Genomic DNA, 123,568 nt, shown 5'->3' with positions numbered 1-123,568 from the left:
CCTCTTTTAAAACAACAAATCGCTTTTCAAAAACACACCTTTATGTAAATAAGCCGCACGATTTTATGTAGGCTATCCATACTGTTTTCTTTATGACAAACCCTTGCATGCAAATTGGCAATTGTGTATTTTTAAAAGAATAGTCGCACGCGTTCCTTACATTTTTCATACAAATTCACTTTCAGTTTTCTCATTGGAAAACAATTTCAGTTAGAATTGTTGCCGCCATCACAAAAAATCATTACGCTAAAACGTTTAATCTATATGCTTACAGTATCGGTATTGACAGTGTCACAACAAAGGTCTAGTTTGCCTGCTGTAAATGTTTAAGTTGGATGTTTTTCTATTGAGCCCTTGAGCCAAACATACAAGCTTCGTCCAATATCTGCCAAAGTAGGGAAGATACTAAAATGCTTATCTTACAACGTGATCAGCAATGGCTGAAAAATAGTCCATAGCATATCATAAACCTGACCTGATCCGTTATAATAGGTTTGAATGTTCATGAAATAGAAAGCAAATAAGCCATTTGCATAAAACCAGCCTTAAGCATTTGTGTGTTGAAGCCTCAAAAGACGTCTGTGCTTGTTCTTAGCTCTTTTTTCAAAGGCCACCTTTACTGACCTCCATTTTAATCAGTACTTACTGACCCTGTCACCTAGTCATAATCTCCTGTGTATTGGATTTAGCAAGGGTCTATATTAAGATTCAGGCCCTTGGCAAAGGTAGAAGTTTTTAATTTTCCTGTGACATTAAGACACTACGGCTGAAGGGCATACAGTGATGCGTGCGAAGTCCTGCGAGAGGCCAGAGAAACGCTCAGGATTTCCCTGTGGAGAAAACAGAAGAAGACGACTTCTTAAAGTAAACACCACGTGAGGTTCCCTGCCTGCGACATCAGAAATCTCTGAAAAATATCAATGTCCACACGCTCACGCCTAATTTCATCTAGTATTATCTGGGAAAGCACTTGAGGGCTTGTTCTCAATAACCCTTCAATCACATGAGATCGCTGTTGAGTTTTAATTGTCAGCGGGAATAAATGCATGAGTGGAACTCTTGAATATAAAGTTCATATCTACTAATCATTTAATTATGATCGGGAAAGCTAATGAAGCGAAAAGATTAATTAAGTGGCATTTTCTTGATACCCTGATTGATTTAGAATTGCAATGTTATTTGACAAGAACCTCAATAATAATAATTATTTAAATAAAGTTGAAAAATATTTCAAGAAATGGCAAACTCTGATGTATCAGACACTTTCCTAGTCAATAGAATAATGCCACTGTGATATAAAAATGATGAAATAATTTGTTGTAATCTGAAATTATGAAGGATTTGTCATTTAATGCTGTTTATAATATATTTACAGTACAGTTTAATAATACCGAGACAATAAAGTATTTACATACTGTAGCTATATCCATGTGTAGATAGAGAAAAATCAAGGAATTAAGTATCATGATGAGTATATTTTCTTAAGAATATCGTGCTTCACGATGGCATAGAACAATTGATCAGACGAATCATTCCTAAGAACCTATGAAGAACCGTATCATTGTTAAAAGGTTCTTTATAGGATGCACCGATATGTAAATTTAGGCTGATAACGATTATTCCTTAACACTGGAAGTTTATAATCGGTATATATTGGTCGATACACAGAATCTAAATATTCATATAACATTTTCTGAGACTGAAACAAAAGGCAAAAAGTGTGCAACTGCTTTTATTTGAAATCATTCACCGCAGAAAACAAAGTAACCATTAATTTGCCTTTTTCCCCCCTGAAAATCGACCAAGCCTACTTTACCTAGTCAAAGATCCTTTTACATTTAAACTTTTCTGGTATAATGTTAATAAACAAATTATAGATATTCTTCCAGAATAAGCAACCCAGAAAAGTGTTCTTTATAGCCACGAGTCTAACAGGTCTCAAGACAGCTTTAAACAATGTGCAATATAGTATGCTTATGCTTTTAGTAAATAGCTCTTATGAGACATCGGTGTGGAGAACCTGGAGAAGAGTATGATGGTCACTATAGTAAAAATAAAACAATGTCAATAAAGCTTTTAAAATACCTAGCCGTCTTTATTCAGGTTGATTTGCACGCCTAGGGGCTTTTTCTCAGCAAAGGAGTTTTGCATGATGTCTTGAAAATGGGACTCACACCCTCCGCACCCGTATCTGCATTATCAGAAGAAAATAAATGGTGTTGTCAATGTACACACTGAGGAGAAGATATGGGGTTTGTTTTTTTCCACCAGTGCTTTTCAAGCAGTGCAGTTCAGTGTTTCCCCAAGGTCGGAAACATTCTTGTGGTGGTAACGGTCAAAAAGATAATAATACAAACAGTTGAAACTCTCACTTTCAGCTTTTTTATTTACCAGTTGTTTAAAAAATGTCAAATTACTGTACATGAGAAGCTGTCTATTTTTCCAGGTTATTCAGCAGCAACAGTGCACACACTTTTTTTGTGCACTGTAAACAGTACCTTAAATTAGGGGGAATTCCCAAATAGATAACTCAAATGAGGGGATTTATTAACTATGTGGGGAGCTTGACAAGATTGATAGATAAGACATCACACTCGCAAAACAGGTGCTGAAGGGGTGGAGCCTTAAAGCGAGGCAAAATTATTCACTGGTTGATCAATCGCAGAATAAAAATAAAAATACTGTAAATCCAAAAAAGAGCCAAATATACTTTTATTGGGGCTTTTTCACATATTGCAGTAATTTAAGCTCGCTGTAGATCTGTGTATAATTTAATATTTAAGATACATTTGTTATCAGATATCAAGAAAAGCACTGCACCTTAAAATTCCCTCCTTCCGTATTGTGCTTGAAAAAAATGTGCAGACACCAGCTCTCAACTGCAGCTTTGTGTCTAAGAGATATCGAATGTTAACTGCATCCATCACTTTCTTTTTAGGATGTGTGGGGAGTGGACGTGGATGTGATTAGCATCCTGGTTGCAGATCCGTGGTAGCACTTCGGAAAGGAGGGGAGAGGTGACAGTGATGTATGGCTTCTGGACGCAGACTTCGCCTGTTGATTACCTTGGCAACCTGAATGCTGAAACTCTGCTGAATCAGTTAAAATGGTCTATAGAAAAAAAATGTATTATACATTACCGAATAACTTGTTTATGGGGAAATGACATGAAACCTGTCAAGAACTGGTTCTGATCATATTTCATTCCAAATTTAAAAGAGAGATAAGAAAAAAGATTTTTGTTTTCAGAGAACAAAGCCTATTGTAGGACATTAAGACTATTGAAATGTGTTATAAGAATATGCCCCAACCAGGAAAAGAAATATTAGTTACGTCCCTAAGATTTCAATCTAAAACATTATTGCATAACTCTATTTTTCATGAGAATAATCTAAATTACAAATAACATCTAAGGTAAAATGTCCGCAAATATTTTGGCAATTGTGTGAAAAGGCTTGTCATTGAAATAGTCACAATGCAAAAGATCCTAAAAATAAGATTCTTAAAATAGGCTACATTTAGGCATCTAATATTTACATTTTCTTTGTATGTAAGAGAGAGGGGTCAACAAAAGGATGAATTTTGAGATTCATTGTTTGACCAACATTTGACTAAAATTCATCCATTGACAAAAGCTTCCAGAGAGACACAGTTTTTTTGACACTCTGAATCATAAACTCTCTATTGCCTTGAAGATTATACGACACGTGAAATTAAGTGCACACAAAGGAGCTAAACCCAGTCATTTTACCCCTTCAATCAACCTGGTCAGAGTGGAATAAGAATAAGCTGAATCTGTGTCTCGGCACATTTGCTGCGTAATATCAAAAGAACAAGATCTTTACCGCCAAACATCGCCCCCAGCAAGACTATCGACTCGCATCTCCGAGAAGAAATGGATCAAATGAAATATTATATGGCCAACAGTTGCCCGCAGCCACTTATGGTACAAGTCCCGCATTACTGAGCGGATCGTAGATGCCTTGCTGAATTGTCTGGATTGTGTTGGGGTGGGTGATGAGGTGCTTTGCCAGGCCTCAGGTGCCAAATGTAGTGTTGAGAGAGAGCAGGAGACTAATTCTTCCCGCTAGAGTGAGCTCCCACTGTTTAAATACCCCGGGCACTCGGCCATCTCTGTCTCGCATAACAGCATCTACACACTCGTTTGAACTCCCATGCACTTCTTCAGCAGTTTGGAGAGCAAGAGAACGCCAGCAGAGTGATGGAGTGAAAAGAGAGAGAGAAAGTGAAGAAAGAGGGAGAGAGATAAGACAGCAAAAGTGGGTCAAGGACTCAGTTCAGCCATAATTACAGAACTCCCAACACCACAAGCTAAAAGATCAATCCGGCATGGGATTAGAAACCTATTCTCTCTCTCTCTCTCTCTCTCTCTCTCTCTCTCTCTCTCTCTCCCTCCCTTTATAGTCTATAGTCATTAAGTCCTTTAATTAAGATCAGTATACAGAATGTATAAGCTTCATAGAAATATAAAAAATGACATTTTAGAAAAACAAAATATATAATTAAAATATATTTGATTTACAAAATAACCCAAACCCCCAGTTTACAGCATATTGTAAGTTTTCACAACAGCTACACGTGTCTGAGGAGTTTTATCAGTGGCCTATACGAATTCTGTCAAAATGGCCCGTGGCATTCTCCTGTGTTTTATGATCCAAGGTTAACACTCCATTCTGAATATCTCTTTGAAAACCTAAAAGAAATGACACCATGGCTACAGTGACTGAATGCGATGCCACAGGTCAGACCTCTGCCGCCATGTCTAATGGATTCTCATGCCTCGCCCTGACATTCACATTGACAGGTGATATTGACAAAGAGGCGGCCCAGCGATACATTTTATACGTGAAACACTTCACGAAGTAATGAGTGCTGTTTCAGAGTTCCCTCTGCTGCCTATGGGCTGTGATACCGCAGAACATCCATTGACAAGGGTCAGCAGACAGCTTTATCATGTTCACCAGTCTAAAGTTAAAGTAAAATAGATGTGTAATACAAAGAAAATTATATTTAGTTTAGTACTTGGTAGAAATAGATCATTTGTATAGCTTAAAGTGTGTGTGTTATATTGTTAATTATAATATAATAGAATATAGGGTAAATAAATCAATATTAATGATTTTTTGAGCTAACAAACAACCACAACAACAACTCTAACAAAAGTCTTAACAAAAAGTGCCAAAATATCTAATAAAAGTATTACAAAAAGAACCAAAAAGAAATATGGTACAACACTAAATGTTTATTTAAAGTATTTTCTTATGGTCAGTACTAGGTCAACATTTCCACCAAAAGCATCAATAGACAAATCCATCCAACCACATTTCATTAAATCACTTGAGCAGACTTTAGGAGGTAGAGTTTTCTCAATCCCATTTGAAACCAAAAACAAAAGCTATTGCAACCTTTACAGAACATGTGTCATTAGTCTAGCATCATAAGAATAAACACTTCTGCCTACGGCCAACACACCGCAACCTGTCAGCGTTTGTGTAAAGTATATCACAGTGAACCTCATCTCTCAAGAGCGCAGGCCAGGGACAATGTCCCTGAGACAGTCCGACTGCTCATATCTCTGCCCTGAACGGACCGGCCTTTCTCTGTGTGTGATTGATAATGCCTGTCCGGTGCGAGGTGAAACACAATGGCGTTTGGCAGCCACCTTATTCGAATGGATTGCAGAAAATGAAATCGATGCAGCCCTGTGCAGACAGGTCGCTTGATCGGCCTCTATCGGACCCTCATCAATACAACTATTGATCCCGAGGGAAAACGGGCCTAGCGCTCCGCCAGACGAACTGATTAAAATTACCAGAGAGAACAAATGCGAGATTTGATTGGGAGAGAAAACGCAGCAGTTTTAAAGCAATCCGTCATCAAGATAAAAGCTTTCCTATTCATGCATCATGAGTTAGATGGCTGCAGAAAAATGTTCATGATGCACTTCTGCTTCGGTCTTGCTTATTTTTTAAATCAACCCACCAAGGGCCTAGACAGGGTTCAAGCAGTCAAACTTTGAGATAATGGTGGTTCATCTACCAATAAAACTTGCTCACAGTGGAAGTGATATTGTACAGTACAGTGCTTGTGTCTATAAGATGAATCAATTATGCAGTTTGCCTTACACATAGATTTTGTCCCAGATTTGCATAATATATTAACTGTATTATTCTTATTAATAATTACTTTTCTTTGAGGCTGAAACACTGTCTCGGATGCTGTTTTCGTGTTGTGCCGTTTAGTCTGCTGTTGCTGTTATGCTGCGGCTTTACTTGCGCTCCGTTTACGCACAGCTTGAGTGTGTGTGCAAACCAGCGCACGTGTTATAGATGTGTGTGTGTGTGTGTGTCATGATATAGCAGATTTCCTTACCCTTGGGGACTCAGTATTTTAAATAGTGTAGCAAGTCGCAGACTTAATTTCCCATGCACAATTACACTTTCTCTCCAGAGTTTTCAGCCAGGGGCAGAGGAGCTGGAAAAAGCTTTTAATGGAAGAGAGAAGGGAGTAGTGAAGAGACGGGAGTTATCTCCACCAACCACTCTTTTCTTCGCTTTACCACTTTCTTTTATCTCGCTCTCATTATTGGCCTTCCACTCAGCATTTACGTATTATAATGGTTAACTAATATTTAGAGGGTTAGCTGCCCTCTAGAAAGTGTTTTGCAAAGCTCCTTTCTGTAGAAGCACACTGCTTTTCATGCAGTTTTTGCAGTGAGTATGTATGATTCTGGTCGACATTTGAATGTGTAATTCTTTTCAGTACTATTATCCCAGCTTGATATGTAGAAACAAGTATGGCTGTTGTACATTGATTCTCTTGACGTGTAAACACTGGCCCTGTGATGAAACCAAAACACGACTGTTTGAGTAATCTGACCAACCTTGTCACAATGGCAGGTCTTCGGAGCGTGACTGTGTATGAATAATGGAAAATAAAGAAGAGTTTAGAAATCACATACAAAAATAGATCATAGCTTTTAACATTTAGTGGTGCAAAATTATAAAACATGCATAGTGAAGAGAATATAAAGGCACAGTTCACCCAAAATTATGTCAGTCCAAATCTGTATGACTTTCTTTCTTCTGCAGAACACAAAACAAGACATTTTGAAGATTTTTGTAACCAAACAAAATTTGCCACCATTAACTTCCATTGTATGAACAAAACCCCTGAGACATTTCTCTAAATATCTTCTTCTGTGCTCAACAGAAGAAAGTTAGACATTAAAGAAATTAGAGTAAAACGTTTAGAGATTGTTAATTTTTGTTCATAAATCTGTTTCAATAGACTAAAATAACCAAATATAGGATATAAAAGGACACGTTACTTTAATGGTGCTTTATTTATGTTCATGGACTGAGAAGAATTGTGTAAACATCCTTAAAAATACCTGTTTCTGTATCTACACAAAAAAGGGAAAATGATACAGCTTTGGAATGACAGTAGATTGATTAAATTAGCACTTAATTTCATTATTGGTTAAACTATCCTTTTAAAAGTACAAAATGTGGACATGTTCAGGTATTTTTGGCAAACTGGGATCTTAATTATAAGAATGTGTTTGAGTTAGTCACTGCTGGTTTTGTTTTGTTATGGAGCTGATGTTCCAGGGCAGTGATGTATGTGTTTGTTGTTTCCAGTGCACGTGAGGAGAATCCCGCTGGACTGAAACCCTATTAGAACTTCAGCACTCATTCTTATCTCATCTGATAAGGCACACAGACACGAGCGAGAATGAGAGTTCTCTAATGCACTTCTCCACTGATAGCAAAGCGAAGGAGGAGGGAGAAGATACGAGAGAGGTGGAGAATGAGGAGAGGTCTTCTGTTTGTCTGAAGGTAAATTATAATGGTAAATTACCAACACTATTCTGTTACACAGAATCGTAAACTTTCTAAAATAATCAGACATTATTTAGAAAAAAACAGATGTGGAAAAATGAACATGTAAAATGAATGTCGTTCCTCAATGTTAAGTGAAAATTGTGAGAGACAAAATACATTTTTATGCAAAAGGACTGCTGTGGTGGGCCGCCCATTTGCCTATAATGGGTAATTTGATGATCTCTGGCTGAATTTAGCTAGACAGAAAATAATTCAAGGTCCAAATAACCTACAGTATTTCCCTTTGAGAGAAGTAAAAAGTCGTTTACCTCCTCTCATAAATCAATGAATCCAATTTCAAAATCTGGACTGTTGGAAAGTCTTATCTGTGACCTGACGCAAAGCATGCTGTGAAGAAAACTCACTTAAACACCTGACGTCGATCCTAAACTTTTCCGAACAATTCAATTTGCTGATTTAATTTACTGTAATCCATTTGTGGCAACATTTAAGTCTTAACAGCGTGCAAGTGCTTAAACTGTGTTTCTCATTTGGGCTCGCACTCCAAGGGCCAAGCTAGACCAATGTGTTCTTCTAGATATGTGTAAGCTCATGTTAAAGGGGCAGAAATTCTTCTATACATAGGCTTGTATACATGTTTTACGTATGCATTTGCCAAATGCTTTTATCCAAAGAGCAGTGCATTCAATCAATACATAGTTTTAATCCGTTTGAGTGTTTGGTTGGATCAAACCTTTGCATTGCTAACACAATATACTACCAAGACCAATAGGAAAACCAACCTGTGCAAAACAAAAACTCCAAATTAACTTGTGCAGTTAAATCACCAGAATGTTCAAAAATCAGATCCTTTACAAAAACACAAAGAATTCAATCAACCTACATTGCTCATTTTTCCACAAACACTGCCTTTTCTAATTGTGTCATGCTGCACCCTACTGGCTTGTGGGTATTCCTGCAGTTTCATCACACCTGCGTTTCCCTAATTTGATCTCATCTGTTGTTGCTAATGTGAATACTAATCACAATTCACGAAGGGACAATGACAATCTCGACTTGGCTCATAAAAGTTGGCCCGGTGTATTGATACTGATAAGAAATGACAGCAGCACTGTTCCATAACTGTGAAGACTGAGGAAAGTTAAAGAGCCCCACAGTAAAAACATGACACTCATTTAAAGCATCACGCATCAAAGATTTACAAAGGTTTACATTTATTTATAAAGCGCTCAAAGACACATAGAAAATATTTACAGCATACACAAAGAAAAAGAGAAGGTCACGAACATTCTTTTAACTTCTTATCATGGATATAAAAGTTTTCCACAGTTCAATACTGGTCAGGATAATATTGAAAAATCTAAAGAATTTAAACGCTAAGATAGTTCAAAAACAAATAAATAAATATGGCACTTAAGCTGGCACTAACATAGTGCATCAATAAAACCCCCTTTTAGGGATCATTAATATGTAAGCTTGTCAAATTGTATGGAATGAGTCTAAACAAGAAAATAATTTACAGTCTTAGTGGTAAAAAAATGACCACTAAACAGCGTAAATTGTAATACTAACAATAAAGGGGCAGGAAATGTGTATAAAAGTTAATCATTTTTTTTTACATTTCTGCAGATGTAAAGTTCATGTGGGCCCATGACTGTAATAGCATTACACATCAAGAAACATACACAGCATACGGACACACATGCACACACAAATCCATTCACTCTCATAAATGCACACATACACACAACGGACAACACATGACACATTCTTAGTTACATGAAATTGTCCTAAATGCACATACTCAACATTCCTAAGTTCTTTCTGCTGTGTTTAAACATAAACACTGTCTCTGTCTGGCTCTTTGTCTGGCTCTGCATGTGTGCTTTAAACATCCATGTTGTGGACTAAAACGTGTCAGACTGATTTGAGATTGCTTCAATATTGCATTCACACTGTTAGTGAGAGTTCACATATCCACATCACCATCATATGTCAGAGACATTGCCTTCTGGGGACAACTGCTGGGACTGTCCTTTGTGTTTTTACTGAAACAAAAAAGTTAGTGAGAACGAATCAAAAACAAGCTGAGACACACGAAGCAAATGTTGTTCCAGGTTTGAACCACTAGAGGGCAGAATATAGCTATTAAATCAGTGGTTTCCTGATTTTACCCTAATCCTAAAAATGAGGAAGGATTTAAAATTGTGTCACAAGTATCAAGCAAAAACATAGTCTGCAAAGTAGGAATGCTATGTGTAGGCCTACTAGTACACATTGAATTGGTGAACAAGCTAATATAACTAATTTATAATAAATATCCATCGATCGAATGCCTAACCATCTGTTTTGTGTCAGGTAAAAGAAAGCCTACCACAAGAGGAAGGACATAAGAATGAGGAGGAGAATCAGAACGAACCCAGCAGCCATCAGCCCATAAACCCACAGCTTTACACGCCCATCTGTCAATCAAGATGAGGAGACACAAATAACAGTGCCTGTTTAGAATTACGCAAAAATGAAGGTCAGTTTTCTTGGTCAGTTGATTTAGAATCAAATTAAGGCCAAATCTGTGTCATTAGAGATGTGGGAAAACTGGCATTTGACTAGTAGCCATCTATCAAACAATTTATCTGATATTAGAGCACATGGTTGCTGTAGTACCTGGCCCAAGGGGCTGCAGTGCCCAATCATTGATCTGGTTCTTGTTTCGAGCATGTTCTGGTCTAGGATGCCTCCCATTCGTCTTCACATCTGCTTTCCTTTGGTCCAACCCTGGAGTTCTGGTGCAGTAGTCCAGGAAACCGTGAGAGGTCATGACCTCTGTGAAACCTTTCTCACAACCACAAACTCCACTCTGAAAAACAGAAACTATGGTTTGCGTGGCTCAGACTGTGAAATGTGCTGTGTCGTACAATTGGAGACGTGAGATAAAGTGACATGTCATGATATGCAATAATGAACATATTTATTCACTTACTTTGACAAAAAGATGTAGTCAGCTGATAACACAGTATGTAACGGGTATATGTTACATCATTTTTCAATCAGCGAGTTACTTTATTGCTTTTATGTTATGAATTTTGAGGTCAAATACATAGTATAATATGACCTGCTATGTTTGTAATGGATATGTGCAATAATGATTAAATATTTTCTTTGAATGTTACCTGTGTGCAGAAAGAGAATGGTTTGGTACATGGAGGGTGACATTGTCTAAAAGCAGAGGGCTTGTTTTGGGAGATGCAGCCTCCTAATGTAGAGAAAGATTGAATAGTGAACAAGCTTTTTCTATTCTCTTGTCTTTTACCATGTTTGCACAATACATCCGTACACAACAAAAATTTTTTGCTTTATTATAAGATTTAAGAATAAAGCAACTGCACTTGTGCATCTCTGTTAATGGTAAAATGTTAATGACCTGTGACGTTAACTCCATCAGAACGCTGACACCACACCAGTCTGCGGTTATGCCTCCAGTCACCAGTCATCCATTCATAAGTGAGACAGGTCCCACCTGGCGACAGACAAAAATACGCTAGAGTGCATTTAGCGGCCAAACAACATCTTGTCTATCAGTTCTCAGTCTCGCAGCTTTTTTCTCAGGCAGACAGAAAATAAGGTCTACAAAAAAACAGCTGTGCAACTGTGAAGGTGAGGAGAGAGAAAGGTTCACTCCTTTAGATCTGAAGAATTGTTACTTGACAAATACCTGTCAACAAACCCACTCAAAGCAGGTATTGTAAAGGAAAGGTATACTCATGACAAAAATAAGCTTTCAACCCAACAAGCTCAAAATACAGTACTTGTTGTTTTCTTTTGTACGTTTCTGAAGTTTGGCAATGCTTTTTGTGAATGTGTGCAAGGTTCTCAAGCCTTGACTAATGAATTTCCATTACTCTTCTTTTGTCTTTTCTGAATATTATTGGATATGATTTCATATAAATTCATTTCTAGATGTTGAATTTGCAGAGAGCTATTTTTAGACTGATTATTTTGTTTAGTTGATTCTGCAAAGTTTTGATTATAGAAATCCAACTTTTCCATTGCTTTTCCAAAATGAAAGCCTTTCCTAGGTTTGGAAATTCTAACCCAGATATGTCATGTCTCTGTATCGGCTTCTTTTCATACCTTGGCATGGCTGTGTCTCATAAACCTGACTGGGACATGTGTCTTGGTTCTCAGCCACCTGTGTGACTACGGCTCTAGAACGAGCCTGTCGACCCCAAGTCTCAAAACTCCGGCCATCCAAACACAGCAGCTGACATGAACTCCATGTTGACCATTGGGTCAGGTGACATTCACCTGACGTATGAGATGAAAAAGAACAATCGCAGGGAGCTCTTAAAAACAAATGTGCTTAATTAAAGCTGCGGATTCATCACTATTAAACCACTATATCCTTAATTATATTCAATATCTTCATCAAGAAGAGAATAAAGTGTCATTTTTTCGCATAGTTGCATTATTGTCAAGATATTGTGTACAAATGTGTTGCAGGTGCAAACCTGGACAAGGGATCGTGCAGGGCTGCTGTAACTCAATCTCACTGATTTTACTCTGGGAATGTACCACACACCACTGGTCTTCTACAGGGACAGGCTGAGGAGGACCTGAGAGAGAACCCCAGTGCACCACACAGGACATTTCCCTCCGACTTAGACCCTCACCACAGTCAGCGCCCTGGAGGGAAAGACAGACGGATAAAGACATTTTAAGCAGGATGTTTATTTATCATCTAAATGTCCCCGAAGTGAAAAGGCTGTTTTTCCATCTGAATGGCTGAATCGATACCTCCACCCTGCATGGACTCCAGTCCCCCAGCCTCCAGCTGTAGCAGGGCCTGATGGGACACGAGCGAGTCTGCGAGAGCTGAGATGGACACGGACGACCTCCCTCTCCAGCAGACTGTAAAACAATCCGGGAGCGTGTCATCTGACCTGGAAAATGCAAAAACACACACAAACATTGGCATATGTAGATGCAAAAGTATACACACTGGATCAGGATCTAAGGTACGAGCAAGTTTTGCATGGTTAGGTTTAATAAGAGCTCAAGGAACAGTTTACTCATGGGCCTTGGATTGAGATAAATGAGACTGATTAAAGCTTTTAATTAAAGCCCTAACAATAGCTGGAAAGAGAGACGGGCTCCAAGCAGCATGACAGAGCTCACAAGTGTGCGTTATCTTCTCAACGACACTAGATTCATTTTTATGGGACATATTATTAGTGATGCTTGCCTGCTATTATTGCTCACACGAAGGGTTAGGGATTTGTACGAAACGCTTATTACAAGATATTAAACTTAACTTGACATCACAGGGCTTGTTGTGGAGAGGTATGCTGTGACTTTTGTAAGCGAACATACAAATGATTTTAATCTAAAGTTCAATGAAACTGATAATGAAATCCCATAGAGAGGAGTGACCAAAATGTTAAAGTGATTTTGACCTGAGGGAGTAAGTGACCTTGGTATTACAGTAATATTTTTTTGTCTGTCTCCACGGATTCGAATGGAAATATAATACTTATTAGACAGTAATCATACTTTGGCTTCCACAGGTGTGCGAACATTCTGACCAGGTGGACCACTCTGTGAGCAGGCAATTTACAGGACAGCCCACCTCACAAGGGGAAGACAGCTTTCCACGTGAAGGACCCAACTAGAAAAGAGAAGAGAAGGTCAAATAAGTGCATTATGTTAGAAGTTTTGATGACTCGATTTTATTTATGAAAGATGAAGGAGAACCTCTTTGCACATGCTCAGTTCCACCAGCTTTCCGTCAGTGCGGACACAGTTCAGGAGTCGACTCTTAATCCCCCTGCCGCATACTGCATTTTCACCTATCTGACAGCTACTCCAGTCTTTAAAACACACACACATCTGTTTTTGTATCTTAGTGGGGACATTTCCATTGACATTATTTTTTACTGAACTGATGATATTTTCTATCCCTTAAACTTAATTCTTTTAGATTTTATTTTAGGATTAACTATAACTGTGGGGACAATGCTAACAACAGACCCACACACATGCAGATTTTTAAGCAGAAGAGTAAGCATAAATATTTTAGCATTACCTGAATATACGTATGAGTATTTGAGACAGGTCATATTGTTACAGGGTTGAGTTTGGTTTAGATCAGGACAGGTATGATTTCCTTCTGCCCATCTTAATACAGTTCTACTCCTCAACCTTAAATCACCATCATTACAATCCTGTAGATAGCACAGATAGATGTTGCAATAAACAGGCCATCCCTCCATCCTGACATTAAAGGATCCATTTATCAACCATCTTTATCTATACATCAATAAAACTGACCACGCTACATTTGGTCCATTGGCTCCATTCCGATGTCACGCAGTGGGTTGGGCATGGCAGTTGACAGGTCTCAGCTGTGATTGGGCGCTCCTCTTGGTTGCACAGCGAGTCGTCCACACTCTCATCAGGGTTCTGTCCATCCCTTTTTACACAACTGTCAGTCAGGGGAAAAGAAATATCAAGACTAAAACTTGGTGGCACCTTAAATGAAAAAGTAAACATGACTCGGTGATGGTGACAGCAAAAACAACCACAAAATATTCAACTTCAGATGATGTTTCCCATTGTATCCCATCATCCTCTCTGACTACACTTCCATCTGAAGGGTTATGACCTCACTTCTCTTTTCAGAGTTATGGAACCCATGAATCTATTTGGCGTTGATTTGACCTCTGCTCTGACTTAGATCCAGTGAGCGTCACATAGCAAAACTGTCTCATATTTTGATGATTTTAGAGATGATGACAAAGGCCGTCCTTGTGATGAGCTCACCGAATTTTGCGAGTCCGCAGGCCCTTTCCGAAGACAGGCTGTCCTGGTGTTGTATTAGTTGTAGGTTTGTTAGTGTTTGTTGGGTTTGTGACACACATGGACCAGGAGCCTGCATCCCACACATACTGACTGCATTTAGAATAACAGTGCAGTACCTCAGACACCTGAGCACATACAACACAACCGGGTTTATTAATGGCAACATATGTAGATATGTGCATTTGTGCAAATAAAAAGAGAACATGTCAATGTACAGAGAAGCATTCACAAAAACAAAAGGGTACGCTTGGGTACTCACCTGAGCCTTTGTAGACATTCAAACCAGCAGTGGGCAAAACACAAAAGAAAGGGAATAAAACACAGGAAAGGAATGAAGAAAAAGGAAATATGTAATAAAGGAAAAGGAAAGAAAAGAAAGGATCAAAGAAAAACGAAAAAGAAAAGGAATAAAAAGAAAGTAAAATAAAGTTAAGTGAAATACGTAAAAAAGGACAGATAAGCAAAGAGAAACAAATGAAAAGAAAAGAAGAGAAAGTTTTTTCATTAGTGTCTAACTTTTCATCCAGTACTTCAGGTAGGGTAGGTTATTTTGTGCTTCATCTCTAGTGAAAGTGAGATAGGTAACGCTTCCAGACTACAGTTCAGACTCGTGAAACTCTAATTCTTGCTACACCTGCCCCGATGGAATGTAAAATAAAGAGAGTTGAACACGAGGAAAAGCTGAAAGGATAAGAGCTTCAGTCCCAGTAGACCTCTGTTCTCTAAAGTCCTGACTTACTGTAGTGCACAACGTGATTGAGAAACAGTGGGAAATGGCTTGAAAGTGGGCAGCCCAGGGAACAGCCAAAAGCGAGGTCAAATGAATAATGAATCAGGTTTACACACTCCGTCATGTCCTCTGTGAATCACATCTAGTGTTTAAGTTATCTGTGAATCTTTAAATATATACAATGTTGAAATGAACACACGCGCGCATGTATATTTTTTATACGTTTTTGTGATCAGAATGTCTTAAAATGTCTCAAATTCTTTTTATAGGTTTTTTAATATCGATTGGATAATTCTTTAAGAAAAAGAGTGACAATGCAAGTGATGGCAGAAAACAGAAAATATGGTTCTCACCTGATTTTTGTAATTTAGTTGCGGGCAGGGTCGGCCTCCATTAAAAGGTTTTTCTCGTAGCCACTGAGAGCGAACTTTTACACCCCCACCACAAGAGGCGCTGCAGGTGGACCAATGAGACCACTCACTCAGTTTACAGTCTGTAGAGCAGGGCACATGACACATTTCCTCTTCATAACCTGTAACAACATAGATACAATTCAATATAGTTAAACGATTCATAACACGTGACCCTGTAAAACCCAGCTATAAAAAAAATTTCAGTGCAGAACATTCAGTGAAAATCTAATCTCGATATCTTTAATATTGGATCAGTACGACTTAACCTAAGGTTTCAAAAGGGCTATTTCTGGTACTTTTTTGTGCAAAAAACTAAAGCAATTGATCATATATAAAAATTTGAGGAGTGTATCTCGAATCAGATAACCAATAATTATAATAAACACACATTACTATTTTATTTAGCCATTTTTATGGCTATAAGACTACTTTGATGCTTCGAATCTCATAATTAGATTGTGACTTTATCCTGGATATTTTTTATATTTTATGCTTTGAAATGTTCTTTTAAGTTCATTTTTTTCATTATGATATGGGGTCTGGACCTCTGTAATTTGTTCATTTTCAAATATAAAATGTGGAGCTCTGAATGAATAAGCAGCAGTTTAACACGTAACATGGTACAGTCTATACAGTTTACAAAGTTGCTTATCGTCTGTGGTGTAAAAGATGGTTTAATTTTACTTGAAGCAGAAGGCTGGTGGTGTCATCTGATTGAAAGAGCTGTGAGTGAGTGTGTGGGTATGCAAAAGTCTTTTTTCACACATCGTTTTTTCACGCAACGTTTTTGATACACTTAAGGAAGTTAATATAGTGAGGAGTTGCATATGTGAACATTTTCGTTAGTTGTTTTGGAAAACCACTGGCCACAGTATTAAGCCCTGTTTATAGATATAAATGTAAGTTTATAATTTGTTAACTTTATATTTATTAAAGTTGAATAATTGATAGCATTTAATGGTAATATTAGATATCATTTTTGATACCCCATAGTTTGGTTACTGACATTCCTCCAAATATCTTCCTTTTTATTTTTAGGTGAACTAGCCCTTTAACAGGTTATTTTTAGACCAGCTATACATAAATACAGTAGAAAAACTTAGAAATCACCGGAGCTGCTACAGTGATCTGGTTCCATCAATCTTCCTTGGTAATCCAGACAGGCGAGGGCTCTGTAGCGCTTTCCAGGCCCACATTCGCCGTCCTTTCTCTGAACTCGCCAGTCCTGGACTGCCTTTTGGCCTTGCTGGTAAACTGCTAGGATGAAAGGATGTTCAGCCTGGTTTGTTGTCGGTGGGAGCAAACAAGGGGACCAAGGACCACGAGGCTGGGCGTGATATTCAGAACAGGGGCAAGCTTCTTTCTCCTGGATAGGAAACAACACCTGCTGCTGACAACGCCAGCGTTTCTTACTGCGACCTGAGAATTCGGGGGAAGATGAGAGAAATGAGAGAGGATGTTAGATAAGTGATGATGGATGGATTAAGAACATTTTAAATGAATAAACTAAACTAAAATATTATTACTTTTATGGTTTTAAATTTTGACCCTGGGTGAATGCACGCGTTACCTATCAAGGATCGGTTTCGGGTGCGCCAACTTCCACAGCCTTGGCACTGGGTGAATCTGCTCCAGGAAGTGAAGGTGCATTCATTTTTACATGGCACCTGACACTCCCTCACCTGTACAGGCATCACACCTTCCCACCTCAAACAGTCAGCCATGTCTGCTGGAGCATCATCTGCACCGACGCATGCCACAACTACAGATGAGAAGAAAACAGGAGAGAAACATTTTTTTTCTCGCATGGTCATGTCAAGAAATAATGAATTTTGTGAGTAATTGTGAAATGATTTTTAAAGCAAGTCTTTCCAAAAGTGATGCAGAGAATCTGGTCCCAAACACCATGCCAACTGCTCTGAATTGTAGATACTGTCCACATTTTGGTTGCTAGGGTTACTGTGTGTACTTGCTGGATGCAGAAACGCGCTTCGAAAGATCCCGCTGTGTCTTGATAGGCAGAAACTTGCTTTTACATTTTCAGGAAGGCTCAGCGGGATATTTTAAAAGGGGACTGAGATCTCAGGTGTAACTCCAAAGGCAAACACAGCTAAAGGATGCTCACTGATATTTTACAACTGTCTATACACAGAAGTTTCTTTAAGCAGCTGAGAAACCAGAAACTACATTGGTATCACTAACCAGCCCTCACAGAACTTTCCAAATCAAACATTAAATCCATCACTTACCTCTTACCTCCAGGCCCATCCCGCATGGCTCTGTGGGCCCGCCCACAGCATGTCTCACTGAATCGGGTACCAGAATGCACTGATTCCAGCGGTGGGTCTGCCATCTGCCAGGATACATAGGTGAGCAGAAACACATGTTGGGGTTTGGCTCATCCGTTATGTCTTATAAACATTCTGTGATATTTTGCAGTTTTTTACCTGTAAACTGGGCACAGAGGGGACGGCTCACATTCTCTATCCTCATCAAGAGTGTCCGGACATTCTTGACCTCCATTTGCAGGTCTTTGGATAATAATCCTGTGACGTGACTGAGCTGAGGCTGTGTCATTCACTAATGTACGAAAGAAGATCAAATAGAATTCCAGTTTGATCAAATTATTTTTCAACATTCAGTTAAAAAGATATTGGATAACAGGATTATGTGTAAAGTGCAAGTTGATAAATTGCACAAGTTGATAAATTCACACTGTCAACATTATTTTACCTAGAAATGCAAAATGTCAACTTTCAATCCAAATCTGCAATAGAAGAATGACAACCGCCAAAAACAAATCTTGAAGAGATTTATTACATTAAAGTGATAGTTCACCCAAAAATGCTAATTCTGTCATCATTTACTCACCCCTCTTGTCATTTCAAACATGTATGACTTTCTTTCCTCTGCAGAACACAAAAGAAGATATTTTGAAAAATCTTGTTAACTGGACCCCATTCACTTGCATTGGTTTTGTGTCCGTACAATGGAAGTGAATATGCTGTTCGTTTACCAACATTCTTCAAAATATCTTCTTTTGTGTTCTGCAGAAAAAAAGAAATGACTAGAGGTTGAGTACATGATCACAGAATTTAACTATCCCCTTAAGCTTACTTGTGTTTATACAATAGATGTTAAACCGGCAAATAGGAAACCGATCCGATATTACACAGACTGAATTTAAAATCTATATTAAATATACCAACACATTATGATGTTATGTAAGCGACGAATACACCTGAAACTTTTGACTGGCATCGCAGCCTCCATCTCACAGTAATTGGCTGTCGCCAAATGTTTCTACACATCTGCATAAAGTTGAACATTTCTCGACAATTTGACACTCTCACCACATACTTCACTTCACTGTCAATCCTCAAACCTGGAGCTCAGCTCCAAAGGAGAATGAATTAGGTGAACATATATGGATTGTAGAAATGATTGTATGTTTACCCAGTACACAAGAAGTGGGACAGGGGCTCCATTCACTGAAAGGTGTGACGACGCAGTCAATTTTGCAAGGAGCAGCACAAGACCGGATCGATTCAGGACGAGATGATTCAGGACAGCTAAAGTAAAGTGGATACAGATTTAATAACCGAGGGCTTGTTTTCCTGAGAAATGTGTGACATAAGAGATAATTTTCCATTTAAATGTCAAAATATTTCTGTAGAAGAAATTGATACGGGTTTGAAATGACATGGGGTTGAGTAAATGATGAAAACAAATAATTACTCTCCCTCATAGAGATCTCATTTGACATATTACATATTATTCTAAAGCAGTTTTTGAAATACATGCCATTGCAATCCCCTTAAAAACCTGTCAAATTTACTTAGAACAAACAATTAATCTAATTTAAAGCATTTCGGATATTTCTTTACCGTTTTGGTGCAACATGTCCATTTCCAGATTTTCTGCAGGTCACTTGCCGCATTTGCACTCCAGTACCACATGTGGCTTCATTCTCCATCTGGTCTGTGTTGCTCCTCTCATCCCCATTTGCGATGGATTCTGGCACACAGGCATCCCAAGGTGAAGTATCCCAGTAGTACACTGTGCATGAGTGTGTACCACAGGGTCTCCACTGCTCCAGCTCAGAAGATAGAGAACAAGCTTTGCCTTCTGTAACCAAACAGAAAAATATTTTGACCAAACTACTGTTTATCAAGTAATGCATTTGCAAAGCTAAAGTTTGCATCAAGTCGATTTCGGTTACTTAATTATTAACCTATGTCTATTCCACAATAACTTGATACTGTACATACATATCTATCTTAACACTTGATAAGTATATCGATTCATATTTATAGCGTATAAAACGCATTAAAAGGATATAGATGTGTATTGAAAAGGCCATGGGTTCACTGGGTCATAAAGAGGTCACATCCATAATGAGTGTGTCAAATGTGAAACATGTATAATTGATGAGACAGAGCTGCTTAATGGAGACCAGCATAAAATAATCATGTCTAATGACAGGACAAAGATTTATTAAATGTGACCCTGCCTGGACAACAAAACCAGTCTTTAAAAAAAATCAGCTGAGCCACTATGAGCGAATGGACCAATTTAACGATGGCTTTAGTACTTTTCTGGACCTTGACCACAACTATTGCATGATGTCTATGAGGAGGCCTGGAAATCTCTCGGATGTCACCTAAAATATCTTGTGTTCCGAAGACGCCGGGAGGTCTTAAAACATGTTTAACATGTCGGGTGAGTAAAAAACGACTGATTTTGAGATGAGCTATTCCTAAAAACACATATCATGAACCATGCATGAAACCTGTAGTTTTTCAAACATGAAGGGAACCCTGTGGTTTATGTTGAATGACTTTGGTCAATTAAATTTTAAGACGCACCAAATATATAATAATGTGTCATTGAATTTAATTGAATCTAAATGAGTGCGTTAGCTTCTTCTACACATTTGCAGACCAATTGTTCAACGTGAGTGGACTTACGCTCCCTAGGAAGAGCCAGAACGGGCCGCGAGCGAGTCTGCTTTCCCTCCAAATGTTTATTAGAACAGGACTGTGAACATGGAGACCAGGAAGCCCAGTGTCCCAGCACACAGTCCCCGGGGCAGGCCATCACACACGGCTGCTGGACTGGAGGAGGATCACCTGGACATAGCTCACTAGAGGCTGTTGAATCACCTGCAAAACAAAGACAACGAGAACAGATTTACTGTAGATTAAATGCATCAAGTATGAAAAGTTTATTCCGTCTTCTTCTCCAGTAATGAGCATATTTATTTAGCTTTTGATAGTACTAGAAGGAAATATTCAATTCAATTCACCAGCAGAAACTAATAACAATCTTGAAATAAATATTAAGGCTTGGTCAAATAACTGAAATATCTCGGGTGCCACTTATCTTATAATAATTATACTTTAAATATAAAAATTGCACTGAACAATCAGTTTTCTATAATTACAGTAGAAAAATATGCAAAGAAGTTGTTTAAGGGTATTCTGAGGGGTCCGTTCTCTCCTCAAAGACCGTGATTAAGCAACATTAAAACTGTTCGTTTTCACGAAAAGAGAGCGTGAAAATAATCATCTGCTAATGAAATCTACAGCAAAATACCACGGTTTATTACATGACGCTTGATTATAATTGGTCAACTGTGCTCAGATGTTTTTGCACCATGAACTTTAAGATGTAGGCTACATTTGACCGTTGTCCCTGGCAACCAATCTTCCACATTGTTAGGCTAGTTCCATGATTTTGTTGTCTCTTCACTTTCACACACGTCGAATCAATATGTCATGATAAGTCATTTAGTTTTGTGGTTGCAGTCCGAAAAATGTACAGTAGTCTAGTCTTGTCTCTTTTTACACAATTTCTCAAAATATCTTATTTTGCGTTCCACAGACGAAAGAGTCATATACAGGTTTTAAACGGGTGAATAAATAGTGAAAAGTTTTTCATTCATTCATATTATAACTGTAGATTGCATTTGTAGAAAGTACCGGTCAGGTGTGTTTACAGTCAATTTCACAATACCTCGCTCATTTAATCTGATTTTGTATGACACACAATGAAGCCCTTCAGTATTATACAAGAGAAATGTACCTTCCAAGAGTGCCGATCACCCTGTTGGGGCCTTACATTTATGTATAACCTCCAACCCTCTAAAATAACATCAACACACAACAAAAACATTTTCTTATTTTGTCAGATCGGAATGAACAAAAAACACGGATACACAGATGCAACTGGTAGATGATGTTCTTCAGGTTGTTTGTGAGATAAAACAAAAGATAAAAGCCGAGTAATGAAACAGACTCTCCTTTGAGAATCAGATATCGAGCTGCAGTAGTTCATTTCTTCATTACATCTCATGCAGCAGCAGGACGGACAACATTTCTACAATTGATGTTCTGCACTAAAAATCAATCTCTCTGAATCATATACCATGCACAAGAGACTGAAGATGCACAGCTCTTAATACACTATGTTTTTTATGACCTCTGTAATCACCGTCCTGCCAATTGTTTTGTTGTGGTTTATTTAATAGTCTATGTACTATGGTGGACGGAGATTTACCTAGAACATTAAAAAGTGCTTTATAGTGAAGCAGGACTGCAGGAGTGTTTATAGCGAGTAAAAAATCAATAGCAGGAACTGCCTCGTAAACATGTATCAGACTTGCAGTCAAATCACAAAATCTGAATCGACAGCTATAAAACCATCAAACCATTTCTGTACACTGCAATAACTCTCTCTCATTAAAAAAAGTGTTTTTTCCAAATGTAAGCTACACTTCATAAACAGTGCATTTTTCCAGTTATAATGTCCCGTTATGTTTCTGCATGAATTTGGGTTTTAACAGAGTTTAACTTAATCACTCTACAGCAAGAATCTCCTGCAAAAATGTATTATATATGCTCGGGTCAACCGCACTTCACATTAATGGGTTTGGCATTTCAGGTTCACTTTGTATTTATAGAACTCTCCAGATGCATGCTGGGCAGATGATGCTGTCGGGGTTAATGCATACGTCTAATATTCAACATGTCTAGTCATGCCCAGCGATCGCCTACGCTGGATAGAACAGACGTTTTTTCAAACGGCATTTAAAAACCAATCTTACTATAGAAACGCACAGTGTTTTCACCTACACAATAAAACATTGTGTCATTTGATTTCGTTAGTTGTTTATATTTATGCATTTAAATGCGTTTAGGCATTTGTGGCTTTTATTTAATGTGACATACAGTGCATTCAAGTGGCTGTGTGTTTCTGTAACAGACTCTTTAACCCCATGGACTAGCTACACCTAGCCTCCTGCACACCACACCATCTTTGATTGTACCCACACCTGCAGCCTGTTCACTCGGGACTCTATATAGACAAATTTTTGGTCTGTGTTTTTAGTCAGGTCTACTTAATATTGAATATAATCATCTTTGTTGTTCCTGTGGATTGCTTACCTGATTCGTTTGTGGACTGTTCCTGTGGTTTCTGTTTTCCATTAAACTGTATTACGGAAGTTTATTGTGGTGTGGCTCGTTCAGCCCTCTGCGAGTCTGGTGACGGTTTCCTGGGAGTTGAACCCATGATCTTAAACCATAAACCGATCTTAAACCGTAAACGTAAACTAATATTTCGGATTATAACCTGCAAGTTGAAGGATGTCTTGTTACTCCAACAAATACTAGACAGCGTTATATTAGACAGCAACCTGCCATTTCGAAATCACATCTCAAATGTCACAAAAACTTTTTCCACCTTAGAAATGTTGCTAAGTTACGAAATATTCTACGTGTTGCTGACGCGGAGAAGCTCATTCATGCATTTATGACCTCAAGACTTGACTACTGTAATGCGCTACTTAGTGCTTGTCCTGCATCTTCAATAAACAAACTACAGTTAGTTCAGAACGCAGCTGCCAGAGTTCTAACCAGGTCTAGAAAATACCATCACATGACCCCAATGTTATCAACCCTTCACTGGCTACACATTAAGTATCGTATTGACTTAAACGTTATTTTTAACACTTATAAAGCCTTAAAGGGTTTAGCCCCTACCTACCTAACAGAGCTTCTATCACACTACACCACATCACGCTCTCTAAGATCTCAAAACTCAGGACTTTTGATAACACCTAGAATAACTAAATCCACCAAAGAGGGTCGATCTTTCTCATACATAGCACCTAAATGAAATGTTTTGTCCATGTTGTTATTATATTGAGAACAAAAGTAAATGCAGATTGAATTAAACCATCAAATTATGAAGTGTATTGTGCAAAATAGAAAAACAATTAAGCTTTTTAGGTATTCCTTGGACACAATTTTCAGGCAAAAAGGCAGCATTTCAGAGAATTTAATAAAACATAAAAAAAATGCATTGAAAAAAAAACAAAACGCAGTAAATTGTTCATGAATTCATATTTTTGTTGATCCTTTCTGTATACATTTTGTCCTGGGCCTCTTTAAATTATTCTCAAAGCCGAACTTTATCTCCAGGAACCACTACGCAACATGCATACAAAATAATATATTTATATCCAGCTGTGGACAAATTCAGAGACCATGTCAAAATCTGTTTTTCCGATTATAAAATGTATTATTTATAGATATGTGTTTAGATTAAATGATCATTTTTGTTTCATTCTGAGAACTATTGACACATTTTCTCCCCAATTTCAAATAAATGTATTGTTTTTATTTGCATTTATTTGCAGAAAATGAAAACAGGAGAAACGCGTGAAAAAACTGAAATGATGCTCTGCTTTAAGACCTCAAATACTGCAAAGAAAACAAGTTCATGTTCACCTTTAAGCAATACAACACTCATATCATACAGAGTTTAAAATGGTAGATTTTTTATCATAGTTTTTTAATGTCATGCTGTCAGACTTTCATTTAGCTGTTGGACGACTTTGTCAGTCCTGAGGTTTGATTTTGTTGAAACTCAACAGACACAGGAATAGCCACAATACATCTAGAATGGTGCTTATATACAAATTTTGTCTTTTTTTAGCAGCTGTATATACTGTAATGATATTGGTTGGGATTAAATTCATAGATAATATTCAAATAATTCTATTGTCCACACCCATTATTTCATGTGGTAACCCTCTACAGAACACTTATACCCTGTCTGATGATGGACAGCACACGCGGTGACACTTGTCATAGATGAGTGACATTTAGACAGTACTGTAACAAACCTCAGAGGATTCTTCAGGCTCCTTGTCTCTGTGCGTGTGTGTGTGTCAGAACTACAGTGAAATATTGTGACATGTGTCAGTCCGTCGGGAAAGATTCTGATCTCAAACCTGTCAGAAGACAGAAATCTAGCTGATAAACCGCATGTCCACTGGGAGCAGAGCAGGTGAGACGTTGACGTAGATAGCTGATCATTTGTTTATGCAAGTAAAAATAACTGCGCACTGAACTGATCTTGATAAAAGAGAAAATGTATATGCGCATTATGGAATCCAAGGTACAATTTATAAATTCCATAAATAAAAGGATGTAAGTGATGCTTGCTCATGGAGAAGTCACAATACTACAGTATGAGGTTCTGAGTGGTTGCTAGGGTGTTTCTAGGGGGTTGCAAAGGTGCCAAAAAAAGTAAGCTGCTCACCAGTGACAGAGAAGCACTCCAAAGTCTGTTCTTGGGTTCCTGAACCGCACGATCCATTATGAGGAACACAGGGCCCCTGTGATGTCACCCGCCACTGGAAGCAGATGGGGTCATCACAGATCATTGCTTCGGTGACATGAGGGCAACTGTGCGACTCCACCCAAGACTCATTGATTAAAGAACGAGTCCTCACTCTGAAACCTAAAAATCACAGCATGTGCATACAAAATAAGCAACAAATATGCCAGCAATCGTAAAGCGATAGTTTAACCAAAAATTCTCGTATCATTTGCTTACCCTCTTGTCATTTTAAACTTGTATGACTGTAGATATTTTGAAGAACGTTGGTAACCGAATGGGCATTATCGTTGTTCGGTTACCAGCATTCTTCAAAATATCTTCATCTGTGTTCTGCAGAAGAAAGTCATACAGGTTTGAAATGTCAAGAGGGTGAGTGAATGATGACAGATTTTTCATTTTTGGGTGAACTATCCTTTTAAGGCATCTGTGCAGAAGCCACACAAACCTTCTACTGAGGCAGTTTTATCAGTAGGTCAAGGTTTTGCTGGATACTCTAACTGCAGAATACGGCACTTGTGGTCATAAAAATCGCACGTATTATATTAAAGTTTTGCTAGGTGCTAGAAAGAAAAAGGGCGAGATTGACTTCCCTTTGACGTCATCTCTGCTTTTAAGATGAATTGAAGTGCTATCAGGCAGCTCTCTCCACATTGTTAGACATGTTCCTCACATTGTTAGACATGTTTGGTTGCTCAGTAGGGTGTTGAAAATGTATAACGGAAGAAATGTGAAGAAAATAACAATTAAGAGAAGACCACATTCAACCGGTGACTCGCTTACTAATGCCAATGTTTCAGCAGATACTGTTTTTCTACAATGTAGCTTAATACTTAAAGTTAGATACTGAAGGCCAAATTTAAATATCTGTGGATTAGAAAGAACATCACAAAGTATAGAAAGAATACTTGAAGAGAGAGGTTTCAAAGCGTGCATAAATAATTAGCGTCATAGAGAGGGCGGGGCTACAGCTCAGGCTCAGACACAACCTCCCTTTGAAATTTGTCCCCCCGACACGGATGAGCGTTTGAGTGAGTGAGGTCACTTTAGATTTGGAAATGTGTGAAAAGGTTTAATGGCATGCATTTTGTCTCTCACCTCTCTTCCCTTGAGGTTCTAAGCAGTTGTCATGGAGACAGGGTCCCCACGGTGTCCAAGGTTTGAGGGGGCAATGTTTCAGACAGGGGATGGCGCAAGACTGTGCCAAGGGCGGTAAAGGTCCAGTGCACAAGTTCCTCCCGACAGGCCTCTTGACTAACAGAAATACAAAAGCAGTTTGAGAGAGAATGATTTACCATAACGCTTCTCCGCTGTCGAAATTGTTTTCCAAACTGTATAAAAAGCATTTTTGAGATCTAATAGAAGTTCGCTTGAAAATAAATGTAATTCAAATCCGCCTTCTCGCTGTGTGGCCACAGATTTCCATTTAAATCAAAGATTTAGTCAGCAGTCAGCACTCTCTGCCCTGAGCCTCGACATCCCATAAAGGATTAAATCAAATGAAAGCCATCTTGTCTGTCTAGGAAACGTTTCCTAATGGGTGTACCATTAATTATCAAAACACTTATTTGAGTTTATCACATTTGTTTATTTCCAAAAACACATGATGCTTGTTAATAAACCATCATTTACTTATATTAGAAATCCCATGATCTTACTATGGGACGCAGCTGTGTTGTTATGGATGCTGACACAATATACTTCTCGGGTCTGCATCCCACCTCCACACAGGATGCTGGTGTTGCTATGGCGGTGGTCCTGTTGACTCAAAAGGGGGGTCACCTGACATGGATTCCAATTGGTCACCCTCCATCCATACCTGAATTTCCAGCCAATTAACATTAGGACAATGCAGCTTGCATCTGTTCGCCAAGGAAATTGCATTTAACATAAAAGAAGATGTTACAAGACTGGAGGTGCAATTCTGCCAAAACATCCTCCGTACCTTGGGCAAAACTGCAGTGTGTCATCCAAAATATTACAGCGCTGTGTTTCCACCAATGCGGGGCATGGCTCTCCTCCTCCAATGGCTGGTCTCTTCACACTGCGATATCTACTTCTGAAGCCTGGCGATTGGTCGGATATTCGACAGGTCTTAGAACAAGGACTCCACGTTGACCAATCAGACACTTTGCAGTTTCTGGGCATCACGCACGACCGGAAGTTCACCGGGCTGTTGTCATGGTCACAAAGGCTGGAGGGATATTACAGCAACATAATTGTCACAGCAAGAAATTTATGACAGTAAAATGAAGAAGTGTGTTGTAAACATAGACTGATATTTTGTGGGCGTCTGTTACTCCTTAACTGGGTTAAATATGTCTTTATTTCTGGTTTTGAGATGCTACGCTTTTGTACAGCTTATAGCTAAATACAACTAAAATGTGTATAAATGTAATCTTCACGACTAAAACAACTCACATGAAACGACATTGTCTTTAAGGCGTTTGTGCTGTGATCGGTGCCTTTTCTAATAAAAGTTTTCATCTGTTCGTTCTGAAGCTGTTGGCATGTGTTTAGCCTCTGGCTAGCATGACAGAAAAGGTAACAACATAAACAGATGAATTTCCAAGATGTCGTAACATTCTCCAAAGGATTTAACATTGTTGCTGATTCTCCTGAATATATTGGCATACAAAACACGACAAAGCCTGCTATGAAATCCCGAGAGAGAGAGTTAGGGTGGTCTGTGGGCGTACAATTTATTCAGAAGTTTTGGCTTAATATAAATGTGAAAAGTTGGCAAACCACAAGGGAAATCATGTAATCTGCAGACATGTTAAAATGATGTTCATTTATAATGCACTTTGTGTAATCGAGGGGCTTGAATAAGGACCGGCATTAGCATTTTTTCTAGTAACAATATTGTTCTTGGCTGCTTAGAAAACAAAGTGTTTGTTGCATTGCATGCTTGAATATTAAGAGGAAAACAAATAGAGGTTAAATAACATTTACCTTTACAAACCTAACAATGAAATGGATACTACGGCTTCAGAACCCTTTAGGAAGGTATCAAGCAGAGGACAATAAGAGAATAATGCGTGACACAATTTCACTTGGTAATGAGGTAATTAAAACGGAAAGAATTACAGAACTCAGGTGGGATTTATAATTTATGTGCACATTTTAAAACATTTATATGCTCATCTTAAGTGTCAGATGTGTTAGTTGTGCTACGGGAGATTTAGTTAAAGGGATAGTACACCCAAAAATGAAAATTCTGTCATCATTTACTCAACCTATTGTCATTTCAAACCTGTACGACTTTCTTCTGCAGAACACAAAAGAAGATATTTTGAAGAATGTTGGTAGCAGAACAACGGCGGTACCCATTCACTCCTATTGTATAGACACAAAACCAATGCAAGTCAATGGTTACAACCGTGTTCGCCTACTAACAGGTTTAACATGAAAAGACGTTGAGTAAACTATGACAGAATTGTCATTTTTGGGGTAAACTATCACTTTGAAAGAAAATTCACCCCTTAAGGAAAAATCTCGAAATGTATTTGCAAGAACCAATGTGATTTGAAGTTTTCAACATAATGTAGTGCTCCCGGATCTGCTTGACATTGGTTCAATTTCAGAAATTATGCAAATGTTCTGTCACAAAGGTCACATTTAGAAGACAATTATTCCTTTAAAGAAAGATGTTTTCAATGCTTTTATCATATTGAAAAAAACCGCTTGGTGTAATATAGACAAACATATTGAAACCAGAATTGAGTGCAATACTGTCTTACGAAACGTGTATAAAGAATAAAGTAAGCTATACAGGTTTGGACCGATATGAGAACAAAGACTGTAAAGAAACAGGGCCTTTGAAAAAGTACATAGGAGAGCTTCTTGTGTCATAAAAATCTTCTGTAACTACTCGAAAAAATCCCTTTTATAATAACAGATATGGTTTACGTGTCTCAAAGGAATTCTGACAACATGTGCGGATCCTATGAAGTGTGTCTAAATCTTTTATATTCACTTCAACACATTGCGCTCCTGAGATCTCACTGGAGCTTATTATTGTGACTGTCAAAGAGCAACAAGTTCTATTTCCATTAAAATCGAATGAAATATTAATCAAGTATAGCACGCTTGGGATGTTACCTAAACAGAAAAAAGGAAAAGGGCTTTTCTTGTTTCTCATCATCCACATTTAGCTATAACATTCAGACACTTTTGGGACGGTAAACAAGTAAATACAAGAATAAAGTTTTGTTCTCTAATGTAAATAGTACATCAATAGTGGCAGGAGTAATTTGTAAATTTTGTATTTTAACAAAATTTGGAACTTGGGAATTATTTGTGGGGTCATAAAACTGTATTTCATAACTGAATAATTGGATGATTGATGTATGTATGAGTTATACTTTCATTTATCAATTTAATGAATGCTCACCTAAGCATTGAATTCTTCCCATCACTCCTTGTGCAGCGAAGTTGCCGAGTCTGATATCCAATTGTGATTTCCCACAATGCTTTCTGGCCTATTTTCTCATCATAGTGATTTTGATGATGAATATTTCCAGTGTGTCGTTTGACAAAATATGCCCCTTTGTCTGCTTTATTTCCATCAAGCCCAAAACTAAAGTCCACTGTTGTCTTTCCAACAGGCGCTTTTACTTTAAGTCTACACGGGCTCCAGAGCCCCACCCACAAACTGTAACTGTACTCCTGTTGATCAGAGGGACATAAGGTGGGCCGGGTGTTGTCATGGTTACACAGGCGTGTCTGGGTGAGGCTGGGACAGTCAGTTCCTCCGTAAAGGGGCGGTGCCAGAACGTGCCTGACGCGTTGCTGGAGGGCTGACCCACAGGTGCGGCTGCAGGTGGACCAATGAGAGAAGGCGGAGACGACGCAGTCGATAGGGCAAGGCAACAAACACGCCTGCTCTCGCTCGGGTGTCGAAGAAAACGCTTCACACATACGCGGGCTCACCGTGGTGCCGTTGGTGCGCTTCACACACAGCACTTCTCGGTTTTGTAATCCGTGCTGAGCGGTCACACATCGATTGGCTGGAAGGAAAGGAGTCGGGGTGCAGGGACCCCAAGGAGACAAACCCCATTCAAACAGATCCTTCTGCCATTCGCACGTCTTCACACACACTCGCTGGTGTGGGGGCCGATCAGACGGAAAGCAATTGGACTGATGTGTACTCCAGCCTTCTGAATGGACGCACCATACTGAGCGATTCTGGAGCCCGACAGAACCACAATCGCTGGCTATGCATACACCCCATACACCTGCAGCAAAAGAGACAGGATATAAATTATTGATCATAATTAAGGATAATAATATATAAGGACATGAGGGGGGATGACAGATGTTTATAACAAAGCGTGACATCATCGTCCTCTGGGGAAGATTAAGGCCACGTTTTCTTCACTGGTGAGGTCACTAAAGTTACCAAATCCCCGCTAATGCACCGAGTGAAGGCAGAAAATACTGCAGGACAGAGACACATATGGCATGACATCATCACAGTCTGACCACAGACCTCAGCAAAAAACACTTTCAAAATCAAATCAGATTAGAACACAAAATTGTGTCAGTAACTCTATCCTCATTTAATTAAAAAGACTGCATAAAAGCCCAAATGCAAATATCAATTAACGGGGAGACGGGATTCAGGTAAGATTTTAACCTGTCGTACTGAGATCTCAAGCTTCATTTGAGCTATGATGGTTGACATGCTGGTTAAAGGCTTTTGATGAAGGAATAATCGCTCTGGACTGAAGCAATGTCAGGGAAACATGTTCCACCACGAAAAGCAATTTCTGTTGTATTTTTATTCCTCTGACTGTTTTCTAGGCTTAAAGCTGATAAAGCAGTATGACATTTTGTGGGGGAAAACTGGGAAAAGAAAAATGATAAGTAGCACTCCAAGTTTTGAAGTGCTGTAGCAAATCTCATCTAGATATGTGCTCATTCAAATATGACATTGAAAGAATCACGAGCACATACACACAGCTGTGACATGTTCTTCCTGTGCATCTCATGGGGAGTGGATCCTCTATCTCCTCTCTGTCACTCACATGGTTGTCATGGAAATGCAGCAGGCCAAGAGAGGCACACAGAACTAAGATGTGGGCAGTATCCTGTCCAGCGGTGTCCCACCATAAATCTGCGACATTAGTTGAGGTCATTTGGAGGGCATCGGAAGCGAAGTCACCAGCGGCAGGACGGGACTGGTTCCACTCTGGTTTTAACAAGCGTGAAACAGAGTGTCTCACAATCCCTAGCGGACTGGTTCAGTATTGCAGTCCATGAACATAAATCACAGAACATAACAACAAGAACAGAAGACTAAACCAAACCCCATCCCATTAAGCCAAGCCAGACAGTAATTCGTATATTTGGAAACAATCGACGACTGTTTCGCTAATAAACAAGTAATGGTATATACACAGATATATCTAACACAGATGACAAAGCATCCTTTGTTTATACAGAAATAAATCGGATTACCCATTTATGATGTCTGAAAGCGTTAGACCCATTAGTGTTGTTTACACATTTAAAAAACATTTCCTGACCCAGAGGTCTCTCGAGACGGGCGGTTTCTTCCTCTCAACGTTCCAAGCTGACACCCGCACACTCTTCGGTCGTATCCTGGGTGCAACAATAGGGCTCATGACAGATTAATTACTTGCTGATGGCCACAGGCGCAATTACAGTGCTTTTCTCCCTATTACAAAGGAAATGGAGCTGTTTTTGGTCTGTCACGAGTCTGTGGGAGTTTGTGGGATTGGCGGATTGTGACATCTTGAATGCAAACGTATGCTGGAATGAAAGGATACAGCGTGACAGTGAGTTTATGCAGAGAGTTTAAAGTAATGTACATACGTTATCTGTTAAAATGATTCTGTTCATGTCATGAATTATTTGCTCTCCTGTATACATTTCTGTGAACACAAAAAAAGAGATTTGAAAGAATGTCAGTAATCAAACAGTTTTTGGCCACCATTGACTACCATAGTAGGAAAAATGGCTTTATAAGTTTCTGTTGAACACAAAATACATTTTCAGAGTTCTTCATTGTGGTGAGGAAGGCGGGACGAGAGCCGTGACGCGGGGCCGGTGGCGTGAATGATAAGTGCGATCAGCTGTGCGCGCACTGGTCCCGATGGGGAGATTAAAAGGACGACCGGCAGGACTTTTGACGAGAGAGGACCGTGCCCGGACATTGTATTAAGTTTCTGTTTGTTTTATGGCCGGCAGTCGACCGTGAGGTGGCTGCCGGTCTTTACTTCCGTGTTTATTGTTTGTTTATGTTTAATTACATTTTTATTATTTGAATGTCCTCCGGTTCCCGCCTCCTTCCTTCCCTTCTAATGAACTTTGCTACATTCATACTCCATCGTAATTTTTTCTACTATGGTAGTCAATGGTGCCAACTTCTTCCAAATATGTTTGTTTAACCAAACAAAGAAATGTTTACAGGTTTGGAATATGTATACATTATAGTATCATATAATATTATATAGTATAGCGTCCAAACGCATTTAAGGGACACTGTACATAACAGATAAAATAAGTGTCAGAGATGCTTCTAAACTTTCAACAAATTTTCCTATAGAACTCCTTTGTTTCATTGATTAAACGAGAATCCAATTTATCTTCTGAACACCACCACCGACCATGACTTTGCCAAGGCTGTGTGTCTTTGTGTGTGTACGTGGGGCTGATTTCCTTCGATTGCCTCGCAAAATCAATCAAACCAAGAGAATGAAAGAAATTAGCACTTAATTTATTGAACAGTAAACAAAAGACAATTGCAGCCCATTTTCTCTGCTTAAAAACTCATACTTCGGTCTTCCTTTTGAAATAATCCTGTTTTGATATAAATTGCATCAGTTTATGAAAGTAGCACCAAATCATTTTTTCAAAGTAAATTTTCATCTTGTTTCATCCATGGAGGCAAGTTTAATATTAGGTTTTAAAGTTGCCCGAGTGCTTTTAAGATACAAAAGGAGTTTCCTCTTCCTCTACACAGATTTCTCACTGCCAGAAATTGCCAACTGTATTACACGAAGCAACAGGAGGAAGAGAGATCCGAAGCTCAAGCAAACACGCCTCTCTTCTATGCAAATAGTTATTCTTATAGGACTTATATTTGCCTGTTGTAAATAACTCACACTCTTATCATCTAAAGAAGGCAATAACCTGAAGTGTTTTCAATTTTTTTTAGCTCTTAAAATGATTTTCTATATTGATCAAAGCAGCAGTGCTTCATCAAAAGATGATTACATGATGCACAAAAGCGCTAGACTTAAAGGGAGGATAGGTGATCCTGTCCAGAAAATCCTTTTGTTGTGCTGGTTGGACATCTCTTTACCAAAAAACGTCTGGATCATGAAAGAAGAAAAACTGGAACTAACATCGGTTCCGCTTTTACATGATGGAGACTGGCAAGTAAAGGGTCTGAAAGACGATTCCATGGTTGCTCTCTTCCTTTTGGACAGGTATATACAGTACATTCTTCGAGAAGAATTTAATGAACTTTGTTTGTAATTTGCTACGTGGATTTACGAAATAAATTCATGTGCTTGGATGAGGTGTGGCTTGGACGTCGAATCGCATAGAGGGTGGGATTATAATTTCAGTGCTAGCAGGCTAAAGTTAGCGCCTTCCCAAATCAGCCTTCCGACCTTTAAGTATATACTGCATACTGTATGTTTACACACAAGAATACTTTTAAGAAGTTTAAGTTGATCTTAAACTTTTTGTTTTAAAAGTTCATTGTATAAAATTTAGCGTATAAAAAACGGCTCACTCCACCCCTCGCTTTCGAAGCACTATGGCGGCTCTCACAGGTCAAAGAAGCCATCAAGTTTTCGCCTCTCTGCTGAAGAAGATAACGTATTCACGAAACTCTAACGAAACATAACGCTAAATAGTCACAGTTATGTATATTTTATTGCATTTCTGTCAAAATATCCTACAAACGAAATACACGTTGTAACTTTAAAAACAAAATTCTTCGTAGTGAATTCCAGCCTGTGTTTCTAGATGTGCAAATTAGCATTTCAACATAAAAAAGGACTGGAGCAGACCCACACCTTGAGGATGAAGCATTTACGATTTTACATTCCCGAAATCATCACCCCTGTGGGCCTGCAGAGCTGCTCTTCGATCCAAACACACGGTCAGAGCCTCGGTGGACTGACCAATGCTTCACAGAACCTCCTCATGTCATCTCTCTTTTGGCAAACAAAGTCTTTAATGCTGTATAAAACCAACCGTTAGATGTTTGTTTCTGAGAAATGTTTGGATTATAAAGTGTAAGAGAATATCTCGGTTACACCAGACAATGTTAATGGGCCACACATTAATCTTCTGTTCTATGCGAGCTGTCAATCTCACACTTAACAATCGTTACCATGGCGACATGAAGACCACTCCAGCTGGATATAAGATTGATCAGACTTCACAGATAACACAGACAGATGGTCTCGTCCTGTTCAACCATAATTTCAGAATTACCTAACGTGCATCCTTGCTGCTTCCAGAACTGTGACCGCAAGGATCACTATCCAAACACAACAGGTCAGAAGGTGTTCCTGTTTTTGCATTCACTACTTCTCTATTAAAGCCAGATGAGAAATGAGCATTGCCTCCTGTCTCAGAATGTTGACTGACTGTACCAGACACAGTCATTCACACATTTGATTATATAATCCCAAAATGTGATTTCTCCAACTGGTTCTGACCACAGAGAAACCATTGTAGAAGATTGTCAGACGTCTCAGCTCAGTCTGTGGATGAATTTTAGAAATGCAAACTGTGCATGTCTGCCAGCCTTGGAAAGATTACTGTATGCTCATATATCAAACTACTTCTGTGCATTAATACATGAATAGAGTATACATTTCCAAAAATACAAACCAATATTATTAATTCATAGTAAAATTATGATTTCAGTTATCATTTCCTCCACATCTTCTTCCAAACCAATAAGAAATTCCTAACTTCTGTGTTACAACTGAGATATTATATCCAGTTATATCTATTACATCTACTTGTGATGATCAAATCTTTCAACCAGTCATGTTTAAAGTCCGTTTTAGTCTGTGCCTCACAAAATTGGCTTTAGAAAGCTTGGAATAAAGTTCATGAAACAGATTTGTACGGGCCTTTTTCATTTGGATTCTTTAAAGCCTTTTATTGTATGCTTTTGTTGTGTGGTAAAAGGAAGCATAACTCTTTTTGCAATTCACTGAGGAAAAAAATGACATGTGGGGACAAAAGAAATGAAAGTTTCGTTCTCAGTAAATGCAAATCTGAAAGTGAGTGGTGACAGCAGAAATGTGCTGACAAATGAGACAGAAACATCAGCATCCCACCTGTTTTCCAGACGAACAGGGTTGTCTTCGGTGCATCTGCCTCCAGGGGAAGAGTCCTAAGTGCTACACAGAACAGCGATGCCCACAGAGACAACACAAAGGTCGTTCTATGTCTCAGATATACCATTATCTTTCAGTGTGTTGGAATCCAACCTGCAACAGAAGCACCATGATCCATAAAGTTAGTCTAATATTAAATCATATATCTTCATACATATACCATGAGTATCAGAAAAATGTGTATATAATATATTCAAGTATTATTTTAATGTGTGAATCCATTAGCACAAAATATTTCTGTAGTGCTAGTATTTGAATGATCACATTTTCTCTACATGATACAAATATGTATGTAAAATATGAAAAGCTACACATTTATAAACCTTAACAGGTTCAACTCAAAATCTTTCTGTAGGGAGATGTTTTGCACAATTAAACACTGTGTGGAAGACTGTAGGATGTGTCATAAAAGAAAATCTCTAGAGACACTGAGCAAATTTACACAAAAGCCAAGCCCATGTTTCTCTAACTTCTTTGTTTCAAAGCCACAAATAAACACCTTCCCAAAGGAAAGGAGATCCATGCAGTGTCTTAAATGGGATTCATTGGCACTTGTTAGACCTGCCAGGATGATGCGTGTGCTGTGCTCGCGGAGAACGTTTAAGAGATGAACAGAACGCTCGGCGAGCTCTGCTACACAAAGAGCCGTGCCTGATTCCACTCTGCTAAATTACATCTGCCACATTCCCACCATGTCAGATCTGTTACTTAGAGGAGAGAGTAAGACAACGCTGAAAGAGAGGGAGACAGATTATTAGAACAGAGACAGACAGGTTGGCGGCAAAGATGGAGAAGAGAGAAATGTGCACTGCATAGAGACACAGTTAAAGGGGCAGTTCACCCCAAAATAAAGATGATGTCATCAATTCATCAACTTACTTACCTCGAGTTGTTCCAAATCGGTATACGTTTCTGTGTTCTGATTCGGAGGAATGCTTGTCTCCAAACAGTTCTTGGTCACCATTGACCACCATAGAAATAATTGCTTTAAAAAATTCAAAACAAAGAAATGTATACAGATTTGGAACAACTTGTGTGTGAGTAAATGATAACAGAATTTAAATTTTAGGGTGAACTGTTCCTTTAAGGGCTTTTCACATCAAATATGACAACTAAAAAGATAACTAAAGACCACTTCAGAAGACGTAAACAAAGCTGGTCCGACACTGCTTCAGTTTTTTAACACCACATAAACGGTTGATCAAAATACAACCAACCGAACATTTATAACTGAATCAAAATGTTAAACAAACATGCTGCGCTTCTGAAACCTTGTATCTCCATATTTCGTGATTTGTATTGCCATATTAAGAGCAAATATAAGTCCAATAAGTTGTTTTACTGGATAAATAGCACAAACTATTTCTAAATAGTAGCTTGACACATGTGAGTTTTCTTATTTCCTTAAGAAATGACATTCTATGACAATAAATAGTCACAGGAGACAAATTGTTTTGTATACTTTTGTATTCACTCGTAAGTATTCATGTGCAATCTTGCCCTCCCCAATATGGCGGTGATGTTGCTGTACCGTATCTATGTATGTCCACACATAAAACTACCAACTCCACAATTTCACAAATTGTAAAGCAAAGGCGCAAAAGTCACTTGCTTGTCACGGTAATGATGGGAGAATAATCTCCTGTAAACAGTTCCTCATGCACATTAAATACTGCTAGACTTTCTCTTCCTCTCTCCCTCTGATGTTTCTGAGAGATAATTCACTCTTTCCCAACATCTGTTTCTCCAAAATCCTCAGAGCACCCTAAACTTCTATCCATAAAAATACATCACAATCATGTTTCATTCAGCGCTTGGCATTTTTACTAAGGCAAACCTAATACTGTCTGGATCTGCATAGCCGGCTCCTCGAATGTTAGTTTTGCTGCGTCTCGCTTGTTATATTCTCTGAAAGGCTTGTAACAACTAAAGTGGGCACTGAGAAACCATCCCTCACGTTTCTCCTTTCGTCCTGGTGCTGTTTTCTCACCATTCCCATCTTGGGTTTTACCATGAGACTGTAGATTGACGCATAGCATTAAACATGTCTGTTAGCGCTGACGGGAGACTCCCGGCCAATGCTGAGTAATTACAAAGTTAATCATTTTTGACAGCGGCCCATTCACTCACTGGCACACAAACACAGATTACAACCACATACACACACTTCAGTTTGCTTCACGACATTAGTCTCATATCAGGTAGTTGATATTTTCTGTCTCCTGACCGTAACTCTTGTACACTTTATGGACATCAGTAGATTTGAAGCAGAACACGATTTAGCCAATTTCGTTTTTTACATACTGTATAAAGATGTCCTTACAAGGTGGTTTTACAACATTTCGAAAAGTAACAGAGTAAAACAGATACACAAACTGCATTTTTAAAGTTAGTGGTGTGGAAGAAAGACAAATCGCTTTAGAATTCACTTAAAAGTTTAATTAAATAGTTTGTTTGCCTGATTAAATGGGCTCTTCCTTTTCATTAAGCATCCAAATCTTCTGTGATTGGGGGTCGAGAGGTAGTTAAGAAATGAATAATGAACAAATGCATCTTAATCTCCAGAATACAGACATCATTTACAAAACACACACAACCGTTTCTCATCTTTTCTAGGCGATCTGTTTCAAGGCGAGCCGTTTCAATATATGTGACCATGTTAAAAGGCTTTTATTGCCTATTCATAGCGATAATAAGCACATTAACGTTCCTGGCAATTTTCATAGAATTCGAAGGACTCTTTGAAGTCAGCTTCTCGCCTAGAAAAGCGCAATGACATTTTCATAATGCCTGTCGTAGTAGACTCATTTAAAACATTAAACTGCATTAAAATCCAAATTATATTACATCTCCTACGCCTCGGCTTTAGAGTTGACTCAAAATTTCACACTTCAGGTGTGAAAGCAAACTCGGATATCTCATCTAAATGTCAACGTGGATTACCTTTGTTTAACCTTAACATCCCTGGTATTGTAGTAATTAACCTGAGGGACATCTGAACTAATCTCCAGTTATTGCAACGGCTGCGTTTACAGATGTTGTCTCTTTATGAATCTGAGATGTTAGTTTTGCGATCAGGTTCATTAACTTTACTTACACGCGTCTGGCCATAGACCTGTACTAGAAAAGTACCGAGATACCATACCTTGCATGGTATCGATTTAGTATTGGTATCGAAATACTTTTCAAAAATGTGGTATCGTGACAACTCTAAATGATCAAAAACTCAAAATATCTACACAAACATTATTTACGAGCCTGATATTAACCGGAATATTTTTTATGTTTATATAAAAGTATAAAAACTGTCAAACAGAAATAAATATTCTGGTTTTAAATTTTTTTCAAACATATTTCAATGCTCATTTGGTCTCAGTAGTCATCCCGAGGCCCCCTCGGAAGTCAGCTGGGGCCCCTTGTGAACCAGGCCCACCTGTAGAGAAGGTCTAATTCAGCTTTCAACTTCCTTTCCATTCATTAATATTTCTCATGAGATATGAAAAAGGCTCTTTATAATGTTAAAACAAAAGATTACAGAACGTAAGAAAACACAACCTTTTCATCGTCGGGTCCCCCTGTGAACCCATTTAAAGAATTGGTGCCCCCCCAAACTGTACATTGAGGATAGATAAGATAATGTGTAAAATATGTTCCTTAAATGAGTTTCAGCTCCAGACGGTACATTGCACTCCGTCAATTTGCAATTGCGTTCCTACGTGCATTCGCGATCGATTTCCAAAGGTTGGGGATTCGTGAAACTGTAGTGCCCCACCTACCTCTGCACCCCCGGTTGAGAACCACTTGTCTACGTAGACCCCTTTAAATTAGCCACTTGAGGACCATGCCAGTCAGAATGATGCATTAGAAAGCAGCTCTTATGTCGGTAGGAGGGCAGCTCTCAGTCACACTCCATGTTTGAGGCTTAAATGCGTAGGAAAACCAGTACAGTAAAAATTAAATCTGTGGTTTCTTCAAAGTATTCAGATTATGAAGACAGACACCCAAAACGACAACGACGCCAACTTACATCAGCCAATTACATTAGTGTCAATAGTGATCAATTAGAGTGTGTGTTCTTTTTCACATTGTGGTTTGCTCCTGCATGTGTGCACGTACATATGTGCATCAACCAAATCAATTAAATGTGCATCTCACTGTTTTATCTTGTAACAGAGCATCTCAATACCCCCGGCATGAGTCACAACTAGTTGGATCAGGTAACAGGGTTGGCGGCTCATTGTATGAGCTACTCGGTGAGAAACTGACCTTCCCTGCTGCTGAGTCAATTACAGTTCAATTAGGACACAGACCCTGCTGTGGCCCAGAGCACTTGCCGCAGGAAACATATGGCAGCTATATACGACCCAACCAGCCTAGGCTCTGCAGGAAACTGTCCCACATACACTTACAAAGCAAAATGAACGAATCAATAACAATGCAGTTTCTTTAAGGTCCAAATGAAAGCTCTGCACAGCTACCGGTTTGAACATCTGTTCTGGTGACTTGCACGGTGGTTAGGGAGAACAAAGGTCTTCATAGATATGAGGATATAATGCATGTAGAACATTGATTTGTTAAGAATATGAGAAATGGACAGCGCACGGTTACAGCGCACATGCATGAAAGACGATTTCAAAGCCCTCGCTTCGATACAACCCTCAGAAAGAAAGAAAATCACAAATGAGATCTCTTTAAAGGGATAATTTACCCAAAAATGAAACTTCTTTCATCGTTTACTCGTGTCATTTCAAACCTCTATGACTTCTGCAGAACACAAAAGAAGATATTTTTGGAGAACGTTGGTGACCAAAAAACATTGAATGCTATTGACTTTCAATGTATGACACGAAATATCTTCTTTTGTGTTCCTCCAAAGAAAGACATTAAAACAGGTTTTTTACAATGTAACAGTGAATATTCATTGACTTATGTTTCTATTTTTATGTGAACTATACCTTTAATGTCTCTTTGAGACAGCAATGAGATTAGATGGAGAGCTTACAGACTCTTTCGTTTACATTTACATTTACATGCTTTTATCCAAAGCCTCAAAGAGTTCGGGGAGCAATAAGCGATATGTCATAAAAGACCAACAGTACATTAGGTGCTAATACAAAGTAACTAGTTTCAACAAAAGCTAGACCACTACCTGTTGAGAGAAGAGAGAGGTTTAGTGTACTTTTTTTCATTTGTCTGTTTCATAATCTTGTCTCCTCATGAGTTTCAAATGAAATTATTATGTCTCAAACTGCGCTCATGCTCCGACACCAAAAGCCGAAATTAAAAAAGATCCTGGCTATGCTATATACAGTAATGATATGTCATACAATGCTTTCATTATGCAAATCTACAGCCACGGAAGAATATTAAGAGATTCAATAATATAAAGTTTTTCCGAATTTACTATATAGGTATGTGTTCAGGAACAATAATCATTTTTGTTGTGAACTACTTACAATATTTATCCCAACTTTCAAATAAAAATATTGTTTCTATTTGCATTTAATAGCAGAAAATGAAAACAGGAGAAGCAAGTCAAAATTATAGAAAATATGCTCTGTATTTTTTCAGACCTCAAAAACTACAGAGAAAACAAATGAAGTTCATAGTCACTTCTAAGCAATACAACATTAATATTTGTACATTTATTAAGGAAAAGTGGCAAATTATTATTTTTGTATGTGATAAGTAACCTGGATTTTCATGTGTCTTGTCATGCTGTCAGTCTTTCACATTACTGTTGGATGACTTTGTCCACAATACATCTAGAAATGGTTATTAAATAAAAAATGTGTGTCCTCATCTTTTTTCCGCAGCTGTATACTCTTACTTTAGAAATATCTGTCTCAGTTGTGTCTTTAATTTTAATTTCTGAGACAGATGGTTAATACAAATATTATGACCTGCACTGCTTGAAAGCATCAGAAATTACTGTTGAAAACAGGATGAAAGCACCCTATGATTGGACACCCTATTGAAGACCTCTCATTCAATATACAAGTCAATATGTCAAACAGCAAAGACAAAAGCACAAAGGGGTATGACTTATTTATCCATAGATTGAATAGTGTTATTTTCATTTGTGGCAGACTAATACCGGTTTCTGTATGAGAAGTGCATGGGTAAGTCGGTTTCAAAGTGAGTCACTTAAAATAAACTCAACACGTTTTGGAATCGTCTTTGATTGTCTTTTCTTTCATGTGTTCTTCATTTAGTTCAATTGTGATTCATACCCACAAGGGCTAAACAGAGAGCTCAGATTTTTGAGAGCAGGAATTATATTCGACACAGCAGAGGGAAACGTTCAGAGACACGTTGGCACTTTAACCTTATTTTAATAGGGGTTTCTTGTTTTATCAGTAAAACTTGTGAGTTTAGGAAACTTCAGCAAATAGACTAGACATCGATCCAGTCGATCCAGCACATATAAGTTTATGGCCTTTTAAAAGATTTTAATTGAATGCATTTTCAATCTTACTGAAAACATCAGCAATGCGTTTATTGAATACAGAATGCACCGGATCCTCCTACCCTGCTAAATATACACAGCTGACTTTTGAACATGCTGTTTTGAGATCTTTAGTGTGTTGGATGCTACTGTCATTTCTAAATAACTCTTGTACAATGTTCAGTCAATCTCTCATGAATCATGAAGTTCTGAAACTCCACCACAACTTCTATAGCTTCACAAAGTCTCGATCATCTCCACTGAAAGGACCACAGCCGATTTTATAGATCAAACTGCAGAAAACTGGTGTCTAGACTGGTTATGGTGACAAAAATCACACACAATTGAGAATGGCGCAGTGGGAAAATCTTTGATGTGTATTCAATCCTAGATTGGAAACCCTAGAATTGTAAGCTAGTTGTATGTTTAAAGACTTATTTAGGTTTAACTTTAGATTTCTTGTTGAGTCAGTTCTAAAAAACTGGGCCTAAAAATATGTCCATCTGTTTCTGTATAACACATTGTTTCTTGTCCTGTTACTTCCCTCTCTCTCTCTCTCTCTCTCTCTCTCTCTCTCTCAAATGTTCTTTTCAAAGTTGTGGAAATGTACCGCTTTATTGCAGTGCATAATTACTGCATTTTCTACGAAACTTACTCTCACAGGTGTACACAACACACTTACACGTTTCAGACGTGTCAACTAAAGTTCTCATTCACGCCAACAACTCAGAGTATGCTTGCACACCAGATGCTGAGACACTTTAACTCCTGATATAAAGAACTGACTATCGGTCTCAGAGTGCTTAGTGCACGTTTTCCCCCAATATGTTTTTAGTTTAGTTAAGTGGATTTATATTTAATGGTCATATTAGCTCTATAGCGTTGCTAACCAATTGTGCATTGTGACAACTTTACAGTAGCAGAACTACTGAAACGTACCATACTAAATGACATTAAGCCAAATGATCAATGCTCAAAATAAAGTGTATTTAAGGTATATTGTAAGCAAACTTTAAAGCAAAGTCATTATGTTGAACTAGTTAAGTTATTTATTTATACTGATCAGGTATATATTTGTGACTAGAGCTGTCAAATGATTCAAACGAGATGAATTGCATCCAAAACAAAAGTTTGTGTTTACATAATACATGTCTGTGTACTGTGCATATTCATTTTGTATCCATAAAAGCATGCATATATTTAAGGAAAATATGAAAATGAATAAACATTTATATATAATTTAAATAATTGGGAAAAATAAATAAATACATGTAAATATTTCCTAAATAAACAGTATAATAGATACAAAATTTGTATACACAGTACACAGAAATATATTATGAAACCACAGACTTTTATTCTGTAGGAAATTCATTGTTTGACAGCCCTATTTGTAACACTACTCAGAAAATACAGTAAATGTTCCAGGATAACATCCAACCATGAAGCTTTTCCTTACACATGCTAGAAATGTTCACATTAGTGGGTGCTGGCTGAAAAACTATCCATTCGCCCATCAAACGCCCAGTTTGTTCTACTCTTCACTGTCTCTAAAGAAATATCCTGCAACAAACATATATGCTTCCTTCGCCATATTATATTTTCAGAGAAGTTTGAATATGCTTAGATGTTAATATAGTTGTTATATAAATGTTATAATAGGAATCCATAAAACTACTTCCAGAAAAGTGCCACTCCAGAACCGTAATGCCTCATTTTGTTGCCTTAGTACACTAAACAGAGACAGAATTGGATCAAACTGAATTAGAGCCCACACCAGCTAAAATTGGTTGACAAACAAACTGGCAAAAATGTGGTTCTTCTCTGAATCCAAGGTTTCTGAACGGTAAACTATTTCAACCCTAATTTAATCCCTGGTAATATTTCAAGTTTAGGTTCTTTAAACATTTGCACCGGATTTCTACCGTGGCCCTGTTGTGCGATGACCCGTGTGATCTTGCCAGTTTATGTGTTATGTACGTCGTACGCCCCATTTATGTTAAGGGAAGGTGGAAGGAAGGCTCAGAAGACACTGATTATAGTCCCAAAAAGTGTTAAATTGATGGAGAAATTGAGATGAAACATGTACACAGAATTCCCAGACATGGCACTAGGCTCAGCCTTAACAAAGAAAACAGTTGCTTTAAGCAGTACGATACATAGTGTACTGACACCTCTCTCCCCCAGGTTACAATGGCCTAAATAACCTTGGCCGGCCTCACTAATAGAAGAATCCTACCAACTATAAGGGTGACAAAATCTCTCAATGAACATATTTACATTTACAACACACAACAAATCCAAAGCAATTACCCTAAACCAATAAAATCAACGAAAAACATTATTCAAATGATATGTCCCATTATTGGGTATTTAACTCTTTTAACAGCTTTGAGAACAATTGGTCACAACCTCAAGCCTAAATTTAAACCCTAACCCCTAAAGTTATATTACTTGGCCCCACTTAATATGGTACAACCCACAAGAATAAATAAGGAGAGCTATTGTCCCGCCCTCTCTTAGGTACCAGTCCAGGAGGTGGTGAGTAAGATTACTTATTCACATATACCATATACTACACAAAAAAAATCACATACAATCTCCAAATGTTCTCTGTGTGTTCAAATATTGCTTATTAGTGATGTCGAGTCCGATTCATTTCCATGAACCGGTTCTTTCGGACTGTTTGTTTGTTTTAGCCGGTTAAAAAAAATGATTCTCCGGTCCGGTCGTGTAACAATGGATCTTGAAATGAAAGCAACGCGAGAGCAATTCAAGAGCTGGCTTCTCGAATGCTTTTAAGCGCTCTCACTGCGTTTTTCATACGCAGATGGGTCTGCACAGTGCCGAATGAAGCAAAACATTTATGTGAATGCATATTAAAACATTAAAATACATTTTTTTGGGAGGATGTATACCGAAAAAAAAGCCTTTTGCGTCAATTCACAGTTCAGATTACTGTCTTTAATCACTTAATTGTGAATGTGGAACAATGTCATTCACTTTTCCAAACTGTATGTTATTAACCTAGTCATAAGCGTATTTCCAGTACGTATCCTTTGTGACAAACTTACTTACAGTCAAATGGAAATGGACAAAGCTGTTTTGCTGAGAATACTATGCTCTTCCTACCCCCTCCTCTGAGCAAGATTCGGTATGGGGAGACTTTCGATGAGAGGTTGGATAATTCATTCACTGTCAGGAATGCCACATCAGAAGCAATTACAGCCCTTGATTCCGAGGTGCGAGGAACCACTCGCTTGGTGAAAAAAACCATGACTTTGAATTAGCACCTATTGTATTATATCGCTTTTTGCTCCCTGAACTCTTTGTAAGTCGCTTTGGATAAAAGCGTCTGCTAAATGCACTACATGTAAATGTAAAGCACGGCAAGTCGTTCATGAAGGTTTAACAGACATTATGAAGAGACGGCTTTGCATCGTTGCAACCTCTGTTCCAGCAGAGAGAATACTTTCGAAAACTGGCCAAATCATTTCAGAGAGGAGGAACAGGCTGAAAGTCCGCCAACTTGTTTTCTTAAATGCCAACCTTGCCTAAAATGCAGGACAAATTTCATTGCCCATATTGTTTAAAAACCTCTATTACATTTTGTTTTCGTATTATAATGTCAGGCACTCGAAACTGCCTGTCTCTTTTGGTTTTGTCAATTCATTTAAACAGTTTAGACATTGTGCTTTTCCTATTTTGCTTTGTTTTCCAAACATTGTGCTTTTTTGTTTGTTTTTATTTACCTGAAATGTATGCAGACATCTCCCAAACTAGAACTTGGGGACCAAAAATAAAAACACAAAGTGTCTAAAGTTTTGTTAACGATGTTTCTTTTACATTTAAATCTATTCATTCCATATTAACAAAACATGAGAAGTCGCTTGATCTTCACATTCAAAAGTAACACATGAACAAAGTTCTCTGCCATCTCTGCATAAAATATGACCTTGGCATACAACAGTATACATTAAATGTTTAATATAAATGTTATAAATTAAATGTTTTCAGTGAACAACATAGGCCTACTTAATGTTAGATCGGCAGGACAGTACCCGAAATCTTACCAAAACATAAATCAAGGAATAAACTATAGCGAACATTCCAAGAAACTACAACAAACAAATAGTCATCATAATGTTTTTTGCCAGAGGACAGTTCTGAGAAGATTATTTAATCTAGACCACAATGACCACTTGGCCTCTGCTATCTGAGATTCGGTCGGGGACCCAACAGCATTAAATATTCAATCACGGGTGTTTCATAATTAAACTGGTAAAGCTGCGAGTCTGTTGTGTGTGTGTGTACGAGGGTCTTGTTGTGTGTGTGTGTGTGTGTGTGTGTGTGTGTGTGTGTGTGTGTGTATGTGCGCTCTGGTTTACACTGGATCCTCTACAGGCTGAGTCTGGTAATGAGGTTAATTAGCAGATTTATAGATATGATACAAACACGCATGTGAATAGCAATGAGCTCTCCAGCATTTCATATTTGGATTGATTTTGTAGAGCGAACTAAACTCATTTGCTCTTTCTCTCTACAGACACAAACATGTACACATTTATAGGCAATTTGAATTTCCCTAACTTTTTTATGACTAAAACAATGATTTCCACAGATAAAATTAGTTGGAAGTTATGAAAAATATCAAACACTGTAAACGTTTTGGCAGTAGTTATGAAGCTAGTTGCCAGTAGCTTCCTGTAGATTTATGTAATTTATTGGCAACAGTTTGTTCAAAGGTAAATGAATATTAAACATGAACAAGTCTTTATCTTTACGGAAAAAACTATAAAATATTAGCCTCATGCAAAGCATTCTGGGAACCAGAAATCCACATAACCACATAAACCATTTTCAGTTTTTTTCCCCAAATTTTTGTTAACAGAATGCTTTGCATGAGCAGTTATTTAAATGTTTTTTTCTATAAAGACTTTATAGTGTTTAATATTCATTTACCTTTGAACAAACTGTTGCCAATAAATTACATTAATGTAAATCTACAGTAAGTTACTGGCAAACTGCTGTAATTTCATACAGACTTTTTTTAACAGTGTATCAATGAGTATTGTTGTATATGTAAATATAAATATAAACCTGCAGGAGCTACATGTTGAAGCAAACAATGACCCCATAAATCCATTGCTACAGTTTCTAAACATTAAGCTAAATTTGCTTCCTCTCCCACATGTGATTGAACATAAACACTCATTGACAAAGACTGCATATACAGTATGTGCATGTGTGTGAATGGTGCTATTTCATAACAAGTAAAATAATTTCCCCGGCAAGACCTTGATTGCTAAGTGGCCAAGCCACCCCACCTCTAAATTATGAAAACAATAACATTAATTATGAAACACGCTATAGGCTTTAAACATTCACATTACACTCCAGTCCACAACCCACTCATTCAATCATCCATCCGTCACTAATGTGCACTCCTAACATGGGAATACACGGCACAAATGCACACTGCATTCTTCTTTCAAGCTAAACAAAACAATAGAATATGATCACACAAAGCGTTGAACGCAAATCCCAAATTCATGAAACTCAGAGAGCTTTAATATGGACGTATAGATGAACACACACACAAATCTACAGCACAGATTTATGAAAATGATAGCCAGATTCAAGCCCGCAGGTAAAGGAGGAGATGAAAGACGTAGAATAACAGGCAGCTAGATTATAACATTTTTTATTAAAAATGTAGATTTAAAATATAAAAATTGACATCAGGTAATAAGGAAAAAGGTTTTGCTGTGTTTAAATGAAAAAGCAAGGAAAAAAGAAACTGAGAACGAAAGAAACAGAGAGAGAGATACAAAAAATGGAGGGAGCTGAAAATGAAAGCTATTAAAAGCACATCTGTGAGGGGCACAGGTAAGCCTCTGCCTGCCTCAACTCTAATGAAAAATGCAATTAAAACTCAAAAAGAGACAGAAGGCATATGTCTCATGCTCAAATGAGCTCTTTACTGTATACATTACAGATAGCAAAGCAACACCGTACTGTATTACCTGCCTTTCACATCTGTCGCAAACTTAAAGAACAACAAGAAGACGTGGGTGGTTTGCTGCCAAGGTCACGCTGCACACAAATAGAACCTTCGGAGGTTTAAAGTAACATCTGTTCATCTCTGCTGGCTGAATTCCTCATGTTCTTCCTACGTCTCATAGGAAAGAGGCTTAATCTGCTGCCTGTAATAGTCTATTAACAGCCTGATGAGTCTGGGAAAAACTTTCTAAAACCCCATGAAACCCGCTCATAGTTATACCACAAATCACAAATATTGGTTTAATTTCACAAGTGTTTCTATCATACCACAGTGGAATGTAAATGTAGACTCTCATTCTCCTGGAAAAAAAAACCCATTTATTTGATATGATATGCGTCTCATCTGGAGTTTAGAAAGAGATCTCAGCAATGTCTTAATCTGAGCTTGGACCTGCCAAGATACCGAAGTCTGCGTGTACACGCTTCTCACGAAAATCCTTCGACACTTATTTAAGCCATGCTCTCCATCTTCATTAGTACATCCTTGTTTAGTCCACAATTCAGTGACTTTTATCTATTTTTCCTGTAGCACAACGCAAGGTTGTGGGTTCGATCACAGGGGATGTAAAATGTATAATGCTTTGTAAATGGCTTTGGATAAAAGCGTCTGCCAAATGCCTAAAAGTAAATATAAATGTATTTTCCTTTCTTCTAAGTAAACATGATGCAAAGTTGATATACTTAATTCAAAACACCCACAGGTCTCAAGAGTTACAAAAGAGCAACATCCGGCAACACAAAACACACTATAAAACAAACAGTCAAATTAGTTCATATTTGGAAGTGTCAATTAAAAATACTGTCATTTACTTTTCACACACTTGCTTTGTCTCACAAACACACACGTACGCAGGCACGCACACACACACACACACACACACCCTCACAATCTTACCTGTCCTACTGCATCCCTCTGACTGTGACACGATGTGAGCAGGGAAAAAGAAGTGATAAAAAGGAGAACAGGAGAGGCGAGGAGATATGTGACAGATGATACAGAAACAAAGTGTCAAATAATGAGAAACTAGGAGAGAGAGAGAGAGTGTGTGTGAGAGAGAGAGAGAGAGAGAGAGAGAGAGAGAGAGAGAGAGAGAGTGTGAGAGAGAGAGAGAGAGAGAGAGAGAGGCTGATTAATGTGCATGAAAGACAGAGAACAGTATTCCAGTAGGCAGTCCCTTCTGAAGATTAAGCAGCAGAGAGGAGAGAGAGAGAGGTAGAGGACGAGAGAGAGCATAGATGAGATTGTCTGTGTGTGGTGTGCAGTCACTGGCAGCACTCTCTCTCTCTCTCTCTCTCTCACTCAGCCAACCCCCCTCCACCCACCCTTCCTCTGTCTCATTTTCAAATAATGAAACTCCATTGAAAGCTTATCAGACGGTGCTCTAAAGCGTTTAACTCCTTGAACCATTTTATCAATTTGATCAGATTGCAAATAATTCTTTGCATTTTAATCAGAATTCGGTAACAGAAATTCAAATTTCCTTTTGCTTAATAGTCCAAATTTTGTGATTTCATGGCTCATTATGCTTACTGCAAGGGAAGGCATCACTGTTACTTCTGCACAAAGGTTTGGGGACTGCAACAATTTGTTTACTGTAGAACCTTTGATAAAAGATGATAAAACAATAAACTGTAAAAAAATACAGTTGCGTGATTAATTGATTTTCATTTGATAACGATTTCTGCCTCCCATTATTAATTAAGCATAATACACACTAACATGTATTCATTGGCTGTAAAGTGTAATAAATATGCAGAAGTGCAGAAATAAAAAAAGTTACAGAAACAGATAACCTATTTGGGAACAATCAAACATTCTCGGCCATATTCTAATGGGCTACAGAACATGAAAAGGATAACTATAGTAGTCTTCGGATAAAATGTAAAGTATTTACAGCAATAATTTGACATTAATTTGATCTGAATGGACTTAGATATTATTCCTCCGCCACCTGTGTGATGTCTTCAACTATATTTAATTTTAATATATTGGTTTTATATATTGATTTGAAAATAAATCAAATAGTAAAATACAGAGAAAGTTATTCGGAAGAATGCTTGTAACCAAACAGTTCTTGGCCGCCATTGTCTACCACAGTAGATTTCTTTTATAAATACATTTGTCCTGTTAAACACAAAAGAAGATATTTTGAAAAATGTTGGAAACATTAAAATATAAAACATAAAATCATCTTACAGAATATACAGTGAAAATATAACAACAATCAGGGCGGTTCTAAGGTGAGTGGATATCCGAGACTTAGCCCAGAGACCTTCACATATGTGTTTGAATACAGTGGCATTGCGTTCTTAACAAAGGTCTTCTTCAAAAGGTTTTTGTTTAAGAGAAATATCCATATTGACAAAGCTATTAACTGTTAAATGTCTAGCTCCAGTTATCCCTGTGCTGCGCGTGAACCTGAGGCTTGTTTTTCCGGCAAATGACGGTGATGAAAGTTCCCACACAGATGAGACGGTATCCTCCTCCATTGGCCCTTGTCAATCATGGCCTCCTAATAATCCCCACCCTCTCAATTGGCTCTATCTCCTCTCCAGCTGGTGTGTGGTGAGGGCAATGGGTGTACACAATAAAGCGCTATATAAATGCCTCATTCATTTATTATTGGAACAAAATGAAAAATGGTGCGTTCGTCAAGGAACTTACGTCATTGCCATGTCGAGCAGTTCTTTGATCGATGGATGCACTTTTAGGAGCTTCAAAAAATTGCCCCCATTAACTCCCGTTCTTGCATTATTCTTCAAGAAGAAAGTCATATTCAGTTAGGATGCCTGGAGGGTTGTTTCTTGCCTTAAGTATCCCTTTAAGTGTTATTTGTATACAGTATATTGCTAAATCTTTGTTTTAAAAATCTATATTATAACATAAACGTTAAAACAACACAGTGAATAACTATACAATGTGTTACTATGAGAAGTTTACAATTTTGATTTTAGAATAGAGCTTTTCATGTGTACTGGTGAGGTACTGTTTTATCATTAAAATCCAATAACTAATCTAATAATATTGGGGCACGGTTGCTTGAATATTTGACCCTACACGTCATTTTTGTTTGTGATTTACTATTTTGTACAGGAAAGCATCATGCATAATTTTAAAACATTATGTAGTTTGGCAGCAGAAGATACTCAAATAATCCCTTGAGAGTCTCTAACTTTTTCCTACAGAAGTTGCAGTGGCTATTTCAAGGGGATTTCCATATTTCTAAAAGCTCACACTATTAACAAGGTGTAAAAATACAACTCTGACAATCTGAAAAGAATCTGATAGGCTGCGTATTACGGTCTGAAAGGCTTTGAATAGGAAATGAGATCTGTGCACAATGAAAAGCCCAGGTCTCCATGAAACACAAAAGTCCATATTCATTGAAAGAGATGCTGATTTCTCAGCCAATACGTTCATCTGTAGTTCCTATAAAACACACAGATGCACAGAGCCAAGATACAAGGTTGTGGTTCCTGCCACATGTCTGCGAGCTGTGCTGTTCACATGGCAACGGCAGGGAAGGATGGGAAACGAACATATAAGTGTTTCTGAAGAACCAAAACAATGGAAAGTTTTCAGGAGGATTCCTTAGATTGTCCCGTATATGATCTATCTATTTCCTAGTAAGTGAAAGTATCAGAAAGGGTTTAACTACTTACTCGATTGCAAATCTTCACCAAATACGCTACACATCATGTAATCTTACATCATCTGTGGATAAGAAATGAAGAAAATATTAACGGAATCAAAAATACATATTATAAACAATTCAGTGTTTCAATAAACTGAAAAACAAGCAGGTTCGAAGACTAGAGTCATGAAGACATTCTAATTTATATCTGTATGGTTTACCACCAACATGTGAGGTATAAACCCTTCTGGAAGAAGATCATTATGCCACAACACAGTTGCTTTTCTATTTCTATAAACTCTTAATAAACCTTGACAAGGGCAGAGCAGCAACTATAAAGGTGCTGAAGTATATAATCAATCACACATATGCACACAATAACATATGCAACATGATTATTTATCTATGGTCTAAAAGTTTTAGATGATAAATTGACTCTCCTCAACATTTCCAAAGCGGGGATAACCTTGACATGAGTGTGATTCGAGAGTGATACGAGTCTGTTTATTCACAGCATCTTTTAATTTTGATCCGCCACAGGCGCGCTTGGTGATTATACCGTTTTTATGGGACTCTGAATGCTAATTAGACAATCATACATTTCTCTAAGCAGAACTTTGGATACAGCTTTGTGCATCAAAGTGTATCCATGACAACGGGAAGGTGATGAATTCAGACAAAGGACAGAGCCCGGAGGCCAAAAAAAGAAAGTATAAATGAGCGATGCAAAGTTCAAGTTTTTTGTCTTCAAGATTATAGTTTAGAAACCACAGCAGCAAGATTAGATATGGCTTCTCTTTTATTGACTGCATATGAACCAACACAGCCAGCCTCAGCGTAAAATAGCCTGTCCTGTTTATTAACTCACTGCTGCTGTTGATGCAAATGATGGTTCATGTTTCCATGGCCCTGCTAGAAGGGCAAATATCACCTTGCAAAACATATTTAATTCCACGATTGTACTCTATTGGCATCGTGAGTGAAAGAACCCTAGGCTTTGCCTGAATGACTATGGCAATTTTTAACACAGCAAGATCGACCTACCATAGTTGTATTTCCTAATCAAACAAGAAAAACTAAAAACTGCGTTGAACGCACTTGCAGCCATCCACCCAACACGCAGCGTGACGTGGAAAAACAAGCTCTAAAGCCCATTAAATGCACATCGTACGATTTTATCTTATATAAACAAGCCCGGAATACTCTTTGCTATTTGAACAAACAAGTCAACCAATTCTCATCAAGTCTTTAGTAAGCATACAATAATGCAGCACAATAATAATATTGTAAGCATATTTAAATATCGTGTATACGTAGGCTGTTGTTTGGCCTTTATTATATATGTCTCAGCTGATGTTTCAACATCCTTAAGTTATGGTTCGTGAATGGAAGTAGTAACATCGGGGTGTCGGAACTGTTCACTTTACAATGATAACTAATCCATTTATTTACACTTTGGCCTATGCAGGCCAACTTTTGAAACTGTTGCAAGCATGTGAACAAGTGATCCACTTGTGGACCACCAGTTACACCTTCACCTGTCCTTGTATTACATGCATGCGGTTGTCCACATAAGCACTTATTAGTCATGTTTTATTTTATTATAAAAAAAACTTTCAAAGTGTTAATATGCACTAGCCTCAATAAACAAGTGTTTTTTCTCGGTTCGCATATACACGATAAATGCAACAGCTCCCCCGTGAGGTGGACACGCGCTATGTTCGTTTAACGACCAAAGATGACGCTAGTGCTACATGCTATCAATTTGACTTCACGTTCAAGTGACATAAAACTGTTTTACTGCTCTATAGGCTCTATTTCTTACTTTTGATAACCCGATTAAACGGCTGTTCGACATCAATGCCTTATAAGTCTCTGTTTGATAGAAACGCGCTAAAGTGTGCTGACGTCAGAGGAATGAGCGTAGACGCTGACCGTTTCCGTTGTCCAGCCTTTCCACTCGCTCTTGTGCCAATTCCTGCCAAACTATCAAATTAAAGCGCAACGTCTACGAAAGAGCTGCAAACGTTCCTCCAACGCTCGGTGCATAAAAATGGACACAAGTTAACCTATAACCCCCAATCTATTTTTAACAATATCATAGGATCAAATGGCACAGCATTGCGTTAGAAATGCACGATGACACATTTCACAAGTACATTAACGTTTATGTTAACGTGTAAATACAACGTCAGTGCGGTAGGTTGCTTTATAGTTGTCACGTGACCTAACCCGGAAGTGTGAACAGAGTGGCGGCACCACGTCTTTCGGGAAGCATCTTTACCTTTGATCGAAAAGGAAAAAAAGTGGAAAATCAACAGATCCGAGGGGCGTCATATATGTCCGATTAAACTCTGAATAGCCTTTCAGGATAAGCCGCGTTGAAGGGGATGCTGGGTGTCTCAGAAATGACGGGCAGGTAAATAACTTGCATTATAAAAGCTACTCGTATATATTTTTCTTTCCCAGAGATGCATCCGGTTTATTCTTCCGTATATTTTCTCCTCTCATCCCGGTCTGCCTATTTACTTTCGTAACATTGGACCGTTTTTGTTAAACACGTGTGTGTAACGGAAAGCGTGATTATAAACAATAAAGGAATGCTGGTTGGGGTGGATGCTAAGCTAATTAGCCTCCCTAGTGGAGTTTTCTTGGGACACGCAAGTGTTTAGATACGCCCTGTAAGTTACAATAGACCGGCTACATAACGAGGCTTAATAACGCTTAATGTCAATTTAAGGTTAGGTTGGTACCCCAAAATAACAAATAAATGTATGCATGCATGCATCATGTCGGGGTCAGAAGTTTTATTAATATACACAACTATCTGGATAGTCTGGAAAGTGTTCATGAACCATGTCAAGTTCATTACACATGAGTGTTATTATGAGCAGTTTCATCCTTCTGCTTGTTAATAGACATTCTTGAGAACTCCGATTACCAAACATTTCTAAGCTTGTTGTTTGGATTGTCAGATCTCCCCAAGGAGACAGATGCTATCTGCTTCCTTTACTGAGATCTGCTGTAAACTGGCAATTATCAAACATTCCCAAAGACGTGCATATATTTGTATGACTTTAACGCTCTTGGACCAGATACCAACTTTCGTTTCTCAGATAGTGTGACATGTAAAGTTAGAAAAGAAATACAAGTTGATAAATATATCTTGAGTCTGTTCTCATTCTGACGATAAACGTCTCCCACTTCCTCACACAGCAGTGTCGGATCTCCAGTGTTATCCTGTAAATTCTGTTCTCCTTTATTCAAGATGTTCGAGCTTATACATTAACATACGCCGATATACGTTTGAACCCTTTAGTATCTCTTAAACGCACACATCTATTCTTAGATCAGCTTTGTATTACTACACTACACATGCAGATCGGCTCCAGTTCACCATATTAGGGAACACAGCCTTTGAATCAACAGTCTGATTTGACACCCGGGCAGCAGTGAAGAGAGTCGAGGGGAAGCTTTAAAGACCTGCCCCTTTTATAGCCACATCACCTGTGATGTCATAGAGAGACATGTCTGTGATTCATTCTGAATGGTCATGTCTGGCTAAAAGACACCAGGCTGTTGGTTGGATGTAAACATTATTTGCAGTCAGACAGTCTTCTCTTAAATGCATCAACAGAGTCGTTTGCAAAATGCAGAACAGACTTTAATAGAGTTGTTACGCTTGCTTTATTTTTAAATAATAAGAGCAACATTGATCTATTTTTAATGTGAATGTCTAACATCGTGAGCTCTCAGGCACTGACGTTCCGTTTATCCCGTCATCGATCTGTTTCTAACAGCAACATGGCTAATGCCCTGGCAAACGCCGCGTGCGAACGGTGCAGAAGTGGCTTTGCCCCCACGGAGAAAATCGTCAACAGTAACGGTGAGCTGTATCACGAGCAGTGCTTCGTCTGTGCCCAGTGTTTCCAGCAGTTTCCAGAAGGACTCTTTTATGAGGTATGATGCAATGGTTGAACGAACTATATTGAAAAGTATTCAATATTTTAATATGAATCTGTTTTATATACGTTTTCAAGGATGACTACAAATATGCTCCAACGTGTATTCGCTTTATAGCTAATATGCTTTTTACGGTTTGAATGATTATTTTCTGTCTTCGTAGTTTGAGGGAAGAAAATACTGTGAGCATGATTTCCAGATGTTGTTCGCGCCGTGCTGTCATCAGTGTGGTAAGACACAAACACACACAAACTGTTATAATATGTCATTGACTGGCTGTGCTTATTGTGTCGCTCATGTTCCCGCAGGAGAGTTTATAATTGGGCGTGTGATTAAGGCCATGAATAACAGCTGGCATCCCGACTGCTTCTGCTGTAATATCTGCCAAGCCGTACTCGCTGATGTTGGATTCGTCAAAAACGCTGGTCGGTGAGTTTTTAACCAATTAGGAATTACCATGTGCGCGTGATAAGCTACATACAGGTGTAACAAATGGGACGGAAACCACTCACAGAATCATTCTTTTGAACCAACGTGAAGTGCGTTGTGATTGGTCGATGTTCACACATGTGTGTTTACCAGCCACCTGTGCCGTCCGTGTCATAACCGCGAGAAGGCTCGCGGTCTCGGAAAGTACATCTGTCAGAAGTGTCATGCCATCATCGAGGAGCAGCCTCTCATTTTCAAAAACGACCCCTACCATCCCGACCACTTCAACTGCAGCAACTGCGGGTCAGTACAGCGGCGAGCAATTTTCAACCACTGCGTCCATTTAATCAGCAATATGAATCTGAGGTGTTGTACGTGGTTTACAGGAAGGAGCTGACGGCTGATGCTCGTGAACTGAAGGGTGAACTCTACTGCCTCCCCTGTCATGATAAAATGGGCGTGCCGATCTGCGGCGCCTGCAGGCGTCCGATCGAGGGCCGTGTGGTGAATGCCATGGGCAAGCAGTGGCATGTTGAGGTGTGTGTGTGTCTGCTTAGCAGACGATGCGTTTTTCTAACCATCACACAAATCTGTTGACATTATTGCGTTGAAAGTAAAACATGACGTGGGGAATTTCTCTTTCTGTATGTTTGTGTGAGCACAAGGTGAAGATCTCTCCTTCTCTTGCTTCTTATTTTTAGTCCGCTGTCATATTTATCAAATCTCACCTCTTTCTGCACTCTTGTATATATGTGATCCTTGCAACTAAATGCTGCATGTGTGTGTATGTTTGCAGCATTTTGTCTGTGCCAAGTGCGAGAAACCCTTCCTGGGACACCGTCATTATGAGAGGAAAGGTCTGGCTTACTGCGAGACCCACTACAACCAGGTAACACAAAAGTAAAACTGAGAAGTGCTCTACGCAAGTACATGAACACGAATGCAACAGCCTGTTTCTTCATTGGTCAAAAGTATGAAAAGTGTTTAAAACTGTCTCCTTATCTTTGCCGGATTCACAATTATATTCTAATAATAGTTTTAAAGTTGACACATCTGGTTCGATTTAGCAGGAAATGTCAGTTTGATGTAATTTGGCTTCAACCCATGCAAAGAAACCTGCAATTTTATATTTCAAAGAGAGATGGCGATATAGAGGCAAAGGACATGGATTGCAACTTGAACTATATGGTTTATTTGATGAAATGTTCAGCAGGCCCATCCACACAATGCATAGATTGAGAACCTCACAACTATATTTTCATATTTGCGTCAAATTTTTCTGGCCTCACAAAGAAATTCTGTTATCTATAAACTTTGTGGGTTGTGAATGCTTTGATTTTTGACATGAGACTAAACCGTCTGTTATGTCTGTCTCTAGCTCTTCGGTGACGTTTGTTACCATTGCAACCGCGTGATCGAGGGAGACGGTAAAAACTGTTTACTTCCACATCACAACTGTGCTCTGAAGTGCAGTTGTTTTGGCTAAGGGTGCTATAGGTTTGAATATTAAGATGTTGTTTGTTCTTATTCTCTCAGTGGTCTCGGCTCTGAATAAGGCTTGGTGTGTGAATTGTTTCTCCTGCGCAACATGCAACACCAAGCTCACACTCAAGTAAGTGATCTCACACACACACTTTACAACCCTAAATGAAGTCAGCAAAGGTGGTCATTAAACAGAATGTTATTCAGGTTAGACATATGTGAGCATGTAAACCTAATATGCAAAAATTTGAGGACCTGTGCGCTGTCACCCTTTCCTCTTCTTTGTTATTGATTCTTCTGTATCCGTGTGTACATTTGTCTGGTTCTGTTCGGCAAAGTGTCTGTAAATTGGGTCTCTCGGCCGCTGTGTGTCCTCCTGATGTTTTTCTTTGGGTCATTACTAACTTTTCTGTACTCCTAATGCTTGTATTTTCTATTTCTGTCTCCCCCAATCCTCTCCAACTGCTCTTAAAATGGCACCACATCCTATTTCTCTTTCTCTCTCCCACTTAAAATCTGTTTCCTCTTATCATTCGCTTTCCCTCTTGTTGCTCGTTTCTTCTGCCCTGCCTCTCGTTGGCCCTGAAGAGACAGATTTGTGGAGGTGGACCTAAAGCCGGTGTGTAAACACTGTTACGAGCGGCTGCCGGAAGAACTAAAACGTCGTTTGGCGAAGCGTGAGCGCGACTCTCGTGAACGCCGAAAGAAAGCCTTCGCTGTCTGTCTGTAACCCTTTTCTATCTCTCTTTATCTCCATCTTTATCTGCTTCACCTGTGTCATTGGTTAGTGTCTTCATTTGTGTCTCATATCATTTTTGTTTGTTTCATTGTGTTAGGTTTCCATTTGTGAAATTGGTCATTGGTTAGATATGTTGGATCTGTTATTCTCATATTCTTAATGTCATGGGAATATTGTTTCATTCTCCAATACTCGTATACCTTAATTACTGTACAAGACCTTTAAAAGAGAAGAAAAAAACATACATGTGTTTTGTTGTTATTTTTATTATATCTAAGAATGTGTTATTGTTTTCTGAAACGGAGGTGGACAGTTCTTAAGTATTTTCAAGTATCTGTACATCATCAGAGTGTTTTCTTTTTTTGTCGGAAGATATTATAATATACAGTATCATACTTTTTACTCCACTAGATTTTATGAATACATTTGACCTTAAATATTTAATTACATAAAAATCGAGTATTTATTTTTACTAGGTTTTTATTAATCTTCTGTATTAAATATAAACAAATGTCAAATAATTGTATTTTATTTAGGACATTAATTAAATGTATTGGAGTAAAAAGTATGATCTATGCTATATAATGTAAGAATTTAAACCATTTAAGAATAAACACTACTCAAGTGCATCTTTCAAGTCTGTACTTTATCAGAGAAGAATACTTCCACCTCTACTATAACAAATATAATGGTAGTAAATGCGTTTGTGCCCAGACAGAAAGTATTATTATGTTAGTTATTTAAACGTGTGTAATGCTGTTTGCAGGAACAAGTTTGTGGAGTTCGACATGAAGCCAGTGTGTAAGAAATGTTACGAGAAGTTTCCTCTGGAGCTGAAGAAGAGACTCAAGAAGCTAGCGGAAACTCTGGGCCGCAAGTAGACCTCTTCACCTACAGGAGGAGCCAAAGGCTGAACAAGTATTCCAACAATGGTGCTTCAAAAAGAGACCAAAGAAAATCTGGACCACATATAACTTGCGTCTTATATGTCTAGTCTTACTTGAATGATGTATTTCTGATATCGGTCTTTTTGGCATTGCTATAAGTAGCCCACATATTTTCATTGGTCTCACACCAAAAGTTGTTGTTGTGTGTTAACAAGCTTGTATAATCACTGAAACTAAAACCAAACAAATATGTTTTTATATTGTCTTATATGTGTACTTGCATGTTTATAAAGTTGATTCTAGATGTGGGCAGACCCTTCACGGGGCTTGTGTTCATCCAGCACGTATTTGAGCTTGTTTTTCCTTCCTCAAAGCTAAAACCGTTCCTGTGTCTGGCCCTGGGCCTCAGCTTTGATCTGTTGATCTAAGAGTGATATTTGATATAATGTATGCCTAAGCCTTACGTTTTCTGTCTGAGAGGGAATCAAACGTTAGCGCATGATGTAATGAGCTTAGAAGAATGCAACAACCTTAAAACCGAACTCTTCACTCGACCCAAGTGCTGTTATCTCCCCTTCTGCTTTCATGGCGCTTTATTAAAAGCTTTTTCCGTCTGTTAGAAATATGCAATCATTTATATCACTTTCATTTCTTCATTTGACCTGTGTCACATAGATTTATGTGTCTCACTGTTTTACAATACTTTTTTAACGTTTACCTTCAAAGACTTTTGATTTAGGACCCATCTGCCTTATTTTATTACAGGCATTTTAAAATCCACTGATGAACTCGTGCCTTGTGTTTTGTAATCTAAATAAATGGCAGATTATGTTTGATTTATGTAACAAATGACTGAAATTAATTCTACCCGTACGATTTTTATAATTTGTGTATTTTAAGTTTGAACCTCCCTACATTTCAGACGGAATGGTTTGTTCACTCGTTTGAAAGAGCTTGCCTTGAAAAAGACGGAAAACATTTCATTTTAAATCACAATATGTAGTTTTACGATTTATCTATATCTGGATTCGAGTTGTGATGCTTGCTGACAGCTTTGAAGTAATACAATTCACTGTTCTGTATGAAATGTCCAAATATATTAATAAAGTATGCACTATTTCATCCTGGTAGTTCCAGATGTCTTCGTGTTGTTGTGCATCTAAATGTCGCCCAGGAATATGAAACTCTTATCCCATTAAATTAAATTATTTGTTTTACATATGATGTGCTGTTCAAGAATATAAGTCAATTGACGTTAATGAATTGAGATTAGTGCTTGACATTTTAGTGCTTTTAGGTGTGATGTGGTTAAATTTGTCACCAGGGGGCGCTCTGCACACACAAAAAACATCTTGTTGGTAAAAGTATTCAAAGTTGCAGATCGCTCTGCTAAAGTGTCATAACTCCTCTCTCATTTACTTATTTTACATTTTTACAACTACGCTTTTGAATAAAAAATCTACATTAATGCAGCAGAATTGACCTGAAGGAACAGTTCGGTTACACTGAACCGAAGAATGCCCTTTCTAAAGCTTTGCTCCCAAGCTAAAATCTAAACAATACCTCTGATTCCATTATTGCGACTCACTGGCACAACTGAGAACTGTGGAAAATATTATCTGCCCGTCGTCCTTTACAATGGGAGTAATTTACATTCAGTGGCACTTATTTCTGCAGTCCCGACGGCTCCAGCAGTTCGTCATTCCCCTTGCGAGAGTATCTTCCTTTACCGAGTCTTTTCAAATCAAACGAGAGAAGGAAATGACTAAGAACAATGAGACATTCAGAAAGTTGTGAAAGAGGACAATTGAAGAGGGTGGATGCGTGTGCCTTGTTTCCTTGGAGATAATCTCGTGCTAGCGTTTCAAAGCGCTTCTCTTCACCAAAAGGCCTTTTAATAAACCTTGTTCATCTTTATCCACATGCACCGTACCAAATAGATTTCGCTCTCCTTGTTCATCGATCTAGTCCCTTTATAACAACCCCATAACAAATCTTAAGTACACTTTTGAAAATGGTGACACGGGTTCTAATTATGGATCAAACTGTGTTTATTCAAGTGGTACAGACAGTGCATCGAGTTTGTTTAAACCATGTGCCCAAAGGCCTATTTTGGTGTAAGTGAATAAAGCATACAGTTGGATAAGAGAGTCTATAAGTAGCCATTTTTAATTATTCATGCTGACTGGGAATAGTTATATTTGCTGGACTGTGTTATTCAAACATTGAACGCATTGATTGACTACCGTAGACGTTTGATACTCTTGGATCGGTTTGTGTGTGAGACTCAAAAAGGGGATGAATACACGCGGAGAGGTTCAACACTGTGTGGAGTTATTGCAAAGGACTGAAAATCTATCATGGCGACAGTATGCATGGAAACGTCGATACGTGTCACACACAGATACCCTTCCGGGTGGATAAAAGAAAGCGACAAGTGCAGAACCGGGGATCTGTGTGCGGAAGCGCACAGGTGCAGCCGTACTTATCGGGTTTCTGGTTGTCCAAACATAGCCCTGTTCATTTTTTTATAATATTATTGATCCAAAGAGGAAAATGATGGTGGCAGGCCACTCATCCGATAGGAACGAGCTTGCTGTGCCGAACCAGGTGGTGATTTTAAAGTCGCATTGACTAAAGTTTCACAAGAAAAGTCGAGGGAGATGCAAACAGAACGTGTCCATTAATGTTGGGTGGTTTCTATACCGAATGCGCTAACATATGCAAAGCTTTAACTTTCGTCTATAAATGAGCATGTTGAGAGAGGAAGACAGGTGCAGTGAGTCATCACTTCCTGTACTGGTGGGACAGGTGTCGCTCTGTGTCCGGTCCACACTTATTTTCTCAAGTGGAGCGTTCTGGATTAACTCACATAACTGAACTTGAGAAAGATTATTTCGGAGTTGCATAATTTATGTCATTATCCGTGAATATGAGGCGAGTAAATACAGAGACAGGATTTTTTGCTGAAACTATTTCTAGATAGTTCTCTTCTACGTCCCGTCGGGCCAGATCGCTCCCTAGGATGAAGCCATCTGAATCTAAACGGGACACATGTTTTATTCAGGAGACAAGCGATATCATGACTTCGACTCGCTTGCGGTAAAGTGTGGATGTATTTTGTTTGGGTTGGTGTTTGATTGGGAGTCACTAAACTGAAATTACTTTAGGTATCGATTCCTCTTCCGCTCCATTATCTTATAATTTAGGAACATGGTCGAAGGGAAATGCTTTCACGGATATCTTACTTAAGAATGGCATTAAATCTAAAAAAACGCAATGAACCTTTGAAATGTGGGGGGTGAATTAGATGTGTGTTTGTGATGCCAATGGTTTAATTGCATCGTTTATCAGCGTGACAGCAAGTTTTCCTGGGTTTTGCGAAATTTTTTGTTAAGATGTAGTTCCTATGGAAACGTAATGGTAAAGCATTTATTTTGTGATCGAAAATGAGATTACATTGCATGAATGTAGGGGTGTGCGGACTGACAAAAAATCTATTTCATGGCATGAGTAATAATATTTCACGGTAACAATCTTCCGTGATAATTCTATATCTTATAGCTCATTTTTCTCAGATTGACTAAATGTATTTATTTATTACAGTTCATTTTAATGCTCACCATAGTTATGGAAATGTACTGTATTAAATACAGTTCTGATAATGAGGTTTATTATTTATTTATCTTCTGGCTATATCATATGTATACAGTAGGAAAAAAGACAACAAGTATAACAGTGAAGTATGAATATTATGCACAAACAATGAGCGTAGCCTACAGCATATGAGGTTGTTATAACTTGTTCATGGGTGTGTACTGTAGGTCTTCATCACTCTTCACTCTCTGTTAGATGCGCACCTTTAGTGTGTTGTGTCTTTGGACTCTACACACGTCTCCCAAAACCGGGGTTTTCTGAATGTGCTGTTTATAGTTATGTGTTTAGGTAAAATGATCATATGTTGTTTCGTTCTTTGAACTACTGACAATATTTCTCCCAAATTTCACATACAAAGTATTGTTTCTATTTGCATTTATTTGCAGACAATGAAAACTGGAGAAACAGTTCAGAATAACAGAAAAGATGGATTTGTTAAGACCTCAAATACTGCAAAGAAAACAAGTTCATAATCACTTATAAGCAATACAACAGTCATATTTCTAGCTAGCAAAAGTTCCAAATTAATTTTTTATGTCTTTCACATTGCTGTGAGGTTTGATTTAGTTAAAAGTCAATAGACACTGGACTGGAATGGACACAATACATCTAGAAATGTATAATTCCAAACGAATATTTAGAATGGTCTCTTGATTTTCTTTCTGTGGTTGTTGAGCTTTAAAGCACCATAAATGCATAAATTGTAAACAGAACAAGATGCAAGGATTACATTAACCCAGGGTTAAAAATGTCCCTAGTTTAACAATTTCAAGAGTAAAAAGAACTAGCTTCTTAAAACCAGCTCCTCTCAAAACAATCAATAATGTGCGAAATAACTTTTTCTGTGCGCTATTACCTCATCAAAAATGTCTTTAAACGAAGTTTTGATTCCATCCAGGCCCTCCGAGTAACATAAAAGAACGACAGCGTGCAAATTCACAACCCTCCCAAAGGGTCATACTGACAGTATCTTATTTCTCCCTGTACTCTCTGTCTACAAATCCTGATAAGCTAAAAGCAGATAATTTGTTTCAGAGCACAGTATGAGAGCTCTCCTGGCTTTGTGAGCCATCATGCGGAATCCCTCTGCTAATAAAAGAGGCATGGGAAAGTAACTTTGTGCTGGATTTTTGACACTGCGATGGTGTTAACTGAGCTTAACCTTCTCCAGGTTTAATTTGCACAGGTGCCAGTTTAAATGTCATTGCTGGCCTCCTGATTGAAGATTCTCTGCCTGGCTGTTCTCGGATGAATTTATTAAACAATCTCCAGCCTGCTATTTTGGTAATGTCTTGGTATATTAGCAGTCATGATGTTATGACTGTGAAGTAAAATATGAAGATGAATCGGTAGACACGTTACATTTGGGCACAGCCATCGGAGTTTAAATCATTTTACTAAGAGAAGAAAGAAAGAGTAAAAACAAAGATGTGATACTAGCACAGCTGTGCCCAAAATCTGTTAGCAGAGAAAAATGGAAAATTTGCACTCTGTTATAATCTGTAAAAAATTGGGTACAATATACTGCATCAATATGAAGGAATGGAATTGAATGGAAGAATTGTTTCACCTGTTTTTTTATTTATTTTGCATTGCAGTGCTTCGTGTTTTAGCTTTAATGTCTCCAAAAACCCTGATGTATTTTACCGTACAGTTAAGCAGTCATTATGCAACCATATGCATCTTAAACGGATATACACCACTGTGTCTCTTAAGGGAAGTTCACACAAAAATGAAAATTCTTTCTTCATTTCCCCACCCTCAAGATCCAGAAACCCTTTAGTATGGGGAACAATTCTCAGTTTTAACAAAATGCCTATTAGCTTGTATATTGGCTGTTTATTAGTACATAAAAAGGACATATGGATTATTCTGCATGACCATATTCTACATCCCCTAATCCTACCACCTACTTCTGTTAGAACAACTGCAAAGTACTGATGAGCAGGAAATCAAGAGTTTATTAAAGAATTGTGTAGCTAATAGTGAATATGTTTTCCCTGTACTAAAGTGTTATACTGTTGTTCCAAATCTGTATAAATGTCTTTGTTCTGATATATTGGAAAGAATGCTTATAACCAAACAGTTCTTGGCCACCATTGACTACCACAGTGAGAAAAGATTACTTTTTACATTTCTTTGTTCTGTTGAACAAAAACGAAGATATTTCAAAGAATGTGGGAAAGCAGACCGGTCCGGGGCACTTTTGACCACAATGGTGGTCAATGGTGGCCAGGAACTGTTTGGTTATAAGAATTCTTAATTGTTAATTCGTTTCTTGGGTGAACTGTTTTTTAAAGGCAATAACCTGTTTTTTTAGGGATCTTGCTCTGTACCGACGAAACAGTTGAATCTGATTAAGATTGACCTCGGCGGCCTGCTAACCTTTAGTAAATTGCGTTGTAAGTTGTGTGTGTGCCTGAATTTAATCCCTCCCTCGTGATGAGACAGCGAGAGAGTGCAGGCAACAACAAGTAAAGGCACGCCATTGATTTGCCATCCAACTCCTGCCGTAATCACCTGATTGTTCCAGACAAATATACAGGAGATTCGGCGAGAATACCAAATTAGATCTCTCTCCCCTGGCTTCCTCCCAACAGACCACAATTTTACTCAACCATGGGGTGGGTTACAGAGAGCTATATTTAAACCACAGCCAAACTATGGGTAATTTGGCATATTTTTGTGATTGGCAGTTCTGAACATTTTTAATTAGTTTTGTGGGCCAAAGTAACGTGTGGATGCGTGAGCTGAAAGTGTTACGTGTGATTATATTTCAGGAACTGATCGTACTACATTTAAATGTCATATTTACCAGCTGTTTGTTAAGCAAGACAGAACTCTACACTCAAAACACTGTAATTGACAACTTTGAGTGTGAAATATGTGCGAGGTGTATTTGCAAATATTCTCATTATCGGAAAGTTTGGACATCTACAGACTTAGCAAATTAAAGTTTCAAAGAAATGTCGCCTCTAGGCAGTGGTGTAATTTTCTGTTAATTATCAAGATATGCTTATAGTTTCACTGCTGCTTACTAAAGCAAATGACTCTTCAAAAGTTGTGTTGCTTGTTTCTGCTGTAAATCTTGGTCACAATACTACTTAAATCTTTTCTTGCCCATTATCAGCATGTCAACATTCTTAACACATTGTTCTTTAAAAACCGTCTTACTACTTGGGAAGTCCTACTGATTGTAATACTAAGAAACAACGTCAGGCAAAAAAAAGTGCAATATATTACACTTAAATGTATACGTGCTGTGTGAGTACCTATTGACAGAAATGCAATGTTATATTATACTGTACATAACTATGTGTTTGGAGGTAACTGAAGCATCATTATGTATTTTTACCTTAGAATGAGCTATTTCTATCTACACAAGTTATTTACAGTATCCCTACGCGAAAATGATCTTTTGATTCTGTTCACTTTACATAAACAATTCATTTTGATTTAATGCCATCTCAAAAACGATATTGTTTAATATCGTTAATAAACCCAATGTTTTCATTTTAAAAGAACATTTTTCAATGAAGTAGCTTTCATGTTCAGTTTACTTAATTTAAACATGTTGATTCAACACGATTTATTTAAAAATGTCACAATTGCCAGTTCCCAGCATGCTTTGTATTTGACTAAATAATGTATGTATAATTTGGAAATAAATTGTTGTTTTATCCTTTTTAATTAAGATGAAATACGGATAAGACTTATCAGTTTCAGTATTCTGTGGGGTTGGTGATTTAAAAGATTTTTTGTTATGTTGGTGGTTTTCAGAGGTTATGCTAAAGAGTAGAATATTTGCTTACCGGCGCAACGCGACACAACAAAAGACATTAGAAATCATCAGAACCAATGAAATATTGCATTTACATTTAGTCATTTAGCTGACACTTTTATCCAAAGCGACTTAAACAATGGAAGGAATTGGAACAACAAAAAGCATAAGTGCAATACAAAAATGAATGCATTATATTGGTAATGTTAATGCCATGATCAGTTTTTTCTGATCTCAGCTCTTGCTTGACCTCACGTCATTGAACATTGTTTAATGTTTAAAATAAGCATTTGTTGCTATTAGGTAGAAGCTAAACAAAAGTGATTCAATCAAGTTGTTCTGACATGTATGAATCTTGATGGATTTACTTGATTCATTCGTGTTATCTGGGTCTACCTGTTCATATCATGTTCAGGAAACTTGAACAAAACATGAACCACTGTCCATGATTGAATCATGTTAAACCAAAGTGCTATTTTTTGAGTGTGAGCGGACAATCTCTAAATTGCTTTGGATAAAAGCGTCTGCTAAATGACTAAAAGTAAATGTCAAAGAAGCAGAAACACTTTGTTTGTCTTGTGTCAGCTGCCGTAGTGCTTCAAAATGGAGGGGTGAAGTGAGCCATCGATTGCAAATCCCAACCTCACCACGAGATGCCGCTAAAATCTCCACATTGCTACTTTAAAGTGCTCGATTTCATGCACTAATTTTGTACTTACAAAATAATACTACAATAATGCTTTCTGAACATATGCTAATGACATTCTTTTTTAGTTAACAATATATTTTTTATATAAAAGAACGGTTCATTTTTGGACACACATTACCCCTAAAGCTTGAAAAACACACTCGATTTAAGACACAGTGATAAAACAACAGCATAAATGCAATGTTTAGCTTGCTGCCAGATATAGAGCCAGTAAAATAAATAATTTTGTGAATAATACTAACTGGTGACATGGCCAAAGATAAGGAATGAATAAATGCTGGTTTAACTAAGTTTGGCTATTTCATCACCCAACATGAGTGCATGACCTCACTGATGCTCTTGTGGTTAAACGAAAGCAAATCTCATGTTTCAACATCTGGTGGTGGAAGTGTTTTATCACAGTTTTATCCAAAGTGATATACAGTGCATCCAGGATATGTTTTGTAAATATATGTTTATTATCCTGGAAAATAAACCTAGCGTTGACATTTATGTTGCTAACAAAAAAAAACAAGTTAGCAGTATTACTTTTTGATTAGTTTACTTCCCCGCGGAGGTTTTATGGCATTTTAAACCTTGCTAAGTAAATGTTTATTATATTCAGCTATTCATCCAGAGAATAGCGTTCATATGAAAATCTGGTTTAATTAGTTACTTAAACTTTAACTTAAACACGTTAAAAGGACTTTCAAACCTTTATTTTTAAAGCCCCTGAAAAGTAAACACAGATTATCTTTGCTCTTTCTAAAGGTTAAGCGTGTAAGCGATCATTTTTGTCATCATTTGCCCATTACCTGATGCGGTGGTCATGTAATGGCTATGGATCTGAGCTGATAATAACTCAAAGGTTTGAGGTTCATTCCCAAATTGGGCTGACCTGTGATCTACAGAATGACTGGGGAAAAGTCCGGCTCTATTGCCATTGCGCCAGGTTGCTTCAAAAATACTTTTCGCGCAATTAGTGTCTTTTACGTCGCTTTGAATGAAAAGCATCTGCAAGGCCGGCAGCGTAATGCTCCATTCTACAGAGAGGGTTTTAATGGAAGGGGTTGAGGGTTATTTCAAAGTGTTGATTGATGTTTTAATGGTGTCATGATGAGAGGTTACAGGCTGATTATGCGGCGTACCATTTCAGGTGGATTTGTGGGTAGTTTGTTTTAATGCTGCACTCAGAGACAGAGGAGTCGATATTAAAATCCTCCGACTGAATTGGTAATAAAGGACGAGATATTCACGAATACGGCTTTTTATAGCTAGATTTCTGTTTTATAGCACATTTTAATATACAATATCGATATCATTCAAAAGCTACATTGTAAATGTAAAATGTAAATGTCATCAGGAGAAAACAAAGAGACGATCACCTGCAATTTTCTGGTTTTCATTGTTATCTCAGGCAAAAATCCAGATACAGAAAGAGAGAATGATTATTCAGGTAAGAATATTGAAACTGCTGTGGTGTGAAAGATCCACAAAGGTAAATCCTTTGGGACTTTTATAGAAGTGTGCTGAGCTTCTTTGTGATAGAATAATCTCTCGAAAAGTTAGCGTCTGTCAAAAGTTTATATGTCACAAATCATCCCATCTATGTCTTTAGAGGCTAACAAGATGGATCACAGTTTAGCATTTTCAACTTGTTCAACACAGGTTAGTTTTATGAGACAGAATTTTTTACATTGTTTGCCACGTTTAGTTCCTTAGGGCGGCTACATTTTCCCCCCGAATTATCTCTGTTGCCATTTACTCACATGTTGTTCCAAGTCTTATGACTTTGTTTCTTCTACAAAACTCAAACTGCTTACCCTTATATTAAGCATCTTTTTTTGCATTCCACAGAGGACAAAACAATCATACAGGTTTGGAACAACATAAGGATTCTTCCGTTTTTGAGTGAAGTCATCAATTATAAGCATGTTGAGCTTGTGAGAGGTAGCCAAGCCAATACATTTTATGTTTTCAACCACAATGCAGAAGCAAGAGAATAATAATAAGTAATGAAAAGCATGATAAATAAATACTACATTTTATGTATAATTGCATATTATTTGTGTGCAAAAGTGATGTTAAATATCCATGAAACAGATTACAACCGGTGTAATATAATCCTAACTAATTTACATTGAAAGTGATAGTGCTAACCAGTATAATTGAGGTCTGACATGTACATAAAATGGTCAGCCAAAACTAGATGTTGATGGTCAGTTAAAAGTATCTTGACCGCCGTTTCAGGTTTAAAGTACACTTTAATAGAGTTTCCATTTCCAGTAATACTTTAATTGTGTATCGATTTTATTTCCCCGGAGGCATAACCAAGCTTTTGAAATGGCCTAAATTCCCAGAAACCCATTATGTCAACTACAAGCCTTGGAGACGTTCTATCAGCAGTTCACACAAAACACATAGTTCACCCCATCAAACCTTAAGTGGCTGATTTTAAGCAATTTTAAAAAGTATGAACTTAAAATAGTTCAGTGTTTATTGCGTTTTATATGGTCCATTAAGCATGTATAGATTTTTGGAACAGAAACCAACTGCGTTGTGCAGATGCTGTTAGAGAAAAAGAGACATATAATTATTGTGGACATCGTGCAGGTATATATGCATTACAAGATGAATACACAGTTAGGTCCCATAGCATTCAAAAATAGAAAAACGTTTATGCAAAAATTGTAACATTGATAATATCAAAATTAAAATGACTATAGACAGCATTCATAGTAGTTTATGGTATTATATGTAATGTAATATATTGTAGAATATCATCTCTGATATATACATTCTCTCTAACGGAAAGAACAAATTTCTTACTAAAAACAGTATTTCATAAAAAAATCTACACACTTCAAATCTAAGTGATGCTGAAAAGGTTACATACTGTAGATTGATTTCAAGCATTTCAACTACTTTCAAATGCATTCATCTTCCAGCGCAAGCTGTCAAACAACTACTAACATGATCATATACTTGGCAACAGTCGACATGTCAGTCAATACATGTTCAGTTACCATGATTGCTTTGTTTTTGGCATTTTAAATTGAGCCTGGCTGAAACTGGCAATGCATTCTGGGAACACTTCCAGCTGAGAAGCGTCTGGATACATTGCTTTGTGTGAAAGCACTATTAGACCTCTCGCTGATGGCTTTGTTCAATGGACTTTGAAGTATGTTTTTTTCCACCTCTAAGAACACTGAGCCTTGTACTGTTTGCTGATCTCTTCTTTACCGGAATGAGCAGCCTGTGACGACAAAACACACTTGGCACCGGTTGTTGTGGAAACCATTCAGCCGAGGGAAGCACTTTTGCTCCTTGATTGCAGTTGGAAATTTAATTTAAATTGAGCTATTGATCTGTCCGTGGCTGCATGTTTGTGCACAAAAGCACAAACTCGATCTTGGTAATTTGGACACTCGTGCCCTAATGACTGTACTTGATGTTTGCGCTTTTTAAGTCTACAGGATGGAGCTCATCTGCCTTTTGTGTTTTAGGTCAGTGACATGATCCTATTAAACTCACAGCACACTTGCAAAACACGCTGTCAGTAGACTACATTCTGCAATAAACTTACTGTGGTAAACTATGCTGTCTCGAACAAGCAGATACCACAATGAGCAAGAGCAAATGAAACTGTCGAACACAAAAATTCCATGGCACGCTTTTTCCTTTTCAGAGCAAAAAATGCCTTTCTGCTTAGAAAAATGTTGACAATGCAGAAGAAAACAAGACACTGGAGATGTATGTGTAAGCAAATCCTTAGTGTTAACTTAGATAAATTGATTTTGTGTGATTAAAATCAAATCCATTTATTAAGATATTGGATAAATTTGAATAAAATACATTTCAAATGCATCTGTGCTCCCTGTCTGATAAATGACTACTGGTATGTGATGGATTCTATTGATGGGATGATTAATCCTACTGGAAAAATGCCCAAAACACACTACACAAAGGAATTTCATAATGGTTTGAATGGAAAAAGCTAATCGGTTGCAAGGGTATACTATTGAACACCATTAGTATTTCTGCGATGGTTTTTATTGTTTTCTTTCAGCAGCACTGAATTTTATTTTAGAAACCAAATAGAACACATCACAGAAATCCTAATGGTTTCCTTTAGTATACCTTTACAACCCAATAGCTTTTCCAATTAAACCATCACAAAAGTATTTTGTAATAAATTTTTTTGCTTGTTGAAAAATGTAGAATAAGTATTCGCTACTATAGACTATGGACCACTTTGGAAGATGTATACGTTATGTAAATTTTGGCCGATTCCGATAACCAATGATTCTGTAACATTGGAAGCCGATAACTGACATTGGCCGATATACAGTATCTAGATATTAATTGAACATTTGGGCATATTTCCAGTGGGCTTTAACATCCCACCAATAGATTCAATCACATACCAAAGGACACCATTGCATCTTCTATTGAAACCAATACAAATGCCTTTAAAAGCATTAAAACCATTACAACTTCTTTCAGCAGGGTCTCAATTTGATCACGATTATCATGTCAACGATTCAATATCACAATACAGATGTGTTGCATCCTCAATTTTCAATACTACTGCACTTATAATTTTTCTCCCTCACACTTTTATTGTTTGCAGCTCTTTCTTGTCTGTTGTCAAAGCCTAACATTACAACTATTCTACAGAGGCACGCTTCTTTGATAACGCGAATAGATCACTTAGAGACGCAATTGTGCATCTTGCGATTGAGAGCTTTACATCTTAAACAACTTTCAACAGCTGTCCAATTTCAGAAATATATAAATAAGGTGCTTTATTTACACGCAGCCAGTGCTTTATTTACACGCATTTACACGCAGCCATTTACACATGCCTGCACTTCATCGAGAGAAGCATGTCGCAGTCTGAAAGTTGTATGTGGTTTATGTCAAAATAAGAGTTAATGTTTCAAATAAGATACAACAAAATAAGAATAATTTATTTACAGTTAAAGCACACATGATAATTCATTATATTTTTAATAAACAATTATTGTTTTTATGCATCGGAAGCCTAGGACAACAAGCTTCTGTTGTGTAATATTTTTGACCCTTCAGGAATCTAAATACCACAAAACCCTCACTACTGTATGGCAACACGCATAAAATAGTATGTCACTTCATGTGTCTCAGACATAACATCCAGAAACTTTTCGACCACCCTGATGGTGAAGCCCATATCCTCAGGCAATTACGTTACACTGTAGATTATGAATATTTACACCCTAATCACAAAGTTTTGACAAATGTGTGTGATAAATATTTTTTACCCAGGACACGGCAGATGCAGCAGAGGCCGTCGAAAACACTTTGCGGATGAGTTCATCTGTGTACGCCTGCGGGTGGGCTATCAGCAGGAGGGCCTGATGAGAAAAATATGTTGTCCGAGACACCCAGCCATTTCAAAGACGCGTTGAGCCTGTAGCTTATCAGCAGCATAAAAAAATGTCAAGCTTCCGTAACACAAGTGCACAGGCGGAACCAATTTTGCAGTAAATTTACACAATTATCCTGCTTGAGTGATCAATGACTGGCAGAGAAGAGGGATGGTCACCGGATGTAAAGTGTGTGAAAACAGGTGTGACTGTACCCTTCTGCGCTATCGTTGAGTCACATTGCCCACACCCTGTCAAGTTTGCAAATTGAAGCGTGCAGCAGCTCAGGTAATGTGTCGACAATTTGAGGCTGAATTGCAGCCTTAAAGTGATACAGTAGTTTGCCTAAAAATGCAGATTCTGTCATTTACCCAGAATGGTAGGGAGACTTTTATTCACTTGTTTTTAGAAAACAAGACCAGAATCACAATTGTTGGGTGAACTAACCCTTTAGGAATACCAAGCAGCTTTTTGTGACAAATGTGCCACTTGTGTTTATGATGTGATGTATGATGACCAACACCTTCCTTTTATGTCTCTTGATAGTCAGCAGTTTATCTACAATAAACCGCAGGAATTAGCGTTTTATTTCTCGTAACCGTACTTTATTTATTGTGTTAATATTACTCAGATATTTTGTAAATAATTCAGCGCCAGTACACAGTAGGAGAGATAGTTCACACGAAAATAAAATTGTATCTATTATCTATGTACTGCATGACTTTCTTCTGTGCAACACAAAAGATATTTTGAAGAACGTTGGTTACCAAAGACACTGACCACTATTTACAAAACGCGCTGTCTAGAGCAGTTTGTCTGTTTGAGGCTACTGTAGAAACAACATGAGGGATCCATGCAAGGGGACTCCCCGTGTATGTAGATAGAAATTGTAAGATTAAATTGTAACATTGTAAGATAATATAACAATATAGCTTCATCATGTAAGGTCTTTATACACCTCAGAAGACATAATTATGTGATATTGCATTTCTATCAATAGATCCTCCAAAAAATTACACACTGGACCTTTAAGAGCCACTAACATAAAGGACGAATCATTGGCCAAATAATGCAAAAAAAAATACAAAATAGATACAACCTTTAGATATTGTGACAGTCAACTGACCTTACATAACTACCCAAGATTCAAACAAATCAAAATCATTGCTATCTTCTTCACAGATATTTTGGAAAATGGGGTTCATCCAATTTCTAGAGCTTTCCAGCCTTCCACAGTTGTATTTACATACTGCAAAGCAAAGCTGTGCCCCTAATGCGAGGGATTCTGCTTCTAGACACAGTGTAATTAAACATTCACCAGTTCTCTGCGATGACTTCTTTGTCTTTTTTTCCAAGCAAATACAGACGAAGTTGCCAACGCCACCACTTAAAAGCCAAAGAAACGCAAAGCATGTTCAAAGTTTCTGAGCTGTACGGACGCTGGCCAGAGTCCAGCTCATATACCATCGGCCCCAAAGGTCCATTTGTCCAGCTGAGTTTTCGAAAACACTGTCAAATCCGAGAACAATTAATTATGAGTTTATGCCAGCGTTTCCCCTGAGATCACGTAGCAGATAGGACAGATGACACGCAGGGTTAGAGTTCCCTTGAATCTCATCCCAAAGTAAATGGCAAGCAAGGTTAATTAGCTTCTCTGGACTCCCTGGAGGCTGATCGACAGTACCAAAATTGTTTTGCTTTTGTTAAGTGTGGAGGGTGATGAGTTGAATCAAGGCGTTAAGTAAAAGAGATTTAGTCCCCACCAGTGATTTAGTCTGTGCTCCTGGCATTCGACTGTCCACTGTGCATCCAATTAAAATCAATGTGAACCATAATTGTATTTTATAGTAATAGGTTTGTTCATATTCAATCAGACTGGGACTTGTCTGTGGAAATTGTGTTTGGGAATGCCGCCTGAAGCTTTCATTCTGCATGGCAAATGTGCTCCCGACACAATAAGTGTCGGGGGGGCGCACAAGCCCCTCGAATGCATAAAAAATGAATATGACTCAAAATTAAGCCATTTTATTGCTTAAAGTCTTCAGAAATCCATTTAGATTTTAGTATTTTGTCTCCTTTCTTGTATTTTCCCAGATTATTTTTAGTTTGGAGAGAGACAATATTCACACCATACACAAAACGAGAAGTTGAATAGAGTATAATCGCATATAAAATGTGTCTGGGTATCACTACAGTAAATCACACCGATTATTTCGTTTCAAGGCCAAATATCCCTGTAAAGAAGACATTAATTTCTCTTTATCTTCCTTTCACGTTCCTTTCCCCCATCTTCTTTCTTGAAAAGGTTGACTTGTTCGTCATTGATTAAGAACACATCCGAAAACCTCTTCCAGGTAAACGCTGCGTTTTTCATACAGCATGCATTTTCGGGTTCATTCGTCTCAAGATATTCAGTCATATTTGGGCTGAATTGAATTTGCATTTATTGATAATTCAATCTCCAAGCTCCCTTTTCACCCGCTATGTTGTCTCTTTATCTGGCTCGGAGAAAATAGCAGAGGAAGTTAGTCATGTGAAACGTCGCTCATGTGGAGATGCTCTGGGTTTTCAGGTTTCTTGTGTTCTTTTTGTGGTGTCTGTGTGCAAGTTGCGATAGCATTTTATACATAGGCACAATTTCAATTTATCTTTTCATATATTTTTGAAATTCAATTCATGAAAACATGAATACAGTATAGTGCGTCAAACCTTTGTTGTGGAGCTGAATATTACCGAGGTCTTGTTTTAAAAGTGTGATGTCTCTGACAGTGGGGATGTGTTGTTTGCTTTGTCCACATCCTACCTGTTACAGCAGATGACCACGAGAAGCTGTTTCATTACCACTGTATCCTAAGGGTCTCTCGAATCGATTTTCTCTCTCTCTTTCCCTCTCTATCATTACTTCAAGAGTGCATCTTCCTCAGGGCTGAGAATTAGAATTCAAAATAAACATTTCAAGGTTTTTCTCTCAACTCTTTCCTTCCGCTACACACCAAAACAAACTGATTAATTTCATTGAATAGGCCATCTGCACTCATAAGCTCTAAGAAAGCTTCATTTATTAAATATAATTATGAAACATATGTACAACACTCATTTACAATAGTCATATAGAAAAGAAAACAGCCATCCAATTCATTCTCGATAGAAACAGGTGTTTTTGTTTTGCCAGGAGTTTAAACGTACGTCAATAAGGAGGAGTTTCGTTCCGGGTCACAATGCGTACACTGATTGGCTCGATTGTGGTGGGAAAGGTGAATTGAATTGCCTGAATCTAGTTGGTCCTTGGGATACGCACAAATGACTCACATTTCCTTCCTCAGTCGCTACAGATATATGCTTATAGTCCTTTGGTGGCTAATCCCAGCGTTTAGTGGCTCCTCGTGCCAGTCAATAGTTTCAACATCAAATGCAGGCTTGTCAGACGCGTACGTCTTTTTATTGGGGAGGTGGCGGGGAACACTGAGCGATGATCAATCCTTTAAAAAGAATTTCTGGGAAAGTCCACCGTCCTTCCACGAAACCCCTCCCTCAAAACCCTCTCTGCTGGGATTTCAGTCCATTATCTTAAACCCACTCCATATTCCAGGCTATGAGATAGACATGTTTGAGCAGGCTGGGAAAAAACCATTCAGAGTGATGCGCCACCCTCCCGCTGTGCTTGTAAAGTGTGTGCTGTGCATGTTTAACCTACTATTATGCCTTTAAATGACAATATACAGCTCTCAGATCATCCAAGAGGCATTTACACACCATTTTCACACAAGCGTTACTTTCTTCATAAAACACAAACAAAAGTCTCTGATTTCGTGTACCCCACCCATGAAAGTAATCTCTTTGAGGCAGCCGGCCTCTGTCAGGTCATCACACCTGCAGCTGGAACAAAACGGCTTCTGATTGGCTGCTCAGCCTGCAGCGATGATACAGTTCAGAATGGCGATGCGTGTGTTTAGCATGTACACGCGGAGAGGTCAAATGTAGTATTCTTTGCTGTCGTGGTGGGGTTTATGAAGGTCCAGTTCAGTCCGATATGGTGGCCGCTCCATGCTGGGGCGGTGCGTCTTTCCTGTGATACCGGCGGGCGGTGAAGTCCGCCGGTGTCGGTACAGGAAGCGAATGATTATGGCCAGCGCGCAGAGGGTGATGAACACCACTGCAGCCACTAGTCCTGTTAATCAAAATAAGTGCAACATTAGTGTTTGTTTAATAATTAATATTACAGATGAATAATTTAAAGGTGTTTATGTTACTAACACAGGTGATCCCATTCTAGTTTGAGAATGCACAAGAAATGTGTTTATATTATGATCTAATCTTCACACAGTGCTGGTGCAAATAAGAACATCAACATATACTAAATATAACATTAAAGATGTGCAAGGCTGGACAGCCCTATAGGGAAGGAAAGTCTATTATTTGTCAGCCCTAGATCTAACTCTAAAAAGTTTTTCCTCAATATCATATGGATCTATACCTCCGATTAGTGCCAAGTCATTTTGATCTGCCTTCTTCAGCGGGCCATTGCCTCTGCTTGATTTTGCTGAATCATCTGCAAGTAAATAAGAAGAGAGACCATTTAGGCCTCTTTTGGTATAAAACATTTCTTGTTAACACCTTCAGTTCAGGAATAGTAACTCTACTTAGCTAACCTAACTTATATGCAACAATAAAATAAAATAAAAAGATTATAGATTATTATAAGTTATAAAATAAGATATTGTCATGGTTCTTCAGAATCCTTGGATGTCCATATTCACTCAGGAAATGGAAAAATACTGTTGTTTTTAATGATTAAATTCTGTGTTTTATAAAATACTTTTTTACTTTTGTATCGATTATGTATTTGCAAACCCAATGACAAGCATAAAGGGTATGACTAATAATAATGATAAAAATGTAATAAAAAAAAACATGGAGATACAAGTTTTAAGAAGGACCATCTAAAATATGTTTATAAAATGTATACATATAAACATATTTAACATCAATGTCCTGTAAGCAACAATGTGAACAATCATGTTTTTGGTGACCTGTCCCTTTTGAAGATTGCTCACCTGACAGTGTGTGTGTATCTGTCAAAGTGTCAGGGCTGGACATCGTCCCACAACTTGATGCTTCCAGACGGCCAATAACAGTAACTAACGGGCTTTGGCTGTTTTGTAGGGCTTCCTTCAGCGGGGAAGCCCGATTAAATTGCACCGAGGACAAGCATCCAATAAACCCTCTGGATCCAGCCTGGACCAATTCCTTATAAGTGACATCACCACCTGCAAAAATTAAAAACTAAATCATCACAAATCATCTATTTTGACTTTGAATTGACTAATTCTGAGTCTAATAGCGATTTGTAAAAGCTGTGCCAGTGCATTAGAGGAAATGTATCATTCATACCCTCATTTTGTTTTTTAGATAAAAATAAGTGGTCTCCTAGGCAATGCTGAGCAATTCCATTTGGCTTTGACTTGGCAACACCTGTCACAGTACTGTCAGATGTGCACGCACCGTACAACCTCCTGCTCTTTTTACCCCTGCCGCTCTGCCCAGCCAACCACCTGCCTTGCCCTAACCTGCCCGAATTCTAACACCTGACGGCACATCAGTGAAATAGAAAGATGTAAAAAAACAGACGAGGAGCCCTCTTCAAACGCTTGTCTGGAACTCACCTTGAATTCTCCCCAGAATCACTGTCCTTACTGGGCTGAAAGCGAGGCTGGGAGACAGACTGTACTGCTGGGTTATTGTGTTGTCAATCTGGAAGGGCAGAGACGTGAAGACAGATGATTTGGAAATGATTTGTACCAATATTGGATTGAAATTAATGGCGTAAAACAATAGGACAATGTATCCGAGAGGCAAATGTGTACATTTAAAGATCTCTGTTCAAGTAAAGCCAGTGGCACAATACCAGATGTGCGTAACACCCAGCAATTGTGTGCAAGCCAAGGTTCAATAAAACACATTCTTGTGCTAAACAGAATCTGTTAAGTGAACACCTGTAACTATAGAAACAGACTCACCTGGACAAGAAGTTCCTGTCCTCTACGGTTGATGTTGACCCAGTGGAACCTCCCATCTGCTAGACTGGCTGATTTTGGGCTGAACACTTCCGGACCTTTTTCTTGGTTCAACATGTATCGTATTTGCAAGCTGCCTGGGAAATCAGAGCAAAGCTTTTGACTTAGTCATATGTCTTTGTTGAGGTTATCATACGAAAATAATGAATCATTTTGTTATTTTAATATTAAGAGAAAAAAGCAAGGGAACATGCACATTACTGCAAAATGAACCCTAATATGGTGTTTGGGACCTCAACATAAAGTGGATTACAGTCATTACATTGATCTAATAAAAATAAAAGCAGTCCTCTGTATGTCATTTGGAATAACAGCACAAAAGCCTTAAACATTTCTGCACTCAAAGTTCTTCTCTCATGTGAGTTATGGTTTTCGTTGCGGCTTTAATGTGTTTTCTCCCTGCGCTCGTCCTCTCTTGTCATTACTCCCTCTTTATAGCTTTTGCTTGTTTCCTAGCATCCATTGATTGATTTTCATTTCCAGTATTTTCTTACTCATGAACTGCTTTCCCCTCTTCTCTTTATCTCCTCAATGTTTCTTCTACTCAAAGCTTCTAGCTCTTTCCTTCTTTTTGTCCCTGTATGTCAAAACATTACGCATGCTGGTGACACTTTACATACGCTCTATTGATAAGATGGCGTCATATTATGTTCCACGAAGTGATGTGATGATGTGAACCGGGAGAGACGTGAAACCCGTATAGTGAGTGGTGACAATAGCAGCAGCTTTCAGCTGAAATGGCATGTATTCTTTATTTAGGAGGGGTGTGCGACGTGTTCTATGATGTTTTGTTTTTGTAGAAATGTATGATTTTCATGCAGACTGTATGAATGGGTGCCAGCAGGAAATTTGCAGGATGTGAGATTAAAAACATGGTCAAGCTGTTCTTGGCTCTTTGTGTAGTACTAGAAATTCAGATGAATGTCTTTTCGACACTTTGTTAAAATGAATTCTGAAAAGCTTAACATATTGCTTTAATTTCTAAATCCCAATGTAGGACAGTTAAGTTTTGCATGTAAATAAAAGAGCAGTTTCTTTATGTTCAATGCGGGTAAAAAAGACTCCTCCTAAAGAGTAAACAGTAATGCGGTGTACTGTATAGCAATCTATGACTTGGTACCGTTTGACGTTAACATAACAGCCATATAGTGCAGGTCAGGAGTGTGAGCCATCAGGATTGAGGCTGGCACGTGATGCGTCAGGAACCCGAACGAGACTTCCTCTTGAGAGTTGGTGACTTCTGTGTCATGGACTGGAGATCGTCTGGCTTCCTCATTCAGTATTCCGGAAAATGGCTCCTGGAGAGTGTACAAGACCGAGGATCCGCTTTCAAAGGATGCTGCCAGAGCTGTGATGGACACGGGAGACAGAGCATTCCCTTGAAACCGAGCTATTGCATTATGGAGGACATCATAATCTCTATGCAAATGCGAACTGCGAGGCAAGAGAGAATAAACTCCACATCTCATCTGTCATTATTAGAGCTATAAAAAACAACAACATTAGCATTGTTTCCTCCCCTACCACAGCTGAGACCCGTGGTCCTACTGATTCTTTCTGTCTCTACACATTTTCCGGTCATCTATTCTAGTTAGCGATAAGCAATAGTGGCGTTTGCAGCACCCACTGTGACACGGCATTGAAAAGAAACAAAGCCATTACATCACTAATTTGACTGACAGGCTGCTGGACGGGTACGTGTCGGAGCAATGGCCACTGTAATTAAATTCCATTTGTCAGTTAAAGCATTTCTGCCAAGTCCTGTCAAGCGTACCTCAAAGAATTCGAGTTGAATACGCTATCAAGGACGCGTTGTCAACCTACGGAGGTCGCTGATCTTCTGATCTGACAGGAAATGACTTTGAAAAGTTGCCTCAGATGGAAGCCATTGAGTAATTTCCATGAACTAAATTTGACTTCAATGTCTACACATTTTCAATCAAGTTCTTCCCGAGCAAGACAGCTCCAAGTCAACTACTACAACAATGACGCCCAAGCCTGCGCTTAAATGTATATTAAATATTAAAACTCCAATACAGTCAAATCAATTAAACATACACAGTGTCATTATAAGGGCTTTTAATCATCAAGCGTCTGAAGTAGCGAGTTCAGCCAGAGGTCATCGTAAAAACAGCAGCCTCACCTGTTCTGCAGTGTGGTCCATCAAATGCCGTCTGCGTGCAGTCGCATGTATATCCACTTCTTTCCTCTACACATCTTCCTCCGTTATGACAGGCGCTGTCACTGCTGCAGTGACCTGGACAGCCTGAATTTACCCCGGGGGTGGTCTTTGCTCGCTCATAAAGGTCAACGGTAACGCCATTGATGGTGAGGGCTCGTAAGCAACCCAGAAATCCCCTCTGTCTAGAAGCTGTTCCACCTAATTAGGAGATTACAGTGATTAATTTTCTATTAAGCAAAACCCTTTACAATCTATAATACAGTCATTTTCCCCCTTAAAGATTTGAGTTTGAAATTCAATCACATTCAAGGGAGTGGTATCATAACATTGTTTTTGACCCTATGGCAACACACATTTTTTATACACTTCCTCTAATTAAACGCTTTGTTATATTATATTTTTGTCTTGTCAAGCCTAATAGTTTTGACAACCCGGTCAAAGGAAAAAAAAACATAATGCAAAAACTGTGAACGTAAATAAGATTGTGCCTGATATTTGCAAGCTAAGGCAACTTTAAAGACTGCTCTTCAACTTAGTTTGACCATGCTATGGTTCATTTCAATAGGATGTTCGCTTCCCATACCCGCAAACCCCCGCACGATCTGCGCCTATGTCCACTTAGTGTCCATTAGCTAGATGAGCAGAAATAAATGATGTTTTGTTGATTGTTGGACATAGATTCCATACCCACAAAGAGCTGGCTGCTGAGCTGAAGCCGGTAAGGTCTTTCAGATGGTGCTTCATTTAGTTCCAGAGGCAGCGAGTCAACCTGTAGAGAAGCTTCTCTCACGTTTCGCTCGACACGAATGTAATGCCATTGACGATCATTTAAGGCCACAGGTGAGCGAACGGTGAGAAATACTGGTCCATCCCCCAAATCAAAGGTGAAGTTCACTGTTGAGGGAGCTACGGATAACAAAAGAGTGATATGCTATTCTCACATGTTTTGAACAAACATATTGTCACTGTTGGATGGGAACCTAGTTTCTCAAATTTGTTTAATCATTACTACCTGAAAATACAGAAATGCCCCTCATGTTTGTATTTGGGTTTTGAAAATATTGAATCAATAAACAGTATTAAAAAGAGCTCGTACACATTGATAACAAGCATTTAAAGGTCCAGTGTATGACATTTTGTAGCATCTAACGGTGAGGTTATGAAATGCAACCATTGGCTCACTTCACCGCTCGCCCATCCCAATCGAATGACTACGGTGGCTGACACAGTACAAAGATGTCGTCACGTTATCGCTTCTTTGTCGAAGGAGATAATGTATTTACGCACTCTGTAGAGCAGGTTGTCCATTTTGGGCTGCTGTAGAAATCAATGTAGGAGGACCCCCGGTGTATATAGATAGAAATAACTCATTCTATGCCCATTAAAACATAATGTTTCATTACGTAAAGTCCTCTGACCACAAAGTTATGTACTGTATATTATAATGCATTTTTTGTCAATAGATCCTCTAAAAAATAACACACTGGACCTTTAATTGGTTTTCCCATTTTCTGAAAAGCTGTTTTGGAGGTACAAGGTTTCCACTAAACAGAAATGATTTTTAAACAGTTTATTGATAGTAATAGAAGTCATTATTTTAAAAAGAATAACAAATAAATAACTAAAATAGTAACAGAAATTTAGACTCGTAAAATCTGACCATTACTCATGCTTTGGCACTCACAATTAAGTTCCAATCTAACAAAGTCTCGGACTCCTAAATTTTCCAAGAAGACCCCTGAGAGAGCGCTGGTTTTGAAAAAGAGTGAGATATCGACGCTGAGTTCAGCTTGCAGAGTTGGGAAGTGCAGATATGATGACTCCTGGTAAAAAGACGCAGAGTTCCAGAAGAAGCCTGTAGCAGAGGGACAGGCAAGAAAGCAGGCAGCGTGTTGAAAAGCAAATTGCGCATTGAATTGGATAAAAAAGGCCCATCTCTCCGGTATTTTGAAATATGAAAATTAATTCAGTAGAGAGCGGTATTACCCCCCGTTCCCCTTTTAAATTTGGTAAACATAACACCCACGGTCGCCATAGCAACGCAGCGGTCCAATTTGGAGCACGGCCTGCGAGCTTGTCCTGTTTGTGTCTCCAATGGCGATCTCACTCAGGGGTAAATGGTCTTTGTATGACAGTACACCGGTATCATTTGCCCTGTGAAAAGAAAAAGAAAATGAGACGTTGTGGTAGAACAGAGGAGATGTAATGAGCGAACAGTGTACGATGGCCTACAGAGCAATGTGCATGCTTTACTTGTTGCTTTTAATAATGAATATTTTAGAAACGAATATTAAGCCTTGTGGAAGTGTCTCGTTCAATAAAATGGCTATACTCAGAAACTGCTATTTACCGTGCTTTTTAATTGACTATGTCTTTCGTTTTCCATTAAAAATACCTTTTACCTGCAAAAGGGGAAAAACTGCTCAGTGACTGTGAATTTGAGATGAATGACATTGATTTACCAGGTGTCTTGGTCTGCATCGCAGTTGCAGAAATAATTCATGTCTCTGCAGTTGCCATCCAAGCTACAGGAGCACTGCTGGACCCCGGGCAAATATCCCCCCCAATATGTCCTCTTCACACCATCTCTATCCAACCACCAAGACAGGGGTGTTCCATCTAAAAATTCAAAGTTTTTTTTCTCAGAAATAAATAATTATGCAAATAATGACAGCACAGTTTGGTGTCTAATGTAATTTAGGCATGCTTGACGACATCTGGTCTCCTGCCCCTGCTGATCCGTAATGAGCTCGGAGTCTCCTGTCAGTCAAGTAGCCTTTATAGTACAGCAAGAATGTACGTGACTAGGCATCTGCTATCACTGCGGTGTTGCGATCCAGCCAAGAGCTAAACCCCTGACAAACGGCAATCTGATACGCAAGATGTCTAGCGCTGGAGGTTCACCGTTTGAGTGGATTTTAAGAAATATTTCTGTGCAGAACCATCAAAGGTTGCTCGGGGGCTTGGTTCGGTCTCTCATTCTGGCAAATAAAAATATTTCTAAAGTGTGCCAAGAGGATAAGTTGAGTCGGAACCAGCAAAAAAGCGTACCAATCCAAAAAATTTGAAAGTATTAAAGCAGCATGCATAGAATAATTTAGCGTACCAGCTTATAATCTTTTTAATGCATGCCTTTGCAACAAATACGATCTCATCACGTTGCATAACCATCCCCGCATCACAAGCATTACGTCCTAACCGTTTTTTAAGTGAACATCATCATTCACAACACATCGTTGTCAAGTCACACTTCAGCCCCTTTAATATCTGTGGTAATAACCTGCTGTTGTGAATCTTTAGCTGTGAGGTAATTTTTTGTTCCTTTGGAAAATATTAAGAGAATTGGAATTCCTGAGGTAACATAAATCACAAAGTATATAGGAGAGACAACATTACCGCAATGCATGGATTCTGCCTACACAATAATCACATCAACTCTGTTAAATCCAGTATGGAGAATTGAGAAAACAAGACAAACCCCAGGTGTCGAAAAGCCGTGACTTCCTGCAGCGATATATCACTTCCTGTTGGCAGTGTTCTGAGGACGCCACAAGTGAACGGAGGTGGTACTGTGATATGGTGTAGTTGAAGATGAGAGCGAAAGGGCTGCGTGGAGTGGATCCTTGAATGTCTATGGGCCTCGTGTAATCATGACCCACCACTGTCCAGACTTTGTCTTCTACGCAAGAAAAACACACGAAAAAAAGACAGTGTATGTGTGAAAAACCAGAATCCAGAACATACTGATATCCCCATTGACTCCTATCGCTGTCATCAACCCTTTCAAGCCTGCACTCAATCAACCGCATGTGCCTCTGAATGAAAATGAGAGATTAACGGAGTGATGAAGTCGTATGCAAGTACCTGATGAATATTAAGCGTCGAACAGAAGGTCGTTCATTCAGGAGATTGCGAAATGACTACGCCACGCTAACACCTTTCGCTAGGCAAATTGGAATTCCCATACGTGGCGTCCAAAGGTGCCTGTTTGCCTTGTCTTGCGAAATTAGCATAGCTAATAGCTTCAGAAATTGAGGTCAGTTTCAAACGATTTTCTTGCCAGTGCTTGTTGGAGGCACCTGAAAGAAACGTCTATTTGTATTCGCACTCTTCTAATGTATGCAAAACGGCAAATCTAACTTGATGCTGAAGCAATGGCTGAAGCTCAATCACAGCTAACTTTGTAAATTAAGCCAGCTTAGCCTTGCTAACGTGCGGCAGGTGGTCACAGCGCATGATCACAGCGTACCACAGCATCCTTGGTCGCTCACTCGTTTTGCTGCTTCAATAACCTTAAAGCCAAAGTCAGCTTCCTATGAAAATAAGAAGAATGGAGCCATCAGTCTCGACTGTGCACTGCCAGTCTCTGCAGGATGACACGCTCCCTGATTTTTTGTTCCGTCACCTCCATTCCTCCCTGCTGCTGACATAATGGGGTCTGAATTTCCTTGTATGATGACAATGTAGTACAGTCTCATCTGAGAGACAAATCAAGCCGGCGTGTGATGCGGACAGTGGAGAGTCAGAGGCCAAACACCATGACCGCTGAAAGTGGTGATGAATCCTGACAGGGGATGTGAAAGGCACATGGTTCAAAGTAGAAGCGGATGAATCTGCTTTTCCCAGCAGGTTTTCAAAAAGGGTAACGATAACTCAGCACTCTATGTCACCTTTGTATATTCTGTTTATTTTACATTCTTAAAAATACTGTCTTTTGTGTTCTGCAGAAGAAAGAAAGTCATACATGTTTGAAATGACAGAAATGAAATTTTGGGTGAGCTGTGCCTCCCTTTAAAGTAGAATGGAAATATTCAAACCACAGCAATATCATACCATCCAGCCAAAGTCTCGGTAATACTTATCAACTGCTTCGTTGGATGCTGTCTAGCGGAATCAGGAAAGTTGTGTGGGACTTCAGCACAAAAATCACCAGAGGCTCCCTGGGAGGAAGGTTGACTAACACTGATCCAACCTGCTGAACTAGACAGCCTCAGGAGGAGATGCTGTACTCACTTAATGAGCTGTGTGATTTCTCCAGGCATTCCCCCACACATGCTGAGGTCACACCTGTTCGTGCACTGAATGGGATTTGTAAATGAAAATCGCTGGGATGTTAGTTTCATCATTCAATAATGTGAAACGTGATGAACGTTAGTGTCAGATATGTCTACAAATATGCAGAGCTGAGTATGCGAAATTGGGTAATATGTAGTTCAGTCCATTGCCAGCTTACCTGCCACAGTGCAGTTGACTTGAGTGTGCTCTAGCGGACCGCTGCCATCAAGGTCGATTGTAAACACCCCCGACTGGCTACCTGTTTTCCTGAAGGCCTCACAGGATCGCTCGTATATTGCTGAAAATTATGATAAACGACAAAAGTAAGTAGTAAAAACACAAATCCATGCTATGTTGTTGCAACACTGGGATGTTTGTGTTTACTCTTGTAAGCTACAGTATGCTTACATTTTGGTACATTAGCACACCCATGGACTTCATGCGAAGGTTTACAGTGTAATCATGTACAATAACGAGTTTTTGGATCAGTCGACTAGTCGCAGGTCATGTGATTTTATGACACTGTACCTTTAAGAAGACTGCTGACTGTTCCTAGAGACCTTATTCCCACCCGCTTCAGGTCACACTCCTGGCATTTATATACAGTATGTGATCTTGTCCTGCTTCGGCACGCATCATTCACAATGTGCCATGTTTTCGTCCGCAACATTCACGATTTGTTCTGACGCCGCCAAAGCTTGCAGGTAAACCTTACGTTTCAGTGCGCTGGCTTCTACACGCAGATCATTTAATTTTATAGGCTATTTTGTATTTGTTCCCGGTTTTATAAAGCATGAAAGAAACAGAATAAATACAATTGTTTCTCATATTGGCTGCTGTGTAACTGAGGTGCTGCGTTTGTAAGTCCGCTATGATAAAGCGTCTGCTGCATTAGGTTAATAAATATATTGACGTTGTTTTAAAGTCATAGGCCGTCACAAACAAAATCGTTGTTGTTTCTGATTGTTTCGTCTATTACTGCACATTTCATATATTACTGCACATGACCCTTTCAGTTGACTTGTTGTAAATGTCAAGGAAGTTGGTCTGTACACCCGCTTCAGATCTGAAGTAAGCGCTAGGCTGCTGTAGAGATCTGCCCGCTGCTCTTTAACTGCATAGTGCATAGCCCCGCTACCACGATCTTGCACTTTTAAATAGCGCAGCCCGCATGCAGACACTGTAAACACTGAAAACATTCCCTAGCTCTTGTTTTATTAATTAATGATGTCATCGACTAGTCTCCGCGTCTTTTATCACATAATAGTCGACTTCAAAAAATCTGTGGTCGTTCAAGCCAAGTTAGTACAAAGCTTTTTAGCTTGACAAGAATAATACCTACATATCAAATAAGTAAAAAAATCAACTGTGTTGCCATCTTACATTAGGTTTAAATGAATGTCAACAATAACTTAACTAAAATGCAGATACAAACAGTTCATTTAGCAAACAGATGTAATTAGTGACCTGTTTGTCACGAGAGAGAAGTCTTCTTAATACGGCACAGTGAGCTAATTTGTTGCACATGTTGTTTTGCTGACGGTGTATCACACGGCATAATAAAAATCTTATTTTTGTTCTCCCTCTCGGTCTTTTAATTCAATGAGACTAACAGATGGGCTTCGTCGTGCCTTGCTCGCCACCACAGAAGACGTACAGTCATAAGCATATGATGAAATGCATGTGGTGACAGATTAGAACATATTGATTCAACAAATTTGATAACAGCGAGGAACCGTAAAAATAGATCTGGCGAAAATAATTACAGCTTAATCGAATTTTTGCATAAGTCACAGATGCCAGTGTTAAATAGACAAATATCAAATAACAGTTTCAAAGACGGGTAGATTTGCATCTGTCTAGTAATAAACTGTGAATTTCCCAAAGATTTGTCAAAGATAAGCAGCAATGGTTTATTTCTATCCATTTAAAAAAAAAGTTATTAGTAATTATTTTAAGAAAAGACATTAAAATATTGCATTCTGTTACAAAAAACTGACATTGAATGTGGATGGGACATATATTGGCAAGATATATTAAATATAACTCAACGAGACACAACCAACACAAAGAAAAAACCCACCAACATGCTAATTTAAATTCTTGATATAATTAAGATCAGGTTGCACAACAATTTTAAGTTTTGGACTTCTAACATTTGATACTGGCACGTATACTTAACATTGCTTACCATTCTCCAGATTAAAACTCTGTCCTCCCCTTCTTTTCTATTGTGTGTTTTCCAGTTTGTTAAGGCTTTACTTATACACACATACATCTATTAATTAGATATTAGAGAAACTCCAACATAATTTATCTGCAAAACAGTGAAATCATGCTCGGTGTTGGTTTTGGGAACTGTGTATAACTCACAGTTATGGCAGGTGGCACCTGTGTATCCTGTTCCAGTACAGTCACAGTAAAACTGGTCCCATGATTGGATGCACTGACCACCATGTTCACACAGATTAGGCAAACACCTGTTTGGATAAACATACTTATTATTATAATAGTGCTGGCTGAAGCAAGCTGCGATGTTATTACGGTTCATACTGTGGGTTAGCTGTTTGTGTAACTGTGTAACTCCATCTGCAGTTTGTGTTACGGATACATGTCAAGTTAAATCATTGTGCTTTCTAAAGAAAAGACGTGGCATGAGTTTTCTGCGATAGCGATTTAAAACATTGCGATAAAGCATCACATTAGGTTTGTTATGGTGGTTTATTTTTCAGCGCAATCTGACATCAAACTGAAACAACGAATTATGGTTTCAGTCAAATATATTTGATTTCTCCATTTTGTGAGCAATACATAGATCATAACTTGATCTATTATTAATGTAAAACAATAACACATACACAAGAAATCAATTTGGACAAAAACTGACCTGTCTTGAATGTTGCATACATCAAAGCTAATCTGACTGAAGTTGGCAAAGCTTTCCTGTTGAACTTGAAGAAAGTTGACCGGATGGTTGTTGATTAAAAGGAGACGAAAACAGCCCTGATATCCTCTGTTGGGGTTCTGGCAGATGAAACTGCTCTGAGATACAGGACAGCCTAGGATAATAAAAAATATTTTAAAATCGAAAACAACCACCGCAACTAATACCAAGTCGCTCAAAGACAAATCTCTGTTTCCGGCAAAGCAGCTTATGAAATCTCTGCAGGACTGCATTGTCTCAGAAGTAAGCAAAATGAGAGATTTAAAGGTCTTAGTTAAAACATTTAAAATTTGAGTCAGGGATTTGAATTACAGTTTAAAGCAAAAAGAATTTATCCTCTACAGTAATTGAATGCATTTAGAGCTGCCTGAATGAACTAAAAAGAAAACCCCTCCAAGAAAAAGGAAGTGTGTTGAGAATAGCAGTTATACTGTATGTTTGAAATGAACAGACATTAACATAGCTCTCTGCCTGCTAAGCTTCTATTTTATCAAGGAAATGGGGAACATAAGGTTGATGAAGGTTGGACTTAATAAGGTAGGAGCTGGAAGAAAATTGTCCCTTGCATTCAGATAAATGTTTTGGGTAATAACCACTTTTTGCCAGGAGTGATTAGATCAGTTCAGTAGAACTGAGCTTTGTTGATAACAGCCTACTGATAAGTAATGAATATCAAAATCCTGAATTTGAAGCCGTCAATTTACTGCATTGCGACAGTAACAAAGTCAGCAACAAATCCAAAAGGTGAATTAACATTTGTAATGCCATACCTCCAAAATAGATAGTTGTTTTTTGAACACTGTTGCTAAGGCCACGGGTTTCCATAGTAACTGGCTTTTCATTGTCGACACTTAAAGACAGCTTCTGACCCTTGACCTGGACCGCAATGGAGTGCCACTGTCCATCACTCAAATTCTGACCTGAAACACAAGCAGAAGAGGTGTCTGAAAGACATTCATTCCAGTGACATAAACCAAAGGTTTCCCTAACCTTTAAATTCCAGGACGCACCTAGACAGGTATAATCTCAGACCCACCTTAAAGGAATTGTTTACCTTAAACATACATTTTCATGATCATTTTCTCATCCCTTTTGTCATCCAATATGTTTATGAATTTCTTTCTTTAGTCGAAAAGAAATTAAGGTTTTTGATGAAAACATACCAGGATTATTCTCCATATAGTGGACTTCAATGGACTCCAAACGTTGAAGGTCAAAATGACAGATTCAATGCAGCTTCAAAGGGCTTTAAACGATAACAAACAATGTTTATGCTTTATAAACACAAATACTCGCCTTGCTCTGTTCTGCAAAGCGACTGACTCTATACTTCCGCCTACGTCAAGCGTGACATTTTCCACGTAATTACGTATTACGTGAAGTTGTGAGTGCGCTTTGCAGAACAGAGCAAGACAAGCATTTGTGTTTATAAAGCATATATTTTTTTTTAAAATGACGATCGCTTCGCTACAAAAGACCCTTATTTCATCGTCTGGTATCATTTAAAGCGCCTTGAAGCTGCACTGAAACTTTAATTTTGACCTTCAACCGTTTGGAGTCCATTGAAGTCCACAATATGGAGAATAATCCTGCAATGTTTTCATCAAAAACCTTAATTTCTTTTCGGCTAAAGAAATAAATACATAAACATCTTGGATGACAACAGGGGTGAGAAAATTATCATAAAAATGTATGTTGAAAGTGAACAATTCTATGAGGAAAATAATGGAAATATGTTCCCTCTTAAAGTGGCAGTCTGTGAGTTATTTTGAGTAAAAAAACAATTATTGAGCAAGTACATGAAAGAACGGTAGTCTCACTACCCTTGCTGGATTCACCACGGAAAGCTTGTAATAATGATTTGTAATTTTCTCTGTTAGTATTACCTGGAGACCTTGTGTGATTTAGAAATAACCTCCCCACATCTGTATTTCATGTGACGCACACGCACGTGATAAGTGAAGCCTGTAATTTTACTCAAATTTACAGACATATTTCCCGGAAATGATGGCAAGGCTTTGCGTATAGTTTATCTACATATAGTTGTGTGGTGTAGAATGATATATGACCGAAACTGTCGGCATTTGAGCCCTGCGGTAGTCTTTGAGGAACTTCTGTCCAGTTCACGAAACGGAAGTTTCCATGAGAAACAACTATTTTGGTCTGTTTATGTTCTTGTTTGTTTTGTGTTATAAAATCTGCATCGTTATCTGTTATGTTTATTACACCCTACTGATGTACAGTGACGATTATCACCGGTTCACTGTCACAGGCCGCACATGACATACGACTCAAAATCTCCACAGTTGAGCAGTGCCGAATAACAGCTCACATAAAGAAATTACCTCTGCACATCACTTGCAGTAGCAATTACAAACTGAGATGGCGACAAAGAAGCCAATCTTCCAGACTTCCGCTTTAATAGAGTGTAGTTTTAATTTCCCTCAAAACATGAGTGAGCAGAGACTGATTCCGAAAGTTTACATTCATAAATTATATGAAAAGTTTCACAAAGGAAAGCCTTAAGAAGCAGATGCGGTGAGGCATCAAAAACGTCTTGAGAATTGACTCGTGCAGGGATGACAGTTTTGGAGGCCAATCGGGGAGTTAGTGCCGCATTGGTTCCTTCAACCGAAAGCCTATGCATTTGTTCCATAGACTTGGAAGGTAGCAAAAAATAAACTCAAGATAATCTTTACAAATTAACACAATATTTGCCATTTTTTAAGCCTAAACACAATTGCCAGTGTTAACATGAGGCTTTATACAGACTACACTACACTTGATATCAACGTCATCACCAGCAAGCCTCCGACAACTTTTTCATCCCTCTGTGAATGAATATAAATCCACAGATTTAGAGATTTGTGCGCATGTTGCATTATTTGTGAGATTTTTATGCCTTATGACGTTTTATGTCCCCGCCAAAAACGTAGTCCCTCATAGCATCTTGTTAGCAATCGCCGTTTTGAAGACACAATTAAACTATAAAATTCACAACCGGGTTATAACTGTTGTGTTTTATGACATAGATAAACACATGAAAATATTCAGAGGCTTTGTAAACCACACACCTTATTTTAGTCATTTAAACAAAAACCAAATAAAAAAAAACACTGATTTTGGGGGATGTAACCAGAAAGGCCAAAATGCTAAAAGGCTTCTGGGTCTTGCATACAAAAATACAGAATTTCAGCGGTACTCTATACAAGAGATGTGTCGCTTTATGTTTAAGCTCTTCAGCTGCAGTGCAAGAGGGTGCAAGAACAGAGATAAACTGTTCTAATTGGTTGTATTTTGTGACTAATTGTTTCATGACGACCATTTTCACATTCAGAGACACAAATTGCTAATCTCTTGAATCTTGGTTTTAGGAAGGCATACTAGCCATCAACAAGACACTCTGCAACATTTTGCAAAACTGTGTTAATTTGTGAGGGCACCGGACTCAAAGCAAGTTCTTTCAGAATTTAAGAGAACTTAATCAATAACAATACAGGGAGACAATATTATTGTGATGGCTGTCAGAGTGACTTTTTTCCAGTTGATAACCAATAAAACGTTGACAGGCAATCAAAATCCAAATTTAAACAGCTTGCACTTTTAAAATGAGAAACTAGATTATAATAAATATACACATCCCTTGATGTGGCTTCAATATATTTATCGTTCTTTGTACATTTATAAAAATGCTGTGAGATATTTAAGGCATATTCACAGACAAATATATGCACATATAGTATATAAATATACATGTATACACATTCATTCTTTAGATGGGGTGATATGTCTTGTCATAAAATGCTGTATGATCCTACACTTCTTACCGCTCAAAGCCTGAGCAGAGTGAAGTTGTTCTCTAGAGAGGGTGAGGAGCAGTCGAGCCTGTCTAAGCTGCAGAAGCAGGTTAACAAGGTCCGGATCACGAGAGAGCTGGACTGAGAATAGCAGCCCTTCCTGGTTCCATGTGCGAAACTGGAGACGTATGGACAGATCCTCTGTTCTGTATTCCACTGGGAGTGCCAGGAAGCTGCCTGAAGAACGGAGGAACGTCACAGCGACTGAGGAACTCTCGGAGCAGGAGAATGTCACATTCCCCTTAGAAAAGAGGGAGGAAGAAAGACAAGAATGCCATTGTGAAGAGCATATTTAAAAAGGAGTAAATAACACGGGTGGGGTTGATATAAAGCAAACATGCCAAGTAAGCAAATTGGGGGCCATGATGGTATTATGGTAGAAGAGATCAAATATAAAAACTGTAAGTCATTTTCTGTGTACGCACTCAAGCATATACTTTTCACACTCCATAGATCAATGCTACTCCACACTCGGTGGTGGCACAAGTATCTGAATAAATGATGGAGGTTATGATTATGGCCATTACAATTAATTTACCATGAAAAGGACTGATTACTGCATTCCATATCTACGTCACATTTTCAGTTTAAAACATGTTTTTGAAGTGGGTGAGAAATGTAATCGATCATAGACATACCCTTAGTGCAGATACATTTAAATTAGACTACTGGTCTGTCAGTAATGACAACCAATCCTTATGCACGCTCACCAGGGTTCACACTCCTCAAAGATTATGCATTTTCATCTAATGTCACTTCATTATTAAAATGAGAAATAAAGACAACAAAATGACAAAAAGTAATACATGCAAAACTATGATTAAAAAACCCTTTAGTATCACATTATTCAGTCATTGATGATGGTGTGCTACACTTTAATTTATGCATGGGCTTTGGTGCACTTTAAGTGCTTTTTCTTTAAAATGCTTCTGATAAGTGGGAGGTGAGAGAAAATAAAGACCACCTAACTGTGATAATCAATACAGCTATTAAAATTTGCACAAAAGTATATGAGACCACATGCAGAGATGGAGGAGGACAAGAGGAGAGAGACTTCATTGCTAATTTGGGAAAGAGAGTTTTTACATTTCCACATATACACACAGCAACATCAAGTGTAGAAGCACACTGTGTCTGTCCCTTTAAATACACCCACGCCAGTACGGGAAAGCTACAGTACTTTGAAAACTAGTTTGCCAATCTACAAGCAAATAAATCTAAATTAAGTAAACCATAGTAACACAACACTTTAAAAAACGATATAGCCACACCACTAGCTACTACACTACTAACAAAAAGCATTTAAACTGTTTAGCTACAAGATCACTGGAATGAAAAAGCAAACACAACGGTTTCTGTAGTAAGTGGTATTAGTATGCTTTTTTAGCTAATCATGTCACTAAGAATGCAAGGTCATTGGTTCAGTATCTTTGGCATATAGTGATAAAATGAACGATGTTGCTGTGCATAAATGGAATGTGCTGAATGAATACATGTACAGTATTTACATAAAAGACACAAAACATAACTACTATGCATTCATAGTCACTAGCTGAGTAGCCATTAGATTCTCAGAGACGACAGCCATATTGAAAGTGTACAGCAATTGACCTTACCACCGTATAGATCTGTGGCTTTCGTCTCTTGGCCATGTCGATAACATTGACGCCATTGTAGTTGAGGTTCTCTATGCAGCCATGGAAATTTTCATGGAGAAACGTCCCAGGTTTACCGGGCAAAGGAATTCCTCCAAAGCTGAGCTTGAATAAGGACACACAAACACATGCGCACACACATACAAACAAACAACCAACCAACCACACAAACAACCACAGATCCCAGAGATCAGTAATAAACCAATATTATTTGCATAGCAAAGACTGGACTACATGAATAGAACCAACACAAGATTTGGACTTCACCAAAGTCAACATGCTATGCATATTTTTGTCCTGGTTTTGAGTGTGCATTGGTTTATTTTCATGTGTCTAGTTTGCGTGTGATAGAGGTACAGGTGAATGTTTGCTTGTTATTTTTTGTGTTGAACCAATGGTACAAAGTATCAAACAGGCATGGAGGAAATTATATACTTTGCTTTCTAGAACAGACTGAAAATGCTTATAAAAGGCAAACAGAAGACAAAATGAGAAAGGAAAAATTGCAAGAGAGAAATGGTTAATATTTCAGCTGTTTGTAACAAGGTTAATCTATAATAAATGGTATCAATTTTCATTCAGTATTAAACCTATTAATCATTTAAGCAAGGAAGAGTAATAAATACAAGGAATGTGTGCTAGTGTTTGAAATAAATCATCTGCACACACAAAAGAGAAAAAAGAGGGAAGAGTTTGGGGTGCATTAGGGAGTCAACAAAAGTGAGGAGAACAAGGTCAGACAAACACACACATTGGCTAACAAACAAACCAAAAATGTATCACTTAAGAGTTTAGGAAACTACAGAACTAATACTGATATATAAAAGAAGGCAATGTCTAGTGGGAAGGAAACATTTAGGAATAAACAATTTATATAACACAAAAACATCAAAACATCTGCTCTTGCTTATTCATTTGAAAGACATTCAGAATCTTTCAAGCTAGAGAAGGAGGTGAACAGCAGGTCCAAAAAAAGCCAAACCTCCAGAACAACTTCAACATCCAAACAGCATGAAATGTTGACTGCAATGCAGCTATTGGCAATTTGGCTCCTCCCTTTTTAGGCAGTTTTTAATCAATATAGAAGTCTGTGACATTTCACATAAAAAAGACCTAATCGTTAAGATTCGTTTCTGTTCAATATTAACGCTCAAATATACACAAGATACATTTACACATGTTTCTCATCTTAATAAATGTAACGTGGCAGGGTCACAACCTGGGAGCAATTTATATTAATTATGACAGAATTATGTAACAATATATGTATATGTATAAGATGTAAAGAAAGTCCCACTATATTTATGTACGACATTTGCATAGTGTTTGCAGGCTATTACATCGATAAAGGATGACATTTCTTAACATTTTGAACTGGAACACCACCCCCCATATGCCAAGCTTTGAACTCACCTCATAATCTATCTCCAGTGTGTCCTCTTGGCCCAGACTGCGGAAATGTTGTGTGTGTCCATCCACGGTGAAGTTGACGTGTTTGTTAAAGCGCTCAATCTGAACAGAATGCCAATGGTGGTCATCCAGCAGGCTTCCTAACATGAGTGAGGTTGACCGACCGCTAGACTGAAGATTGGCATCATCTGTACAGAAATATCATCACAGAGACTTAAAATCACATAAATCACTTCAGCCAGGCGGTGAAAGCAAAGATTTGATTCAGCGGCAGTGAAGCATGGCTCCCGAATGAAGGTCACAACTCCACAAGTGCAACAGGTGATGTCCCACATTGCACATTCAGACCTTCAGCTTCTCTTTGAGTGTACAGGTGTTAGAACAGGTCTTAAGGAAAATACGTTGCTATAGCAACCATCCCCCAATGTTAATGTTGGGGGGCCATTAGTGCCTCACTTCACCACAAAAGCTCCTATTTCCTCACAGTTCTCTCTACTTTTCAGGTATACCTTTTGAATCTTTCATTTTATTCTCTTTCCCACAAAATGACACTTCAACAAGAATGTGAATAAAGGGACAGAAGGTCATTCTGCAGTTTAACGCATGAAAATAAATCCAGTCCTTTCCTCTTCTCACTTCTCATGTCCTATGGTTTTACTTTCTCTCACCTAAATTGAGATGTAAAAGAAGTCTTCCTTTCTGAAGTTCGAGAGTGAGGAAATCTCCTCTCTGTCCCTCTCCGTGAACCAGAACCCCTTCTGCCTGATGGCTCCTGAATCTTAGCGATATCACGTCTTTGACAGTGCTGGTGGACTTCTGGTTGAACCGGTATAGCAAAGCGCTGCGACCATCGAAGTCAGCCACGTCAGACTCTGGAGGACAGAAAAATAATCAAGAAGAAGGTTAGAGGACCTGCTCCTGTTTATTCTCTGCACTTTCTATGACCTCTAAAGACACTGACACTTTCTGTCAATTTTAAAACGAAGCCGAGCTTAATGGACAGTAGACGCAGATGACTTCTTCAGATCTTAAAGTGTTCTAGAAAAAAAAGCTAACAGAACTTCGATAATGATATTTAAATACATTTTTGTTATTTTTGTGCATGTGCATGTGCAAGCATGCCTATAAGAATGTTATCACTCACTGTATGTGCAGCCATAGACTTCCAGCCTTAGACCTGCTTCTCCTTTAGGGCTTTTCTCAAGGGGTAGAAGCTGCAAATATCGAGTCCTGATTGAGTGTGGGAGTTTGTGTTGGACCACCGTGTCTGCGTCAGTATTCCCTGTGAATGTCTGCGCATATACACACATAAGGATCTTGGTTAGATGGTGCTTAAAAGATACCGCTGTCAATACTGAGATTAAGTTTTCAAATGCTTTTCTCAGTATTTCTGTGGATCGATGCAAATTTCACTGACTGTTTATTAGAGCTTCTTCAAGAAAACAACTGACAGAACTGCCATATTAAACCGGTCCCCTAGAAACCATTTAGTATACAATGCTTTGTAAGATGCAAACGCTATATTAACACAACTCATCTACTCCAAGTTTGGTTCTTTGTTCTTCGGTGATGATCAAATTAGACCAAATTGTTTTCTGATGAATTTTGACCTTCTTGATCTTTCTACTGTGTGCTGATTTTTCTTTACTAGTTTGCTTTGTTTGGTAATTTTTATAACAGAATCCTGGGAAATAAATAACCCTCGAGCTTGGTGCAAGATGGCACACGTACGCAAAATGCGTACCTGGAAATGGAAGCTGAACTGTTTGTCTTTCACAGACAGAATCCAGACCAGAATTAACTCCTTTTCATCGTGCCGTCTGCTTTATTAAAGTTATTGTAAGATCAAGAGTGTGATGAAACAATGGTAAGGTTTGAGAAAATCTAGAGGGTGGGGGGGTTGACTGACACGTCTGTTCATTGCCAAGTGAATTTCATGCCCTCGCTCAAGAAAAGGCCTGTAAATGAGAAGCATCTCAAAAAAATCAAGTGAACTAAAATATTCAATAATCAACTTTAAATAATAATAAGAAAAACACAGTGGCAACTATCAAAAATGTCACCAGAAAAGGCTCTTTTGAGATTTTTTTCTCAATTCTAAGTGAAATGTGATCTCCGTGTGTTCTAGTGTCTTTGTTAAATTTGATATTAACAATTCATTCAGTGAGAATACAACAGTGAGCCAAAACAAAAATGAACTAAAACAGAAATAAAACTAAACTTTCCAAGGGTGATGCATTGATTTATAAAACAGACCAACAGCTCTCAGAATAGAAAAATGTGTCAGACAAAAGTTCACCAAATGAAAGAATGCTTATTTAGATTACCTTTTTAAAACAGTATTGGTAACTTTATCGTATATTGTAATAGCACTTTATTCTACAGTCCTGTTTCCTATGTACATACTGTGTACGTATTATAGTTATTATTAAATATTACTATTATTAACTTGGTATTGGCTAGGTACTAAACCTGAACCTACCCTTATCCCATGGAGTTACTTTAAATTACCCAGTACTTTCTTAGGTAAGTACACTGTAGGTACACTATAGATACGAGTACTGTAAATAAAAAGGGCAACCAAAAATTCTTTAAGAACCAATTTCACCATAAAACTAAAAAGTCATACTCTGTCATACAGCATATATAAGTCAATATAGAAGCATATGCTGCTTACATTAAAACATATTTAAAAAGTTGATTCTGACATGTCGATTTCACTATACACAAATTGGTTTTATGTGAATGACTAATGCTGAAAGACTTCCAAGACATTTTTCTATTGACTTCCATGATCTCATCTCCACGCTCACAACTTCTCACAGGGGAATAAGCATGAAAAATAGTGCAGTGCAAAAACTCTATCTATAATTCAACAATACTATATGTTTTATTCATTGGAGAGAGGAAGAAAATAGAACTTCCTCCAACATCCCAGTGGACGATAAAAAGAAAACTTAATTTACAAGTAATTCAACTTCTCAACCCAAGGATGAAGGCCTAAGTGTTTAATCCTCAAACTGAAGAACTTATTTCTTCACTTAGCATAGGCAAAGACAGAGAAAAAGACCAAGAGAAAGAGAGAGAGAGATAGACAATAGCTTTCTAGAGATGTTCATTAGTGAGATACGCTAAGCAGAGAGGACTAAGCAACTTGCTGTAAATATCGTTTATTCAAACTGAAATTAAATTCCTAAAGCTTAATCCCCAGACACATCTTTTTTTTGCATAATCAACAATGAAGAATTAACTGTGAAGTTAGATATCACACAATTGTCCGTCTTTTATACAAATGAAAAGGCAATGGCAGATTCAGGCTGTCCCAATTCAGTGCTATCTTTGAGTGCACAAAATTCTCCCACCGGGATTTATATAATGTTGAGAGAGCTGCTGTTTAGGTGGTTCCTAATCTTTATCACTTTAATGCTGCAAAACGTTGCTTACTGTCTTCTTTTTTTGTAGGGGTTATGTTTATAGTTGAAATGCTGTCGAGCAACTTCCTTGTTTCTTTATTTGGCCTATGTGATGGCATTTGAATGCTCTGAACTAGGCTGAGAGGAAAAAATCAATACAGCATAACACTGTGACGCTCTTTCATCTAGATATAGAATCAATACACAGACGCCAAGTATCGATTTTTAAATTATAATCATTATTATTTTGCATTTTCAAGCTACTGATGTTGACAATTTGTGTTGCATCTAAAGTTCAATAGATAGGTCAATTAACTTTGAGCTATCGAACCTCGATTGAAAGCGGAGGTATGAAGGTCCTGTGGGTGCTGGATGCTGTTTAGAGTGTCAAAGCTCTCTTATCAAAAATAGTGAGGGTATTTTTCTGATGAAATATGAAAAATAACAATAATTGTATGCTATGTCTCAAACAGACAAAAATATAAAAGCAACATGTTGCCAATAAAGCCCTTCCCATGCACATTGTCTAAAACAGTATAAGACTAATTTGAGCCTTTAGGGGCTTTAGTGCCACATAATCCATATTTGTCATTCCACCTACAGCTCTACAGAAACACAAAGATGTGTTGTGCCACACTTGACGAAAACAACTTTACAACCAGACAGATACAGCATATGTGAAAGGCTGAGAGAAAATATCTATATACACGTTTCTGATCTGATTGACCTTTTTAGAGTGGCGTAATGGAATCTGTCACAATGTGATGAATCCTCCTTGCCACATTAGCAGCTCATGCCACACCTGCTCCTCCCAGTCATAGCCATTGATTTTAAACAGGCGGTGATTCGGACACCAAAATCTTATTATGTGGGATATAAAGTGGGCGTTTTGCAAAGGCATTGTAGCATTTGATGGAAAAAAAGAAACATTATGAAAAGCCTAGGAAAACGTTCTGAAGTAAGAGCACATAAACTGCTTTGACCTTTTCATGTTAGTGATGAGAATATTTGCAATCTAACCTTAAATATTTCACTTAATTGTGCGAATACTTAATTCAGATTGTGAATAAAAAATAATAATTAAATTCATAAAATTTTTAATAACACCACCATGGGTCCTACTTACAGTGTGTATTTAGAGATTGCAGACGTTTCATTCAAATTAATATCCTTCTTTCCGAACCACTGCGCACAAAGTTCTTTGTTAAGTAAATATTTTAAATAGCATTAAGAGTTTTTAAACGTCTCACAGACATTGAGTGTAGACAGTACAGTAATACTCTAAATGTCAAAGGTCACACGGCTATTTTAGAAGGCATCTTTATATTTCACATAACATTTGTTGTGTTTTTGTTTTAGTCAGAGATGAAAGAGTTGTCTAGGATAATCTGCTTTTACCAATCCTAACACAGACAAGAGAGTGTTCTGAAATGAAATATATTGATTTTGTGCGAATATATGCGGCTCCGCAGGAGTCCAGGGTTGTGGGTGGGTTAAGGGGGCTTTGCACTTGGTGGATCAGGCACACACAAAACTGCAGTGTGGTGGAAAGAGGCTCAGGCAATCGATTTTAGAGAAGTCGCAATAAGCCCAAACTAAACAGGAGACAACTTGAGTCAATGGGAGGCACTACCAAATCTCATTTTGCAGGGAGTGCTCTGTTCTTCTCTACAACTTAATCTGACACCAAAAGGTATTTCGGCTATGAAAAAACAACCTCTAAAACCTGACATAAAATTTGCGAGCATTAAATTATAGAGATCATTAAGTTACACATGTAGGCTTTTGCCATTCTCTATTGTAATTGTCAATCAATTGAATATTAAAGTTTTGCATATTATTTTAATTGACATCAAGACCTCCTCTGTGTTCCTCATAACTTTTCTCTAATAATGAAGTAGCAAATCTTTTTCATGCGGTGCATTTCTAAATAATGCACCCCCAAGGAGCAGAAGACACATCAACTGGTCATAAATCACCATACGATGATTCAGCAAGAAGTAAGTGGCTTCTCTTACGCCTCACTGCTTTATCTTTCCCCACCATGTTTAAAGATTAGCCTGCAAACTTATCCAAATATCTTTAATGTGGGCTATTAAACTGGGGATCTAAAATGTGAATCTACTGTATTTTATGTTCAAGTAGTCAAAGAAACACATGATCAAAAAAGAGCACTGCCTTAAATTAATCTATACTGCAAGTGTGTCACGCTACATTTGCATGAACGCACTTGAATGAGGTTTAGATCTCTGCAGTGCTAAAGAGTAACTAACTGAACGTAGCAATACTAATAATGCCAAACAGTGTGATAAAATCCAACATCACTATTTAGTGTGTACATACACTTTTGATAAGCAGCTTGTAGGGCAACTTTTCACAAGGGTAGCTTGACTGTAGGTAAACTACTTCAAAATTATAGAGGAGCTGACAGCTTGACAATATCAAAGCATCTCAGTGCTGTCTTTACTGTCACTGTGCTCTTTATCGGCTTTACTTCTGGAGAGTCTCCTTAATATAAACATATACTCCATCAGTTCCTCCATCAGCAGCCAATCCAATGAAACACAGTACTGCTAGACCTCACTGAGGAGCCAATACTGAGTAATATTCCACCGCTCTGCACCCAGAATTCCCATATTCATACATTTTAATACATTTAAACACTACAAACATTTGCAACTCATATACACTAACTACACAAATCCACCCATTTGATATCATTTGTGATACACAAGATTTAAATTTTATGTTTAGCAGTTCATATCAGCCTGGAAACACATGTAGCGTCACCTTGCCAGGAAAAACACCAAAACTAGGGTCTGCATGCACAGGGACAATGAGGCTGTAAATTGTGTTCAACAATATTGGACTGGAACATATCAGGTATTGCCTCTGCATTGGACTGAAACCATTTATCTCACATGATGCCCAAACGTACTGCGTGCCAGGCCAAGCTGTGTTTACTTTTCCTAGCTGTCACTGTGCAAAGTATATGGCCATTAAACAGTAGAGTCACTTCAGTCATCTCTGCCTGAACGTGGCCATTAGAACCGGGAGAAAGCGGGGTGTCACATCTCAGCTATTGCCTCGTGTACTCTGTATGGTTTTGCATGGCAAAGCAAGCCCAGGTTGAGAAGGATACTAAATAATGATATGGAGAATAAGACAGAAAGAGAGCGCGAAAGAGGATATGTGGTTTCGTGTGTTGTCATGCTGCTCCGTGTCACGCCTCATTAAACTGACAGTATAGTCGAGGAAAGGGTTTCTGCAGTATGCTATGAAGCGCACACACATGCACGTTATGTCCTTGTGCATCGTTTTGCTCTTTTTGTCATTAAGAATATACAGCTCTGCTCCAAAAGCTTAGTAGGCAGCAATGTAGTAGCTTAACACCTTAAATTTCATAAAACCCCATTAAATACTAATCTGAAAACCTTTAGACTGCAACTCTACATGCTACACATATTCGGCTCTGCATGGAAGAAATACACGACTTCATTGATTTTAGTTGAGTTTGGCATATGTTGCCACACTAATGATGTGATGCTTTAATAAGCACAGAATGTATTAAAAACAAATATTGTGTAAAATAATAAATTTTTAATTACACTAAACTTTCAGCACTGACTGAAATAGAACGTTATATTTTGTCTTTATTCACCATCAAAAAAAATTCACTAAGATTGTCAAAGTCTGTTCTGGGATAGCTTTTTCCTTGAAGGCTTTTCCATGCAGCGCAGTGCCGCCTTAGAATGTGGCTAAAACCATTTTTTTAAAGGCAACACCATTAAGCTGCCAATGTTTCTCGGAACAGCCTTCGTGCAGGAAGTGCACATGATCCCTTAAAATGCTTCCTCCTTTGGCATCTCACTAGGTTTTAGGACAAAGTGTCTCTGGTTCTTTGCTTGGATTATGGATGCCTTTCTAATGGTTATCAATCTCTTTCCTCTTCTTTCCCCTTTCTCACACTCACTGTGAAGGCATAAGTATAGATATAGATGAAAGCCAGCAGGAACATGCAGTGAGATGGTGAAAGAAGGCAGGTGGAGGAGATGCTAGCTAATGTAGGATTTAATTGTCAAAGCGCACCACCTTCATGCTGTGGTGAGAATAAAATGCTTTGTGCCAGCAGGAATAAAAAACCTCAGCTGTACTCCAGGCCCCAGGAAGCTCTAACACAGATGGTGGGAATGAGGCAAGGATGTCTGAGCCACAAAAAAACTCTGATTTAAAAAACGGGGGGGGGGGAATGGAAAAGTTCAGCAGCCCTATGAAATGCTGAATGAATCATGGTGAAATTCTCATTTTGCAGAAACACTATTTAGTATTTTTCTGTTCTCACTCGTCCATTAAACTCCCTCCATCAATGGCTAAATATAATTAAACTGTCATATTTCATGTACATTTAACACTCTATTAACATAAATATAACCCAGTCTGTGAAAACCAAAGCCTCAAATGTATAACAAGCTTTAATGTTTGTTTCCAACCATTTACATGGTTTCATGTAGAACAGCAAATGACAACAAAATTACTAGGTCACAAATATGATGTAAGAGGCAAAATCACTCCACTTGGGTTTTAAATTATTTACTGACTTGTAAACATGTTTAACTTGATTAATGGCAAGTAGCTGGTGAGCAGCAGCAACGTGAAAACGCTTATCTAGCGGGCACTGGGCAGTATATTGTGGTTTATTTGGAGCGAGTGACTATATTCTGGCATTAAACAGATGGCATCAGATTCCGCTTGTCTGACTCACTGGCATCTGCTCCAACTGGCATGGCAACTCACCTTGGCACAGTCTGGCACCTCTGTGAGATGGTTTTCTGCACTGAATGGGTAAACAAGCTAAATTCAAGGTCCGTGTGCCAGTGTGTGTGCAACAGCGACGAGAACCTCAGTTCCCTTCCTTCTGGCCACGAAACATCTCAGTAGGTGATGGACTTGGTATTTAAAGTTAAAAAGCATCATGCTGATTTTAGCCAGACTGAGGTCTGAGCGGATTGATTTTACACAACCCATGCTGAATTCTGGTGAGACATCTTTACTACTCATCACTGAAACAAGTGTTATGTACACAAAGATTTCCACAGGGCGTTGCATGCTGCAATATTCCTTGAAAACGTTCTTCCCGGTCAAATTACCATCAAGTCATCCCAAAGGACAAATTATCATCTGAATAATTAATATGTCTGAAATAATTAATGAAATTAGCAAGGAGTCCTTCAAGACAATTAACGTGTAATCACTGTCATGGCGTATTCCAGGGAAGAAAACGAAGGCTTTAGATTTCACTTTTAATTAATAGCTTCATTCTATTGGTTCATTAGAGAAAACGCATCTGGTGGTTATATACAACTTTAAACAGGCAGTTCAGCAGTAGCAACAAAGACCCTAAAGCAATCAGGAATAAAGATGCAAAAATGACTGGCATTTCCAGAATAACTGAAAATAAATGATAATTTTAAATCTAACTTTTTTTTTTGCCTTGTTGTGCAAGCACTGTCGAATTGTGCAGAGGCAGCAGTTTTTGCCAGAGGGGAACTGGAATCCCCTGGTTAGGCCTGGTTTCCCTCTGAGGTTTTTTCTCCTCCAATGGAGTTTTGGGTTCCTCGCCACCGTTTGCATACTGTTTTGCACTGTTTGCCTGGCCGGGGGGGCTGCTAGAATTTTATAGTCTTATTTAATTAACACTGCATTTAGGAATTTATTGTGTGTCTGATATTTGACCTGTGTTTTGACTTCCATAACCTTTTATGTTTTACTTATAGTCAATGTTTTCTTGTACAGCTGCTTTGTAACAATGAAAATTGTAAAAAGCGCTATATAAATAAAGCTGACTTGACTTGACTTGGTTTAAGAGGATGGAATGCTAGGCAAGTTTGTTCACAATTAGATTTTCAATCCATTGAAATTCTTTTCCATATTTTCTATACTGTTAAACAGAGGAACAAACTATAATTTCACCAACATGTAACAGACATTTGTAACTTAGCTCAAAAGTGTACATTACTGCAAGATTAATTAAGATTTGTATTTGCCGCATATACTGACAGGTTTTAAGTGACTTGATGTCAGTTTTATTGAGCTCAGACTGAAATTTATCAACATATTTCAAACAAAATTCCATCAAGTCACTGAATGCAATTCAATCATAATGGCTCATGCTTCATTGCAGACAATATGATCACACATACATCTTTTTTGACAGTCAAATAGTTTGGGATTCAGATAATAAAATTGCAGGATCAATTCCCAAACGGGGTGACCCAGGAACAAGGTAATAGCCATGCATGAATGTTTTGATTTATTTCTGATCACAAGCGTGACAATTCCAACCGAAGTCTGGAACGGAAGTTTTCTGTACATTGCTTTGAAAACAAGTGCTAAATACTGGTTGCTTTCAGAAATACTTTTTCATCCTTCTTAACATGCATTCAGATTCTCCACTGCACTATTTAACAATGCAGTAGATTAACAAACATAAAACTCACATTCAGAAATGAAGAACCCTTGAGACTTCAGGCTAGTACTGAGTGTACTAAAACAGATTTTAGTTTTTTGTGCAGTATATATAAAAGATAAAATGAAAACATAAACAGCATTCTCTGTAGTGCAATTTGGACATTTCAGGTTATTTGGGTCTGTTACAGCAGAAGTTTATGTTGGTGTATGTTTTTGTCTTTCAGTCTTATCCATTACATTATACTCTTTGTTTTATTTTTAAACCAATATATATATTTTTATATACATATTTTTGAGAGTTCAGAGTATCTTCTGTAGTTTGTCTTACTCATCCTAATAGTTGCTACTCACCCATATCACATCCTCTTGTCTGTATGGCCTCCAGGTCCTACCAGAGTCACTGTACTGAAGCTGGTATCGAGAAACCCAATCAGAGCTTCCCCAGCGACCTTGGGTAGCAATGGCTGTGACCTTCAACTTATCCCGTAGGTCCAACTGTAGCCAGGGTTGGTGGTCTTCTCGATTCAAAGACCAACCCCCACCACCTATAGGGATAGAGAAAGAGCGAACGAGATTACAAGTCAGCACTTTGAAAAAAAATGAAACAGAAGTAAGGGTAACTCTCCCCAATTCAACCCTCACCAAGATTTCATGCTCTTGTTCATCATACTGACAGGGCTGAGGCTCAGTGGTCAGAGAAAAAAATGAATTAAATTTGTTACAGTAGTTTTCTGGCTCAGCCTCCATTTTTGTAGATAGAAATCTCCAACCTATCCCTGGAGGACAGAAGCCAGACCTCAGAGCAGTTTAATATTACAGTGTTTAAAGAACGGTAATTTGAAAATTACTTCCACATTTGTATGTCTTGGTTTTCCTTGTTTGATGGCTTTACGGTTGTATAATGGCTGGAAATAAAAGCAGACACTTTGGTGTCCTGAAACGCTCTTATGATCTGTTTCCCATCAGTGATCTATTGTACAATATTTTCACAAAACCCATGGATATGTTTATCCTCAGACATAAAATGAACAACAAACATTCACCTTTAACACTCTTTAGACACCAACACTTACTCAAACAGGTTTACTTTCTTCTAAAAATAAACTTAATAGATAATGAATAAAGTGATTTGAGCAAGTGGTAAAGGTTTTTTGATCGTCTGCAACTTCCATCAGAGCATTAGTGATGTAATGACATCTGAGCAATGAAATATTCTTTAAAAAACAATACAGAATTGAAGAACGTTGCCCTGATATTTACAAATGCCAAGATTTTTGGGGCTAATTCTTGATGTGATTGCAGAAGAGCTTCAGTAAGTGCAGACAGTAACTTTAAGCCGGGTCTACTAAAGGAAAAGGCTCAATCTAAAGCCGTTTTAAAGAGAACACAAAGTTAGAGTAGAAACAGAAAGCCCTCGAGGTCATGTGTGACAGGGTTGCCCTAGGGCGAGTCAGAACAAGACGGTCAGATAATGAATTCTTCATCAATGCTTTTCAGCCACAAGGTGCATATCATCTGTGAAGGCTTTGGCTTCAGAGAACTTACAAAGGTCAGAACTAAACCTCTAGGTCATTCGTTTTCACTGCCGACTCCATCAGAACGAGACATATAGCACATTTTTATACGTGCATCTGGAAAATATAGTCTAGCATGTGCAACAAAGTAATAAGGTGATGTCTAATTGACTCCAGGTGCAGAGATAATTTACGATTTACAAGACTTATGATTTAATGACTAGATAATAAAACAGGTGGATGGATCTAAAGACAACAACTTTTGGTGTCTGTTCACTTTTGGATCAGGCCGACAGTGACTGGGAACGGGCTGCTCGTCTGTGTATCTCACAGCTCACCAAGGAAGGAAACCTCCTGCTGTAACTGAGCCAGAAGCATCACAAAAAAAAGATATGCCTGAGGGGTGACAGGGGGGCAAGCCGACATTCTGGTGTCCTACTGAGTTCTTAAAGACACCATATTCCAAAGTGATAATTCTACAGTTGTTTTAGGTTTTGTAATCAAGGGCGAGTCCCACACAGCATCATAAAGAAGTGCTTGGTGTGTGTGTGGAACTGCTCTTCACCTCCCTGAAGTAAAAACCACAACACATTTGCTTAGTTATAATTTATACGGCCCTCTTTTACACTCCATGCTTGGGTGATGCTCCGCCAGGCACAATGCTCAGCCTGGGTGTTTTAGGACCATTAAGTAAATAAAGAGCAGACATTACATACATTACCCTTTAAGTTTGTTTAATGATGCTTTTTGTGCTCTTCAGAGTAAAAGTATTAAGTGGAATTGTCAAAATTGTTGTTAAGCAAGTAAGAATGTAATTCATAAAACCATTTTTATTCAAAGCATTGAAATAAGCAGGCAGTTACAACAAAGGGTATTCCTGTAATTCCAACACACATTGTGATAAAAAAGTACAGACTGAATTGAGTCACTTTGGATAAAAGCATACAGTATACCCACACTGGGCTCATACCAATTTGCCTATCGCAACAATAGGAGCACAGATGATGCAATGTCCATGGCGCTGCACTCCGTGCTCACACATCTGGACAATAAGGACACTTATGCACGTATGCTGTTCGTAGACTTCAGTTCTGCTTTCAATACCGTCATCCCTTCCAAGCTAATCGTCAAACTTGGAAACCTAGGCAACAACAACCCTACCTGCAACAGGATTATGGACTTCCTGACGAACAGGCCTCTGCTTGTTAGGTTAGGCCCCATCTGCTCCACCACCACCACCCTCAACACTGGTGTACCACAGGGCTGCGTACTGAGCCCCTTTCTCTACTCCCTTTTCACACTCGACTGCAGGCCTGTGAACGGATCTAACTCCTTCATCAAGTTTGCAGACGATACAACGGTGATTGGTCTCATCAGCAACAACGATGAGACTGCATACAGAGATGAGGTCCGGCACCTGGCCACATGGTGCTCAGACAACAACCTGCTCCTTAACACCTCCAAGACAAAGGAGATCATCGTGGACTTCAGAAGGGCGAAAGGAGGCACACATAGAGAGCATCCTGACCAACTGTGTCATAGTCTGGTACGGGAACTGTTCTGTTGCTGAGCGCAAGGCACTGCAGCGGGTGGTGAAAACAGCCCAGCGCATCACAGGGACTACACTTTCTGCCATTGAGGACAACCAGAACAAACGCTGTCTGCGTCGAGCTCGCAGCATTCTCAAGGACTCCTCTCACCCCGCTCACAGACTGTTTACTCTCCTGCCTTCCGGTAGGCGCTTCCGGTGCCTCTGGACAAGAACCAGCAGACTAAGAAACAGCTTTTTTCCAAGAGCTGTTTCATTATTGAACTCTGCCCCCCACTGATTCCACTACCTCTCATACCTTTAACTCCAATGCTGCTACAACATTGTTTACATTGCACTACAGGGCTGCATGCATGACTGAACTGTACACACCAGTACTTCATGTTATCTGCTCTACCGGACTGTTTACACACACACAGCATAATTTGCACTCTATACTGCTCACTTGCACACCAGGAATATTTAACTGAATGCTCATTTGCACTAATGGACCAATTCCATAACTGCACTAACCTATCTACTGCACTGTAATTCTATTAACTGCATCTACTCATCTATTGCACGGTAACTTCAATAACTGCATTAACTAATCTACTGCACGGTAACTCTATTAACTGCATCTACTCATCTATTGCACTATAACTTCAATAACTGCATTAACTAATCTACTGCTCTGTAACCTATAAACTGCATTAACTCATCTTCTGGACTGCAACCTATTAACTGCATTAACTCGTATACTCCACCGTAACTTTAATAACTGCATTAACTCATCCACTGCACTGTAACTTCAACAACTGCATTAACTCACCTATTGCACTGCAACTTTAATAGCCAATGTCAATAATTTATGCATACCTAAGTCACTTGCACTATTTTAGTCTAAATTATTAGCTGTTCATATCCACCTGTACATTAATGTTCATAGCCATCTGTATATATTGTTCATAGTATATACCTACTGTCATATTTTCATAGAAGATTCCTACTGCAAAATATTTTTATAGTCCATGCCCCCTGTATTATATTCTCTCATATTGTATTCTGTATTTATTCTAACTGTATATCCTGCACTTGCTAACTGCACTTCTGGTTAGACCTAAACTACATTTCTTTATGCTGTACTTGTACATGTGTAATGACAATAAAGTTGAATCTAATCTAATCTAAAAATGCATTAATGTAAATGTCTGCTAAATGCATATCCATTTTACTCTTAATAACGGATATGTTTAAGTTTCTGGACTGCTTTCTGTCCCTTCACTTTCCATTGGAATATGCATAAGCCATAACTCTTGTTGTCCATTGTCATAAGAAATGTATTTATGTTCCTGTCACACTTGAGGATTGAGTCAACAGTCTATTATCATGTAGAGACAACTCCCATCACCAAAGCTTTGACAGCATCTGACGGACACCATCAGACTGATATATTTCAAATGAAGGTATAAAATGTACTAATACTTTTTTGCAGACAAGCACTGTTTATGGAACCTAAATCGAATTATGTTAGGTATTCATAAAAAAGCTTTGCGTCAACACTTTTCTGACAAGGACAAATTTCCTTTCAGCCTAATTCTCTAGTCATATAAACACAAACAACTGAGGTTGTTATTTTGAACAAACAGAACAGGGAAGCAGAAAAACACAAGCACATACCATCTCGTCTGTTGAGTTTAGCAAAGTATGGTGCCGCTTTGTCAGAGGATTTTGATGAGCTCTGGAAAGAAGTTGGGGGTAGTGATGCCACCAGCGGTTCTTCACAGAAATCTAGATGAAAACAAAAAAGATCAGACATACGTGATAACTACTTTGAAATGAAAATGATAGATTGATTAAATGAATCCATTCAGTTTCATAGGATTTTAGGATGCAGTGATATTATTAATTAAAGATCATCATTGGCTCAACCAGAAATAGGAAACATTTGCTCACTTCGAACAGTTTTGAACAGTAGCTGAACAGTAACTCATATCCTTAGTGGGGTAAACACAGAGCTTGCATTTATGGATTTTTCCAAGGGACACTATTCACTAGAAAGCTCCTTAATGGGGTTTAAAACTTAATGTGTTTGAAACAAAACAAGTGAAACTGTCTTTGCATTGTGATAGTGAAGATTATACAGAGCGTAAAGAAATGACATTCTGTCTGTTAGGACAGTTTGTGACAGTTGATTAAAGTCTGGCAGTCTTTTGTACTCTTGCATCTGACTGTATGTCACTGACCTCAGACTTCTTAAAATAATTTGTGTTTAAAGATGTCTAGTTAAAGCAACACCATTCTAATATGTCGAGCATCAAAATATGAAAGATTAAAATCCAAGAGTTTCTTCAAACAAACAAAGAGAAATGTTGATGTCTAGTACAGTATGTGACAGTACAAAGTTTGAATCAGTCTGTTCATTAAAATCTTGCATGTCCAATACAGCAATGAAGATTTAGTCTTTTGACAACATTTGCTCAATGTGGATTGCAAAAATTTTCATTAGACAAAGGTCAAGGCCCATAATGCTTGCATGAACGAGACAGAAAAACATTCTCTGTGTTCTTCGGTCCTGCATGCTTTTATAGAGAAGAATGTAGCCTACAACCAATTACTTTTTCATGTCCCCCATATAAATACATTTACAGATAACTATACAGATAATCCTTTGTGATTCGTGACTACAGACTGCTTTTATCGGATACTGTATGAACATTCTGAATAACATGCACATCTTGTATGTAATAGGAAAACGTTTAATTTGCTTTTCGTGCACCTTAAAATGGTCCTTTCAAAGGAAACACGCAGATCCAAAGATCTCTAATGAGCCAATGCTCAGCAGCCTAAACACATTAGTGTCGAACCTCCAAAATATGCATGTATCGTCAGAATAACAAAATGAACAGCAGGTTAGGGAGCCATTAGCTGCGTCCAGGGAGCATTTTAAAGCTCTCTCCCGTTTCAGCAGTGTAAGCACTTTGCCGCACTCTCTACGGACCGGGGTAAAAATATATTCTTATTTAGTGAGCCTTTGCGTTTGTGGCAACATTTCGCCTGACAATCATTCACTTGACATTGAAATGCCTGCTCCCCATTTTTTTAATATCTCTCAGCGCCACCCATCCATCTCTTCCCCCCTCTCTCTTTCTCTCTCCTTCACCCAATCTTCATTTTCTGTTTTCCTCCACCTGCTTTCTTTATTTCTCCTCCTCTCAATCTACTCATACGTACACACTCCCACTTTCTCTTCACCTTAATGAGAAAACAGAGAAGTCTGGCCAGTGTGAGGGGGCTCACATGCGTTATTGTCACCATAAGGGAGCTATAATCTGAGTCAGCAATGCTCTTCACCACATCACACAGAACAGCTGCAACATCTGTCTTTCTCTCTCAGCTGAGCAAAAATGACACACAATACTCTCATCTTTACACATTGGAGTGAAAATTAGCTTTTTAATGAAGTTCACACAAAACATTGATGACTTGTCAAATTAAAACAGTTCCTCGAGGTTCTGCAGAGTTCATTTGAGGTTGAAAATCAGCCTCAGAGACAGCAGATGATGAATCAGGCTTCTGTGATACACTCAATGGTGTGACAACATTTTGGCATCAAGAGATGGTCACACCAAAATTTTTAACAGCTGATTTTTCTGAGAGAAAGTTCTAGAGGACATATTAAATTTAGGTTTAAACGTTCTGTGTGTACCATGAATTTAATCAAGCAAAACTTTTTTCAGTAGGAAATTAAAAAAACAGGCAGTGTCAGGATTTTAAATACACCCTAGCAATATTTCAAACAAGATTTCTTTCATTAAACAAAGTTAATTTCCCAATGGAGTGTCTAAACCTAAAGATGTTACTGATGATATGGGTACATAAAATTGGACTAATGTTTAATTACTATAAACACAGATTTGGGATCGACTTACTCATAATAATCCCACCCAAGACATTGCATTTACATTTACATTTATTCATTTGGCAGACGCTTTTATCCAAAGCGACTTACAAGTAGTTTTTTACAGTGGCACATTACTGCAGAGCAATCAGGTCACATTGTATTTTGAAACATTATATTTGAAGTAAACAAGCAACAAGGCCTCATAATAGGGCAAGCTTCAACTGTGCAAACTGATCCTAGCTTTCTTGTGTTGCTTGTTGTCCCACTTTGAGTTCTCTAAAAGTTCATTGAGGGTGGTGTAATAATCATTGTGAAACCACAAAAAGACTACAAAAGCTGAGAAATATTTATTTTTACAGATACTTTCAAATATACTTTGATGCTACTTTAACCGCATTCAGGCAGTTCCTGGCTTTATATTTCATAACCTATGACTGACATCTCCATAGGGTATTAATAAGTACTGCAGTCTGCTACAAGTGTAGTTTTATTTTAGTCGCTTATACAGTCACAGACTATTCCTGCGAAAGCTCTGTTCTCCCAACGAATACAGATGTTAGAATGCAAACCCAAGGCACATCACCTCTGCAGGAAACATTTTTGTTTTATCACAACCCAGTCGCAGAGATTATATTGACAGGTACCGACAGAGCAAGTGTGCCAATTGTTGACGTAACTTTTTCTCTTAAAAAACAGAACTGTTTTCTCTGAATTTAGCTCTAAGCCAAACAATAAATATGTCACTTAAAAAATATTCTTAAGAGTGATTACTGACACTGTGAATATGAGACATTCATGTATTTGACATCTAGTGCAATTCTACTGCGGTTTACTATTCACACAGTAAGAAAAATCTAAATCACTGTTCAGGACCACTTCAACCACACTGCTCTAGGTCCACCATTGCTGGTAGATTTGTAAGGACCCTTAGCTGGACCTTGACCAGCTTTTCAAAAAAAGTCCTCGACTGTTATGCACATTTACAGCACACAACAAAAGCTTATTAACACAACAGTCAAGCCACTTTATCTACAGTATGAGGATCTCATTGACCTTTCTACATTTCCAAAAAATATTTTTCCAACATCAAACAACGCACGGATCATGCCCATTTTGATCTAGCTGAATGACAGACATTATATGGAATTATAAGCTGTTAGAAAGGTGGTTTTGAGTCTGTGACATCTTGGGCAGGTCCGTGTCTCTGAAGGACTCTTTATTTTGACCTGCTCGAGGTTCTTCACATTGCTATTGTTCAAAAGGTCAGTTATTATTACTGTGCTGCATCACTGAGGCCTTGCCTGGTGTACCAAGAGGAAAGCAAAAGTGCTATATTGTGGTCACAGGAAGAGTGGAAACAGCAGAGGAGAATGAAAGAAAAGACAAGAATCTGAAGAAATACTGATAGAGGAAAAAGATGAAACATACACACATCAGATTGAAAGTAACGTTTAGTTAACATTAGTTTTTTTCTTAAGACTTTGAATAACACCTATGTTTGTTCAGTTTTAAAGAAACTGCAACCGAACCGTGCTTCTAGACCTACAAAGCAGAATCATGGCCAACCAGTGTAGAAATGCACTTTTTTTCACCTATAACAATAATCTATAAAGCAGATGTTACTTCAGTCTTCAGTATTATAAAAAGAATGCATTACGTTTTATATTTTATCTGCACAAAATATATATAATAAAAAACAGCAGTGAGGGGAAGCAGTGAGGAGTTTAGGGTTAAAAAGAAAGAGGGTAAGTAAATATGAATATCACAGAGATTGCACGGGTAGAACAAGATGTGCGAACACCTCAAGCATCCAGGTCTAATGAACGTACATCACGTCAGAGAGTTGTTTAGACCGCACTGCTCGAAGCTATTTATAGCTTGCAGGATCGATCACCCATCTGATGGGCCGCCCCGATAGCGCTGATTAAGGTGGGAGATTAATGGCAGATTAACGCGTTTCCACAGTGTTTCCGCCAGGCATTGTTTAAATCATCTCCCCACAGAATGACAGTAGTACTTGCAGTGTAAATAGGAACCTTCATGGGATTGCCTGACAAATAACTCCCTTTAGCTTTGGTTTTAGCAGCCTGGTATATGATATAACTTCTAGGAGTGACGAAAACTCAGTGGAAGCATCTATGTGTTGGGCTTGTATGTGAGACTTTTTAAATGAGAAGGGGAAAATCCATATTCCAAACACTGCTTGGGCTTGTCATGCTGAAATTGTAGAAATCACACACAAGACAACAGGTCCAACACTTAAGGATAATGTCAAAATACATTGGTCAAAGGAACACAAGACTACCTTTTGTTTTTTAGTGATGAAACTTTGTCCTTTCACAATGGGGTACAGGTGTATGCACAGGGGACGATGATGTCAGCAAAAATCTCAGCCATCTAGGTCCCTTCTGCTCTCGTAGCACTCAGGGGATTTTTCACCAAGTAGCCTAATAATGATGTGTTTTCTAAGAAAATGTTCACATTTCGGCGAACTGACAGCACTGCGGGTGAGCATTGTTAAGTGTCTCTGTGATCATGCCCTCTAGTAAGTGCAAAAGTTCACTTAGTTTGTTTTTATATTTGTTGATGTAACTTGAAACGAATAGCCTGAAGCATAGCTGGGCGGTATACTGGTTCATACCGAATACCGGTGTGTATTTTTGTTATGATGTAAATTTTACATATACCGCATTATCGGTGTCTCATTTTGGAAAACTGCATCTTCCGGAGGTCTCATTTGAAGACTGTTATGTCATCGAGGCTGTCTCTTTTGATAAAAGCAGGTAGGACACTCCGTATGCACCCTTCTAATACGACCTTCTTTCACTAGAATTAAGAGGACACATGAGGTGTATCCTAAAATGCTAGAGATAACCCACAATTCTTTGCATCAGCCAACGTCGTTTAAAAAAAATGTGTGTTGAATATAAAGCAGGAGCTGCACATTCAATCAAATATGTGGTGTTAAAATGTGAACAGTTTATAATGTATGTCACGTTTTTTAATCTTAGCAACCATATGTAGTAAATAAGTTTACAACTGTTTAGTGATTTTTCAACTTTTTAAAACAGTAAAGCAAAAAGTTGTACATTTGTTTAAACTCTTTTGGCATTGTTTAGTGTAGAAAGGAACCAACTTTTTACCTCTTAAAATTTAGAAATCATTTAAAGTGCAAAGTGTTGTCATAGCAACGTGGTACTTCCTGTTTCCTTTTCTGCCAGTATGTCATACAAAGGATGTCTCGTTTAATTCTTAATTGAGAATCCTCAATTTATAGGATACCTCTGAAAGACACAAGGACGCAGGCTTGCGTCTTTCTATGCCACGGCACTAGGTTGTTGCTAGAAGGGAAACAGCTACGGGCGGAAGTGGTACAAAATCTACCAATATAATTACAATAAATTACAGAAGCTATCACCTACCCCAACCCTAAACTTAACCTTACAATAATATAAAAAAAATTCAGCGTGACAAAAATGATGCGGTATTGCAGTGCGCGTGCCCAGTGGAGGTAGCTGTATCTCTTCGAGTCAAATCCGCGGCACTACTTTATAATCATTTTCTATATAAACATGTTTAAACAAAGGTTTTTGGATGTTTTACATAGTAAATAAAAATCAATTATAATAAAAATGTATTTACTACATGTAGAAATACACAATTCTGATATCAATTATGAAATTTTCACTAGTAATATATAAAATTACGGTCATACCGCCCAGAATTGCTTCTCCTATTTGGTTGACGACATTTGGTGAAGTTTTAGAATAATTAGTAGCACGCTGTTGATCGTAATGCTATGAGCATTCTTAAGCGAATGCCATTGTTCCCTATGGTGCTGGATGTAACAGCCTGGCTGATATTTTATTCGGATGTACGTCATCGACCCGTATGCATACAGTATACCCCAATGCTTCTAGACTTCTAAGATTTTGACAGAAAAGAAATTGAAGAGGCTCATCTATCAGGGCAACTGACGATTAGTAAAGTGTGTGAGTGTTTTTTTCTCTTTCTAAGATGTCGTTTGGCAGCCGCCTTGCTTGTTTGTATTCATCTGATGCTGAGCCGTGGCCTTAATTTCCTCTCATCAAAACTCGGTAGGATTGTGTTTGTCCTTCACTTTGCGTTTAATCTCTGTTAAATCCCTGCCTGCCTTCTTTGATCTTCATTTGTGTGTGACTGGGTTTAGGACCCAACGATGTCCCTCTTGCCAAAACACCCCTCCCATCATCAATGTGGTTTCTTGGAGAAACTGATCTTGCACATTCCTTTAAGATCAACACAAAGATGGCTGGGTGGATAAATTAGATAAACCTCATTTGGCTCACCGGTATATGTTTTATCCCCATTATCAATCCTATCTTAATGTAAAAAATATACTAAAAAGACTAATAGATCAGTTTTCTGTTGATCAGTTTTATTTTTTATCGGTTGGTTTCTATTAAAGTAGCATCCCTTTGGAAGGCCCACTAAAAAAAAAAACTGGTCAAAAATTCTCCTATTTATGATGCTACATTAAACAGAATATCTCCTGATGGGTGTGACTGGGTGGTAGCACATAGGAGTTTCATATCCACTGTGGACAGACTAAATGTTTGGAGCTTTATCTTCATGTATGAAGATGCAGTGTTACTGTGGGAGGATTTAAACTTGACTTCATAGCTATGATCTCTGTTTAAAGAAGTTTTTTCCCTTGTTGAAGGCTCAGATAGATACAGATTACACAAAAATCACTGTCCACTTAGAGAATATTAAAACATTAAATACCAATGCTAACAATCAACATGAGCCACACTTCCATAAAAGACACAAAACTTGTCTCTTTAAGCAGTCTGACAAATGCGTAAATGTAATGAAAATGTAAATGTAAGCAGCTAGGAACCACCATTTTCTCTTTGGCTATTAGAACAAAAAGGGTTTTATAGAGAGATGATGTTATAGACACCGAGGAGCAATTTAAGAGACTGTAAAGGTAATTGAGTTTATTTAGAAAACTCAACTTCAAAATCGAATGCATTAAACTGCATGCTTAACAACATATAGCTGTACTTGTCTTGGTTGTTTGGTGCACACAAAGAACTTTAAATATGTAAACACTGCCAACTTATAATGAGGCAATTGTGAGCCGTTTATATTGACTCTATTAATGTGATGTGGGCCAGGAAATGCTCAGGCATACAAATTGTCTTCTGTGCCTGTTTAACTGACAATTTAATAGCAAAACTTAGATTTTCTGTCCTCTCTTATAAAAGATGTAATTCATCCTTCATTGCGATAATGTTCAGGGTTGAACAGTACTGTCCTATGACTCAAAGTTTCTGTGACGTAACAACTTCGGGTAATCCTGGCATTGTACAAGAGAGGCTAGTCTGTAAACAGCAGATTGTGGGCTAAACATTCTCCCAAGTGGTAATCCAGCTATCAAGAAAGAGCAATACCAAGCATGCTCAACTCTCAATACCTGGAAGCTGAGATGTGGCTGTACGCATTTTTAATCATACTGTCCTATCATGAGATGAGTTCTATTGCTCAGGGGTATGTTGTCAAGATGTCAATCATTAGGTACCTTTAATAAACAAAAAAAAATAATCATCAAACACACAAAACCTTCTCTTAAAAAGCTTATTTATAACACTAGCTATCTTCATCACACCAGAAGAAAAAACGGAAATAAACAAGAGTCAAATAAAAAAACACATCATAGGGTATTTTAAGATCAAATATGTCCTGAACACAAACTGTATGAGTTTTACAATAAATCCTTGTGGATTTAAGCAAATGTCTCAGCCATCCGAGCAGAAATCATTGATTGGACCAACAGCTTAAGGGTCAGCATCAAACAATTGCACTGATCTCTTTGCAGACCTACGCACACTGATTTTTCATTATTTTAGATGTGTTGTCAGCACCAGCAAAACAAATATTCCAGGAATTATTTCACAGGGCATTTTGTGATTATTTACACTCTTCTGCTGCTGGCATTTCAAACTATAGGAGCTGTATTTGTGGGGTTTCTTTTATTAACATTTAACATTGATAAAAACTGCCTTTTTAATTTTCAGATGCCTGTCTCATGTGGAAGGTCTATTGTTTACCTTCAGATTTTTAGATATTCATTCACACCAGCACAGAGAGCTGGATCTGCCTAATAGAACGTTCACACCAATTGCGTTAAATCACGGTATTAGCACGTAGTTGGGCGCTTGAACTCCATTTTTGTTTCGGATTTATGGCTCAAATACGTGTTTTTATGTGTCTTTGGTATGTTATAAGTTGCCCATGTCTTATACACCAAAAATTCCAAAAATGTAAGAGTCAAAACAAAGGATCTTATGTCAGTTCTTGGTATGATTTGACTAAGGCCGCCCAAATGTATACGCAAATAAGGTGGGCATACCTGTCAGAAGCGTTACATTTCCGTCACATGCTTGCAGAATTCGACCATTCACTATGCAGTGGTTAACAGGCCAATCACAGCACACATCGATTTTCCTCGAGTCTCAGAGAGGCGCGGCAATGCACGCCTGTGTAAAATACAGCGATTTGTTTTAGCCCTGTCATATGACCACTTTAAGGGTGAAGCCATCTTTTAATCGAATATCTAATGGGGGATAAGGAATATTTCACCTCGGTCTACTTCCAGAGGATTCAAACCGTCCTATGTTGAAAGTATTCGTATCCTCCATTTCTTTGCAGCATATGTTCACATATTTCACGTCCTAATTGTGTTGGTTTAAGTTGGGAGCCTACTGTTGGGCAATGTTGTAGCCAGGTTTTAACATAGTGGCATATTTGAAAAACATAGTAATTATAAATATAGCATGCTATACCCTCCAGCGAATCATGAATGTTGGGAAAACCTCCTGAAAATAGCAATACACACCCACAAGACACACCAGTTGAGTTGACTCAGAAGTGCACAGACAGGGTATAATTCAGTCTGACTTGGCTGTGTAAATTCCTTAATTTAAATAAACAGCTGCAAGCCAGTGTGTGTATGTTTTCTATTTAAAAGTACCCCAAAATCATTGACGAACAAACAGAATGGAAACAGGCAAATAAACAATACGTTTATTATCATATAATAGATCAATTAAATTAATATCAATTGAAGCATCTGAATGAAACACTTAGTTACCTAAAATTAGCAACATTTTCGATAATAAACGAGTCTTGACACTATTATTACATTCTTTGTTACTTTAAATGTGCAGTTTCCAATAGATCAGTTTTTAAATAGTTTTACGCTGCCGTCTGTCATTTTGATTCTAAAAGTAAAAACATATTTTCAAGTCTGTTTACTGAGGACCTTGCCTGATATCCTTGATATTGCTCTGATCTCAATCTTGCTCACTTTTTGAAAGTGAAACTTATTTAAAAGAGTTATTTTCTGCTGGCAAGGACCCAAGTGTTCGATCCCTCGCACACCTGTGAGACAGATTGAAACCCGCAGAGGGCTTTTGTTCTCAGCAGGGAGCGTGTTAAACGCACTTCTCTGTCTTGCAAAGCTGCAGCTCCTCTGCCTGACATTGGAGGGGCTGACTGTTTGTAGACAGCAGTCACTCTCTACCCCAGCACTCACAAATCAATGGCGTTACACCCCTCTCGTCACCAACACACTTCTTTATTAAACCCCCAAATACTCAGACAGCCTCCAAACAACGACACGCCATTCATACGTACGGACTACAGAAGAACACACTAAACCTTTAATACCCGTAGTGCATTTTAATGCTAAAACGTTTACAAATTAAAGTTAGTTCTACACGTGGGTTGCACGGACAACACTTTTCACGCTCCTCCACTAGAACCCCACGCGTTCCTTTAGTACACCAGAAAATCACACATACACACACGCCAAAGAATTACGCACCGACCCCGCATTAACATGCTCTGCACCTTTCCGCGTTCGTATCTTTTCGCTTAGTGCAGATCTACATATGGTTTGCTAGCAATTTTCTCCAGTAGTCATCCTATCGCACGCACTGCCTTCAAACACACAATAAACAATGTTATGGAACTCGGCGCGTGACTTCTTCAAGAAGTGGATTGCTGCGCGCGCGCGCTCGCACGCCCCTGTGTGCGTGTGTGCGTGTGTTAGAGAGAGCGTGCAAAACACACGTAAAATAGATAGAGAGAGGGCGAAAGAGCGGTCAAATATTAAAGACGAGGATTGCGTTTTATAAATCTCTTTAATGACACAAGCAGTTAAGTTATTTCTCCTCTTTGACATAATCATTTTACTCCCCCTAAATCTTTATTGAAGAACTGTCCCGTTCTTCTGCCTTTTCTGTTCCGGATGATAAAATGATGCCTTATCTGTCCCGGACCGATGCGTACATATATCCTAAACACCACATGTACATTCATTTTAATAATATAGGCTAATGCCCATTGAAGCGTGGCTGCATGACGTAAATGCCTGATATTCATTTTACATTCAAATTGTATACACTACTGTATGAAAACTTTCATGACTTAGTTTTGCACTACACTGTCAGTAGAGGGACACTCCTTAAACCAAATTATACATCATCACAAAGCCTAAATTAACGAGAAATACGAAACAAATGTGACATTTCCTGGAAACTTTCCCTTATGTAGCTAAAAAACATTGCCTAAGAAATTCCATTTTGAATATGCCTAAAAAGTTATTCATATTTATATCATTCTCCAAAGTCATATAAAGAAAGAAATCATTTATAAAGGAAGACACAATGCAGCCATACCAGTCGATATTGTGCAATTAAAGGTTTAATACCAACCTCTGTATGTAGCCTACGTTTAAAGTGACATATTGCTTACAGGATTGTTACGCGGAATCAATTAATTTACTCACAGTTACTCGCAGATAACACTGAAGTTAATACGCTCAGCGTGGCGAGGAGGAAAAATCCGATGCAGTTGTGGAATCCCATGTTTAAGAAAGTACTCCGCACCATACTTCTGACGTACCTCCGTTACAGCCTTTGGGGGAAAAACGTAAAAAGCCCCGTGAAGGTTGCGTTCTTACTCCCGCCACAGTGAGATGCAGCCACAAATGAGCGCGCGCCTCCCGCCGTTTCCTCGGAGCCTCCTGAAGGGCTGATCCAACATTTGCCTCTCTCTCTCTCTCTCTCTCTCTCTCTCTCTCTCTCTCTCTCTCTCTCTCTCTCTCTTTCTCTTTCTCTTTCTCTTTCTCTTTCTCTTTCTCTTTCAAGATTCAAGATTCAAGAATCAAAAAGCTATATTGGCATGATAAATACATTTTACATTGCCAAAGCAAGACAATTAAATATAAACATTCTGTACAAAATAAAATAAAAGTCTCTCTCTCTATCTCCATCTCTATCTCTCTCTCCGTCTCTCTCTCTCTCTCCGTCTCTCTCTCTCTCTCTGTCTGTCTGTCTGTCTGTCTGTCCAGTGGCGGCCGGCCAATAGAGGGCGCTAGGGCGCCGCCCCCCTTAAGCCACAAAAAAAAAAAATAATTAAAACAATTAAAACAAAAATAGTAATAATAATGAGAAAAACATCAGTATGTCAATATTTGTGTGTTTTAAATATGGAATGCACCTAGTAATACATGTAAAATATGATACAAAATCATATTTGCAACCTTTCCTCTGCCTGTCTGACCGCTTCATCAGCTCTGGGGCGATAGAGAAAGCGCCCCAAGGAGGCGGGTCTATGTAGCAGTTAAGCCAATTGCTAATTTAAGATATGAATGTATGACATAAAATTTAGCCAATCAGCGTTCTTAAATAGAATCCAAGAAGGGCGATCATTTTATCGCCCCAAGCCCTGATAAAATAAGGACTGGGCTCTAGGGGCGCCATTTTTACTAAACGACAATGGCGAGCGCGGACGTTACTCCTCCAAGACCCAACCCTAACTCGGTGAAATCTCTCCTCCAAGATCCGTTTGAGAGGAGAACTTTGTCGGAGAAAGTTCGGGTGAAAGAGCTGGGCCCAGATCAACCTGACCTCTCAATCAAACAGCAGGCTAGCGAAAAAGGGAAGCAGTATATGCGCGGCTTCTCCCGTAGCTTCACACACACACACGTTTCTTTGTATATAGTTGACCTTAGCATAAAAATCATTCAGTTATATATGGTACTCTAAAAAAATTTAATAGTGTGTTTGCTAATATTACTGTATATATGTTTTGTATCAATTAATTGTTGCAGTTCTGGAGCACATTAACAATTAGTTACATTTAGTTTGATCATAAAATACTTTATGCTATTCTTCCAGTCAAAGGTTTGAGTTCAGCCACTTGATATCCATTTCTATATTATACATCCTTTATACAGTGTAAGAATTCCTATAAACTTTATAATAATTTAATGTTATTGTCCACTTTCCACTCTGTTCTGACAGCATGCATATTGTGTTGCCTATTTACTACCAATGGCACCAACAGCCTTTCCAAAAGATGTTACTT

The 123,568-nt window shown here is 38.3% G+C and overlaps 3 protein-coding genes across 4 annotated transcripts; 1 reads left to right on the top strand and 2 right to left on the bottom strand.

The window, feature by feature from the left end:
• Positions 1 to 9,837: 9,837 nt before the first annotated feature.
• Positions 9,838 to 36,029, bottom strand: thsd7bb (thrombospondin, type I, domain containing 7Bb; the record flags this gene model as incomplete). The annotated part of the gene is made up of 27 exons (XM_079483808.1): positions 9,838 to 9,916; positions 10,243 to 10,330; positions 10,533 to 10,725; positions 11,039 to 11,121; positions 11,290 to 11,385; positions 12,000 to 12,173; positions 12,377 to 12,551; positions 12,663 to 12,808; positions 13,419 to 13,533; positions 13,620 to 13,735; positions 13,951 to 14,089; positions 14,196 to 14,349; positions 14,688 to 14,851; positions 15,810 to 15,988; positions 16,980 to 17,288; positions 17,440 to 17,631; positions 18,119 to 18,222; positions 18,317 to 18,449; positions 19,326 to 19,441; positions 19,757 to 19,997; positions 20,840 to 21,034; positions 25,482 to 25,682; positions 26,658 to 26,813; positions 27,218 to 27,378; positions 27,505 to 27,753; positions 29,956 to 30,799; positions 35,903 to 36,029. The coding sequence occupies 27 exons, from the start codon at positions 36,027 to 36,029 to the stop codon at positions 9,838 to 9,840; spliced, it is 4,929 nt and encodes a 1,642-aa protein (XP_079339934.1).
• A 17,786-nt stretch (positions 36,030 to 53,815) lies between these two features.
• Positions 53,816 to 60,863, top strand: lims1 (LIM and senescent cell antigen-like domains 1). 2 transcript variants are annotated; one of them, XM_079483904.1, is made up of 10 exons: positions 53,816 to 54,527; positions 55,909 to 56,068; positions 56,235 to 56,301; positions 56,380 to 56,500; positions 56,654 to 56,803; positions 56,887 to 57,037; positions 57,297 to 57,389; positions 57,879 to 57,927; positions 58,037 to 58,112; positions 59,488 to 60,863. In XM_079483904.1, the coding sequence occupies exons 1-10, from the start codon at positions 54,499 to 54,501 to the stop codon at positions 59,600 to 59,602; spliced, it is 1,011 nt and encodes a 336-aa protein (XP_079340030.1). In that variant the 5' UTR covers positions 53,816 to 54,498; the 3' UTR covers positions 59,603 to 60,863. The 2 variants fall into 2 exon arrangements, with proteins under 2 accessions (XP_079340030.1, XP_079340031.1); XM_079483905.1 differs by lacking the exon at positions 59,488 to 60,863 and adding an exon at positions 58,571 to 58,798 and having other exon boundaries at positions 54,378 to 54,527.
• A 15,309-nt stretch (positions 60,864 to 76,172) lies between these two features.
• On the bottom strand, positions 76,173 to 122,088 carry cntnap5l (contactin associated protein family member 5 like; the record flags this gene model as incomplete). Its single annotated transcript, XM_079482916.1, has 24 exons — positions 76,173 to 77,310; positions 77,617 to 77,691; positions 78,197 to 78,409; positions 78,806 to 78,893; positions 79,160 to 79,293; positions 80,337 to 80,564; positions 81,360 to 81,596; positions 82,086 to 82,304; positions 83,083 to 83,253; positions 83,425 to 83,552; positions 83,861 to 84,017; positions 84,877 to 85,077; positions 86,632 to 86,751; positions 88,827 to 88,933; positions 89,341 to 89,512; positions 90,168 to 90,317; positions 93,225 to 93,495; positions 94,871 to 95,014; positions 96,323 to 96,507; positions 96,988 to 97,191; positions 97,464 to 97,611; positions 106,552 to 106,745; positions 110,923 to 111,033; positions 121,986 to 122,088. 24 exons carry the CDS (start codon positions 122,086 to 122,088, stop codon positions 77,114 to 77,116), a joined length of 3,957 nt encoding a protein of 1,318 aa, XP_079339042.1. The 3' UTR covers positions 76,173 to 77,113.
• Positions 122,089 to 123,568: the final 1,480 nt, after the last annotated feature.

This window comes from Barbatula barbatula (genome assembly GCF_947034865.1).
Source record: "Barbatula barbatula genome assembly, chromosome: 20".
In the NCBI taxonomy this organism is placed as follows: Eukaryota; Metazoa; Chordata; class Actinopteri; order Cypriniformes; family Nemacheilidae; genus Barbatula; species Barbatula barbatula.
This window is presented reverse-complemented; position numbering and strand designations above follow the sequence as displayed.

Bases quoted from the DNA above. Each gene is read 5' to 3' on its own strand.
- lims1 (XM_079483905.1), top strand. From the start codon at position 54,499: ATGCTGGGTGTCTCAGAAATGACGGGCAG. The intron at 56,501-56,653 runs GTGAGTTTTTAA...TGTGTTTACCAG, and splicing joins TTCGTCAAAAACGCTGGTCG to CCACCTGTGCCGTCCGTGTC. The intron at 57,390-57,878 runs GTAACACAAAAG...GTCTGTCTCTAG, and splicing joins GCGAGACCCACTACAACCAG to CTCTTCGGTGACGTTTGTTA.